The sequence below is a fragment of the Pieris brassicae genome, chromosome 6, assembly GCF_905147105.1.
Source record: "Pieris brassicae chromosome 6, ilPieBrab1.1, whole genome shotgun sequence".
NCBI lineage: Eukaryota > Metazoa > Arthropoda > Insecta > Lepidoptera > Pieridae > Pieris > Pieris brassicae.
The window spans coordinates 7,677,544-7,815,235 of record NC_059670.1 but is presented as its reverse complement, the minus strand read 5'-3'; the positions used below and the strand labels follow the sequence as shown (position 1 = coordinate 7,815,235).

The 137,692-nt window shown below is 32.1% G+C and overlaps 4 protein-coding genes and 3 non-coding genes across 15 annotated transcripts; 2 read left to right on the top strand and 5 right to left on the bottom strand.

The window, feature by feature from the left end:
- The first annotated feature begins 757 nt into the window (after positions 1-757).
- LOC123711422 lies at positions 758-8,600 on the top strand. Of its 2 annotated transcripts, XM_045664001.1 has the most exons (4): positions 758-863; positions 4,863-4,984; positions 6,483-6,670; positions 7,687-8,600. In XM_045664001.1, exons 1-4 carry the CDS (start codon positions 833-835, stop codon positions 8,072-8,074), a joined length of 729 nt encoding a protein of 242 aa, XP_045519957.1. In that variant the 5' UTR covers positions 758-832; the 3' UTR covers positions 8,075-8,600. The 2 variants fall into 2 exon arrangements, with proteins under 2 accessions (XP_045519957.1, XP_045519958.1); XM_045664002.1 differs by lacking the exons at positions 758-863; positions 4,863-4,984 and adding an exon at positions 5,061-5,491.
- Positions 8,601-11,166: 2,566 nt separating this feature from the next.
- LOC123710831 (juvenile hormone epoxide hydrolase-like) lies at positions 11,167-25,751 on the top strand. Of its 7 annotated transcripts, none has more exons than XR_006753867.1 (15): positions 13,150-13,179; positions 13,460-13,639; positions 13,847-13,986; positions 14,134-14,221; positions 14,883-15,050; positions 15,469-15,615; positions 16,712-16,913; positions 17,492-17,726; positions 18,121-18,356; positions 19,642-19,707; positions 23,440-23,576; positions 23,755-23,825; positions 24,303-24,443; positions 24,527-24,641; positions 24,810-25,751. XR_006753867.1 is itself a non-coding variant. In XM_045663080.1 (9 exons), the coding sequence occupies exons 1-9, from the start codon at positions 11,232-11,234 to the stop codon at positions 18,347-18,349; spliced, it is 1,392 nt and encodes a 463-aa protein (XP_045519036.1). In that variant the 5' UTR covers positions 11,167-11,231; the 3' UTR covers positions 18,350-18,379. The 7 variants fall into 7 exon arrangements, 3 of the variants coding, with proteins under 3 accessions (XP_045519036.1, XP_045519035.1, XP_045519034.1); XR_006753868.1 differs by having other exon boundaries at positions 24,517-24,641; XR_006753865.1 differs by lacking the exon at positions 24,527-24,641.
- Positions 19,939-20,010, bottom strand: Trnag-ucc. Its single transcript has one exon. It is a non-coding gene; the product is annotated as a tRNA-Gly (tRNA).
- A 6,471-nt stretch (positions 25,752-32,222) lies between the features above and the next one.
- Positions 32,223-54,442, bottom strand: LOC123711017 (facilitated trehalose transporter Tret1-like). The gene is made up of 6 exons (XM_045663400.1): positions 54,416-54,442; positions 54,272-54,325; positions 40,139-40,911; positions 34,854-35,019; positions 34,491-34,678; positions 32,223-33,307 (listed from the first exon to the last, which is right to left on the bottom strand). Exons 3-6 carry the CDS (start codon positions 40,901-40,903, stop codon positions 32,243-32,245), a joined length of 2,184 nt encoding a protein of 727 aa, XP_045519356.1. The 5' UTR covers positions 40,904-40,911; positions 54,272-54,325; positions 54,416-54,442; the 3' UTR covers positions 32,223-32,242.
- A 280-nt stretch (positions 54,443-54,722) lies between these two features.
- On the bottom strand, positions 54,723-54,794 carry Trnag-ucc. The gene has a single exon. It is a non-coding gene; the product is annotated as a tRNA-Gly (tRNA).
- Positions 54,795-62,408: 7,614 nt separating this feature from the next.
- Positions 62,409-115,631, bottom strand: LOC123711343 (facilitated trehalose transporter Tret1-like). 2 transcript variants are annotated; one of them, XM_045663879.1, is made up of 5 exons: positions 115,448-115,631; positions 80,531-80,696; positions 77,951-78,110; positions 69,030-69,217; positions 62,409-64,337 (listed from the first exon to the last, which is right to left on the bottom strand). In XM_045663879.1, exons 2-5 carry the CDS (start codon positions 80,633-80,635, stop codon positions 63,309-63,311), a joined length of 1,482 nt encoding a protein of 493 aa, XP_045519835.1. In that variant the 5' UTR covers positions 80,636-80,696; positions 115,448-115,631; the 3' UTR covers positions 62,409-63,308. The 2 variants fall into 2 exon arrangements, with proteins under 2 accessions (XP_045519835.1, XP_045519836.1); XM_045663880.1 differs by lacking the exon at positions 115,448-115,631 and adding an exon at positions 81,195-81,272.
- Positions 115,632-132,238: 16,607 nt separating this feature from the next.
- Positions 132,239-132,310, bottom strand: Trnag-ucc. The gene has a single exon. It is a non-coding gene; the product is annotated as a tRNA-Gly (tRNA).
- Positions 132,311-137,692: the final 5,382 nt, after the last annotated feature.

Here is a 137,692-nt window from a genome sequence, read left to right as displayed (position 1 = left end):
GTTCAAAAGTGCCTTTTTAAGAGCCAATTGTAATAAATGAAGGGTCAATTGTAATAAATGACTTTGCGACAAAAGTCCACATTAAGGTAGTGTATCGCTTTAGTATTACGGAGTATGGATGCAGTCGGATAAAAAATATATGGTTGAAATGGCTTTTGATCCAATATTTCATATTTCTAAAATCAGTATCCTATAATATTTATTATTATTATTATATTATTACAGCTACGACTGTTTTAATCCTATTTTTTTATATATAGGGGTTTAGCCTTAAATATTTGGTCCTTCTCACTGTGACGTAATGTTAACGCCTAATAAGAAAAACGAAGCAAACATTAATATAAAGTATTGATGTACAATTTTAAAACAACCCAATGTAACATTTCCTTCATAGGTGAGATCAATTTCTTTTATTTTGTCTATGGCCAATTGCAATCGTTTTAATTATATTTGACGAATCCAAATAATCCTGCACTATTATAGAACACAACATTTTAGTATAGTCCACCTTTAGAATTAGCAATATATGTGCATCTCCCTCACAGAGTACAGACTTGATTAATAGAATCTCCTTGATACTTGTCCCTTCAACGTTATTGTCACTGCAATAACAATCAAATTCGTATGATTCTAATAACGTAGCACTCCACCCTTACATGCAATTGGCTCCTGGATCAACCGCCCCAACCAATGGAAAATCGTATTACGAAACCCCTGTTCGAAATTTAAATAAAATTGCAGTTTTATCTTGACTTCTAAAGAGAGTAGTTGGCAAATTTGATCTAAGTTTACTGTTAAATATTATTTTTGAAAAAATAAGTGTTCAGTGTTTATGCCCACTCTGACGAATAGAGGCGAACAAGGTTTGTTATGACAAGTTTTTATTTTATTAACCATAAAGGGAATTTTCATTCCGTAACCAAATGCTTCACGGAGCTTATAAGGTTTTAAGGTTTCTAATTATGTCCACGCTCGTACCTATTAGCGTGTATAGTGTTAGCAATTTCGGTACACTCTGTTAGATAAACATAGAAGTAATGTTTAAATTTAAAAATACAGAAAATATAGGCATTATTCATGTAGAATATTTTTTTATACGTGTCAGAGGACAATGAATAATTTCTTAGTAGACAGAGACCACGAATTACCACTTACTACGGTCCTTACATATTGGATGATATTCACCATGCATGCTCGTCGGTTATGGGTACTTTGAACTTGTATATTATCTAGTACCTCCTATATTTGGTCCAGCTACGACAAGTCCTAGCCATCCTGATTTCACCATCCACAATGTTACACATATATTTCTTAAAGCTCTCATTCCCAGGGCATTTATTTTACTGTCTTCTCGGCATTTATTCTTTGTCTGACACTCCGAATCGGATAAACATTGCCTGTAGGGCAAGTCGAGCCAGTTTGAGATTTAATGAAATCTCTTATAAAGAAGCGGAATGTAGGTTTGTGGTTTTAGTTTTATAGAAATCTTATAGAATCAACTATCTTTATTATTTTCACTTTATGATTTGATTTTTTTTAACTATAAGACATGATAAATAATTTCAATAGATGGTGAAATATTTTTAAATATATTGGTCTTATCCATGTATGCAGCAAACAATTATTTTCTATGAAAAGAAAAAACAGTTGAAAAATCATTCATCCCGATTGTTTACATTTATTCATTATTCTCAATTATTTTCTAGTAAATATATAATTAGTTATTATATATATACAATATATTATAATTACAATATATATATATATAGTACGTAGCTTGTTGTTGATTTGTAGTATATTTTTGTATACGAGTAGTAATTTGTCAAAGTGCAGGCAGGTATAGTTATGATGTGAAAATAATAATGATTGCCTATTTTTATGAAACGGGATGCGCATATCACCGGAAGTTCTGTTTATAGTAGTTATAATTATATCAATTAATGATAAAAATAATTATGTTGACTGATGACAATAATGAATTTAAAATACTTCTATACTTCGACATTTTTGCAAAATTTCGGCAAAACTAGGCCATGAATTAAAGTGATCTTGAAAGTTTAAGAGAAAAATCGACATTAGCCAAGAAATGTCTGGAATTGCATTATATGCCTTCCGTGCTAAATCTCCATATCGATTCTTCTAAGGCGCCTGATTTAGGCTGTTAATTGATTGATATAGCGGCTTTTGTATATGTCGCAGTAAAGTAGTTAAATCAGAGAGTTAATTGAATCTCTAGATAATTAATTAAAGATCGATATTCAATCAAGTCGCTAAAGTGCCGTCAGACAAGTGAGTGAACGATACGTTTAACGAGGTTCCTAAACGTTCCTAGGCAACAAAACTAACCTAACATAACCTAATCATTTACAATAAAGCAAAACACGGAATTTCCAAGCTCTCAGTTCTTCACGATCACACCGAAATGAAATAATCATGGCGGAGTCTTGTATTACATTATTAATCAACACGCTGGCTTTCGGTCAGTCATATAGTTAAACGTCTTCGACGCTGCTTTATTTAAATCAAAATGCTAACGACTTGATCGATCTTTCATTAACTGGCTAGAGATTCTATTAACTCTCTTTTTTACTGCGACATATATACTGAGTCTGGCCATAGATACTATTATAATTGAAAATTAGCAAAATATTGCATTTCTTAGAATCTGTAATTTTTAAATCATTGTTCATATGGTTTTCTCATTTTGGCGCCAATACATTCTACAATACTTTGCCATATTAAAATGAAGTGTGGTAATAAACAGAACCAAATCGCTGTGATTGCATTACAAAATATTTTTAAAACTCTCCATACACTTGGTATTAGTACAATTTTTGTGTACCGGGCTATTAATAGGAACACCGAGACCTCTGTTTGTAACAGAAAAAGATCTCGTCGTCCACGCAGTGTTCGTGCGAAAAAGGTGGTCAAAGCAGTAAGGGAAAGAATTCAAAGAAATCCTATCCGATAGCAAAAGATAGTCTCGGGAGATGAAGATAACACCTAAAACTATGTCGTTTATTTAAAAAGATGACTTAGGATTTGTAGCCTATAAGGGACGTATCTACTAGTAATTTATTAACTGATATTAAAAAAAATTATAGGGTGGTAAAACTGAAAGAACTACTGAAGCGGTACGCAAAGGGAGGTCACAGATTTTTTTTATATTTACGGATGACATTTTTTTTACAATTGAGTAACAACAACAAACAATATGACCGTATTTATGCTTAAATACGGTCGATAATTAATCGACAGGGTGCAATGTCCTATTACCTATGAAGGAGTGAGGAGACTGTACCATACTTTTATGAAAAAGGTATCAAAACATCGTGTATCAAGATACCATTCTTGAGAAGGTAGTGAAGCCCCTTAAGCATCCTGTTCAATTACCAAGAATGGTTCTTTCAGCAAGCCTCGGCACCGGGTCATAAAGCTCGGTCTAAGCAGTCTTGGTTGGAAACGAACGTTTCGGACTTCATCAGAGCTGAAGACTGGCCGTCGTCTAGTCCCGACCTTAATCCGCTGGGTTATGATTTATGGTCAGTTTTAAACAGTACGGCTTGCTCTAAACTCCAAGATAATTTTGAATCCCTAACACAATCCGTACGATTGGAAAGAATTTTCCCATGGAATGCATCAAAGAGTGCGTGCTTCTATTGATATCTGGCCTCAACGTTTAAAGGATTGTATTGCAGCCAATGGAAACCACTTCGAATAAGCTTCTTTATATTTTAAATTGTTTTATATTTATGTATTAAACTAATACACTGTAAAAGTAATAAATGTTATTTACAATAAAAAAACAGTATGTACAGTATTTATGGCTAGACTAGATATATACACAATGTCAGTGCACTAAAGACATTAAGTCTGCAGAAAATTGACTGCTTTCCTGCCTATGTGTGATATTAAATATGGCCTAACCCAACACTAAAGACATTTCCCATAAACCGATTACCTTAACCTATTAAAATCAAGTTATGCAGAAATTTTACGCACCCAATAAAAACCTGGCATTTAGTAGCGCCAGCCGAGATTTGAAAGGCAATCTGTAGTCGAACATTGTAAGTACTAAAAGTACCTACCACAAAAATGCTAAGTTGCGATATATTGAGCTGCTATTATCTACGTTCAACACCCTCTTGCGGTTGGGCTGCTGTTAAAAATTAGGTAAAGGTACTGATAAAAAATTATTTAAAAAAATGCTATATTCTAGATAAGGACAACATGAAGTGTATGTAATTATTGTATAAGCGATAAGCCCATGCGCGTCCATGCGTCGGGTTGTCTCTCCCTAAAATATGGCGAGAGGGCCGATGACTGGCTATGCGTGATATTCGTGAACGGGTGCTACTTGTGGTGACTGGTCGTACTTGAATTCGTGTATGCGGTGATGTTAGTTATTTCGACTATGTATTTGCGTGTGTGCATTTCACCATGCCTCTTGCTGATGTCATGTGGAGCATGGTGTGATGGTTGCAGCTCCTTACAAACGTTGTGTAAAACAAAGAAACTTAGCGAATAAAAAGAGTGGCAGAGAGTTTAGTGCCAGTTTTTCTCTTCCGTTCTACGCCCTTGATTTGAGAACTGGCAGTTAATGTAAAATTAGAAGCATTTAATTTATATTTATTTTTTTGACGTTCATAAGTGTACATTGTGTTACGTATATGAATAAATAATTTTTGACTTTTAACTTTGACTTTAATTTTAGTAGACGACCTCCGACGGAGTGAAGACCTCCAAATTCAAATCTTCCATTTGTATCTCATCTTCGCTACTATTTTCAAATCGTTCCACGCTATTTTTTTTATTAAATTTATAAAAGAGGTAATCATAATACTGTTGCTAATTTGTTCTAGTAAGCACTATGACATCAGACCAGGAGTCATGCTCTGATGAGGAACCTGATAGTGAAATGTTGAGTGATGACCAATGTCTTCCCGACAGCGACGATGACAGACAGATTATGCGAACATCAAAGGTTAAGTGGTATAATTATTATAAAGTAATCATAATTTATATACATGTGTCTTTACTACGACATCATGGAACATTACGATCTAGCATAACTTAAGACTAAAACTAAAAAAACTAAACTAAAAAGGATTGTTATCATAAGTAAGTGTCCAATAACGCTACTTATAGTCTCTATAAAAGGAAAGACACTCTGCTCTTGTGTTCAATTTTATTTTCATTTACTTCACTTAATATTAAGGTACACTAACACTAATTCACTAGTTCAAATGGTTTTATCCTTTTCAATCTTCTCACTAGGTCAGTGGTGTCAAGGAGTTGAATAGCCTCGACATTCACGTGATGGTGGAGCCTATGTTCGAATGCTCCAGCAGTCTTTTTTATTAATGTGGTGACGTCCTCTACATTAAGGTCCCGATGGAGGTCGTAATTGCGAATGTTCCAGGGAGCATTGACTATTCCCCTGAGCACTTTGTTTTGGAATCGTTGGATTACTTGGATATTGCTATTACTGGTACGGCCTCACAGCTGGCAACCATAAGTCCATACAGGTGTCAGGACTTGTTTGTAGATCAATAATTTATTTTGTTCTGATAACGTGGAATGCCTTCCGAGCAACCAGTACAATTTAAAGTAACGGAGATCCAACTCTTCGCGTTTCTTTTTAACATGGACCTTCCATCGGAGTTTGGTGTCTAGCGTCATACCTAGGTACTTAGCAAAATTTTGGAACGGCACTTTGATCTTATCAATATATACTGGCAGGTGTTTGCAATTTGATGTTTTCCTTAATTTATGAACAAGTCCTCGATGCCACACTTTATCAAATGCGGTGCAGACAGTGGAGCAGACTTTTTGTTCTTCTAGTGCTTTTTCAATATTATTTGTGATTCTATGAACCTGCTCTAAGGTAAAATGTTTTTCTCTAAAACCGAATTGGTAATCTGGTATGAGCTGCTTTTTGACAATAATAGGGTTAAGACGTTTGAGAAAGAGTTTCTCAAATAGCTTTGCTATAACAGGTAACAGTAAGATTGGCCTGTAAGACGTGACTTCGTGTGGAGGTTTTCCTGGCTTGGGAATCATTATAACTTCCGCAACTTTCCAAGTAATCATAATTGAATTGACATTTATAAATAGATTTGATTTAAATGTGCGTAGATATAGTTTACATATCGTGCACACATATTAGTTATTATGTCACCAAATTGTAAGAAAAAGCTTTTCTATTGAATTCCTACCTATTACTCCTACTACAGCGCTTACTATGTAATTTTCAATAGCGATACTGACAGCAATCCCGATCTTAATAAATTTTGTTCTATGCTGTCCTAATGTCGCGTCATCGTGCCAAACCTTCCAAGCCAAAAACTTCGGTATCGTTATCGCTAATTTCGTTGGAACTTACTTGGCTCAGATGCAATTATGATTACCTAAACGGTGTACATTTTTTTAAGGTAATATATGGTCGTGGCATGTGCTGATTTATCGGATATTACCAACAGAATCTCCCTGAAGAGCTACAACTTAACTCGTGTCTTCTTTTACCGCCACGAAGCCTCTCCACCAATAGTCGTGAAAGATGGCGTCAGCAAAACGTTAGCGGGGCATTTGCTGAACTACGAAGACTAGTGCCAACGTATCCTCATGATAAGAAACTTTCTAAGAATGAGATACTACGGATGTCTATAAGGTACCTGTTGTCTTTGGTTCTTAAAGTTCTTTTCAGATTATAGGACATCATGTGTGTGAGGTTGATCAGGATGGTAGAATTCTGACATCTTTCTATGTTCGTTTCATTGACGGTTTTGTATGCTTTGTAACCTGAAACAATTGGCTTTACTGACCGTTGAACCCGGAATGTACTAACGAAATCAGAGCTGTCCCGGAAATGTGATGTTTTTTTTTGCTCTGTATTGGTACATTTGTGATAAGGACAGTCTCAATAGAATTGATAGTCAATCTTTGTATCCCTCTGATGGTTGCTATTGCTATAAATTATATATACTATAGTATATATATATATATATATAATTTATGACAAAATGATGTCTACTAATAGGTTGAATGTCATTTTAGATTACATTATGTTTTTAAAAACCTTAAAGTAGAAAAACCTAATATATTATAATTATATAGTATTGTTATAAAAGGTATAAAGTCCGACCTACTTCTACTATAGTATATATATATATATATATATATATATAATTTATGACAAAATGATGTCTACTAATAGGTTGAATGTCATTTTAGATTACATTATGTTTTTAAAAACCTTAAAGTAGAAAAACCTAATATATTATAATTATATAGTATTGTTATAAAAGGTATAAAGTCCGACCTACTTATCTGTAGGATCACGTATTGTTTTAAATTTAGATTTGTTTAAATAGTTTCAAGACTTTTGGTATTTTATTTTATTTCTACAAGTTCACTAGCGGACCCGACAGATTTTGTCCTGTATCCATTTCTTGTATATAAAAAAACCTTATTTAAATCTAAACCATTCTCGAATCCACTAGAACACACACATAAAAAAAATCCGCAAAATCCGCACAGCTGTTTAGGAGGTAAAGTAAAAACACGCACAGAATATTAGTATATATTTACTTAGATAGTATAAAGGTCTCTTTACGTCATCTGTGAAATTAGAACTTAATTATCTAAATGATAGTAAAATAAACCAGATATATAATTTGTTTTTAGGTACATAGGCCTTCTTTGCGAAGTCATAGAATGGCAGAAAAACCACGGTTTACTTACGAATAAAGAAAATGCCATTTTGGCCGTCAAATGCGAATCGCCAATGAGTCCAGTCTCATGCCGACGGTTCAAAAGAAATTTTCTAGAGAGACCAGATGAAAACCACGACTTCATAGGCAACGAAGAAAATGATTTTAGAAGACGTCTTTGCTATAAAGACTGGTATGGGAAGGATTTGAAAATTCTACGCAATAAGTTTTATGTGTCGGCAAGATGGCGGCATATGCCATTTAGGAATCTGACGGGGGAAAGAAACGGGAATAATTTGCTGATGATTGCTCCTAAAGATGATGAGAAAAAAGAGAAAAATGAGGGGAAAGATAAAAGTTAATTTCTAAGATAGACATGGAGTAACTGTTGATACTATATATATGTACTACTGAATCGCATCTAGTATTTAATTAATTAGCATTGAATCTTGGCCATTTTATTGTGTCAGAAAATTTACCTATTAAAATTAAAGATATCGTTAATCTTCATATGCGGAAAGTTCAATAATAACGTTGTTATCAGTTTTATTATGAATTATAATATCTCAAATCATTGTGTATATTTGACGACAAAAAATATGTAGGTAGATATTTATTCATTTAACATTACTTAAAATAAGTTTTTTTAGCGCTGTAAAATTCTGTGAGATGTTAGAATTTTATTAAATTAATACTTTGTGATCCCATTTCAAAATAATAGTCTACACATATTTAATTTATTATGTACGTTATTTTAATTTGTTTCTATAAAAAAAATCACTCCAGTTATTATGATATAAAATTAAAGTAATTTAAGCAATGTTGCTTGGTAAAATAGTGCTGCTAGATTAAACAATGTAACTAAAATTATTCTTAAAGATCTCAATAGTCAGTAATGTGTAATTTAAAATCATTTATATATTATTCTTATTGAACATAATATTATAGGTGTTGTTTTTAATTAATTCCAAAATAAAAATTTAGACAAACAAAAAGTTTTTTAGTCACTTATAGTGCCAAATACACTACATGTGCGTACCTTTCACTGGTCAATACTTTGATTAATCTATACGTAACATAAAAAAAAACTATCACAAAATATGTGTAAAGCGTTAAATTTGAAGACGGCTGTACAAAAACGAGTCATTTTTTGAAATTATTTCATGAGAGAGAATGTTTTTTTTGAGAACAGAAAAGTTAGAAAAATACAAATAATTTGTAATAATAATAATAAATAAATAAGTAGAAGTTAGTTACTTTATTCATATGGGTAACCAAGTAAACTTGTGAACGTCAATATAAAAGACGTTGCAATAGAATTGATTCTAAATTTACATTTACTACCAGTTCGCAAGTCAAGGGCTTTGAGAAGGCAGGAATAACTGCCCAGAAACTCTCCGCCACTCTTTTTAATCGCAATGTTTTAAGTCATACAAATTGTTTGTAAGCAAATTAAGTTTAATTTACGTTTAACGAGAGTTTTCAATTTATAATTAGTGATAATTCTCGCATTTCGCTCGGGAGTTGGTTGTAAAAACGAATACATTCCAAATTCCATAATTTTTTTCCATATAAGTAGTGGTTTATTTTCTAGAGCCTATATAAAAAAATATCTTCTCACTCTTCCGGGCCACTACACAATCTACTTCATGGACGTAAATTACTTTTCTATTTTACCTTCCTAGTACTACACTCTACTATACTCTTTTATTGCTTATCACTACAATAACTATACTCGTAACGTCCTATTCATAATCTCATATTGACACTTTGATATTGCTGAAAGCCAGCAATTGTAGGATGTCGCATAAGACAGAGGGCGTTGATATTTACTAACTTATTAGTTGTGCAAGTGCTTAATAACGCATGCTTATAGAAAAATTTTGCTTCTATTTTGTTGATTATTTTCCGTATAGGCTGGTGATCAGTTTCCTGTGTGATGATCTAAATTAATGTAAATTGTAGATTCGTAAAGGCGCAGCTGAAATCATACATATACTCAGCAAACACATTTACCAAGTAAGCCACGAAGGCAATTAACAGATTCATAACTAAGATGTTTACTCTTTATTTGGCATCTAAGTTTTGTCATTTGAGTATAATGAAAAGTATAATTGATAAGTAAAGTTTCGCACCAAATAAGGAAAGTTTGCCATCAAAACGCGTTAATAAATGAAAATTTATTATAAATAAAACAAAAACTGTGCAGTAGAATTGTAAGATAAAAACATTAATACTATTCCATAAAAATAGTCGTGGTTCCTAAAAACATAAATTGTTATATAACAGTTTTAATATTGAATTTTAACAAAATAATAATAATAGTTATTTAGAAGTCTGTGATATGAATTTAGAATGACATAGAAATTAGGTTTCTGTGCAACATGAAGTGATAATCATTATTGGAATAGGCTTGGATTATTTTATTTGTTTATTAATTAACACTTCGTTGCATTACAATATAAAAATTCAACATAATTAAATGAAAAGGAGGACAACTAGCGGCAACTGAATTATGAGTAATCATTTGGTATCAGTGTTAACCTTGTGTAAACAACGTTGATAGAAGTTACGGTTAAAGTGGCCACAATTTATATTTAAAAAATATTCGGCCCCATAGGTACTTCGCTCACAACTGTACTTGGTCTTTCGTTCTTTTCTTCCAACGCATTCCGAGCATTTTGACATCTTCTTTGGTGGTTCCACTGGTGTTTCACCAAGTAAACCAGTATGCAGTCACAAGAATCCCTTGAAATTTTGTTCGATCAAAGCAATCCCCAAATCACGAAAAAACCCTCCTGTACTTAAATGTCTTTACTTTAATGTTAGTATTGAACAAAATATTTAAACGGTTATTCCTGCATGATTCAGCTTTGAGAGAAATAAAGTGAGTCGCTAGCGGCCAGGACAGGTTGTTAACAGCAATAGTCTCTAAATGTATGGTGTGAAATATTGTAGCAACTAACAAGGCAAACATTTTATTCCGTACTAGTATTCGCATGGCCTATCTTAGCAGAGCCATCAACAAAACAATAAAATAGACATTTCTGTAGAAATACTCATATTTAAACATACTATATATGCGTATAATTTAATCGTCTTGATCCCAAACTCCACAGTTTGTGACACCTGGCGGGACTTTACGTGGACTTGGAACAATATGTTGAGATTTTTGTTTGGCTGAGGTTTATTACGACCAACTAATCTCATTATGATAAAAGACATTTGCCATTCACAGGTGCGCAGACAAAATATAAGAATTATATTAATTACGTGGTCAAAAGTGAATACACAATTGCAGAGGCTATAAAATCTTTCGAAAACGTAATAAAACAATAAAGTCTTTATTGAAAAATATATCGTCACGAGATTTAATAAGGTTTATTTTTATTTGATGAAGACGTTTCATCCACATTACGTAACAATATATGTATCTACTTTATTTAGTCTTAATTCTTCGCTGATATAGAGTGGACGTTAACCATTGATAAAAGCGGGTTATCGTGTAATTGAAAGAATATGGTATGTATGAATTTGGTATATTATTTATTTTTATTAACGAAACTGACATATTAAAGTACAATAAACCGACAAATGTTATACGATGTGTATCTTAGCGAACTCTATAAAGAATTATACGATACAATAGAAAATATAACAATGTGACATTGAAGCAGAAAGAAAACGAACACAAATGGAGCACGAAACCGGGTAAAAACAGATGAACACTGTTTCGCGGCATTTGACACATTTTTATGGACCTTGTAAACACCAGTATTGTAATTGATTATATACGTATTGTACATGTTTACGATCACATTAATTAGGCAAGAAGTTATCTTTTATACCATACCAATAGTACGGCTACAACCTTTTTATATCTTCTTCTTCTTCTTCAGATTTTTGTATCTTTTTCATGATCATTTGTCAATCTATGCGAGTTTTTGATCGGCCTGACACACGCCCTCGTGTTATTGGGTCTAAGGCAAGCCGGTTTGATCACGATGTTTTCCTTCACCGTTAGAGCAAAGACAAAAAACTGCATTGGTTGCATGCTGAGTACACCAAGGCATCACTTCTGTTAGGAGTTATCTGAACATTTACAAAAATACAAATGTTTTTGGTCGTTATAAGTATGCCTTACAATGTTTCAGATTTGAAAACCATTTTTATATAAAAAGTTGACCAAGAACCACTGACAAGATCAACTACGATTTGAACTATAATTAAAATATTAGTTATGTTGTTAGCTATTGCATTTTTTTAAAACCATTATTTTAAATGAACAGCGCTTGAATTAGTGGGTAGCAACTTCGTTGTTTACTCATTGATCAGTGTCTGCCATGCAATATTATTGGGTAACTTGAAAGCACGCATGTCTAGATTGAAGTCCAAGAAAAATATTGGTTTGAAACATAAATCAGAATTGTAATACAAATAAAAATTGTATAAAATCGCACCATAAATAACATGCTGCCATTTATGCTGTTTACTTGGCTTAATTATTACGCTGTACGATCAATTTGTATTTAATTTAAATAATCCAAGGTCTATACATTTACTTTGTACCAAAGTACCTAACACCTGGGTTCTATATTCGTCTTAGAATGGCTGGAATGTTGTAGGACTTGTGCCCCTAGTTGTTGAATATAATTTTGGCAGATTTTCATCCATCATATACCATACTTTATTTAGAAAGAGACTGGCTGCCCACAACACATGGATTCCTTGTGTGAGGGCAGTGCACTTCACTTTACCAAAATACAGGATGTATTTTGTGTATAATAAAGTTTTTCTTTCTGTCTTTCTATATAACTCGTAGTGAAAAGCATTTTCTATTGATGATCTGTAACCACAATTACCACCGATACCTATTTTAAAACGGTTTAAATGACATAACTAATATCAGAATATGAAAGCATTAAGAGGCAATCATTGTAAGACAGCTTATACCCAGTAGTTGCATTACACATTTTGTATCATCATAATTATTTAGCGTACATTAATGACTTTACACTTAACAACGTTTTGTTTGGTTTCTTGTGAATAACCTTGGAAACAAGTTTCTGATTTAACCTTTAATCTAAGTAAAAAAGTGCAATATTCTGTGCATATTTGCTTATGCATAACCCATAATTACTCAAGTCATTCAAAGTATATTATTCCTATGTTTCTAGTTACCAAGGTATTGGTTTACATCGTTTCTCGCACAATCATAATAACAACATGATCTGGCATGATCATGAATGGTCCTAACTAGTTTAGTTAAAATTTATATATATGCTGAACACAAATACATTTTACTTATCGTCGAGAGGTCATTATCAAATTCTTATCACACGATAACCTATACTTACATTTCTTGTATAACTAATTTTATTTAATATATTATATGACGTTAATCAGATTAATAAGCAGTTGCTTCGTCATGTGCTCTATAATTTTGATAGCTATGATTAAATACAAGGTAGGTAAGTAATAATTTTATAAACATCTTCAGCGTGATATTTGTCTTATTGTAGCGGACCTCAATGGTATGTTAAAATGACTTAGCAGAACTTATTTTAAGTCACCGTTTAAACAAAATCATCACAGACAATTTAGCCATATGGATTCTTTCTTAAACACTAGAAGCTAAAGTTCAACCAATCCCCATAACATTCTCATACCTCTAACTAAAGTTAGAGTTACCATTGTAAGGTCAGACTCATTTATCTACCCTTCATTAAATACTTCTAATGTTTTAGATTTGCCGTATACTCCTAGTGGGCGTTCTAGCCCTGTTTGCGGTACCAGTTCTGTACATCTACACGAAAACACCACCGCCTCTACCAGACCTAGATTTAGAGGAATGGTGGGGAACGAAGCTATCAATGTCAAAGCAAAATGATAGTATAGTGCCTTTCCATGTGGAGTTTAATGATATCGTGAGTAGAGAAATATTAATATAACCTCAAAATAACAGAAACAAAGAACTGGGTATACTAGTTATATTTCGATATATATATATATGGCTTTTATCCTGTTAAAGCACACTTTTATATAAGAATCTTTATACATCTTTAACGATACGCAATTGATGGCTTAGAGAAATTTCGAACAGTTATATTTAATTTTTGTTATGTTATTTCTAGAATATAAAAGACATAAAAGAGCGTCTTCGAGACCGACATCCACTTACTCCAACATTAGAAGGCGTCACATTCGAATATGGATTTAACAGCAAACAACTGGAGTCCTGGCTCAAGTACTGGGTTGAGGAATATCCTTATAGGTAAGATCGCTAAGTGTCAAAATTGCTCATAAAACTATCACCATGGCACCAATATCTCACGGCTAGAATAAACAAAGTACGACTCATATAAACCCGATGGTAACGGTATAAAAATATTTTTATAATTAATAAAAAAATCTTTTTCAGCGAACGCGAAACGTATATAAACAAGTACCCACAATTTAAAACTAACATTCAGGGTTTGAATATTCATTTCGTAAGAATTAAGCCTGAGGTAAGTTCATCATATATTTTTGTTCTTTAATTTAAGGACGGGCTAAGTCAGGACTATTAAGCTGCTAACAATGTTATGAAAAATAGATTTATTTTACTATAAAAAATGATAAATTCTTAGTTTATTTACGACGATCTCAATTCGAGGGACAAACGGGCCACCTCATGCCAGTTGGAGAATAAACTTTCCGCTACTCGTTTATACACCAAATTTTGGTTTGCAAAGAAATTGTAAACTTCAACCATTGACACCATTGACACTTGACACTTCACACATTGAAACAATTAATGTTGAACTGGAGCACTGTTGTCTCTACAAATACCAGCATTGCTTAAACATTAGCAAAATCTATCAACTGTGAATGTATTAACACTCTACACGCTAACTAGAATAACTTGAATAGTCACAACGATTCCAACCTACAACCTAATAATTTAATTAGCTATGTATAAGTGGTTTTAAAATACTCTTCAATTATTTTGGCAATGACATGTGCATTTGTCACTTATATTAGACGTTTCAGAGACGCACAATGGCTCAATTACGAGTCTAAGTGCGGAAATTGAGTCCATCTAACGTCTAGGACGTTTCAGATAAAATGTCAAAGATTAGACTACATTATTTACTAAATTTGGATATTTTAATGAGAAGTAATTTCCAGAAGGTACCCGCTGGCAAAGAAACCGTACCCCTCCTACTTCTTCATGGGTGGCCAGGTTCTTTCTTGGAATTTTATGAAGCCGTTCCTCATCTGATGGCTCTAAGTAAAGATAGGGACTTCGTTTTTGAACTTATTATTCCAAGCTTGCCCGGATATGGATTCTCAAGTGTGAGTATGAAAAAATATGTATAGACTTTCAATATGTTTCACAGCCGTTGCAACTATGTCTCTTGGTAGATCAGTTTGCACTTATAGGTTTATGTATAGGTAACTAAAGAACGCTGCCACTCAGCCATAAAATTCAAAGCTTAGTGAAGCAATATACTTACTAAATGACTACTCGATGCCTAAAGAAACTCTTAATGAAAGATCGGCTAACGTTGTTGACGTCCACTGTTGGACGGCCTGTCCTCTAAATTTTTAGTACGACAGTTTCCCCACCTGGTTCTGCAACCAACGCCTTCAAATCTGTGAAAGATCGTTGTTTGTTTTTTTTATTCAATATATTTTAAACTGGTATCTGTTGTAACTAACCAAATTTATAAAACCGGTAACTTGGGTGACTAAAATGAAGTACTTTATGCAGGCGGCAACTCGACCTGGTCTTGGTGCAGACAAGATGGCGGTGGTAATGAAAAACTTAATGAACAGACTTGGGCACAAGAAGTTCTACGTCCAGGGTGGTGATTGGGGTGCGCTTATTGGCAGTTTAATGGCTACGTTTTTCCCGCAGGTATTTATGTTAAAAGCAATTCAACTATCTGAGTGATATACAAACCCCATTGCCTTGGGCGAGTACGTAAAGCCGTCCTTCGATTGATCTCGCGTTACTCCAGTCACGCCGGACAACCGTCGCATCGGAATATGTGAGCTATAGAATAGAGAGTGTACTTGTCTATGCCCACACGCACTAATAATAAAAATAAAATGAATGCGTATACTAGTGTACACACGTAAGAAGTGAAACTTCTTTATGACCTTATTTTTCGAAAAATGATATATATGCAACTTTACAGAAATTGGTTAAATAAAGTTAAATGAGGTAAAGTTTAACAAGCCTTATTATCATAGACATGAACACAAAAAATACAATAATTTCATTTTACCTTATTAGTACTAAGATTATTACAGAATTTCGTTAATTGTAATAGCCTTCAAATCTCTTCGAATCAACCGTAGTAGGGACAACAAAAAGATGGCGTAAAAATGTGACGCGTCACTAATAATTTGACGCGTAACCGAAATATGTGACGGTATTTTTTTTTTACAACGCCGATAGAGAAGTTTCATTTCAAAACTTACACTAAAATAATTCCTGAGTAAACTAGTCTCAGGAGAATTATTTAATTTACCCTAAATAAATTTAAATTTCCTTTACGTCACAAGTAAAAACTAGAGAACACCTTGATTTTTTAAAGACATTTCAATATTTTTATGTGCTTAAGTTCGTGAAATTATAAAAAATATATTATTGAGAAAAAACCAGCTCGGTCGAGTAACATAAATTGACAATTAAAAAGTTTTTATTCATTTAATGTGAAAAAGCCAATCATTCATCCGCACTTACAAGCAACATTTAAATGTAAGAATAGTATGTAATATTGAATAGACTGACTTTTAAGACGAATGAAAATTTAAGATACAATAAAACCAATATGAAACTACATCATTAAAAGTCATTATATAATAATAATAAAACTCTTCATGACAGTAATAAGGTTGTAACAAAATTGATCTAACGCTAGTCCCCACATAAGGGAGCCCCTGTGCGATAAAAAAAAGTAGTCCTAGTGTTACATCTAATCAATATAATTTATTTATATTTCTAGGAGGTACTAGGTTACCACTCAAACATGCCTTTCTTGAGCACAACATCGTCTACAATAATTCGTGTGCTCGGTTCCATTTATCCCCCATTGGTAGTGAGTTCGGAAGCTGCAGACAGAATGTATCCCATGTCTAAGTACTTTGGGATGCTGCTAGAGGAAACTGGATATTTCCACATACAAGCCACTAAACCAGATACAGTTGGTAAGAACTTAATGAATTTGTTGATAACTTTACAGTTTTTACTTACATTTACATTAGGTAGTTACAATTATTTATTATAAAATTGAATCATACAATATACTCATTTGGTTCAAAAATAGTCGAATCCGATTTTTGTTAAAAAAATATCGGAAAGGGCACATCAAAATCTATTAAATTACCAATTTTCAAAACTCCCGGATAACTTTCCAGTTGAAAGAAGTAAATGATTGCACTACTGTGTATATTCTAATAAATGGGCATAGGTTTTTAATTAGGAATATAATAAAATAAATATATTGACGCCACAAACAATATCAAGACTATAACACCGTAAAATATAATATCATAAGGCAGACTCAAAGTTAATTTTAAAAAGTTCCAGTTAAGCTTGATTTCATAATACATAACTAAATTTTTAAATAGTCGTGTTTTAGTAACCTTCATATTGCAATAGTTTCCTTAACTGCTTTAAAGGCTTCATGAAAAGTTAAGGCATCTTCTGAGTCAACATAACAGTAGCATAACGATTGAAATGTAACGAAGAAGATTTTCTTCTTAATTACCGAATACAATTACAGGTATAGCTCTAAGCGACAGTCCAGCTGGCTTGGCAGCGTATATTCTTGAAAAGTTCTCCACATGGACACGTCTTGACCACCGCTCAAAACCTGACGGTGGTCTCACGTACCGTTTCTCCAAAGAACGGCTCATCGACAACCTGATGGTCTACTGGGTTTCGAACTCCATAACGACCTCTATGCGCATGTACGCTGAGACGTTTAATAAGAGATTTTTGAGCCAGAATTTGGATGAGTAAGTCTTTTAAAATATCAAAATTTCATAAGAGCCGTAACTCATTTATTTAGCTTTAAGGCTTTAATAGCCAGAGTTTCAATTTTTTTCAATCATGATTTATACTTTATTAATGCGATTAAACTTGACAACTAAAAGTAGAATCGTATTCCAAATCGGAAAAATCACCATTGTGTTTGTAAAACCTGCAATAGCTGACCAAAATTTGATAAGTACCTAATATAAACTTAAAACTCTCTGACTAAAATCGTATGAGTTTACTCAAAGATAAATGTTTGATCCGACTTTCATTAGGATGACCCAATAAAGGATCACTTTTATCCGACAAAAAAGCAGTAATAAACTTGATTAGGGTTCTTCAAAGTGTTGCAATGTATGAAAAAATTTTTTTCAGAATACAAACGCCAGTTCCGACCTGGATAATTCAAGCAAAACAAGAGGTAATATACGTTCCTGGCTGGATCCTCAAATTCAAGTACACAAACCTTTTGAACGAGACCATACTCCAGGACGGCGGCCACTTCTTAGCGATGGAGCTGCCTGAGATTTTCTCTAAAGATGTGCTGAAGGCTGTTGACGCATTCCGGAAGTGGCATAAACAACAACAAAGAACAGAGTTGTAATTTTAATGTAATTAAATGTTTTAAATTATCTGTTTAATTAGTTAAATTTCCGTGAAAGCAACGACAAACACATAGTTAACCGCAATATTCTTGTGTTAACGGAAATTAATAAAGCTAGCATAAAAAAATCCGAAATTCCTGTGAGCGTATGAACCAAACGCGTCGTTAGGTCTCTTTTTTATTTTCGAGGTGGACATACATTTGCGAGTATATCGTGACCCTACCTTTTGAGAAAAAAGCAGATACGTAAAAGCAAAAAGTAAATAGGGCACGACCCATACCAGAATCTCTGCAAATCAGAGAGCAATGAGCAATACTTATTAGAACTATGTCGGTTATTTCCTTCAAGGCCGCGTTAGAGAGACTGCATTTTCGCTCCCGCATTCTACCGGGACAAGCTTTCATATCTCGGTCTGATAGTCTAATCATACAGGTCAATCAGTTACGTCTGGTCATCTTAGGGTCTTTTTACAAAAAAATAAATACCCTAAGAATAACCCTAAAAATAAATAACCTTTAAAATGTGTATGTAGTTTAAAGTTGATATAATATTTGATGAAGTGGCCAAGCTTACTTACGAGAGTTTTTGTTAATATGATATAAGTATTTATTATAACTGAGAAATATACCAGGGCCTCGTAATTTATGCTGGTAATCTAAGTAGTAGTATAGAAGAAAAAAGTAAAGTAAAAACTAAGGCCTCCGGTTACTAAGACTGCAGAAGTTACCAAGCTCAAAAAAATCGGCTTTCGTATTCCATGAGGGCGCGATGACGTTTAAAGTAATTTGACCCCTAATGGTTATTTATGAGTATAATAAAATTGTATTATAAAATCAATAGCTTAATACTTGAATGAATAATCTCAAAACCGGAGCGACGCCGCGGCACACGACTAGTTGTGATATAAAATGAATTGAGGGGATAAGTGGATTAATCCGTGTGAAACTTGGGTGAATGTAACTTATGAAATCATATTTAGCTTTAAAAATCCCTTTGAAAAATTATAAACAAATTTTGTGTTTTATAGTCAATCTTACAATATCAGTATGATTATTATTGATTAATCTAATGTTGCAACATAAAACCGTTTATCACAGTTGGCATTAAAACGCGGTGTGTGTTCAAATGCCGGGTCAAGTTCAAGATTGTGAATCGCACGGTTAACAATGAAATCATAATTTTACCCACCTGTATAAGCTATAGCTTATTTACATTGTATTATATACATACATGTTATATAATAGGCATTATGAATATTCACATAATAATTTCGTAAATCCTTCTTTCACAGGTATGTACTAAATTATTGTAAAAGAACGAATCCTCGCCTTCCGCAACTGCTGTCAAAAATACTATTGTAAGTCTGGCATGAATAATTCATGACGTTAATTCAAAATAAATATTTTTATCTTTCAAATCCCGAACGGCGCCGAGTCGCGTGCCTTGTGCTAATATTTTAGATTGTAATTTGTGCTTGTCCATACAAATTAGTTTCCTTTGAAAAACTATTTTTTTACTTTTATCATAATATATTATTGTCAATATTGTATAATATATATTTAACGTATTAATATTAATAAAAAAACTGTGCGTAGGCCGGGAATCGAACCCGGATCAACTGCTTGGAAGGCAACTATGCTGACCATTACACCACCAACGCTTCTATAATACAAGTCAAATTATAAATCTAAAGAGATCCAATTCTATGATTTTTCGAAGAATTAATATTTTTGTGTATTAATGTTTAGTAATTAAATCTTAGACCTTAAGTTTTAGCTTACTTAAGTACTCCAATATTTAATCCAGCTAATAAGATAATTCATGAATTATTTAAATATTCATGCGGACTTATGGATATCAATTGACATTTTATCTATACGAACAGGCGCCGCGCGTCATTTGTCAACAATGTACACGCTCCCCTCGTGAAAACGCTTGTGGTGTGAATGTCCTAGGGGATTTATATTTTATTGGTAAAGCACTTCCGAAATTTCTTATATAAAAGTGTTAATCTTTTTCTCTTAAAAAATACGAATCCTATTCAAGGACCGGTCAGATATATTCTCCGTAATTTAATAGGTCTATACTTCTGTTCTATTGTTTTTCGTCAAATTTGAGGACGACTATTGCTTTTTTATTGTGTATTTTTTGTAATCTAGATATCTTAGCGATTACATTTAAAACTTTTAGTATTAAGTAAGTAGTAAGTGGTTCTTTTGCCTATGTATCAGTGTGCCGATGGCAAGCAATTTTATCAACAAACAAAAAAACAACTTTTTGAATTTGTTGTAGTTGTTTTAAATATTTGTAGAATACTTAAAAAATATAAAAAGTATATTTTTTTATTTGGACGACAATATAAGCACATACACGTTATACAAACAAACAAATTTATTTTCCCTACAACATGCATACATTTTGTTTGATTAGATTACATCTTTTCTTTTTAAATTGCCTTTCACTAATGAGGGTCCTGTAAAAATTGTTGAACTTCTTATCCATTCAGCGGATTTGTCGCAGCTTAACCAAGCTAAAACTCTTCAAAAATTAATTAAAATTGTCCATTTTGAATTAGCAATCTCATTGGTATCTCAACGCTACTTTGGTATATGAATTTATTGGATATTTTTCTTTTGTACGCCTCCTTTTTTTTTTGAAAACATCAAGAAAAATATAATTAAATATGAGGCTTAGATCGTAGTGCACAGGTTTTTTTAGTTATTGTCTATTACATAAACAAATTTGGAAAACAATAAATAAAAAGTTCGGTTTAGTAAAAATCATACATAAATCGATATTTTTTAGTTATATTATTTAGATATTGTTTAAATTATCTAAAATTAATTCTTAACAAATTAGGTAATAAATTAGTATATAAATAAGAAATATAAATATATAATAATAATGACTAGAGATAATTTAAGAGACTCTTGAGTACGACTAACCTAACTAACCGCAGGCCGTAAAGACTAAATTTATACTGATTATATGTTACTCTAGTAACATATAAATCATGTAGATATCGAATATATTTGCGCAATAAATAGCCCAAAATTATTGAACAAATCACACCCCAGGAGGGGTTGTGTACCCCTATTCTTATCAGTGCGGCACACGCCTGTCACCACCTCCACAGCCTTATAAGGATTATATATTGTAAAGGCAACCTATACCTCAATTCGTAATAGAAGAGGCATTCTAATAATTTATAAGAAGTAAAGTCCTGTTTAAAAACAAGGTCATAAGTCTACGCAAAATATTTTTTAATAATTAAGGTAACTAGTAACTTTAATGGTCACTAATTTGTTCAAAAGAAAGAGTTTTAACAAGCAAAATCGATATGTTTCTCGTAACTACAGAATACTATTATAGCCCCGGGAGTTGGTTTTTCCATAAAATTACTGACCAAGAGCTGTATTTAAATGTACTGATGAATTTTTTATATGAGATACTGAATGATTCAAAACTCAGAGCGTAGCCTAAGCTATATAAGAACCCGATGGTTCAGAAACATAAAGACTGGATGGGTTATGTAATTAAAATATGGTTTTATGTTTTTAAGAATCTAAAATCTGTATCTGTAATATTGTATTTTATTAGCGCTATCTATGTAATCTCTTAAAAGGTGTTACTTATAATTAATAGTTCAGATGATGAAAATAACAAGGTCTAAATATTATAACAGTTCTATAATGAATCAATAGATGGTGCTGCACACAACAAATATTCAGAAAATACTATAAGGTCGAAGAGTCTATTGCTATTTACCCATAAAACGTCTCATATAATAGAAGTTAAATAATATCCTAAATGTATTATTTTTGTTTAAGAGTTATGAAATAAGTTTTAGTCAATAATTGAATAATAAATAAGGTATTTTATATAATTTTTTTTCTCAGATGGGAAGAGAAAATGCATAGTTAATAACAGATGTCTCTAATGATAGCGAAGACTCTTGACTCATATCTGGGGGGAGGCAGTCTCAAGCAACGTGATTTTTCTTTCGATGGTAGCGCCCCCTATAGACGATGTCCTAGATTCTACTGTGCTCAAGATATTATGCTCATTTAATGAAAAATGTGATTACCATTTCAAACGTTCAAAAACTACTTTGATTTACTTTTACGCATATTTAGAGGCAGATTGAGTAAAAAAATAATTCAATTTAAAAAAATAATGCAATTTAGCAAAATATTTCTAAAAGATATTTTCTAAAATTTTCACACGAATAATAATGTTATATTTGGTATTTGAATGCCAACTCCCAACAGCAAAAGTGTCAAAACAAAAATTTCAAATTACAAACTGACTCCTGCTTGTTGCGTTACCATTTTGCTGTAGTTCATTTTGTATTTTATCCTGTTTTCCGTATTGTGAGATACTCTAGTAAGCACGTCGAGTCGAGCTTTTCGTTTCTCTGGCATACTGTTGGGATTCTGCACTCGGTTGTACAGTGTAAATTGGTGTTTTAAGACTTCGAAAGGACGCTATTTCGTCGTATTTTTGTGATTTCGGTCACTATGCCTAAATTTGATGCATTTACTATAATATAAAGTATAGAAGTGTAAACTAAGCGATAGAAATACCACGGAAAGTGGAGATCATTTTCATTTCGATGTGCAAAAACGTAGCGCTATTCTATGGATACTACCTGTATCACAAATCACATAATCAATTGCAAAAACAAAATAACCTATCTTTCCGGGACCTTTCCTTGGCTAAAAGCGTTTAATTTAAAGGGCTATTATATAATAAATTAACTGACAAAATAACGAAAATACCTGGAAATAAATTTAAGATACATCTTAAGCGAACTTGTTGTAATAAAGCAATGCACCCCTGCCTATCCCGTAAGGGATTACAGGCATTAGTGCTTATGTTTATGAATCTATTGTTTAAATATATATTAACAGAACAGATTATTTAAATTACGAAATTACGTGGTCTTATACATCTCAGCAACAGCAGAAATTTAATTTAATTCATTTCAGTACACAAAGCCACTATAAAACATATTATTTCATGATTTAATGTTGAATCTTAAAACTTTATCAACATATTGACATTCATATTTTATCTTATTTTTCAGATGCCAGCCTTCATTCATTTCCAAACCCTAAAAGATTCCGTCATTAATTGAATTCTTGGGTTAATCTTACTGGTGTTTTTGGATTGATCATAATAACCGATTAAATGCTTTAGCCATTCCATCTCTTCATTCGAATGGTAAGTAACTGAAATATTAATTAATTTACTTAACCCTTGGATGGTTGAGAAACCAATACATTGTCAATAGCAATTGAATTTTCATTGTCTTACTTATTCCTCCATGAAAAGGTTAACTATTGTGTGTTACTCAATGTCTTATAAAGATTTTAGTGGTAAATTGTTTAACTTTTTTCAGGCTTTCATGGAAAACTTCCTTACCCTAGTGAAATGGTCAGTCAGGAAATGGAACTGAACACCCAATTAGACGTAGGTAATTAAAATAATTTAGTTTTTAAGCAACTACAAAAAAATAGATTTATACTTTGCCTGTATTTGTGTGTATGTTACTGGATTTCTCTATCAATCAGCAATAACAATTAATTTAATAGTTTCTGTATTGACATTGGTTCTTCTTTCTTAATTTAAAGTTAAAAATCAAACAAAATTGAAAATCTAACTATATATTTGAGGATAGGATTCGTATAAGGAATACAAATCCTCAATTTTGTCTATTTTGTGTAGGTAAAAACATGCCGAAGTACAACTGCCCCTTTCGCTATGTGTTTGTTGAGCTTTAGAGGTCATTGCGACAGCAATACTTTCATAAATTACCTGTTTTTCAAAACTATCATATCCTCTTACGGTTTTGTATAAGAAGTGGAGCCCTTCAAGGGTTATATTGTACAAACACACACAACACTTTTTTATTAAAATAATTAATCGAGATATCTGACATCATTTCAGTTGCCTGTGGCTCAGCATCTTCTTCTGCTGTAACCACTCAACAGAATGTTAAGCACAACATCAAAAGATCATCAAAAAGGTATTCAGAATATGCTGCTATAATGCTGGACCATGGTTATTGCAAGAAAAGATCTTCAAAAGGTTGGTGATATCATATTTTAGTCTTTATAGTGAGTTGGAACAGTTGAGTTCGATTAAGGAATAATGCGTTAAGTTAATTGTAGGTATGCTGGCTATACGCCTTCCAGCTAGTTGTGACTTCGACTTGCGAAAGAAAGGCTGGCACACAGTCGTGCCAGTGAAGAGCTTTTTTCGCAGGCTGTAGCAACCCCCTTGTAGGTGCGTCGTCACATCTATTGTATGGGAGCCACCTTAAATATTTATTTAGCCATCAGTAAATATTTATTTAAGGGGGCTCCCATACCATAGACATTATTTTTTTGCTGTTTATAGATACAGAACCCTTATTGCGCGCGTTTGACTTGTAATTATATTTTGTTGTTACAGCTTCGGAAAGAACGGCGCTGTGCAAATTGACAGTAAAAAGTACTTACCAAAAACAAATTTGTAACTTGAGAAGAGAAAAAGTGGTCATTCATTTAAGGCGCGGCTTGCAAAAGCCGAAAAACTGGAGACCAACACTACTTTTCAAAAAGTAGTTACAGGTATGACACCACAAGCCAAATTGTTTACCGCCATGCAGATGGAAACGGCGAAAACACAAAAGGGTCGTCGTTTTTGTTTGGAAGAAAAAGTATTGCCCTCGTCTTTGTATAAGAGGATTCCCAAGTTTTATGCCTTGATGGCAAAATATTTTACATTGCCATCAATAAAATGAATTGAAAGTAATAATACAGGAAGTTATCAAAAATGTGTAAGCAACTGGCTTGACCGTTTTATGTACTGTGTGTGACCAGAGCACAGTTGATGTGAGTGTTATTAATGAGCTTGTGGCCGATACAAGAGTAAATTATCTCAGAAAAGGAAAGGAGACCAAAGTTAAATTCTTTGAAATGAACAAATGAAAAATTATTCCCATTTATGATGTTCCACATTTATTAAAAGGGCTGAGGAATAACCTTCTTACCAAAGATTTGGTTTATATTGAACCCGAAGACCAAAAACAGAAACTCATCAACACATCAATGGGAATCATTTTAAGGAAATACAAAGTGTAGGTGTGACACATTTAAAAAAAAATGTTCCAAAGTGTGCTGTAAAAGGTACGATAAAAATGTACACTGACATATTTGTGTCATTTCCCTTCAAATGTGTTCAAACCACATAAAAAACAAAACTTCAAACACATAGATGTTCTTCGTTCTTCAAAACACATAAAGAGGCTATCTAAAAAAAAATTTGAAGAAATGACACTGAATGTCTTAATATACAGTTGGTGCAGGCATCATCACCTACTCTGGTGATGATGAAATAAAATCTTTCGCCCAATATTTCGTTTTTTTTAATGGTCTTTTATTTAATTTATTGTATCATGTAGGTAAATAAATATTTTTGTCAGTTTTGGTATTGAAGTAAAGCAGTTACAAATATTGTAATACAACCAATATGAGTTACTCTACTCTCGAACTTCAATATTGAATAAACTAATAAGAACTAGGTACAACTACTACTATGGTATAGATTTTATAATATATTCCTATATATCTATACTATTGTAGTACTTGTTTTTTTTTTAATGGAATCTCGCTGTTGGCCTTAAGGGCCTTTACAGCTCAGCTCCGGCTGTGGGCTCGGGCAGGACGGAAGCTCACCGGAATGAGCGAATTACGAAGTAAAGGTCCTCGCCTTCCCCGGTGAAGGCGGCTTTTTACCCTAATCTGTGTTTGGCTATTTTTATTATTATTGGCCGCGCGGGCGGCTTTTAATTTATTGTTAGCTACGGTAATTGGATCGTCCGGATCCGTTAGTGTATGTCGAGGCCTCCTACGAGCCTTTTTTGTCGGGAAAGGGTAGTAGTTGATGCTTTTACGCACCAGCGGATTGGGATGGTGTTTATCCTAGCACCGGTCGCGATTCTCATGAATCGCGACTGAAGCACCTGTAGCCGGTGGATATAGGAGGGCGCACAATGTTCTTCGCATACGCTAGCGTATGTTATGCACGGTCGGATGCAGGCCTTGTACAAGGTCACCTTGTGTCTGAGGGACATGTGACTCCTTTTATTTAGGAGGAAATGGAGGCGAGAGAGGACAAAATAGGCCTTCTTGCGAACGGCGGCTATATGCTTACGGAAAGACATGCTGCTATCTAGTGTGACTCCTAGACATTTGACGGACTTTTGTCAAGGGATGGCTCGAGATGCACTATTTCCTTCCTTAGATAATGTTTGTAAGGATTCCAGATTTTCTTAAAAAAGTACGATGGTTTTGTGTTTGTCACTCCATCTTGTCTCGCAAATTCTGGAAATATTAGGTATCAACTTCCTCCTCAACACTGATTCCCGAAAAAAGTTTATAGTAGCTTTGTGGGACGAGCAATGAAAGTGAGGTCTTTGGTGTACTTTTTGCGTAAGATCGCTTGTACCCCTCCGTGATGTTTTTCTCAATGCCTCAACTTAAAAAGTGACTCGCTCGCAGCGGCTCACGTCTTTATAATATATGCCCAAACACACACACGCCATACCTACCTAATACCTACTTATTTTTACACTGTTTAATGGCCTTGCGTTTTGACAAATTTGATATAGTCGTAATGAAAATGGTGGCGATTTTAAAAACGGATGTCAAAATCTTAATTTTATTTATTTTAATACTTTCTACGATATATATTAAACCTTGTGAATTAATAACGTTTTGTCATGCGGTGCCGTATTTATTAATAGGTAAGAAGGTCTATTGCTTGCACTTTGGTCGCTTTGCGGCTTGCTACATTTGATCTCTAGGGAGGGGTAATTCCCCCCCCTTGTCGACACCCTTGGTGCCGTACTCTTATTACTCAGTAGCGATTCAATATCGCGGTACAAAAACGCGCGATCTCAGGCTTGCGATATAAGCCCTTCGAAGGGAATTAAGAGATCTAAATCGCATGTAAAAACAGTTGAACGCTATCGCTTACCGTCTAGGATTCTTTATGCTTAAAAAATAATAAACAAATGTAAACTAATTGACAGTTAACTTTACTAGGATCTTGTCAATAAATGAAACGCAAAATATTACAAATTGATCTAATATTTATTAGGCATTACAAGTTTACATCGGCCATCTATAATAAAATGATTTAGCTTCTGAAGAAAATAATCTATACCTACTTTATTGTCACAAACAATATTATTGTCATTGTTACAAAGGAAACTTGATAAACGAATTAATTTCTTTGTAAGCTAGCCTACTTTATTTTAAAATCCTTAAATTATAAATAAAATAAATATGTGTGGAGCTTATTCTGATAGAATTATTATTATTCTGACAGATAAGCCTAATTTAGTTTAGAGTCCATTACGAAGAATACAACAGGCTTGGCTCAATTAGATTTTTAATATTTTGAAGAAATTGAACTAAATTGTTTCATTGTCATATTAAACAAACTTATCAGAAAAGTAATATTACAATAGGCTAGCTCTTGTACGTATATTATATTAATACTTGCTTAAAAATATTTTTATCAAATTTCCTTTTATATCTAATTCCATTAGCCACAATTTAGCAATATTCACGCAATTTACATCTAAATTTAAAATAATTCTAATTTAATTAAAGCCGTTCTATTATTCACTACCTTATAATTATTTTTGGAATAATATTGACTTTTAAAAATCATTGGCGCCTGCAGACCTAGAAACAAAATAATAATTCATTATAGGTAACATTTGTATAGAAGCAATTAGAAACTAATACATACAAGTTTTTTCGAGAGGGATTTTGAAATATATTCAAATACCTTTAAATAATGTATTAGAAACAGAGCCCTTAGATTAATATAGAGAAAAAACCTAGCGTTAACTCTGGCTAAAGTACCTCAAAAATGTATTGGATTTGACATATTATGACATATACTCTCGTATTACTTAGTTTGTGCTTTTTTGTCTCGCGCAATCACAATGCGACATCAGCGCTACGGATATTGAGGGAACTACATCGAACTTGCATGCAAAAACGTTGAGATCGATGTTGCTGTCGCTATTGGAAGTTACAGAGCATGAGGGCACAGCGTCAATATTGGATTATTCTATCCAATCTTTATACAATTTTTTTATAGAATATAAGTAACACCTCTGACGTATGGGATAAAAAGATTGTTAAATAACTAACTCGACGTTTGCACTGTTGCACGCATATTTAAATATTTTTTGTTATATCCTTGCAGTCTATCCCAGTGTTTCCCAACCTTTTTCGTGCCATGTGCCATTTAAGCATTTATAAAACTCTTAGTGGCGTAACAATAGGATGGCAGGGCTGGCGAAATGCCACGGGCCCCCGACCCAAGATGGCCCCTGACCAAGTGGCCGCGAGCTCAATTTTTTTATTTCATTGTAAATGTATCACGTTTCCTTCACCGAAAAGCTAGCGAATACATGACGTATGCAATACGTATAAGGATAGCGTGGGGACTACAGACCATTCCCTCTTGCCTAAGAGAGGAGTTATTATTGTGGTATTAGTGGGACATATACATCATGTAACATGTGTGTACGCTGAAAATATCGAAGTTTATTAAAATTCAACTGAGTACAACGTGACGATTTTTACTGATAGGGCCCAATCAAAAGACATTTGCCACGGGCCCCAGATGGTATAGTTACGCCACTGCTTATGCCCCCTATGTAACATAATGGTTAATATTAAAAAAAATGTTCCCTTAAGAAACTTAAATTATAGGTTTGGGATAAAGCACTAGGACATTGTAAATTTTAAATTTTCGAATATCTTAACAATCAAATTGCCCCCCTGGGGCGAGTGCCCACGTTGGGAAACACTGGTCTATCCAATAATCTATAATTTAATTGTTTGCAGTATTTTGTTATCAAGTATTATTAATTAAGTATCAAAATAACACAAGGGTGATATTGACAAAACGTATAAAACACTTAATTATGACACATAAGAATAAATATATAAGATAACTATTTATTATATATCTAGACCGCTACACTGCAGGAGCTTACACGTTTAAATAACACTTTTCACAACGTTACCATAAGACGTGTTTTGTAGATAGTAAATTTAATAAATCTATGTCCAATTAAAACGCGCAAGATTATTGTTAAAAAGTTTTACTGTTCATATTATTGTCATTTCAGTCTTCCACTCAAATTTTACCCGTTTTAATCGGTTACATATTTTCTAAGCTCTATATTTCCATATAGCGTGCCTAAATCAAATATAATTCCTTATATTTGATTTAGGCACGCTAACACATCACAAGCTAAAGGCTAGGCATACCTACGTATTTCCGATATTTGAAAGTTTATTTACAATTAACGCAGTATGAATAATAATTTACTGAATATAAATAAGAATTTTAATGTTAAAACTAATAAGGACTAACAAATTTTTATAATTTTTAATTCTATTTACGTTACGAATAATTGAAGCAAGCTATTGGAACTTTGAAGATTTATAATGAATAATAATTTTATTATAAAAATCTAGAAAATGTATAAATTCACAACCTATTTATTTGTCTATTTTTATAAGATTGTGATTTTATGTCGTTTTTATAATTGATTAAGGTATGCTGCTACTAGCATAATATTTTCTATACTAACGGGTCTTGCTAGGCCTTCAATATATTTTTCTAATATATACATAAGGAAAAGCCATATCTGACTAACATGAAAATTAATCAACTTAGTTCGAAATCAATGTAAGGGAATTTTGGTCCGAATTATTTTTTAATAAAAATAATTACAATTGTATTTTGATTTCATAATAATTCAATATTCTTAAGCATAAAAATCGAAGTTCTTTGTTAATGGTTAAGTCTGAAGTCTTTATTTCGAACCAATATATTTTATTTCCACGTGCGTAAATAACGCATTCGTAATATGATTTTGATGAAGGAAGAAAACTACTATACCGACAAAAAATGTCGGTAATGATCGTGTACTATGGGCAAGTTATAGCGCCCCTTCATTAGTCGGGCCGACTAGAACATAATATATTTTTGTTCCAAAAACTAAAAAGTATTTCATATTATATAATTAAGTTAATTAAATAGAAGCCTACTATCTAATATTATTGTCTTTTTATATTGTAATATTTTTAATAGAAAGCTCGATACTATAGATAATACTTATGTGTAACAATATTTTTGTGTATCGATTTAAATTCTCTTTAATAACATTAATAAAATCCATAATTAATTAACAATCGTTTTAAATTATTGGTAATTAACGAATTTTTATTTAATTTATATAGATATAATTTATTGTCATGTTTTATTAGTACATTAGTAGTTCTAAGGAAAAAGAGGTATAAGTATGGACCACTAAAACAGTATGATAGAATGTAAATACATTGCACAAATTTTCCCGTATTGTACAGCTCATACAATAATGTAACAAAAACCCTGTGAACTATTTTATCCTTCCAATGGAACTTACATATCATTATATAGTATATATAATATATACAATAATTATATTAATAGACCCAGTGTTGTCTCTATAGCAGCCAGTAAAACCTAAAAGCATTTGATCTCATAAACTTGATTGTCTTTTATGTATTACATTTATAGCCGTAACGTTCTCATTCAAGGAAGATCATGAGAAATATAAGAGATATGGAAGATTAGACTTCTCTTCTTTGAGAGCAACAACTTGATGGCAGACCAATCGTGGTTATATGCGGATATATTGGACCTATTAGCTGTTTATACGCGATAAATTGTTATTTAATGTTTTTGACACTGCAAAACCAGTATAATGAGAACACTACAATAATTAGGAGGCCACGGCTTCTACCAGGCAACCATTTTAAGTAAATATAAAATAAGATCAGCTCAAAGTTAAACAAAGTAAAACTACAAAGTTAAATATAATGGACAAAAATACTTAAATAAATATAAACAATACAAGAAATGTAAAGTTATTTCAAACTAAAAAGTTTCTTATCCAAAATCTGATCGGCATGTACCTTATCTTGGCGAAATTTTATTTAAAAACATTTGTACTTTTAGTGGAATACCTTAAAAATCACTTCAAACGATTCTTGTCAATTTCTACCAAGAACTAATGCTAAGATTCAGAGGATTGTTGTTACAAAGTGTATTGCTATGCATGAATACACAAAATAAACTACTAGAAGATAGTAGATATGTTAGCAATTGTATGAAAACTGTTGTTTTAGAATTGTGTAAGGACACTAGTTAATTTGCGTATAAAATAGACTTAGGTACATATATTCATTTGAATATGTATAGAATCAAGATATGACTAGGGATATGTAGGAATAATAACTGTAGGTAATAATTAAGTGGGTATAATTATGACAGTATTAGCACAGCCAAAAATTTTGCAGTGGACAAATTTTATTGTATATTTTTTTCACTTTAGTAATGGCCGAAATTCAGGACCTAGTTTCAGCTTAAGCGTAATTTTAAAATCAGACCAATATAAATAAATAAATATACTTTATGTTCGGAGTTCAAAAGTTATTTATACCGTTGCCGATACGACACAGTAAATTTTAAAGGTGGAACAAAAAAATAGAAATAAAAAAAAATATGAAAAGAACTGAAGCTGAAACTAAAAATAGGTCCACTGTTTCATAACATGTTGTATAACATGTTGGTCGTTTTCCAGAGTGAGCATTTTTACGACGATTTACTTTATACTTAAAGCTTTTCGAGAGTTATAATTATTGTTACTACAGTAGATTACAACTAGGACATAATAAAAGCATATGGAGAAAATTTATTACGTGCTCACTCCGAATATAAAACAAAAACCACCGTACCATTGCTACAGTCTCTATTTCTGTTTACCTCTTCGGAGACAAACTTTGAACATAATTCGGATCCATTTCGTCTAAATCCCTACCTTTTGTTTCCGGTACACAGCAAACCACAAAACAAAGTCCTCCAACACTTATAGAAGCATACAACCAAAACGCCCCATACAGACCTAAAGCTTGCTGAAAATCCACAAACGTTTTGACACCAACAAAAGCACATAAATAGCTGAAAGCTGTCGCCATAGCACTTCCAAATGCCCTGTATTCTAGAGGAAATAGCTCACTTATTAAGAGCCAAGAGATGGGACTCATACCCAAAGAGAAAGCAATGGTGAAAACCAGAACACACAATAAAGGAATCCAATCATTTTGTCCGACTGTTTGATGAAACATTACATTCTGAATTCTTTGATTACGGTGAACCTCCTCGTAATACGCATAGCTTCCAAAACCAGCCAAGGCCATTGACATTAGAACAGAGCTGACTATAAGTAGCGGAAGACGACCAACAGTATCAATTAGCAGACCAGAAAGACAGGATGCTAATAACTGGACAAAAGATACAGCGATGGCTGCGCTGTGTGGGTTCATACCACCGAAGGTTTTCCTAAAAATTGGTACTGCGTAGAAGGAAAACGCATGAGCGCCTGAAAACCGTTGAAACATCATGAGCCCACAGGTCACTAGAATTGGTCCAAGGAGACGGTTCATCGTCCTAACATCTAGAGAACTAATTAATTGACTACTGGTCATTTGACTCTGGCGTTGGCTAAAGTTTTTGCTTGCTAGAACGTTAGTACGAATTGTGGCTAATTCTTGGGCTACGTCCGAGTTCGGACCTCGTAACCACAAAAGGCTCTTATATGCTTCTTCGTCCTTTCCAATTAGCACGAGATAGCTTGGCGTCTCTGGTATATACAGAACTGTGCAGAATAGAAGTAAGGGTGCGGCGGATATGCAAAGTGCTAGTTGTTGCCAGTCCAAATAGGCTCCAATAGTGAAGCTGAAAAGTACTCCGAGGTGACCGACGACTTTTAATACGGCGCTAAGACAGCCACGGATATCTGGTACAGATATTTCACTGATGTACACCTGAAAAACGAAAGTATTAGTAAATTTTGATTCACATTCATAAGACCTCCTCGTCTTTAAACGTGCTCACCAAGCGCAATAAATTTTAATTATAAATGATTATTTATGGGATAAACAAATAACTAATTAGTGATACACACAAACCCATACATACTCTACTTAACAATATATAGAGAACAACAAAGAAACTTTTCAATTAGACAATTTTCGTCGAAAAGGCTCACAGGAGGAGAAAGTTTCGAAGGATGAATATAATAAGCGTTTGTATAAATAATAAACTTATCTTGTAAAACTTTCTCCTTTGGAGAAATTTTATGAAATTAGTCAACAAAACGTCTCAGTACTTCAGGAGTTTGAAGAACTTTACAAAAATCAGTTATGCTGTAGGGTGTGCAAGTTTTTCATTTTTTTACTTGGTGAATAAACTGGAATTCTTAAATTTAAATGTCCATAGTCGTTTTAAATGTCGATCAATGGATATTCATGTGGTAGTAACTAGCTTTTTAGTATTCAAAGTACATCAACATTGAGCAAGAGGAATACATGTTAGCTAAATTTAAAAATAGAACACATTTAGGCGTTCCAAATTTAAATCGGTAATTAATAATTTATGGCTACATTACAGTTAAACAACGGATACGAGGTCTGAGCCAAATTAATATATAATCTGTAATCAAATAAAGTCTTTATCTCTGTGAAAATAAGATTTCAATTTCCTTAAAGTCATCGACGGGAAATTTATATGAAGTTGTAAAAGGAATGTTCCCTGCGAAATGAATCGTTTTATCTTTTACGTCTCGATAGACAAATAAGGGGCACTAAATTGCAGCAGCTGTATTTATCTTCAGGAATCTACACAAATGATTTTCGCAAATTTTTCGTAACTTCACAAGGAGGTATACACGGTATACACGTATACACATCCCTTAAATATGGGTAGACACATTAACTACAGATAAGAATTATTGTTTAGTGAGGATTTAAATCAAGGATCTACTCTAAGACGATATAAAGCTGGAAAATAAATTCAGAAAAATCGAATCAATCTTAATAACAAATTAATTAATCTATCAAATGTTTAAGCTAAGAATGAATCGCTTTTCATCAGAGCTTATTACAATTTGACAGAAGAAGGGAAATAATACTAATTCTAAGTAACTTATAAAGAGGAGTCTAGAATTACCTGAGATAGCATAGTGAGTATGGAACAGCAAAACCCGCCCAAAAAGGCAGTAATGCACATCATACGGACACTCGTGGCTAGGACTGTGAGCAGCCATGACAAGCTGCAAGGTGCCGCAGCTAGTGAGAGCACGCGACGCCGCCCGTGCCGCATCGCTGCACCGCCTGCCATACCACCGAATAAGGCGCCTGAAATTAATTTGCATAAATATATATTTCTTTCATTTTAAAATGTAGGTAGGTTTCTTTTTGGTATAATTATAAATGAGCTAAATCTGAGGCATAATAGATGGTAGGACTACCCGCACGAGCAACAAACATCCATTGGTACAAAGACCCGACACAAATCTGATACTCTACTTACCAAGAAAAGATAAGGAAGCAAGCCAAGATGCCTGCTGATCTGTCAGCTGGAAGTCCCGTCTGGTGGCATTTCCAGGACCCTGCAGAGATGCGATAGCAGGGGAGCTATATCCTTTACCCAAACCAGCTGAGAATGGTGCTAGCGAAACCGCTAAAGCTGCAATTACCTGAAATTTAAAAAAAATATCAAGTAAACTGAATAAATTATGTATATTTAAGTGCTTATATTAGATTTTGAGATTTAAAAGTGTTAAATAGTATATCTCGCTTGTTGTTTCCTTGATTTTAGATTAATACACATTTGTATGATCGTCTAACATACTTTTTTTTGTTCACGAACGTTTTTTCTCTTTCACAGGCACTTTCATGTTTAACCACTTCACTTTCGTTTGTAAACTTATACATTCAATCTCTAGGCTATTGAACTAGTGAATTAGTGATAGTGCACGTTAGTATTAAGTGCTAAACAGTGAGTAAAAAATAGAACACAAAAACAGAGTGTTCCCTTTAATAGAGACTGTAAGTATTATGTTAAAAATCCTTGTTGGCAAATTAGGTTAGACTTAAATTACTTATTAGTCTTAAGTTAAGCTAGTACGATCTAGCCTAACTTGATAGGTGTTTCATGACGCATGTCAATATATATAAGCAACATCTTCTCAATCTGTCCTATGCTGAAACCGAAAGTATTCATCTTGTCCAACATTATTTTAGTTATGAAAATGTACGTGTTTCGTAGAATTTATTACGTCACGTACCTAAAATCATTAATTTGTCAAATGACAGTCTAGTAAGAAACTAGCTGCCCACGACACAGGCAATCTTAGTGCAAAGTGCTCATGTCTTTTAACTAAACATCCTTTTTTATTATGTGTAATTTATTTTTTTCAAGTAAAGTTTACTTTCATGCAATATACACGTACGTAGTATCAGGTGACAGGTGAAATTGTATCACCTATGCTTACAGACCTGACAATTCTCTCTTAAGAGATCGTGTACATATATACGCTAGTCAAAGAACATTTTTTTATAAATTCAAGGCCCTGTATTTATTACGGCAAATAGCGGTCTTCACCGGGTAAGCGGGGTCCTTGACTTCGCTTACTCCAGTTAGCTTCCGTCTACCATTAAGGCTATTGACCACCCCGCGGCGGCCCAAGCCGAGGTCCGAGTCTCGCAGGCCCTTGCGGTAGTCGCGGGAAAAGCTCACTCAGGCCGAGCTACGCTGTCAAGGTCTTTAAGACTAACAGCGACTTTCCATAAAAAAGCCGCTGTATTGTATATAACTTAGTATAATATATATTTTTATTTCATTAAAGATTTTCACTCTCCCTTATAAACGTCGTAAATGAAACAGCCAGTCCAAGTGTTTACTTAAAAATCCATCAGCCCCCGAGCACGTAGCGTACGTGACAAGCTTTAGGTACCTTGAGGTGATGTAACCGAGTTTATTATGTTTTCGGTAAAGTACTTTAATAGATCTCTTTATCAGGCAGACGTGGCCCTTTTAAAACAAACAGAATTTAGGTCATATTGGCAGGCTGTCGTTAATCGCTCTCTAGCCCTTGCCAATTTCCAGTATCTAAAATTAATGATTCTGTAAGTGTCGAGTCTCGCCGCCATTTTATAAGGGTTAACGAGTTTCAAGCAAAAAGTTTCATCGAATTATGACCCGCGGAAAATTAAATTTTAATTAATTTTCATGTATTTCCGAAACAATTGGAGTTAGGGTGCTTCAGGAATGAGCGTACCAAATCTTAACCGGCAGCGCGCTTGCGAGACTTCTGGCAGTGTGAGTGTCCATGGGTATCACTGAACATCAGGTAAACCTATCCTATCCGTTTGCCTCCTGTAACATAACATAAAAACAATCTACCGTACTAATATAACATTATTACTTTTACCTCTGTCACTATATAATATAAACTGAATTAATTTGAAACTTAATAACTTTAACGTTGACTTAAATCAAACATGTTACTCGCTTCTATTTGCATTCATTGGGTTTAATACAACGTCGTAGCTTTAATAGTGAAAATTAACTAATATTGCACTAGTTTGGTAAGTACTTCGAGCTTTTCATTCTAACACTACATATTTTTTATATATTAAGGAATATCTATGACGGCGGATTTGGTACCTGTGGTATAATTCAATACCTATTATATTATGTATCGATTAAATGGCCATCGTCTTATTTTGGGATCGTAGATTTATTATTGTAAAACATATGTGTATGTATACTGTATATGAGTGCTGTTCGCGCTAAATCGGTGTCAATCATAGAATGATGACAATTGTCGATTTGACTTTGACACACGAACTGGAGATGGTATGTGGTGTCCCGGCGTAATGGCGCAAGGGAGTTAAAATTTTAACCGCTGTCGCGTGCGCACTAAATATATACCGCATATACTTAGCATTTACTTTTTTTTGATTCATCATTGAAGGATCCAATGTTTTAGTGAGATACGCGCGTATTATTTCACCGAGGGAAGGGAGCATCCTAGATATAGCTTCCCGATACCCAGGCCCACACAAGTGTCTTCGCCTGGCTATACTTGGGGCGGTACTCCGACGATTTAGGAAATCGCTTATAAAACTAAGAAAGCCTGAGCAAAATGTTATCAGTTTTACATCACACACGCACTCATATATCCGTATTCTAATGATTTTCATCTTTAAAATCCTGAAACAAATTAAGTGAAATTTATAATTTTAATAATCTTTGTTCCTTAAGGTCGCATTGTACTGAGCGGTGCTGTTGACTATTTTTTTATAAATAACGACTCATTTTGAATAAATAACTTACATACTATTATTATTGCTCATTATTCTGTAAATAAATAAAGTATTTTAGTACCGCAATACTAATCTATACCCAGATAATAGAGGAACTGTTCATGACGATTAAACTCAAAAACCACTGGATCGGTTGTAAAAATTCACTATTAGAATGAAATTGATAATATTTCAAGTATTAAATAATAACCATTCCTCCCATTTGCAAACATTGCATAATCTACAATGTACATAGAGCTTCACACGGATTTTAAAGTACATAATCAGATTAGTGACACCGCTGCTTTTGTTCATATGTATAATACGATTTTGTCTAATGTTATTAAAAGTGTTATAAATCTCATCATAGCGTGAACTTTAAAAATAAACCTTGTTTACTGTGTCACACAACGACACGGCAAGATATCTATGCTCCATGAATCAATTTAGTGATAAGTTCTTTCATCGGAAATCGAAAATGTTTCATGCTAGAAACATCTTTATTGCTAGCCTTGAAGACCTAAGAACGGATATAACGTACGTACTAACAACAAAATTCATCAATACTCAACCAATACCAAAGTATGAATCCATTCCCTCGACACTTTAACGCTTAGCTAATATTTAATAACTACTATTATTTATTTCTTAACAAGAATAATGAAAATTTTGTAGCTGTATTATAAATGTTAATAATTTTGCTCAAAACAAAAGCAAATCTGAGCCAAATGGTATACAGAGTTATGAAATATCTGACCGCATCCGCATTTATGTCAGAAATAATTCCAAGCTAAAGAAAACCGCTAAGCCCTGGCTTGAAACTTGGTTGACGGACTGGGGCCACGAGATAAACTAATTCTTAAGAATAGTACTGTTTCACTGAAACCTTTTAAGATGATTAAACGAGATTATGAAATATTTGAACATTTGGCGAGTTTAGGATCAATTATTAAAAAATTAATCCGTTCTCATACACTGTTTTAAATGATCTTAGTGCATTATTCAAAGCGGTCTCTTTTCATCGCAACATAAACTCAACCTATCAAAAAGAGACGAAAAAACAATTAGCCTTTATTATCTAATAAGAAAAATGAGACATAAAATTTCGAGCTACTTTCCCAGATGTCAAAAATCTGTGACTATTTGCCAGAATTGACGGTTAATAAAATTAATATAAGCTAAACCAATGAATGTATGCAATGTGATATTTCTCTAACAACCTGCGCTGCAACATATCAATTTACAAAAGTTTGCTGACGCACGTTATTCAACATTTTGTGACTTCTGATATTTTCTGACAATAAGACATAAGTAAATATATACAGTAGAAGGACGTTCCATTTTTAACGTATTTAATTTCTTCAATAACTTTTCCTCCTTTCCACGTCAACGCTTAATCTTATAGAATCGCTGTGTTTCCAGCCACGTCCTAATTAATAATCTGCCACAAACAGATTGAATTAATCATTTCGCTTTCAGATTCTGATATGACAGGTCAATTCTTACTGAAACCAACTCTACAAAAGAAGTTATTTTTAGAATTAATTAGAAGTTTCTATAAAAATACTATTTCATTCGCCTCTCTTCGTTAACTCGTCAGATTTATTTCTTTTTACAATTGATTTAAAAATAATAGTGTAACATATTTATTATTTATTATAATTTACGGATAGACAATTAAATGTGTAAAGCACATAAAATATACGTTCTAATACTATATTAAGATAATTAATAATAATGGGTTAATACAGAAAGTTTGAATATAGTTTTTAACTATCTGCTACATAAAATCTGTCTTTAAAGTTATTTTTTTACTCAGAAGATAAAGGTATTTTTTCGTGTATGGTTTCGTGTGTGGCTCTTACAGCAATACAGATTCAGTACAGTAGTGAAATATTTATAATATAGCCCCATAGAAGTTTTAAATTAAGGATTCAGGATAGTCTGTCATGAAAGCTCTGAAAATAACACCGCCGCGTCGTCAATGGATTTTATAAACATATCTATGTTATGAGTAATAAAATACACTGAATCCTGGATGAAAGATTCAATGGTCACTATGTGCTCAAGTTGGGGTAAAATGGTTAGCTTAATGACGTCATTATCCCAATCTTGAACAGGGTTAATCGTATGTAACCCTTATTAGATGTTATGGCTATATCTTATAAGGAATCACCGGTATTAAATTTGTTTATGTTCCGCTTTTGGACCGAACCGAATGATCAGTTGTGGGTAAAAATATATGGTTGTGTCAAAGGCGCACAGGACAAAGTATGCACCTTAAGTGACACGTCCTAAGGTAGTCTAAAGCAAGGTCCGTTTAACGAGGCTTGCGGAGACTAAAACATTTCGTAATGAGTGAATTAGGTACATACAAAGCTTGCTTACATCATCGAACATTAATACTTTTAAATTCGCAACAAGAACTATCGTGAATTTGATATTGTAAATAGTTTTCGTTCTGTTTGAATTCATCAGCTGTTTATCACTAACTAGATAACATACCTGAGGTAGATGTCTAGACTTGCGCGTTACGGGTCTCGGTGGTTCCCCCGTTAGGCATTTCCCGTTTGGCACTTTGCCCACTATCTCATCCTTCCTCTCCTTCAATATCGGTATATTATGCTTTTCGAAGTATCCGTTTTGTATCATTTGATCCAACGAAACCTCTAACTCTCTCGCTGCTACAGTCTTCTTCCCACATATAGGATCATCAACCACCATCTTCTGACAGCCTGATACTTCAGAGAATTTAACTATCTTCTTTGTTTCGTCTTTCCTTTTCTTCTCTTTTGGAAAATCTGTGGTCCAATAGCGGACGTTTTGTTCCGGTAAACGAAGCGGTTTGCACACTGCTACGTTTTTTGGTTTGGACGCAAACTCGGTACGACGCTTTCGCTGGTAGTCATAAGATTCACGCGGGCGGCGTTCCTCGATTCTGAAGTCGTAATAGTCTTTTTTGTATCGTCTTTCGTTGTAATAGTTTCGTGGTAGGGAGTTGTATTTCGCATTTGCGTTAGGGAGGTTCAGATACTCCGGTCTGATGGGTCGGAAGAGAGATAAGCGACCCTGGGCTTCGTCGAAGTCTGAGTAAATATCTTCATACACGTAACCATTTCGGCGAGGACGCTCCGCTCTATAGCGATCATATCGAATCCGGTTTTCTGGCCGGTTAGTCTCGATTCGGTTCTCATACCGGCGGCGTCGTTCATATTCGTAGTCCAAGTCTGATCTTCTGTCATATAGCAACCTTTCACGCGACCCAGCCATCCTTCAATCTGAAAAGATTAAAATGAATGTAATATAAATCAAATCTTGAATCACCTTAATTGGTAGTTATATTCGATTTATCTTATGACATAACACTGAAGCACATTTGGAACTTCAAAAAAACAGTCAAAAAACTTCAATTCAGTTTGAATTGAATACTTTTTGTATTAGGTACAGAATAAATGAGCTTTAGTTTTTCTCTTGTTATAAAGCTTCTTGTTGTAATTACATAATTGTCTGAAGTTCAATTTAAAGTAGCGTTTGCTGGAATGAGACCTTGGAAATTTTGTTTAACAGAATATTTAAAACAATATTAAATTAAAATGACACTCGGTTTCTCCAGTATTCAAGCTTTTGTGAATATTTAGTAAAGTTTCGGTTTAATTCAACGTGCCGGTCGTTGGAATGCTGCAATAGACCTTGGAGGTTTTGTACGAAATGAACAGATTTTTTCGTGCTCGTAGAGACTAATAACCAAATAGCACCTGTGCGCTCCATAAGGGGTGATATAAATAAATATATATGGAAATATGCTTTATCCTTATATAAATACTTATGAATCTGATTGACGCTTCAGTTCCTGTATAGATATGTGTATTAAACTGAGATGTATTATGAAAATTTAATGCGTAACGTAATTTAAATCCTTTTTTTTTTGTTGTTTTTGTTAAACCATTTTTTGTATTATAATTTTGTTTCCCATCTCGTGTGCTCATATCATAGGGATGGCACCATTGTGTTTGTCCTAATTTTGTGGTAACAACTATGTTTTTTTTAATATTTATAACTGGATGTCATCTATGATCTAACAGGTTTAGTGTAAACTAGTACAATGTGGTGATAAGTATAATATGTGTAATGTTAAAAAAATATTGAGGTTTCGATTAGAAATTATATGTTGTAGCTTGCTCATTATTATATTGGAATTAATATATATTCACTCGAACATACATACGATACCAAAATTTTAATAATAAATTAAGTACTATAACGATATTTGTAAAAATTATATCTCAGCATTACAGAGAGGTCATTGCCCTAACAGTTAGATTTTATTAAAATGAAACCATCATACGAATAATGCTCACAAATGAAATTATAACCAAACAGAAATTGTATTAATTTGCATGTTAAATGCAATTTCTGAGCGGAAATTCGATTGGTTAAGGTAATTTGTAACTCGGAGTTCTATTTCGTTAGCGTTTGTTGAATTACCAAGTTTAATTACTGCTTTATTCGTATGTTACGCTTTGTGATTGTCTTCATGGCTTAGTGGTTATTATGGTGTAAAATATGAAGGTTTTGGGTTTGATTTCTGAATAAACAAAAAATGATTCACCAAATAGTGGTTTAAAATCCCTAAATATGGTTTCTTTTGTGCATTTGATAGGGTTATATTGAATTGCCTCTAATAATATCACGATGAAACCAAAGGACAAGATCAGAAGTACTGAAATAAAAATCCAAACAAAAGTTATTGACGCACTATCCCATAGCAAAAAAATTAAGTGGAAATGGGCGAACCACACCGCGCACATGCACAATGGCAGATGGACAAAGAGTGTATCAAAGTGGAAAGGGCTCTTACTCTCTTGCACGGTGGACTGACGAGATGGAGGCAATTGGAGGAGGACTATACTCTTTAAGAGGTCTTTGAAAATACAAATTAAATGCAATTTATTTATTTTAAGTGTGTGTACATTTTGTAAATGTTTCAAGCAATACACGAGGCTTAATTATTAATATCACGATCATAGATCGGTTGGATAATCTATGATGTTATCACTACATACATAGATAGCTATACAAGCTAGTAGAAATATTATCTAAACCCAACTTTATGTCTCTAATTACTTAACGAAAAAAGTTACTCCATAATTATTTGTGTCTTAAAGACCAATATCTTACCAGATATTTGTTAATAAATGGCGTAAAATATTGCCAAAGGAAAAAAATTGAAAAAATTGTTTATGGCAATAAAATTTGACAGTGATCCCTTGAGTCGTAAAAAGCTCTGGGGTTGACGAGCTAAAAATGAACTTTGTAACAGTTACTAGTGATGTGGCAGTTTATACACCGGAAAGATTTACCGAAACCTCTTAAATACGTTAAAGATGGCTTTAATGTGTGAATAGGTTAGTATATGTGGCTGAAAACTTTTAATAGTCCCAATGAGGCCTGGGGCACACAGTTCTTTTATTTTCACAATGATTCTCATTAAAAGGCAACGAACTTACGGGTCCTGAGCTATTATATAGAAAGCCATCGCTATATAATTGTTCAGGATAATGTTAGCGATGATACTATAGTTGCGATTGTAATAAATATAATAATGTGCGGAAGCATGTAATACTTTGCTTCGGCAACACGCTGCAATTGTTGTTACTTGTGCGATGACTTAATCAATATCCAATGCGTTTTTGACGTTACAGGAGTCATCCTTAGCGACGTCACTCCTACCCTTAGGTAATGTTTCTAAGAATAGCTCACTGTTTCGTTGTTTTGTATAACCTGTGAATAACAGTAAATAAATATATGATAACGATGCGAAGTGTTTTGTGTAACAGACGTTATACAAATTATCGAGACGTTAGCACATCACTAGATGTGACGCAGTGCGGTACCAAGTTTACGTCCGATAAATCTGTAACAAAACGTTTCCTAAACAGATGATGTTATTCATACAATTCATAATAATGACGTATTTCTTCGAGGATTCTTTAGCTCCATACGTATTTAGCTGGAAGGTAAATACGTATGTAGCTTAAGGTTAAATCTTGAGAGAATTATAAAAATGAAATATTGGAATGTTACGAAATATTGGCCTATTAAAGATTTAAAGTATGAATTACACAGATACCTGTCCTGTGGCATTTATGGTATAAATAAATAAATCAATCAATGGCGCTACAACCTCTTTAGGTCTTAGCCTCAGATTTCTGTATCTGTTTCATGATCATTTGTTACTCTAATAGGCAAGTAGGTGATCAGCCTTCTGTGCCTTACGCACGCCGTCGACATTTTAGGTCTAAGGCAAGCCGGTTTCATCTCTTTATTTTCCTTCACTGTTCGAGCTAATGCATTGAACAATGCGCACATAAAAAGAAAATCCATTGGTGCACTGCCGGGAATCGAACCCACGACTTCAGGGATGAGAGTCGCACGCTGAGCCACTAGGCCAACACTGCTCTATTATGTATAAATAGTCTTAATTTTTATTTATTATATTTATTTGATTCATATACGTACTGAGATTTAAGCTTTTTATTTATCATTAGGAATAGAGGAATTATACTTATAAATAATATAATAATAAGGCTAGTATATAAAATAATTGTGTATTACACTAATAAAAAAAAGATGATCTTAAGACAACCACTAAAAGTGTCGTGACCCACTCATGATAACCTGATTAGCATCGCGGCAAGGTCGAGATCAAATCTTATCTGGGTTAAGTTTCCGATACACAATCTCCTTTTTAATGAGGTTTTGATGAAGCTATTTAATATTATAAAGAGGAAAGGTTTAATTATTTGTTTGCATTGAATATTCTATAAACTACTGGACTGATTTAAATATCCTTTCACGTTTAGAATCCTACGTTATCTACATAAAACACATCGCATCGTTATCATATATTTATTTAATATAGTTTTATAGAAGACACCAATATGCTATAAAAAGTATATTTACTTAGAAAATACCTAGGAATTAGAACTTCGTGGTACGACCGAATTAATATGGATGAAGACAGAACAAAGGTATCTTTATCAGTATCTTTTGAATTGCTAGCTTTTTTATTATAGTTTCTTAGAGATGAGTTAATCTTGTTATTATTATTTATTTACTTAAGATGCCATGTGGAACATGGTGTAATGGTTGCAGCTCCTTACAAACGTTGTGTAATACAGAAAAAACTTTGCGATTAAAAAGAGTAGCGGAGACTTTATTGCCAGTTCCGTTCTACGCCCTTGATTTGAGAACTGGCAGTAAATGTAAAATTAGAAGCATTTAATGTATATTTCTTTTTTATTGACGTTCATAAGTGTACATTGTGTTACCCATATGAATAAATGATTTTTGACTTTGACTTTGAGCATGATTGGGGCAATATCATTTTGTAATTTTATATTATTTGCTTTAAACCGGAAATTAAATTAAAAAATTAACATATATGACATATAGTTAAAAAAAATTCAATAAAACTAATTGAATTTCTATATTATGTACTAACTTCCCTCCTAATTCTAGAACGTTCTCTTTTTTGAATTCAGGTATAAGGTAAAATTTTAAATGTTCCGGAAGTGCATAAAATAAAAAGCTAAAATTCTCCAATGAAGTGATCTTAAAGTGCGCTGCTAGGCTGGAAGAGATGTAAAAAGGCGCAATTTAAATATCCTCATTGGTGCAAAAAGAGGAAATCGATCGTAGCTTCGGAACAATCAGTGTTTTCTGTAAAAAACGGTCAAGTGCGATCCCCGCGCTGAGTAAGCACTTTTTCGATTCGCCCTCATTATAAGGGAAGTTAGAGGAGTTTCATAAAACATACTTCTTTTCAATAAAACTTGATGGATGAATTTTCATATAATAAATAGTTACATATTACGTTATAATAATAATAAAATATATTTCCCTTTTCACTATTTTTGGTACAAGTTTACATAATACAGATGATGTCCCGTCTTGTGATGTCCTGTGACCTGTCTTTGTGAGAGGCTGGTCCCTCCAATAGGGCAATAGAAGTCCTGTAGTAATGATGTAGTATTTTATTATTTTCACGTGTTGTAACTCCATCTAGTAGTCCAATAATACCAATGGTTTCAAATCGGTTTCAGCCCCGGTATTGAGAAGATTAGATCTATTGAGAATTCAAATATTGTACATACCAGCGAAAGATACACATTTAGGCATGTATGCCACGGCGCGGCGAATACGCAGCGAATTCGTAGCAAGGGGTATTCAAGAGCGTTACTATACCAATAGTATACAAAATGTATTTAAGAACATCTTTGGTTTAGTTACAAAAATAATATTAAGGAATAAATTCTAAGTAGCTTTAAAATGTACGGTTTCATTCTAGCAATTAACAGGATTGTTTCTATAGTAATTAAACTTTGTATTGTATAATTTTCAATCATGGTACATTTAAGCAGATAGAACGCGGAATTTACGAAGAATCTTCTTGTGTTTCTAGTAAATATTAATAAGAAGACAATTTAATAGGATACAGTCCTTATTTGTTGTCATTAATTCCTTTAAGGATCCGTCGTATGCGACAAGATATTCACAATTGTTCCATGTGTACGAACACAAATTATGTGCGTAATTCGCCAATGTATCCGGTTTTAGTTTACTACAATAAAATTTATGAAGATGTTGACACTTTCCACCTTTGCAGAGGTGAGAATTTTTTTTATTTGAAGAGGTTTATTATATACTTTATTTAGCAGTAGTAACAATTTAGTTTTGTTTTTCATTAGAAGTTATAGTTTTCTTATTTTTAATATAATCTGTTTTGGCTTTGTATATTGTTTAAGTGTTTTCTATTATAATATGGACATTTGTAGCTGTAAGATTACTTATAAATAAATAAATAAACTTATCAATATTCAGAAATAATTACAATTAGAATATAAAATAAGTGTATTTGGTGTATAAAAGACCGTTATATAGTTGTCGCATTGCGACTCACGACGAAGGCTGCCAAATGCCATTTATTAATTGACGGTCCCATCGGGCTGCTACAGCTCGGCCACTCGAGTTATTACATCCTTATAAATAAATGTGATTTTGTTTATGCTCGTTCAAGTCATTAAAATGCGACGTGACGTAAAACTCATACACTAGTAGGGCAGTGGCAGTGTTCGGAAGAATCTTAATACAGAGAATAGGAATAAGTACATAATCTTCATCCCATATGTAAATGCGACTTGGTGCACAATATTCACCTTCAAATATTGTTAGTGAAATGAGTTATTTGACAATTATATTACCTTTTACAGGTGATAATTAGAGGCGACATCTTTGTTATTTTCATAAAAAATTTATAGACATTTGGCTACATTCTGATGTGGATGTGATGTGGCCTATTGGAAGGCATGCCTTTCCAGGAGATACCTATTTAACCGCCGCTTAAATGCACGTATAATAAACTGTCTAGGGTAGATAGGGAAGGGGGCAAGGAGTTCCACTCCTTTGCTATTTTTATAAGAAACGTTGATCCAAATGGTGCAGTGCGGAACCTGGGGGTGTTAACAAAGAAGGGGTGAAATTCCAGCGTGCTTCTAGGTGATCGTTGTTTGAAAGGGGATGACGGCATCAGGTTGTGGAGCATTTTCTGGAGTGCAATCTATAGATGACTGAAAGGCAGGCAACTGAAGAGCGAGTCAAGACTGAAGAATTGAGATCTTTAAGGCATCTTTCTGTTCCTCCTTAAACCAGTCAATATGTCGGTCATAAATTAATTAATACACATAAACAATAATTAATCTTAGAATTCATTAAAGGGATGTCTTTAAGTGAATCTGAGTTATTTGAAGCGAATCACATAATTTATCGCTTTTAGTTACTTAAAGTTCTACAATTCAATTCTTATAATGATTATTGACAGCTTCTATATAGAAATTAAAAAATCTTCATATTTTAATATGCCATAAATATGTTTATGTTCTAGCTCTTGTGTATAAATTCTGTAAACCTACCAAGGTTCACACATAACATACGCACAGCTGACCAAATAGGTGTGTTTGTTCGTATTCTGAGTCCACACTACATTCACACACAACTTAGCAAACAGTTTTTTATTTGTGTTTACTTCAAAGGATCCCCCATTTCAATGTTTTTTTGAACATTTTAAAGAAAAATAAATTTATTATGTCATTATAGATTTAAACTTGACTTTTTAAATTATCCAAGTTTGAGTCAAATAACTTACACGACATTTGGGAATTAAAAAAGAGTTTATAACGGACATGAACAAAATATTTCGCCAAAAATGCATACTGACTAGCAGGTACTTGTGACCTAGAAACCTGACAGATGATGACGCGTACGACAAATTTTAAATTTACTCTAACAATATTGTCTCTATTTTCTAAAGATCAATTTATCGTTAGAGTTATTACATTGCTCACCTGTTTAAGAATGAGACCGTTACGAATAATAAGTATTTGTTAGATTACATTCTTGTAATTTAGCTATCTGAAGAAATAATTATTTTATTTTATTATAGAATCAGGGCTACGAAATTATATCATTGTATGGGTATTTTCATATCATGCGAGAGGAACAGAAAAGTGAACCAACAATGTATTAAACTATTGTTCAAGGTACAATCAACGCAAAAGAGGAAGGAAACAACAGATGGTACGTGGCAGAGTTGGTGGTTTTGGAGGAGAGCCTTAACAAAAGAGGCACACAGATATCTAGAAATGAATAAGATGTATTTAAATGTGAAGTATCTCAAATATTTTCATATCAGAACTGTAAACAATTAGTTTCAGGATTGATCCTGTAATAGTGATCATATTATTCTAATACGATGGCTGTTATGACTATTGAAATAATACTGATAAATGTTACTTTTTTATTTTCAAGCAGCAACCACACCGTTACATTGTTAAAAAATATTTTAAATATGGAATATCAGGTTTTATAAGCTGGTAGTAGCCTTTTCTTGTTAAAAACATTAAAAAATATAATAAAATATTTAATTCAACTTCATTTAATTGAGAGTTAAAGTACATATTTACAAATAACAGCAAAGAGATATGCTGCTTAATTTACACATGTAAATAGACTATTTCAGTAAAATTAATAAGCGTAGACCCAATTACAGGCTGATACGGGTGGCACTATTAAGCGACATTAAGCCTTTCTGTGGATACCGTACACCCCGCCAGCTAGGCCCTTAAAATACATTGAATATGAAGTCATAAATGTCTTACATGTTATAAAGGCTAGATGAAGGATATGAATTCATACACTCTTTTAATTACTAAATTCAATTATTCCACTTCACTGATATTAAATAAGTGTATGCTCGTACGCATGTGCCGTAGCTAGTTTTATAATATTTTCCCTACTCCGACTCATAGGAGCACACAGTCGGACACTATGCGAATATGCATATTTCATTTTTAGTTTATATTTCATGAATTTAATATTAGATAGAAATTCATTAAAAAAATATTTATAGGTAACACATTTTAAGAATGCTACGCAGTTGCGTACGTAGCAATTCGTAGCGCTACGTAACACTTCTTGTTTGATGCAAGAAGCGATTTAAAATCAATTGTTATAACTATCAAAAGACTTTAATGCACCTAATGAAGATATAATGATAAGCATAGAATCTCTAGCATAGTTTCTGTACAATATCCTACGCGTGCAAACCTATCCAAACCTTACATTCAGTAGCTCCATCAAGTTTAAGTATTGAACTCTAAAATACACTTTGTAAGTGAGATTATGCATACTAAATTTCCCATAACCATAACTATTTTAGACGTTATTGTTTAATAGGTAATTTATCTATAATAGAATAACAGTTTACATAAGTAACTTGTGAACTGTGACATGCCTGAAGCAAAAAGCTGTCGTGGAACAGATAAGATAAATATAGTTGTCTGTGGAATCTCAACATAAATTACAGAACTTTTCCATCTATCCCAAAACTCTGAAACTATAAAAGTTACGCTATAAAATACAACTTGAGGCAGTAAGTTGCTTAAAGAATATTTTGCGAACAATTTGGACGGCACAAGTTCGGCACAAAAATGTCGCAAATTGAAATGCCTCCATTGCTTGTTTGGCTTATGCCTAGATATAGCTTCATATCAATTTTGCATCGTAAAGCCGTTGATAATGATTTAGTTCCACACACACTGCTGAACATTATAAATAAACGAAACGTATAGGAAAAACAGAAAAACCACAAATGTGCTTAACCTTGGTGCCTAAAGAGCCACAGTCGAATTTTCTTCAAATTCCTTATAAACTAAAGAGTTTACAAAATTACAATCAATACAAAAAAACGAAACGAAAATATTACAACACCCAGCGAGAGAAGAACTCTCATTCAAAACTATTCGTTCATATCCCAGGTTGGCTAAAGAATACAATTGAAGGTTATCCCTGCAATTTTCGGGTGTTGTTTTAAGATTTGAGCAGTGTTGGCCTAGTATTCTGCGTGCGACCAATGGACTTTCTTTATATGTGCACATGAAACATTCGCTCGAACGGTGAAGGAAAACATCGTGAGGAAACCGCCAAAAGCCAAAAAGTCGACGGCGTGCCTACTTGTCTATTAGATAATTAAATGGTCATTAAACAGATACAGAAATCTTAGGCCCAGATCTAAACCGGTTGTAGCGCAATTGTTTTTTTTTACGATTTGAGGGTAAATAGTGAATTAGACGCGGAACGTATACGAGGTGGTTCGTTCTCTGTATATATTAGTTGCTTTCCGATGCATTTATTATCAATTGCCAAAAACTATGATCAAAATGCACGAACACAAAGCTCCTCCGTGCATTTCGTCCTTTTGCTAAATAAAATTATTATACTAATTCAAAGTTCTAAAATCATACTTCCATACGGCCTGGTCATATGATTATTCTTATTCATTGAATCCCCCAATTACAAGTCCAAAGTTATAAATTATGCGTAACAATATATCGACTTGAATAAAATACCTTAAACACAGCCTAATTATGGATTAACGGTAATTATTTTATAATTAGTATTCATTTGAATTATTAATTGATGTTTCAGTTTTCATATAACAATTTATGAATGCTATTTATCACAAACAATCAACACAAAATATATTGTTAACTCCAATCAAAAATGACAATAAAAATAATTTAGAATAAACGGAACAAAACAACTCAAACAATGCCGTAAAAATCAATCAAACGTCGATTTAGATACCTATCTTTTAAATCAATAACTAATAACAATAGCCAGGTACGCATTCATTTGGTTCAAATCGGATATTACTGGCACGAACCGGATATAACCGGATTATTCCGGATCAGCATACGCTTTTAGTTTGATTTGATGAGAGTATGTCGATAAATTTAAAGTGCATTATGCATTATATTACTAGTTTTATCAGTAAATTTATAAATATCAAATTTACTTTTTAGGTGATTTTAATATATGAGATAAGCGCCTAAACATCTTACGGAATTTCAAATTCATACAACAAACTCAGTCCAAAAAAAACCTTTGGTTAAAGGATTCTTTATACAAAATTCTCGGACGTATTACGAGTTATAGATACAAATCTAAATGAATAAAGGCTTTCTAGTGCGAAGACAAATGATTGACTCGGCATTGTGGATTTTTTGGATTAAGTTTAATTTATTATGCTTAATTTAAAAAATTACGTAACTAAAAAGTATTGGTTCCGAGATGGTGCACATAGTGCCGCCTTATCAATATAATATTTTAATGTCAATTAAAATATAATTTATAGTAGAATGAATACTACTCATGAGGTCGTCGTAAATGCGCATTAAACACTCGATCGTTCTTGAGCCGGCATTTAAAACTCTGTCTCTTGCTGATGAAGGAAAACATTCTTAGGCCAGCATGCTTTAAGCCCAAAAATTCGATGGTGCGTGTCAGACATAGGCCTACTTGCCTATAAAAAATCGATTGCCTGCGAAATTGCCTTAAAATGCCAATTATCGCCGTTTTCATGTGATCCTAGGTACCGACTTGGTTTATAAATTAGGTCGATATGAATAAATATGTTGTAAAGCATTCCTGATCCAAAATCTCGTTTCCCATGGATACATACAATGATATACGGATATCCAATAAGTTGGTACGCTCAGCGTAGGCGCCTATAATTGGATTTATTTTGATTTACAGCCTTCTTACGAACCTTACGTCTCAAGGGCGAAGATCCTTTGACAAATAAATCCTATTACTATACGATTTTTTATTTCTTTTGATATGGTTTGTATTTTCGATGTCTGTATTATATCAAACGTATAGTAAGAATGACTGCTTTAGATCGATAATGAGGAGGAGGGATCAGGGGATGGATCTCCGGCGAAACAATTGGTTTACGTTGGTATGATCAACGGGGACCTACTGCTATGGACAAACAGACTGTGTCTGTCGTATTTCCCACTATTGTATAGATTCATAACAAATAAAATATAATAAATAACATAAATGTTACGATATTCTTTATGAGAGGAGGCAGTGTGGTTATGGTATAAGCTTCCGAATCTCATCCGTATAAACTCGATGGTAGAGGAAACTGGATGTCTTTTAATTCAAGAAGTGAAGTCTAGAGTGTTCTATGAGACAGTTATATTAATTACTTAAGAAGTCTGGGAACATGCTCATTACAAACATTGTGTTAAACAAAAAACTTGGCCAGTTCTTCTCTTCCGTTCTACGCTCTTGATTTGAGAACTGTATTGTATTTCTTTTATGACGTTCATAAGTGTACATTGTGTTACCTAGGTATATGAATAAATTACTTTGACTTTGAGTTTAATCGAAAAAATTCGAAGGTTGTAGTGGAGACACTGAATTTTTTATTCTTTATAACAAATGATATGTTTTACCTTTATGTGCTATGTACTATGTACTAATGTACTTTTCGAGATATAGTCAACTTTATCTATTCAGTAATAGATTGGAAAGTTTTGATTAAATACACTGAATGTATTAAAGGCTTGCTTTTCAAGCCTCGATTTTTCACGAACTTCATCGCGCCAGTTTATGAATTTATTCTCAAATCGTGCAGTTAGTTCGAGCTCCAGTTTCCGTCAGTAAACTTATATTATCCGAATTGGATTTAATTTTTCCTTTATTGAAGAACTAAGGTGCATTCACACTGTTTCTATACTTCTATCGTAAATTGCCCAGTATATGTTTAATAAATGCCTTAATCAACGCCTTTTTAAAACATTTTTATTTGATTAAATTAATTTTATTCCCATAGTAATTGTAACACATTGTGCCAAAAGCATGATTAATCACTATAATACTAATGTAAGAAGAAATATAATTAAAACAAACGCAAAAATGCCTGCCTACGTATAGAAATGTATGTACCTAGTTTAGTTTTCTGACTTCAAAACATTTGCTATATTAGTCAAATGTAGCATGCTTTTTTGCCAGAATGCGCAGAACAATATATCAAGTATTTCGTTTGTACGTATAGTTTAAATAAATATTTTGGTTATACACAGAAACGGTCGCATTTCTTAAAAGACATTTAATTAAAGACGCATTCACGTATTTGAACATTTTATCAAGGCATATGTAGTAAAAGGCAAACCAATTATCCTAGTACAAAATCGTCTATACTCATTACGACGGTATTTTTATTTATTCCTAAGCTGAAAACGAGCGATTTGTTCGAGATAAAAACATTTCTTTACTCTATTGTTTGTTTGATTAATCGAAGTTGGTATTGAGCAATTGTTTTCACTGGATAATAAATGAAAGCAGTTCAGTCGAATTAGGTTATTGTTGTCTGATTTTATTAATTTCTCTTATTTCGTAATAAATGCTTAGTCTTAATTTTGTTCTCATACTCTTCAGTTGGTAAATATATTTTAAATGTATTATATGCTATATATTATCTTATATTATCCCTCGCAATATATTTATGAAAATATTATGTATGTATAAAAAAATTGTGATAGGTTTACTAGAATAGAACATACGCACAATGTTAATACTCGGACAATCGAAGGCTGCTATCTCCCCGTGTTAGATTATCTAAAGTTACTAATTATTTTCTGGGAAAAGGGGTAATCTTTTTTAATAAAATCCCAGAAGCTCTTTTATCTTTGCCTTTTAGTAAATTTAAGAAATGTATTAAAGAAAAGCTGTGTATAAAGGCTTACTATAAAGTTAACGATTATCTAGTCGTTAAAAGGGCCTGGGACTAGTTTTAATTAATTTCCCATATTTGTTTTAAAATAAGTGTAGTTTGATAATTTGCTATTTTAAAAGAGTACCAAGAGTTTTTTACGCGAGCTTTTTCTCTAGGCCTACATCCTCTGTCTTCTTTGCCGATGAGTAGGGATGTCTACCTATTCAAATTTAATGACGTGGAATAAGTGATAATAAACATATTTTCTTTTATTTTCTTTTTTAAAAGTTCAAGAGGTTTTTTTAAAGTTTTAAGCAACACAAATGATTACACACGAGTGCAGTAAAGATTTTTTTCCTAAAACCAAAAAAATCGTTTAAAAACAATTTCGTTCAGTGTGGTTTTCGTGTTATTATTTGTCGAGCCAACGTATTAACATTTTATTAACGCATTCATTTAAATTACAGACATATAAGTGCAATTGAAAATAACAAGAAAAGAAGAGCACTCACTTTTTAATCACTACGGCATCCCTTATCTATCAGCACTTCGAGGTACACTAAAAACTGAAAAATTATCCTTTAAACGACTGCATTTATTTTATTTTTGAAAATAAAAAATGCAGTCATTCATAGGGAAAATAAATAATTAGAAACCTGTTTTTGAAAATTGGAAAGTGTCTCACACACCCCGCGTCTGTCGAGCGGCGCAACGCCGCTGCCACTGATCAACCCCCTGTCGGGGGTGTGCTATAGTTATATGTTTACATCTTAAATGGGGTGCGTTCAGAGTAATGTATGCAAAGAGCCTGAGGGAGACACTTATAAAAATAAGTCTTTTGTGGGCCACAAAATTTCCAGTCACGTTCTATATACCATCTACGTCCCAACGGGAACTTCTCGGGAACGGGAAAAAGGCACCATGTGTTTAATTCGATACCAACTAAATGTCCAGTAAAAAGTGTGCGTTGGCCGGGAATCGAACCCGGATCAACTGCTTGGAAGGCAACTATGCTGACCATTACACCACCAACGCTTGTGACTATGACAGCAAATTTAAATAATATTCATTTATCCGTTAACGTAAATTGTGTACACAAGTGTTTGGCTTACTTATAACAATCTATTGCTCTTAAAACAAAATAGTTCATTATAAAACCTAGAGAGTCAAAATATTTCGACGTTTTTAAATTTTAAATTCATTATTATTTGAATGAATTTTTAACAAAAGGCAGACCCTTGCTAGTTTAATGATTAGCGCAGGATTATGTGTTTCAATATCTTTTTTGTTTAAATTGTTTTTTTTACTATATGTAACAAAAATTATGGTTCCTTTGAAGTGGGGCTCCCAGCTCTGCTCTTCTTTCATAATTTATGATAGGTAATAAAAACGTAAAATGATGTTATAAGTGTGTATCTCTCTATGTGTGAGTGAGTATGTAATGTTATATTATATTAGCCATTTAATCAATATTTCTCTTTATTTATATATCCTTGGTTTGTTTATGGCTTTTACTGTGTATTATGAGCACACTATTGTAATAAGTCTTTTAATGTATTGCTTTAACAATTATTAAATTAAAATAAATTTCTTAAACAATTTATTTATTCCAGAGATTTGACTAGACTTTGGTCTATCTATGAAACGCTGGTATAATGCAACATTTACATTAATTTCTATAAAATTATACGTAAACTGACAATGATTTTGCGTAATCTTGCGCATGTTCTTTCAGTAGAAAAAATAATAATACGTTGAGTTGTAAACTTAATTTTTTTTGGAGTCGGTTGAAATCTACATCTACGACTCTTGGAAACTCATTTATGGAGACCGATACCTGATTATAATTAGTCTATGCCCGCACAGCTGCAATATAAGTACAAAGTATAGAGTAGCACGGATGTTATTATTACTGCTTACGATTCGTAGCGGAACTAAAATTATATTTCCACTACGTAGAAATAAATACCTAATGACACAACATTTTTACTACTTTTATATATTTTGGAATAATATTTTTCGATTTTTAAAAAACATATATAAAGGATACGATTGAGCACGAATGTCGTAAATATGAATTACAACAGAAATTAAAATGTTGTTTAGCAATTTCTTTGATTGATGGTTCGAATATGAATTAATGCAAAAATTAGCAAAATAATTGTACATATAACAATGACTTTTATCTAAAAACTTTCAAATTTTGTTCGTTAGAAACGATTCATAGTTCACATTCATTACAAAAAATACGTATAATCACGAAGCACGCTGTACTTTTCTCTCAGTAGAAGGATATGGACACTATACAAATAAAAATTACAACCAATATATTACAATTTTAACTTTTGGTAAAATACAAATTAATGTTATTGTAGTGCAAAATATTATCCTATTGCAAGCTTGTTCCGCTAAGAAAATTATAAGTGTATAGATCACATAGGAAGATAAAATACATAGGGAACTGCACTAGCGATGAACCAGCGATAAATCTGCAACAACTAGATACGGCACTCGCAGCCTTGGCCTGGTTCATAATATTTTTGCAGTGGAGGTGCCAACAACCAACATTCCACATATATTAGAGAATAAATTATCATATCAATGAGGATCCATTTATGTATTTAAAATCTAGTATTTTCTTGAGATCGCTGGATTTATAACTTTTGTACGAAATGTTCAATTGTATTTCTTCGTAAGTTACCTACAAGTTATATGCAACAAATAAATCAAAACTTTTATTTTAATACTGATTTATTGTAATTATTTTGTATTATTACTAAAGGCCATTAACTCTAAATTACTCGACTTTTCAAGTCATCCAAAATCTCAACATACCTTATTTCCGTATTCACCAGACAAAAGTTCCCATAAAAGTCTAAGGGTTATTTATGTCAAAAACGCATTGACTTACGACGGTAATACTTAGCAAAATCTCGACTCTGAATCATACCCTAAAAGCCTTACAACCTCACTTGAAACTAATATCGGTTTGATGTAGGCGTGAGTCAAAAAATGAGTTATTTGTAGTTTCAGATATAGAATGTAAATCCAAACCGCACCGAGTGTAAAAGTTAGCTAAAAATGAATTCGTAAGCTGGATCAACGCGATACGGCTTATAGCGGTCGTGGGGCGAACTTCCTCGTCGGCTTTCAGTATTATATACATATATTATATACAGGGTGCACTATATTTTTATTGCTATTCATTTTACTATACTGCGGTGAGTTTATAAAACATATAGTTTTTTTTTATTATTATTAATAAATCATTATCATTAATCGTTATTGTAAAAATCAATTTTCAAAATGACTGAATTTATCGGGTTAGATTTTAGAAGATTGAAATCAGAAGATGGAAAGACAGGTTATCGTTTAACGATCCGTAAGAGTAAGCGTTCGGGAACTCTATAACTAAAAGGATGTTTATCCTCCTTACATATAATGCTTCATATAATTTATAGAATTCACGTAGTCATGCGCATAACGTGATTATAACTTGCGCATATGAGGCAACTTTACCGGCGTAAATGTTATTATTATTCCTTCGGCGTTTTTGCAGGGCGAATTGAATCTCTTGAAATAATGAGAGAGCAATCGGTTATCTTATTTACACTAAATGTTTTGAGGAGTAGAGACTGTATCCAGCTTCCAGCTTTGCTTAGACTGTATGTGCCTGAAAGTATTTCAGATCCCGGAGGCATGCCCTATTGTCACCAATTCCGCATAAGATTTCGCTGCTTAACCGTTTCCTCAGTTCTGTCTCAGATCTGAATATATTTGCGACAGGTTTGGGAATACTGAGAGACGAATGTAGAATAATTTTATTTTTTAGTGGTAATAATTTATTTTTCATACCATAAGGTAGTATGTTAGTTAGAGTATTATTTTATTATTTTCATACATATTGAAATTAATAATTCAGCCAAAACCAATATTCATACAGATTTGATTTGCTAACGAGAATGCCTGTGTTGAACGTATATTAATTTAATAATTTCAGTCTATATCTATAAATAGGAAACAAGTAAACGAGAAAATTTGATTAAAGCCAATTTATCAATAATTCAGAATAATGATAAATTATTTAGTAATACAATTGAATGATACTAGGTCACAGATGATATCTAATAAGATATAGTTTATAGGTTTATTTTCAACACACAACAATACAGTATTTACAATATTCTTAACCTTACTATGTAGGTTAGTAATAATCAAAATATATAATTATCTATTGCTAAATTTAATAAATATATAATTTAAACAAATTTAAAAAGTTTGGCCCCTTGTTTACGTTCCCACATCGATAAAAAATTTTTAGAACATATTACACATCCTGTATAGTGACGGTCCTGTAAATCTAAAAACAACTCATTTCGAGCCCTCATCCAACTTATTCTACTTTTATTAACTTTCATCCTACTTGATGACTTGTCGAAATAACATGTAATATCGACGATAATCAGTATAAATAAATTAAATTTTGTGAAATACCGTTTGTGTTTAAAAATTCATATGTAGAAATAGTCTAAGTTCCATGATTACAATAATTAACATCCGTTTCAATGCGAAGGAACTTTAAAAGCTTTAGATATTTTACTATTTTAACTAAACATTTGTTTTAACTATTACTGTTAGTAATTTACAAGATAATTTTAATGTTTATTTAAATACAAAAGGACCGTCATAACAGATGTTAACATGAAAATTTAATTAAATTCATACACAAAATAAAACAAATACATATAAGTCTGAAGTCAAAACTCTGTTAACTACGAGTAGTCTAGGACTGGGGTCGACTAAATCTAGTTCTATTTAACCCCATACACAAGCTGGCGCGTTTTCCGCAACAACCATCCCCTCTGTCGCTACTCCTCTTTTCGAAGACACTCTTCTTAAAGACACAACCAGCATCGGAATACTTAACGTTGATGTATCGAACGACGATCAGTTTCTTAGAGTTTCTTTTCTTGCTTGCTTACCAGTACCAATATATGACCATATTCAACGAAGAGCGATTTGACTCCTCGACGACCAATCTCGCATTGACCACGGAGAGTGATAAGATGAGATGTTCGGATTAATACCTGCAGCTGGGTTTCATCATCGGACGTGAAGGCAGAATACGAAATACCTCCCGTATCACCTCGACGTCCGTCGTTCCACAGCTGCCCAATGAAAGTATTTCGACTTAGGGTCCTTTAAGACGTACCAATTCTTAAAATTACCGCAACGCACTCGTGAACCCTCTGGCATTGACGGCGACGGTATCACTTAACATCAGGTGAGCCTGCCGTTTGGCCCCTGTTCTAATAATATGAGGAAAAACAAATTACATAATATTTACAATATTTACTTTTCTTAGTTCTCTTAACAAAGATCCGTTAACTAGCCGTGGGCACAAATACTAACAATACCTTTGACGTTGCGTCGAAAATTCTGGCAATGTTATTGAACTCTATAATAATATTTGATTTACACAAAATAATTGATAGTATTATGATGGGAAATACATTTTGTATTTATCGAGGTTATACAATAACCAGCGAAGAATTCATATTAGATTGGACATAGACCACAGAAAGACGTCAGTTCCTTGACTTGCCTTAATGTTCTATAACTCGTAGGTGGGACAGTAGTTTAAGTGACTCTTTATTGCGTTCTAACTCTCCTCGACTCACCTCTTATTTTACCTCGCTTCAACTCCAACTGTAACTACAATACTGATCATTTACTTTTAGAAAAAAGATATTATCAGCGTAATATGAGGCCAAGACCTAAAAGGTTGTATCACCCGGTAGTCGTAGTCATAGTTGTCGGCACGCTTTATTGCAATCAACTCAAATATTCTATGTTTTCAGGAACCATACTTTTAAGAATGATACAGTGAATTCGGTCAGACATTGTAATTAAACTACCATGAATAATATTTAATAAAGTTCGTTTGCTTGGATTTGTTGGCTTAGTAAACAAAAAAATCAAAATAAAATATATTTTATATGTTAGATTAATAAATGATCATGAAACAGATACAGAAATCTAAAGCCCATACCTAAAAAGGTTGTAGCACCATTGATTTTTATTTATTGAAGGCTATTGTATCACATATACAGCAACAAAAGTATAATAATAAGTTGCAATATACATTAAAATAAATCTTTTCTAAATTCAGCCTCTATAAAACTCTCAAAAATCTACTTTTCATCATCGTCAGGTAGATTTTAAAGTACCTAAATACCTCCATTACCAGAAAAGCCTCGTCCTGAAACATGCTAATACCAAGCCGGTATTTCCTCGTTACATGCATCCTTTGAATTTACGGCGATGAAAATTGACTCATGCCATCTCACTCGCACTGATTGTTAATGTATACCTGTCTCGTACAACACCGATCAATCGATTGACTGATGACCACTATACGCGTTGATTATTTTGTAGATTTGTCTTAAGATATATTTAGATATTGGAGTGAAATCTGTGAGATTCAACTTAAATTTTATAGTGTTAATATCTCTAGGCCTGGGTCAGACTTATATGCTTATAAATCAGAAACCATGATTTATTTTAGCAGGGATTCGAATTTACACAAATAACATTTGTTCATTGTTGTTCATTAACGATTTGTGTTTTTGCGCTTTTTTGAACGTTTCAGATAGACATCTGCAATCAGCCTCTTGGCTTTTATCAGATTTTATAAAATGATGGCAATTAGGGATTTTTAATTTCTCTCCGTAATTTATATACTATTAGACTGAATCAAGTTTCGCCCTCTTCAGCCGATACACATAGTCCGTCTGACTTTGCGTGTTAGATAAAACGTACGCAGTATTTTTTTATATATTACAATATTGAAAATTATGATAATTAATATATTCTTTCTGTGTACCTAAAATGGAAATTTATATAATACTAGCTGCCCCCGCGAACTTCGTTTCTCCTTAATGTGGTTTTAGTTAGCCTTAATACCGTGACACGAAATAATAATTTCACTGTATTATCGTCACTATAATTTGAATTTAGAAATAATTGAATTTTACGGTATTTCGTTTACTACAAAATAAATTAAATTTATACTTTAGCCTCAATAACACGTGGTAATCACGATATTGAATTGTAGCTTATATGACACGTTTGTCGGTTTACCATAGCAGTGCCATCTATTGATTACTTACTCAATCCAGTCGAAAAGTATCGACATCTGTTAGAATCTTTTGGAGTTAACAGATAATTGTGACTGTCAATTAATTATAGACAAATATATTTGCAATAAAATAAAATTGCGACTATAATTAAAGATCTAAGCTATCCTATCTCTTAAGTTGGACCAGACTGCTCGCGGTGTGTCAATTTAATTTAAAATCGTTTAAGTAGTTTAGGAGTCCATCGCGGACAAACATCGTGACAGGAGATTTATATATATTAAGATTTTTATATTAAATTTTGTATTTTTTTTGTGTAAATATCACCGAACGTGTCTTTTGATGACTTGGCAAATGTTGGTAGCAATGCCCGGGGCATTGGTCGCTTTCCACTCGTTACTAGGAAAAAACCTACTTCACCCACCTATACCTCCGTATGCCACAGCTGAATTAATTAAGCTTGACCACTAAAAATATGGCTTTGGGTATATATATTTACAGCAATAAGTTAAAGAAAAAATCTATTAGTCTAATTACTAATTAAATACCGGACATGCAATACAGAAGTACCTTTCAAAAAGCCTTATTCTTTGGCACGAGGATTCAATATATTCATATATCAAGCTGGTAGTTCGTTCACAAATCCTCCAATATTCTGGCCAGAGAAGAATGAGCAGCGCTTACATTCCACTGGTGCATTTGTCGATTTTCATTAGACACATAGTGTGAAATTCAGAAACGACCACAACGCAGACTATAACACCCATTTATCAAAATCCAATACATTTTTGACGTACATGTGACTTAGCGCTAAGTGTACGTTAGGGCACTAACCTAATAATTTATATTTAATATTTTTTATTAAATGTTAGCTAACCGATGTCTCTGCTCTGTGCGAACGTATTAAGATAATAGTGCGCATACATCAAGTGCACTCGAAATATAAATTTACCATCTCGAGTGGTTTCTTTGAACCCAACCCTATTCGAGAGCTTAAACTGATTTATTACTTTAATGGATTTGCACTGCATCATGCTAAATTAACATGTCATGCTTCTGCAATTAATTAATTGTTCTATATTTGTAACAAAATAGTTGTTTATTCAGTGAGTCACGTTGAAGTGCCTGCGCTTGATAATCTGCAATGTTTCCGGTCTAAATATTGCTAATAAAAAATTGCAGGCGTTATTGTTTTCATAATACTTTAATCTTTGTGTAAGCACCAGTACCGAATGCAGTGTGAATTGGCAGGTAAGATTTATTCATACCTTAATTATTTATTAGTCTGGATAGTTTAGCATTATTTACTGTTTCGTATAGAAGATTCGTTATTATCTACCAATTATTAATTACTAACCTTTCATAAAATGAAAACACAAGGACTTCTGTTTGAAATATTTGTCTTTTTATACATTTCAAGAAGTTAATAAAAGAAGTACTGGTAGATCAAAACTTAAAAAGAAAAAAAAACAATAATAATACTTGATATTTTATTAAAACTCTTAAAATCATTAAGTACATAAAATACACTATGTGTTGTACAGAACATGGCAACACTCTCACTACATAAATACACTATGTACATAAAATATATAACTAACATTGTTTGAGAAATTCTTAATTAATTTTAAGGCACCCGTTTTAGCACCCGATGTGTATATGCCAAACATAGTTTATTTAATTTATCAAGATTTTGTACAATATTTGTGACAAGAATCTTATTTTAAATCGTAAAAAATCCTTATTAACAATCTATATACACATTTAATTAATGTTTTAAATTAATTTGTAGAAATAAATGCTATACGTTTGTGATTTTCACAAAATAACAAAAAAAAAATTACATAGCCATAAAGGCTATATATATTTACAATAATAGATAAATTTTGATTTGTTTTGATAAATTCAATACATATTAATAAGCATATATGCAATAGTCATAATACAAATATTGTGTATAACCATCAAAGACTCGCCGTTTGATTAAAATATTTATCTGTTTTGTGACTTAATATTCAGATCTTACAATAAAAGTATATATTAATTATATACTTTGTAAGTTTAATTACTATGGCTCATAACATATAAAAATATAAAATTAGTCTATGAAACTATCACACAACTATTTTGTCTATGGAGCCGCGTGAAGACTTGCCTTTAAGATTATTGACTAAGATGGAAAATACTGCATCCACATTCCTTAATTATTAAAGTTCTAAAAGCGTATTTAAATATTTTTGACTCAAGCCCAAGCTTATAAAATAATACAATATTTTCTGTGATGTATTTGGAAGGAACTCAATAAGGCACTTGACTCAAAGTTGAAGACAACTAACTATAATACTGGTTTGAAGAAAAATGATATTTACAAGTGCTATCAGTCTATTTGATATACTAATACAAACGAATACTATCGGTTAATACATAACGATTCTACGTATTTCGGGTCCATTTCATCGATCTCACGCCCTTTTGTTTCCGGAACGAACAAAACCACAAATAACAGACAAAGGACCGAAATCCCCGCGTATAGCCAAAATAACCCGTATAAACCTATGTGGTCTTGGAAATCAGCTGCTGTTTTCACATTAACGAAACCACATAAATGACTAAAGCTCGTTGCTAATGCACTGCCAGTACTTCTGTATTCTAATGGAAACAGTTCCCCAATCAATAAAGATGATATGGGGCTGATACCAAGAGAGAAAGCTATGGTAAAAGTGACAACACATAGCAATGGAATCCAGTCGTATCCGGGTTCAACGGGTGTCAAATTTAGTGTATTTCTGAAGACTTCTTCATAGTAAGCATACGATCCGAAACCAGCCAAAGCAATAGACATCATGAAGCCACTAACCATTAGTAATGGTAGTCTACCAACGCTGTCGATCAGCATACCTGACACACAAGAGGCTACTAATTGTACTACGCTGATGGCAATCGCTCCACCGTGAGGGCTCATAGTTCTGAACGTCTTCTTAAACATTGGTACCGCGTAGAAGTTGAAGACATGAGCGCCAGTAAACCGCTGAAAGAACATCAAGCCACACGTGATGAGAACTGGTCTTGTTAGTCTTTTGGATAGAAGGACCTTCAGCTTCCCTGCTCTTCCATCATTGAACTGCTTGCTTGCTAAAATATTCGTTCTGATTGTTGCTAATTCCTGACGTATATCAGCATCAGGACCACGAAGCCACTGTAAGGCTTCTGCGGCCTTTTCTTCCTTTCCTCTTAGCAGCAGAGAAGATGGAGTTTCAGGAACAAATAGGAGGGCCAAAAAGAGTAGAATTGGAGCGGCGGCAACTACCAATGCTAATTGTTGCCAGTTAAGATATGCTCCGAGAGAAAACGATGTGAGAATGCCTATTTGGCTTAGTATTTTCAGTACCGAGCTTAGGCAGCCACGAATTTCGGGTACGGCTATTTCTGTCACGTACACCTAGAACAAAGGAAATTTATATTATTAAGATGCACACACATCTTGTATTTTATTTGATAATCAATCCCATTTATGGATAATTTATGAATTACATAGTCTTCCTTATAAATTTGATAGCAATATTTCTATTAGTACACATTTTTTTAAATTTCTTTATCTATATTTGTATTAATGTAATTTATGTATTGCCTTAATGATGAATGTTTATGTCACGTTTCATTACATCCAGTGACAAATATTTATCCCTGAATTGAGACGTTAAAATTATTCGTACAAATAACAAATTGATAATAAGCGTCTCTAATTACGATTCGTGCGATAATTGCCGAGTCGAAACGAATCGTGACAGATCGCTGTTGAATTTTAATATCTCATATCACGTTGGCTCAGCTTAATTGTACGAGATCCATTAAATATTACTTATATTAAATATTCCACTGTTATTACTGTGTGTGAACAATGCATCTTTTAAAGAGAATGTGACAAGATCCCAATCTGGGAGGCTAACTCGTGCTTAAATCGTCCATGTTAGAGTAAACTAGCTTTACGGATTTAATTTCTAATCAAATTATTGCAAGTCTATGCAATTAAAAAAAACAATATAGACGTTTTAAATTGGTTTTGTAACTGCGGGGAAATTGGCTACTTCGTTTTATTGATTTCGAAATGATATTTCTCAGAACTATTATCTGTTTATGTTATATTTGATATAATAGTTTTCAGTCGAGTGGCTTTACTGAGAATCAGTATAAATGTACGACTGTAATTTCGCTATAAGATCGGTCGTATACAAGTTTGTTTTAAACAGTCGTTCGTGATCAAAAGAACGGATTCAATATATTGATAAAAACAATCGTACCTACTTTAATAAAACGAATTTTGCTAGTTTGGTTTTAGATTTAATTTTGCCATCCAGCATTTCAAAATTGCTGTCATACTGACAAATTTGGCCCTTTAAAGATCTTTACATATAAACAGTGTGTGCCGCCATCGGTACGCGTATAAATTAAACTTAACTGGCAAACTGCGTCTCGCAGTAGGATTTTGTAGACCTTGTGTCATAATTATAAATAATGCCCGATTAAGCAATATATATAAATACTTGTCACTTGAAAAATTAAAATGAAAAATTAAGATATCTTATGTGGAAGATAGAAGTGATTCAAAAAATTTATTCGATATTTTTGTTATGAATGGCGCTCGCGGCTCTAATAACTACATGTACTCAAAAATTGCCTTTTTATAGACAATTAACATGACTTAGATGACCTTTTATTTCACATAAGCTGTATGTACAAAACAGTTATTTAATTAACATCTTCTCATGTATTATATACGGCGGAATCGTGGAAACACACTCACCAAATATGGTGGATAATGCAGTATTTCTGCGAAGTACTTATTGATGGGAATAAGGCGTTTTTACAGTCTAAGCGGAGATATACAGTTAGTATATTCATTAATACTCAATGTATTTTTTAAACGCAAGTGTTCTTTATAAGTAATGAAATTCGAAAATTAAACATAACGTGATAAAGAAGCTTATGAGGTAATATAACCAAAATCCATTTAAATGGCGTAGCATTTAAATTGCCAGTTTTGTATAACAGATGGAGCTAGTAATTTCTGTTGTCATTACACATTTGACATCTCAACATATTATTTATGACGTACTTGATACGTCAGGGGAGCTTCATAATTTTCACGACTGATGCAAAGGTCTCACTATATATATATATATATAATATATATATATATTATATATAATATATATATATATATATATATATATATATATATATATATATGTCGCAGCCAACTAGCTTAATCAGCCGTTCAATTAACAGCCTAGCCTATGTTTAGCCAGTTGATTAAACAGCTAGGCAAATGACTTGGATCGATGACGTTTCATTACTTGCCCAGCCTGTTGACTGTTAATTTAAATTTATTTCCACTTTCTGCTACTCGAAACAAAATTCTTCAAACTGTCAATATGGCGTTGGCAAACCACAACTTTGGTGGCGTTTTTCAAAGTTTAATTAAAAGCAACAAGTACAATGCAAGAGTGTAGTGACAATAATGTGAATTTGACTTAAGCAATTTAATTTTAAAAGAAATATATTTTATGTCATATGTTCATCTTTTTTAAATCTGCGAAATAATGACTTTATCGTACGAATGGCGTAAGCCAGCCAGTTCATACAATGTTCTAACTAACGCTACGGCTGAATATCTTTCAGGCCGTTAGTTAAACGGCGCCGTTTAGTTAAAAGGCTAGGCTGTTAATTGAACGGCTAATTAAGCTAGTGGGCTGCGACATACATACTTAGATTTTTTTTCACAAGGTATTTTAAAATGCAAATAAATTAAATATCTGCTAATATTTCTATTATTATTTTGTAATAAGATATATGTAATAATTCTCAAATATTGGTAATGTCAGTCTTGCAACGTCGGCCATGATACATCAAAGTTTGTTAGATACAATTACATAGTAAGATATCGATGCAATAAAATTAATTATAGTACAAGATAAATGGCCGCTGGGTAGCGTATGCAATTATTAGTTATTATATTATGATTTACGAATTGATAACATACAGCATTGTTAACTGCGTCAATGAGTTTTGAAATAATTGTATTTAAGAATCAAATATGTATGCTTATAAATTATTTTATTTAGGTTGACAAGAATAGATTATAAATTACGCTAAAATTCTAAGAATTTTAGAAACATGATGCTAAAACAAAAAAAAAACACCAATATACCGTAGCGTATTTGTTTTCATTGAAAACCTGTCAACCTGTGAGATTTTTTTTAAAAAGGTAGTTTAAATATACATATATACGTTAGTGTATGTATAACAAAATATTTTGTATATCTATTTAGTTTTTAAGGAAAATATTGGTGTTTATAAAATATATTTAATTTATTTTCATAAAAATCTCGGGACACATTATTCTTAAAAAGAACCCATAATTGAACTGTTTAACTAACGAAACTAACCCTTCGTGTCAATTGTGTTTATGGTGTGATGATAGTCAGAAGGTAGGAGGCCGAAGAGCTTTTCCTAACACCACCGTTACGTTTTATCAATTATTTATGAGTGAAATTCGTTAATTTGTCTTTAATTTACGAGTGATATGTTAATACCGCATTAAAACGCGATTTTATCATGATTGTTAATAAAATATCGTATCAGAAAAAGTTTAAATCGTGTTTGTTAGAAACGAAATTTTGTGATAAATTAACACCTTTAATTCAGTATTTCATTAAAGTATTATATTATATTTACCTTTTAAAGAATGCAATTAATACGAGCATAGTTTAGTTTTTTTAGTTTGTTAAGTGAATGCTGAACCAAGTTATTTGAACCTTTGACAATATAGGTAATCTTATCGACACTTGTTTGAAGTACATTACTCATTGTAAAATAGTGACTTTTTGAAATGAAACTTCTTTATCAGCGTTGGAAATTTTTTTACCGTCACATTTTTACGGTTACGTGCCATCTTTTTCTTGTCCCTACCACGGTTGATTCGAAGAGATTCGATATTAACAACAATAACAATGATACTAATAATTATATTACAATTCATGAAATTCTGTAATAATCTTAGTAGTAATAAGGTAAAATTATATAATTGTATTATTTGTATACATGTCTATGATAACAAAAGCCTTCTGTTAAATAAAAGCCTTTATAGTAGATCCTTTTTCAAAAAATAAGGTCTTAAAGATTTTCACTTACTTCTTACGTGTGTACACTAGTACACGCACACATTTTTAAATATCGGAGTTTGACACTGAGTCTTACTTAAAGAAGTGGGAAAGAACGGCAGAAAAATGGTCTTTACTAAGAGGTAAATAAATACAGTTTTGTATTAATGTAGGATTAATTATTATTATTAAATCAGGCTGAGTCTACTGGAAATCATTTATAATTTATCTTCACAATAAATTATCTCTTGAAAAGCATTTTGACGACCTGTATGATATCAAAACGTGTTGGAAGGTTTGTTTGATCTCTCGAAAGCTTTTACGAACAAGGTTACGTGTAATTGTAGTAAAGGCCTTTAATAAGACGCTCAATAAAATTTACTATGAGCTTTAAGGAGCTTTATGATCATATTTATAACATGACTGTGGCCCTCAAATGATTACTGTTTTTTACATTATTTTTTTATAATTTATATACTGTAATAATAAGTAATAAACAAAACATTCATTGACAAAACAAATAATAAAAATTACTTTTTAATTCTTGAACAACCTTTTTTTGGTCTTCTAACATAAGTCTTCCCTACTTATGGCCATTCTACACTTATGCATAGTTATCAGGCTTAAATTGTAATGTGTTCATGAATATGACTGGTTTTCAACAAACTCTTTTGCTTTATTACTTAAAACTATTTGAGTATTATTAGTAGCTCTATTAGCTAACAATTCTACAAGTTTTTCACCAGCTACTATTACGCTCGCGCTTTTGAAGACTAACAATATCATAAAATATTTTACAATTATACCAGGCACTCAGATTGCGGATTTATTTCTCCGTGTTGTATACGATAGACGCGCACTGCTTTTTAAATATGTTGCCATCACTATGTGGTCAGAATCTCTGGTTTTGTACATAAGAGAAAACATTTACCAAGTAAATTGCGGAGACAAAAATATGTACTGAGACTCACCTGTGTTATCATAGTTATGCAACAAACAATCATGCCACCGCAAAAAGAGGTGACTGAAATCATATCAACACTCGTCGACAGCGCTGTTGCCAGCCATGCCAATGTGTATGGTAGGGCCACTGCTAGCAGAACCCTTCGTCTTCCCGACCGCATCGCCATACCACCAAGAATGCCACCGAAGAGAGCGCCTGAAACAATATTGTTCAAATTAAATTTCCATTAAATTAAATTACACTTGTCAAATGAAGAAAATCATAAGAAAACGTTGATCATGTTTATGTCGGAACGTCGGTATGTGTAAGGTACATAAGGCTGATTATCTGTCGATAAAAATATAATTAATTAATAATTAATACTTCATGTACATGCAATCCAAAATGATCATAGACAAGGTTGTAGCGCCACTGCAGTTTCCATTATTCAAGGGCTACAACAATTGTTTTAGCATTTTTTTAAGGGTCATTTATTAAAATGTATACTATAAATTAGCCTTTCATATAAAATGTAACCGCTTTTAAGAAACACTTAACAGAATATACACCACTTAAGATGTAAACGTTAACAATACAGTGTTTGAGATTCAAGATCTCATTGTTCGAAATTTGAATAAGTTTTGCTTACAAAACGGAAAATACTTAGGGAGTTTTGAATAGAAGATTTTTAAGATCCTTATTTTAGGTTAAAATTACCCAAATTTGAGTTTGAAAAGGCTATCATAACGAATATTGCAGTTATGGCTTTATGCTGTTATTTGAAGGTATTTGTGAATATATTCATATAATAATTATTAACAAGGAGTGCCACCCCAATAAAAAGCAAAATATGTACGAATATTAAATTATATAATATAATTAAATTTATTAATTTATATTACAGATTACACTGAGCTTCTGAAATATAACATTAAAGTACCGAAACATCGATTTGTTTACATTATCCCGCCAAATTCCCCAATATAGGTGGCGCCTCTGTAGTTTATGGACATACCGGCAGACAGCAGACACAAATAAACATCCCACGTACTATTTATGTATCGCGAATACCGGGTTTATTTTTAATGTCTTCTATACGACCACATTGATTTAATGAGGCTAGTGCCCGCAAATACGTAGATTTAGGGTAAAAAGATTTTAACTCCTATTGAGTGGAACAAAAGCTGATCGCGCGAATGTATTTTTAAACTGTATAAAATCACTGTTAGAATGTTCTTTACTCTGTATTTTTTTAAGAAAAATTGTTGTGGAGAAAAGACTCAAAACCTTTTCTACAGATTACAAATATTGTTTCACCATTATAACCTCAGGTGTGTCAGACACAGAAGGTTTATCGCTTACAAGAAATAATCAAGGAGCAGATACAGAAATCTCAGGGGATTGGTATTATTATCATAAGAACTCCACATTACCCCACATGAACTTAAATCTACACTATTTAAAAAATCTGATTGTGCAATGATATGGACGCTGTTTATATAATAATATATTTGTCATCAAATAAAATGTTCATTATTTTCATAATAATCTTGGATCCAAAAAACACCTGCAAATACGCTTGCTCAATGCAAATTGTTACTGATCTACCGTGCGACATACCAGACTGCTGTGGTAAACATACATGTCTGATTAAAATAAATTTTCATAAATTTCAGTAACTTTCTGTAAATGGTTGAAGTTGTGTGTCTTTTTTTCTGGCTTTAAACAAAGACTAAGAAATAAACTACTGAATTCTGTACGAATTTCAATAATGACGAATGCTACATTTTATTTTCGTAACATTTAAAATAACATCAAGGGTAAAGGAAGGGTTTCGTTGATTTATTACAAACTTAAGATTACCTTTAACTAATTCTTAAATTTTACCATTATTATATTTAATAATATTTGTATATTTGTAACGAATTAACTCGAAACTATCGGACCGAATTTAAAAATTCCTTCACCTTTAGAAGTGCACAATATTGAACTAAAAAATAATACCTCTTAATAATAAAATTCAACCTCTGTCTTTGTTATCGTCGTCGTTTAAAATAATGATGATGGTACTATAGGTAAACTAGTGCAATAAGATCATTTTACTAACTTTATTCGTTCGTTGGCATTGGTAATATGTACTAAGTTTATTAATTATAAATTACTTAAAATAATATCTTCACTTAGTGAATAACAGTATTTATTTCCAACACAAATATATATGTAATTGGAATTTATTTGAGATAAAAAATTACTAGCAATATTTATTTCAGAATTAGTTAATAAGTAAGTTCTGTTCATCCTTTACCCTACTCAGCAAAAACAAAAAACTTGAAGCGATTGATTTACTGAACAATTGTTTTGAATAACAGACACAAGAATTTAAAAAAAAACTAAAATATAATTTATATTTAAATAACGTTTCATTATATAACAACATGTATAATATTTAATTATTATATTTTATATAACTCAATGCTAGTTCCGACATTATCGTATCGTTGTGTATTAATAAATAGTTACTTTAAGTAATAAATAATGTAATTTTTTACGTTAATATCTATAGTTTATTTATTTAGTGTGGCTTTGATTGAAACGACATGAACTAATCATAATTATGTATTATAATCTGATTTAGATATTATTCTATGTATATTATTATGTTACTTAATATAAATAATACTTAGAAATAAACCAGGTACATTTATAAATGTTTTAATATTTATTAATGCTATAATAATAAGATGAATCTAAGTCATATAATACTGATCATTTTGTGAAAAATATATCAGCTTGAAACCTATAATTTTCATCGTCTTATAACAGTTTTATGTGTTATAATATCACAAAATTGCTCTAACGTATATTCCGGGCGTCAAGCCGCTGTGGGCTACAATTTGCGATGCGTGAGCGCAATACGAAGAAATCAATTAACGTTCAAGTTCTGGTTCATATAATTATGTATATATAACACTATGAGATATGAATATTAAAACCGCTATCACTTAAATATAAGTATTTTGGTAAATACTTAAGAAAGTTCTTTGACTTGTAATAAAATTGGAAAGTTGAAATTATATTGAATCTTTTGGGACTTCATCACGTCTAGACTTTAGATAATATTAATATGTATTTTACAGCATTTGTGTTATAAATTAATAGTTATATTTAGTAAAGCAATGGGGTATTTACATTGATTTTCGTTTATCATCTTAAACTTAGCTGAAGTAAAATTTATAACAAATTTGTTTAAGAAAAAGGTAAGTAGAGATTGTATTTAAATGTATTAAAAATTTAAATCAAATGGTATCGATATTTGCAAAGATTTTGTCTCAGATATATATCCAAATTAAATGTTAAATAATTTTTACACCCAGATCTTATATCCAAAATACTAGACGTTTGAATTGCAAAATTTCTAAAGAATTATTAATGTTAGTTAATTTTGTATACATAGTATTAGCCGTACGTGATAACAACAAATTTTTAATACAGTATTGTGGGGGGAGGTTCGCGCATTAGTAAAAAAAACATCTACGCAAAGAAACACTGACAATCTTTTTATATTATTCGTTCCAATATGACTAGTAGCAATCAATTATGTGTTAGATAATTGCAAACAACGGTCAAAATTAAAACAACCACCGAACTTACTGCCAGACAAGATGGCGGATGTTTAGGGTCAGCTGTTTTACTGTTATTCGATAACTTTGATTTTATTTTTACATGATTGGTATAGAAATAGACAACAGTCCAATTACACCTGTACACACATTTCAGTGGCATCTTGAGTTCTGGTTAACTAAATATTACCTAGTAATACTTTATACATTACTTCATACAGTATGCATATATTAATTTAATGACAAAAAAATAGAAGTTATTCAGGTTGCAAGTCTTCACCGCAATTAATCTTAGTAAATTCATAAAAAAACTATTGTGAAAAATATCAACATGAGAACACATAGAATTACATACTTGCTCATTATATTCTTGTTACTTGTGGGTATCATAAAAAGTTGTGGGATACACACAGAACGTGTCGGTACCTTGATGTCAAGTTTATCCAAAAATTAGCTGTCAAATGAGCCGTTTGCTAATTTATGTAAAGTGCACAGGTCGCTCACCCATCTCAAGACTTACCGTCTGAAAGTGGGCAAGACGCGGGTCATATTGATTTATTTTGCGCCTAAGCCTTATATCTTAGATTATACTTAAATGAACGTTCTTTAACATAGTGGTATAAACCTTTTTTTTACCTATGCACGATATCGGTAGGCATTTTTATCGGTAAGGCGTTCAAACTCTACGTCAAAGAACTCCTAACGTACGTACATATAACAATAAAATCGAACAATTTATTTTCCAATTACTAAAACGTGTTCGTCCATAATTCTGTTTCGTATAAAAGTCTAATAAAATGTGAAATGTAAGATTTTCTTTTGAATACAAACGATGAATGTTGTTTTTAAATAAATACTTATTGAGAACGATTTATTAAATAAATACTTATTGAGAACGAGCCGCCTTTAAGTGGACATATATTTTGTTTACATGAAATAAAATGTTAAAATTCTTTGTCATTCTTTGTAAGTACTCTTGTACGTACAAACGAATCGCTATCGTTACTTAGCGAAAGCGAGTATTTTTTTATTAAAACCCATATTGTCGGTGAGAATAGAGTGATAGATAGGATTCGTGTATCAAATGAGTCACATATAAATTATGGTATTGAAGCATACGAATTTACAATACTTTCGATTCAAATGCACTGTAGATTTGATCGAGACAATTCGTTCATATAAGATAGAAATAAAATAAAATATAGAAAATAATTAAGTTTAGTTTTATGGTACAGAACAGTTTTTTTGTTTATTTTATTTAATTAGGCAGCTTTAATAAATAATACAAAACCAAATGTATTATGTTAAAAGACAATTGTTATGAACTGCTTACCTTATTAAAATTTAATCTATATAATATTAGTGGGTGTATCGTACGGAAGTGTTTATGTGTGTGTGTATGTTAAACTTTTTGTTAACCTTGAACTTTCTCAAAGAAAAGCCGATTTTGTAACAGTCCACTTAGTTACGCACTGCGCAATAGCAAACTGCATATGTCCCTTAAGTTATTTACATATACAGAGTGATCACAAACAATGCACTTTAGAGCCAGTTTTGCCTTTCAAATGCAAAATTATCGTAAAACTGCCGATTTACGATATGCCGTGAATGTATTAGGGATGTCCAGGAACAGAAGTGTTTATACAGGTTTCAATAATTTTTAACTAATTTTAAGAAGTTTTAATTGCCTTGGTAAATTAAACATTAAAACATTTCTAATTCACTAAGTGTTAATCCTGCTCTTCTTCCGAACTTATATATAATAATATTGCTATTGATAAATGTATTAAAATTTTTATTGTATAAAACAATTAGGAAAATATGTAGGAAGGACAACGAACGGCCTTATCGCTAAAAATCGATCTGTTCGAGTCAATCATAGTAAAAATAAAAATATTATAAGGAAAGTGAAAGAAGTGCAAACATGTCTACCATTTTGTGTATTATATATTGACCCAAACATCATAAAAGTTACTGCAAAAAGTATTTGCATCTAGTATTATAATTATTAACTTTCATAAAAGTTCGACATCCCTATTCCTTCAGGTATTTCGACATACAAAGTAACAAAGTAATTGCTACCTAATTACCGTAGAAATTAGGTTCAGTTAGGCTTACACAAAAATATTCACGATACGATGGAATAAATTATGATGCTTTTACTTGTACAGGACATAAAACAAGACTGAGAAATAGGTTTATAATACGCCACATTGGGTCTATATAATGGTTGATATAAAGAAAGCTAATGTAAGCATCCTACATATTTACCGATATAGACATTAAAAATATTTTGCCGCCCAAAAAGTTTAAAAAAACTTTAATATTATTTGAACTCTTTTAAAAATAGGTTGGATAGTTTCTCCAAATCCCCAAATACGTGCTGATCACCTAATTAAGCTGCTTCTTGTGTTTATATACATAATAACTTTTTACTCTTTAATGTATCTTTAATATTTTATTCCTGTTTAGTTTTGTTTAACAACTGTGTATTACATGTATTTTGCACTACTTGCCTATCTTATTTAATACATTTATTTTTTTCTTTACTCACAGTGGTTGCCTGGAAGAGATCGCTCGTAAGCGATAAGGCCGCCAGTTGCCCTCCTTTTGATTTAATTATGTTAATTTTTATTTTTATTTTGTAGTGTAACGAAGTGTAAATAAATAAATAAAATAAATAACAATAATAATAATTTGCTTGTCGTCATATAAAAAAAACCTGATTCCTTGTCCAGAGATAAAGATCAACACTTAGATTGATTTGTTTTTTTTTGTTTGTTAATGTCTATCTAATTGTCTAACCTATAAGTCCATTCTCAACCAACTAAACAACACCACAAGATTGTCAACTATTTTTACAAACGGGTGCTTAGTTATTTTGGCCATATTGCCAGCAAAGAACCGAATAGTCTCAACAAGCTGGTAGGGAGAAGTGATGGCAGGACAATTCGGGGTCGATCGCCAACCCGTTGGTCTAAGCAAATTAAGACAATTACGGGTCTCAACATCCCTAATGAACTGAGACAAGCTGAGGATTGAGGTGCGTGGAGGCTATGTGTCAACTTATCGTTTAGGGCTTTTCAGGATAGGCACGACCTTCAGTAATAAAGAAGAAGATCTATTTGTCTATACTTATTAGTTTTATTAAATACCTGTAAAGAAATGTTAATCCTTGTGTAAGTTTTTATATGTGTTTTGAAATCTACCGGCAGAAACTCGTATCTCAGATATTTGAAGTCAGTACTTAATGTTAAGTGCGCTCCTTCCCGTCTATACAGCCTCCATTACTAACATTTGCACATCACATCAAAGTCGGCGCATTGTCAAACAGACAAACAATCGTAATTAGCAGTGACAACATGCCGAACGTTCGTCCAACATCCGTAAACCAGTCGTACCTTCTGTTGGCTTAATATGTTCCTAAATTATTTAAATATTATTTTCAACATTGTTAATACAGAACAAATAAAATTATATATATTCTTATATGATGAGGGCCCTCTTTTGTGGGCCCTGAGGCTGTAGCCCTAGTTGCACTGCCCTAAATCTAGCTCTGGGCAGGAAGCTCAACTGATGTTAAGTAATGCCGGCTGCATCCTTGGATACTCTCAATGCCAGAGGGCTCGCGAGTGCGTTGCCGGCCATTTTAGAATATAACTAGACAACAATTTAAAATTCCAAAATCATGTGTTTTCTTTATTAATAACTAATACGTGAATACGTTTTTACATAGTCAAAATCAAACAACAGAATTAAAATTTTTGTAATAATTGAAAATTACAAAACTGTTCCAACTGTTTTCTTTCTGGTTTTAACTACAATTACTCTTGGAAAAAAACGAAAAACAAAATTCTTTCCGCGTAGTACTAGTATTTACCAAGTACCCAGTTCCAGAAATACTTAGGTATTCTGCAGTTGCATTGTTTGCAACAACCAGTTTAGTGCTTACAATAGTTAGCTAGGCTTTTACTGCTTCTTTCATCGTGTGTAGTCGCCGTTTAATGTGCAACAATTCATGTAATCTTTTGTTTTAACACGTTTATTCATCTTTTCTTGCTCAGCCTTGGAGAAAAGTTTAATATTACTATGTTAATTAGTACTATTGTGTGCGTGAAGGCTTGTTATAGAAATATTTCTGCGTAAGGCAAATATCGCCTTTAAGCTTTTGTACTACAGTTTCCTCGCAATACGAACGAAGAAGACAAACGAAGCCTTGTCGAACTCGGGTATACTAAGCCTTTTGGTTAGGTCAGGTCTACTAAGGCTTTAAGGCTCGGATTCAGTCTAATTTTAAATCGTAAATGGGAAGAAATTATATAGAAAAATTTAAGTTACTATCATCAGAAATTAAGTGGTCGACGCTTCTCTTATCCTACACGATTAAGATTTATAACAGCATTAAAAATCAGTGATAAGAAATTTGTCCAATTAACTAACGAAAAAAACTCACCAATATATCTTATATCTCACATATTTGCGATGATGGTATAGTTTTATCAAAACATAGTCGATACATCGTGATATCAGTTCTCTTTTAGTAAAATGAAAGAATATATGGATGCACATATTTACGAAACAAGTAACAATCAACATTTTACCACAATACACATCGTAAAATGTATTGTTTATAACAAAAGGCAATTCGAGCGATACTATAAATCACGAATGGCGATATAATTCTTACGTTTATAGCTTTAATCTTGTTCGCAATTTACACTTTAATCCAACCGGGGTTCGAACCTGTTGTTTTACTGAACACGTTTTGTCCACGGCCAATGAGTTATAAATCCGCATTTAAAGACACTCATAATTCGTGTATCAGATTACTTTATCATATAATTCATATATAGAGTTAATTATTGTAATATAAACCTACGAAATTATTACGACACTATGCATGTGATTGATAAAATAATCTTACATTTTTGAATGGAAATCTTGAGGGGCTCTGTGGAAGTCTGTCTATTAGGAAGAACAGCGACTCGATCATATATAAAGTTTAAATGAATTCGTACTGATACTGGTTTAAGTAAAAAATGTTTCTGTTTGTATTTAAAATTAGAAAACAACACCCATATTAATTGCATAACATCAAAGAAATCAGTGGCGCTACAACCTCCTATATTTGGACCTCACATTTCTGTGTGTGTTTCGTGATTATATTCTAATAGGGAAGTATGTGATCAGCTTACTGTGACACGCCGTCGAATTTTGGGTCTAATGCATGCCGGTTTCCTCGCGATGTTTTCCTTCACCGTACACGCAAGTGTTAAAAGGCGCACTAAGAAAATCCACACAATGCTGCTCATTATAATAAAACACTCACCCAATAAGCTCAAACTCGCAATCCAACTGGCCTGCTGATCTGTGACGGTGAAGGATCCGTTTAGCCTTGACTCTTGCATACTGGCGATTGCTGGAGACATGTAGCCCTTGCTGAGACCAGCTGCAAACGGTCCAAGGGATACCGCCAGAGCTGCTAACACCTATAGGTAGACAAAGACGTTAATCAAAAATCAAACCAACAAAACATGAACAAAGAAATACAGAAGTATGAAAATATAAATAAAAGTATGTACACTAAAGTTTACTTCAATCACAAAAGGTGACAAGTAACCTCGTCGTTTTTTTTTATTTTTTGCGTATTACACATAGCAGAGTGGATACGTTGGACTCTATTAGAAGATTTTTTTATTTATATTAAAGACGTTTAAATAGTGTAGAATATTTTTAATTGTATCTTCATTAAGGTAGCCAACAGCTTATATAAAGATTACAATTCTAAATGAATAACATACAAAAAGTAAGCCCTGAAACCCGAACCCTAGTATAATATAATCTAAGTAAGATGTGTGAAAATTTTATTATTGATAAACTGTATACTATTTTCCCATCATTACTAAAACTGATTATTACCTAAGCAGTAATTAATATAGGGTTTGGTACATCACTCTGTATAGTGCTGTACCAGCACGCGACTGTTCAGAATCGATCAATGTTACGAGGGCAACGTTTAATAGTGATTGAATATGTAAAGTTGTCGATATTTTTAAATTCATTAAATGTAACGAATATCTAATATTATATTTATTTTACATAAATTATTCATTTTCGTAGATTTTACATATGGATTTTTACAGAAATGATTTTTAACACAAGGACGTTACGTTAATGGATTAGGTTAGTGAGTCACTTATATGATGAGCTAAAACAATAACTGAAAATAAGCAATACCATCGTTAAATATGTAATTTAATAATGAATAGATAATAAAATAGAACTTTAATTAATTACACTGTAATGCCACGTTGTTAAATACATATACAGTCAAAACCGTTCACGACGACATCGTTTAGGACAACATACCCATTATATTGACCAAAATCAAAGGTCCCGGCTGAATTCTTTTGTATTAGGTTCTTTATAACGACGTCATCGGCTTTTACGGTCAAATATGAGTAGTCCCTTCGATGTCGTATAACAGATTTTGACTGTATTACGTCATTAATTGACAATAAATTATGAACATAATAATTTTACAAAAAGCATATACGTTATGTCCCCATCAACCACTATTTTTTCAATTTATTTTACTCTACAATCCTATTATAATAATTGCGAGGATTACACTAAAACTATAAACTAACCAGTAGGTTTCCACGAAATTCGAGAAAGTGATTAAATACATAAAACGTAAACTTTAAAAATGTTAATAATATTGATTTTTTTTAACAAACACGCAGACTTAAACATACTGCTACTACACTTTATTGAACTAATCGTTGTACGTTAAAATATCGGCCACACAAAACATCCCGTACATGTGACATAATAATGTAGGTTAATCTATTTTCATCATTTAAAGCGATAAATCATCGACGTAATACTAACATCACTAGTGACATTATCTAAAAGCATTGCTAGATTGAAGCGAACATTTGGAAGGGGTCAATGTACGGCACACTGACTCAGATTTGGGCATCTATATAGATATAAAATTAAACCTTGTGATTAGGAATTAAAGTTGAGTTTCCACAAGCCAAGGTTTATTTAAGAAGGACGGCATTTGTTTTGATATGATACCTGATGTAGCACTTATGTCGCATGTCACTTAAAATTGTGTCGCTAAACTATCATATTAAAAATCGCTATATAAATAATAATTACTGCCTGAAAATGTTTTTTGCTACTGAACTCACACAAGGTAATATGTGATAATATGCTTATTTTCAATTACTTTCGAGACATTTTAGAATAGACTATGTATATATACTTTACTAGCAGCCTGCAATTGCATAAGATTTTTATTTGTAACTGTCCTGTTGAGAATTAAAACTAAATAAGTAAAAATATACACCGTAAGAGTAAAATAAATACACATGATTTAAACAAATGTTCCTGGAAAGTTTTCAATAGAATAGAACTTGGTGAGGTTTCCGAGAATAGAAAGACGTTTAAATGAATGAAAATAAAATATATTAATTTATTATACGTGTTTTTAAATTTGTTATTTTTAATATTGTCACTGATGAATTTACTGGTATTAATAATTGTAACTTTTATTGAATGGACTAGTTGTTTTAGACCTTCAAAAATTTAGAAATTATAGATAGCCTATGTCAATACAATGAAGAAATACAACCACTGGTATAGGAACTTAGTTTATTTATTTGTAGTAATAATTGTAATGTATATAATATGTTTATATCAGTATTTTTTTAATTAATTTTATTAAAATTTCAAGAAACTTATTAAATTTAAACTGCTAATTGTTAATAGTGTAGAAGACAGCGTATATTATTTTTTGTGCATTAGAAACTAACACAACCGGTGAAATTTAAATAAATTGGCCATACAGACATATTGTATAAACAGTTTCAATTTTCATAAATTATATATATCTTACCTGTCTTCTATAACCTTGTCGGCTGTCATCAGACCGCATCATCATGATTCTGGTCTCCGGCGTAATGTTCGTCATTTTTTCACTTAAAATCACTTTTTCACTCATGTACACTGATTTTTTGCACTTTATCACTAAACTGTCACCACTTGACGGGTATGCGAAATACCTGAAACAATAAATTAATTTTAGTAACATATTCATTCGCTCTCTTCATGGGGTATGGGGCATATATTTACATGTGAACTAACCGTCTGAAAAATTTAACTGCGGGTATTCGAGATATCCGCGCGCTTAATTATTGATTATTATGCAAGGATTAACGTATTTCTTATTGTATTGTCAAACATTATTTGATAATAAATAATAAAATTAATAAATTCAAAAACATCGCACTGAAAGCTATGCCGTTGACGCCCAATATTAAGTCAAAGTAATCTAAATACAATTATCAATCAATTACAATAAAAAACAATAAATTCGTAACAATAGTATAAGAATAATGCTTTATTACATTATATTCAACTTGAATAGAACACAAATTATCGTCTAACTCATTGAATTTACAAATAACCATTGCCGTTTCGGCCGAATTTATATCAGAAAATACCTACCGATCATGGTAGTTATGTCATGAGTCGTATAATTATATTTATTTATTTCAAACCTGTAGTTCCTGAGGCCCGTTCGACTCCTCAACTTTATATTACTATAGATATAAGAATTTACATTTATAGATCGCACAATATATCGCCCACAAGTGTTTGTTACAACTGAGATACATCTCTCGAGAAACAATGAAGCCGTTATAGTGTTATTGTTCAATGAACGCTGTTATTACTCTCATAGGTGATTTGTAAAAATATTTATTCATAAATCACCTAAGACAATCATCTAAAACTACTAAACATTATTTACAGATTGAGGAAAAATAATCGTAAATGTATATGTATTATAAATATTTAATCATCTATATCCTTCCTCTATATATATATATATTAAAAAGGCAATATATCTAGAAATAAAAGATATCTTATGAACATAATATATAGCGTTAGAAAGTCCAACTTTATAGCGTAGTCTTCTCTGACTTCAAGTTGACCGTAAATGTTATTGTTTTTTTTTTTTATTTAGGATCTCCGAATGATGTACTAGAGTAATCTTAACTTAAATACTCATCGCTCCAGTGCTAGTCACTCTATGTGAAAGAAATCTATAAGGCTCATATAAGATCATTTTTGATTAGAAGATACGATTTCTATTTAAAATAATATAGTCTATTCATATGTAAGGCTTTGTGTCTCACAGCGGCTTCTAAAGGGAACCAAGACAAATAAACCGTAAAAAAAATATATAACTAAACATTTTTCAAGAATTATTCTAGATATTGGTGACAGCCGCAGTAATTTCTGTTCAGTTTACCCTGCACAGACAGATAGACGTGGCGGAAAACATATACTATTGCTGACTTTTTTGTAGGCACTACAATCTACAACTTTTGTCATGAATTCAATCATATATATATCTCTTATCGTTAAAAGCGATCGTAAGAAATGTTTCGTTAGATCATTTTTTATCCGAATTACTTTGCGAATACGACTAAGAAAAGTCTTTAATATTTTTGGTTTAAAATATAGTATGATACATGGCTACAACAGTGATGTGGCTTTCTATAGTTAAAAGGAATTTCAAAATCAGCTCACTAGAGTCAGTCCAGATCCCTACAACCTAGCAAACACTACCTCTTAACAATAATAGTATAGGTAATCAAATCGCCATTGTTTTAGTATGAAATCTGGAAGTTAAACTATCAATTGTTTGAATTCTTACTGTCGCGTGGGTGAAAACGAATAACATCAATATTATTGTTACAGACATGTTTTAAATGTATTTATTAAACAAGACACGTCAATAACAGGGGAAGAAGAGAAAATACAAGCGAGCTATTTTCATTAATTACTAACAGACCCGATTATTTTTGTTCATAGACCAAGTGTGACGCACACGGGAAAGGCCGAGGCGTATTTAAAGATAGGCGATTGGTTGGAAATATATCTTTGCTTCTATATAAACAAAGAAAAACTATTGTACACCATTATTTTATATATCTTGTTAAAATCGTGAACCAACTTTCAACGTCTTTATTATAAACAGTTTTGTCCTAAGATTTGTTAGGATGGTTACAAAAAAACATAGTAATCATGGTTGTATTATGTACAATATTTCGTCCACGTATAATAATATGAGCGAGACAGTTTTACAACATTTGAATTTTAAAATAAGAATTTCGAACGTTTCACTATTGCTTACCACTCTATCATTTTGTGACCACTCCATAAGATTTTTTTAATTATTTTAGAACAGTAGCGGGAGTTGAGGTCACTGCACTCCTAAATTGGTAGACCTTTTTTATTTTGTTGGTATTACTGTTGTGTTACTATAAATATTGTTTTTTTTGTGTACTAAGCGCAGCATCGATATCATAAATGGCACGCCATTATATATGTATATAAAGAAGATTTTAAACCAAACTTCATAAAACAGGAAATTTAGGCATAACTTAAGGAACACTGGATAAACAGCATAACACCAACTGTTCGCAAATTTATATTCGTGCTAATTATTGAGGCCATGTCCGACTTCGAACATTATTTACTAATCTTTCGTTCCTTGTAATAAGATTTGCTGTATTGACATATAGACATTATTAAAACAATGAAATCAATGAGGAATCGATGGTAATTTTTTCTCTCGTTGCTTAAAAGGCAAGTGTAAAAAACGTGTAAATAAATGAAAAGAGCAGCTCTCTCTGTCATCCCTAACATCGTTCGAACCCTGGCTGTGCACCAATGGACTGTATATGTGTGCATTTAACTCTCGTAATAAGTATGAATTTCCTTCATATAAATATAAATCAATATCGCAAAGAAACCAGCGTGAATTAAACCCAAAAACTCAATATTGTATCACCTTGGCTATTAGAATAAGAAATGATCAGTAAACAGATACACATATCTGAGGCCCAGATCTAAAAAGTTGTAGCGCTACTGGTTATTTCTGTTATAAATAAATGAAATGGTGATTGCCCACACGGCGGACCGAAATCAATGAAATATGTCCATTATCCCATACCCATTAGGCCATTTCAATGAATACCAAATATCAAAGCACTGTAGATGAGAGTAGCTTTGAAATTTCTGTAAATAACACATCTTTTCACAATATCCGTAGCTTCGTTATTATAAATAAAACGCATTACGCAGAGATTTTAATCTAGGTCTAACAATACGCAAAACTAGTACTGTACAGTCAGCAAAATATTTACTTGTTATTAAAGACTGTTGATGATGATAGTGCTGTTACAATATAAAACAACTTTTAGCAGGTTACGGAGAAGAGACTCAGTATTAAAGAGGGACTCAGAGACGATATGTTTAGAAACATGTCTGGTATTGTGTATTGTGTACTGTATCTTGTATTACCTCTGCATTTTGAAAAAAAACTAATTAGGTTCAAAGATGTAAGCTTAGATAATGTATTTTATCTAGATTTGTAGTCACAGTGCACTAAAGATATGTAGGTAAACATTTTTACGTGAATCTATGAGAATATAACAAAGCAGTGATATACAAACAACTGTTGTGAAAAGTTTTTGCAGATAACAAAGCAGGTTTCTATTGAAACTGTACTGAAAACGTATTTATACTCGTACTAGGAAAACATGATTAAAAAGAGCTTCAAACAAATATTCTATAGAATTTAGAAAAAAAGTTGTATATTCCTGGCGAATATGCACGAATATTTTTTTAGGGATAGCAAAGATCAGTTATTATTCGAAAATAAATTTAAACCATTGAAATAAAAATGTTTAAGAATAAAAGAAAAACTACATGTTGATTTAATAAATTGTCAAGTTTATTTATTATATTATTTTACACTAAAACGTAAGCTTAACATTTTGTACGTGTTACTTCCGACTGCAAACATTCCGGTCGTTTGTTCTCTCACAAAGCTATAAATATTATAGCAAATAGACTCGAGACCTCCACAGAATGAGGTCAATGTTAGATCTGCGATTATTTTAAACCATATTGTGACCTACGTGTGTGTATTTATGAATTTATCACGTCATAACTTGCAGACGGAACTAGAGCGGAGGACATTTTAATAACCTTTGGCATAAAATACTCAGGGTTTTATTACTAGCGTCAAATTATCGCTTTTTTATCTAAAAATCCTATCAGTTGCTACGAGTCGTAGCGGGTGTATGGTGCTTCCAAATAAACCCGTGAACTCACGTCATTTGAGAGAAGGCTTCGATTAGCGGTAAAGCATGTCTGAAGTTGGTGAATGCTATGAGGACAATGCGTAAATCAAACCGGCCAAAAATATTTTAAAGTATGGACCATACAAACTATCACGTAAAAATTATTTCAATTTCTCTTAAAATGTTTTACCACAAAATTGACCGACAATATCTCGGTATTTAAGAATATTGTCATTTCCTAAAAATAAATTTCCTCCTGCTCCGACTCCAGACAACAATAAATTTAATTTTGAAAGTGGCTAAGGCATTTGATATAGTTATGTAGATGTCAGACATATATAAATGTCTATGGGTTATATTTATATCTTAATAATAATTGTTTATTACTTTAGTATGTATAACGTTGTATTTTAAATGCTCGGTAAACAAATTTCGCTTTGATTTTCATCTCCATTAAGTCGATGGCGTATCTATCAGCTCCTGGAGTCTATGGTCAATATGGGATAGTTTTACTATCTCCAAATTACCAAGATCTATGTTATAATTTTTATCAATTTCAAAGAAAAGTAAATTTTTGAATTTTGCTTTGCTTTTGTTTATTCTACACAATTCTGTGTTATAACCTGCGTGAATGATATATGTTTATTTATTTATAAGTTATAAAACTACGTGTATTAATAAAATTATACAAGAAAATATGACTTCACAATTTTTGCACACATACACATCAATTATATTAGAACATAGTAATTGGAAAAAAATAACAATTGAACAAGCAACCACAAAATAATAATAATAACTAAAACTAAAAAACACTGTCATATGTTTCTTCCATAGCTCTTTTGCTAACTTTCCAAAAGTAAAGACGTCAAATAATTATCAATAAATCTGCCATTATATTGATAAAGTGCCCACTGAAGAAGGATGAAGCTATAACGTGTTTTATGTTTCAGTAAACATCTAATTTGAGGAGTTATATCCAAATATTTTGAGAACATTAAAACAATATGAAAACGGAAGGGCTCGTAAAGTGTTTATATTTACAACTTCTCTTAAAAATTTATTTTAGGCTCTTTACAATGGAGCGATTATAGCGATTCCCTTTTTATGTTATTACAGTGTTATTTGTGTTATTACAAGCACTTCTGTTTCTAAACCTCATTTTCTATGGGACGTCGCTGTTGGTCTAAAGGGTTATTTCGGCAAGAGCTATTTGTAAGCGCAGCTCAGCCGAGACTGATTGTCGGCGCCAAAGCGTGTCCGTTTTGACATATTAAAAATATGACAATTAAAACGGGGGCAACGTTTTTAATCATTACGTTTGTCCCAAATTAATAAATAAACATTAATTAATTAAAACTATTTTATGTAATAATATTTTTTTATTTATTGTATGCAGTTAAAAGTCGTTAATATACACCAAGCCGAAGCGTTCGTTTATTTTAAGCCTATCCTTGAAAACTATAAAAATAATAAGAGCGTTTAATAGGTCTGTTTATAACGCCGATTGCTGTAGGTTGAAACACGGAAATTCTAACAAGACATTAACGATTATGAGTTTTACCATTTTAGGATGTCTTAATCGAGATCAAAACTACCAAAGACTAACTAATATAATGAATATTAAAACGTAATGATATGAACTTTTTCATACAAAATCTACACAAGTCAACTTATATATTTAAAAAGTTATATAAAGGTGGAGCTTTTAAAATAGGAATGTTTTCATTTTGAAGTGTACGTATTAAGTTACGATAAATTATCTTTAAAAGAAATTCTACGTACGTAGTCCGTTACGTTGTTTGGAATCATATCTAATAACTGTTAATGACCAGTGATCTAATCATTTAAAATTAATAACATACTAATGTTCTAATGGAGTTAGCTCAGATCAAAATAACCAAACGTCCTACCCAAAAACTGACGCCGGACTCTAACACACGGCGGTTACGCCAGTGAACGCATAATCTTATTGTTATGAGCAGTATTTGGACGTGCGTTCGAATCACCAATGCATTTTTTTTCTATGTACACATTTAGCACTCGCTCATACGGCGAAGGAGAACACAGTCAGGAAACCGGAATGCTCAAAAAGTTCATGATCATTCTACGGGGTGTATCAGGCACAGAAGACTGATCACCTACTTGCCTATTAGAATTACAAAAATGATACAGAATACTGATGCCTTACAGGTTATAGCGCCACAGGCTTTTTTATATTGATATTGTAATGGCAACATCATGTTCTATATAATGACTGCCAAATCCTTTTAATAAATTAACTAAAATAGAAAAAAAACGTGTATACTATCATTCCTTATATCTATTTTGAGCTGAACCTAGGCTCATTATTAAGGTTATTGACACTTGGCAGCTGCGGTACTTTCGCAAGTATTGATAAAAATATCTGATACAAATCAGACACGGCTCGATTCTAATTTATAATTGACTTCAGAATTAATTAAACAAAACCCTTATTCTTAACGAAAAGGCAACCTCGTCAAGGCATATTATTTTAAGTATTTTTCCTAATCTGCACCGATTATGATGAAATTGTTGGTGTGTTCAAGTGAATGAAAATGGTTTATATTAACAGTTAGGTGATTTTTTTACGGACCTATTTGTTAAAGTTTATTTTAGAGTTTATAAATAATGTATTCAGACGTGTACAGGGCTGAACATTCTGAACAATAAAATAAGTTATTCTCCGCTTAAAAGCATTTGAAATCTGTGCTATCGGTGCCTGCTTATACAGAACATTAAACAACGGAATGTTGGGTCACGTGTTGCGCCATTACCGCCACAACCTCCTTCAATTAAGGAAGGAAAAAACCATGGCTTTGTAATTTTAGGGTGTATATTGCGACTACTGAAGAGTTGCTGAATCTGGTACAGGACAAGACACGCTTCACGTGACTAACTGTCAACCTCCAGTAATGGAGAGACATCAAAAGAAGAAGTACAGAACGTCTGTCCATTAGTCTTAGATGTATTTTTGTCTCTCATTGTTTACCTTTCTTCGTGTCTGCCTTCCTCGAGTTCCTATTAAGCTTTTCAAGTGTTTTATTTTATTTCAAGTATTTCCAAGAATAACGAACCTATTACTACTTCTACACGAATTTAAAGCCGTAACAAAAAAAAAGTACTCGAATACATGTAACACGAGATAACTGTAATAAAAATAATTTTCAATAAAACCTTAAGTTGGGTAATAAAAATCAATTTTTTCTACTTTACCTAACAATTATGTCAAATTACAGCGATATATCATCATTATCAGTATTCAGATGTAATTAAGCGGTGATTATTAAAAATATAAACGCGACTTTAGCGCCTCGAGGCGTCATTATGTGTGGAAATTACTCTTGTATCGAAGTTTACATCTTTATAAAGTACCTTTTATATGATACGATTGCTACAATAATTTTAATGTGCAGGTATAAATTCCATATATTTTTTTATCTTCCTTAAAGTCGTGCTTAATATACTGGACATTAAAAGCGCAATCTTGTATCTTAGTATCGATTAAAGATGCTTTTAGCCAATACTAAAATGGACCTATTTATCCACCGCATACACAACTTGTTTTATAATAATTATCTAGTTAAATACCGGCTTTGGTTTAGAGGTACGGAGAGCTAATCAATTATAGGAATAAAAATAAACTAAAAACCAGTCCAGTCGGTTTTGTTTTTAACAAGAACCCTCTATACTTTATCATATACTTTATCACAAAAACATTATTTATTATATATATCTGTAGTATTTTAGATTTCATATGTAAAAATCACATATTTTACTGCCTTAATTGTAAAACTATGGAATCTTATTTTCTATCTTGGACTACGCTGATATATGCTATTGTGATTTTAATAAAAATGTACTTTGAACGAAATTTTGTGCATACGTTTTATTTATGGAATGCGTAAATCCGTAAACTGTCTATGACTCCATTGCTCTCTTAACCATTTACTCCTGTTCCCTTCGCATTAGATCTATCCAACTTTTCAATTCCTCATTATATAGTATAGAAAGTTTGCCGACCTTCCAGATTAAATTATTTTATAAGAAACAACTAACAAAATGGTAGCAATAAAACTTTGTTATTTTTTATTATATGTATCTCCTGTTTTGTAAATGTCATTATTATATTTACGACAAAAGTATAAAATCATTAATGAGACTAAAAGTATATAAAAATATCGGAATCGTATATTGTAAATGTCACAAATTATAATCGTACGCTCATTACCGTTGATCGGCGCAGACGTTAACTCGATGTGCCATCGATTAATATGTGATGTGAACATCGATTCTATGTTTCGATATCTATACGATTACTCGTAACAACGGTTAATTAACGCTATTAATACAGTTATATATACAAGTTTGAACAGATGTTAAGCGTTATATGTGGATGACATTGCTATTCAATAATTTAAGGGAATTTTCTTATAAAATGAGAAATATTTGTTAATTAAAAAAAATCCTTTAAATAGATAAATGTGCTCTATTGTCATTGCAAAAATGAGTTTAGGAACTTCGGTTCAGAAAGTCGTAACATGTTTAAGTAATACAGGCGTTTATTACTTTGTAAATTTCATAACTGAAATTCTCAATTTTATGAATTGTTTGTTAAGATCTAAAAATTGAGAGATTTACTGTAAAAAAGAAGTTACACTGTGTGTGCTTCTAAAAACTGAAACGTAGTGTAATGGTTATTATTTACAGAAAATTAGTTTGGCTATCCTTCTTTTGTTCTTTTTTTAACTTGTGGGTCCAAGTTTCTAAGTTCACTTCAGAATTAAAAGAACAAAATAAGATGCCAGTTTAACATTTCAGTTTTCTATGATCGTTGAAATATTGTAAGGATGTAAGGAAAGAGTTTTTAAACGATTTGTGATCTTTGAAAGTGCATAAAAATATTTAACCTTTTTTAGTATTATTGATTAGTAATTTGTATCGTACATATTTATAATAATAATAATAAATATGTAAGATACAAATTACTAGGTACTGTATTCAGTACATACCGAAATAATAATACTTTTCATAAACCACGTTGATTTCTTTAAAAATTTATATTATTTGGTAAATCTTCCGTTTTCTAAAATCTTCATGCAAAATCTGTTAAAACGATATCGATGGGACTACATATATTCACTCATAGTCAATAAAACAGGTATGTTGTTCTGAACGATGTTGTCGTAAACGGTGTTGACTGTATTTATAAATTAACCATCGTCATCACCAAAAAGCCTAAATTACATTTTAAAACTCTGGAACTTCACAAGACCGTCACAAGTCACATTCATTAATTTGGTAATTTGTTTTATTATTGTCTCTGGTTTAAAAGGACGTTTGTTTGCCACTAATACAAAATATACTAATACTATAATATATATAATAAAAATAATAATAATACTAATACACGTGATAGTGTTATGTGAATATAAAATGACCTCTGCAATTAACTGAATTATTATCTGACACGAATTTATGTCCCCATACTTCTACGGACGGATCTTCTATACTATGGTGCCATTGCCGTTCCTGTTTAATAACATTGGAATGTTAACCAATGATCAATTGAGTTTATTGTTTTACAATTGAGCAAATAAATTATCTTGTAAAGCACTTATGGAATCGAACAGATGACCCCCCAGTGGCTGAGCCATAAACTAGAGAACACAACTTTCTAAAACGAAACATATTTACGATGTCACGAGAGCCGTTTTATCGTGTTTTGTTTGACAATGGCTATTGGGCTGTATTGATATGCATGATAGTAGCTATAAGGAGTCATAGAGTCATAGACTTTATCTTATATTCCAAAATAAATATTAAGTTAGTAAATGCCAGTTACATGAATAAGGCGATTGTCATTGGTCGCGTTTTACGCGCTTGGCTATATGTATTCATTTACCAAAGACGTACTGACGTCAAACGTCGATGGCGAAGTAATCGTTTTTAGATTTTTTAGACATACACAATCGATGTTAGCTGTAGCTACAATCGTTTGTATATATAATATCAATAGAAATAATAGGCTAGATACTTGTTAATTACTAGGTTTTTATGTACATTAATTATATATACGTCAAAGAGTTAATAAATGTCAAGACAGAATGCAAAATGACGTCTGGCGTTCCACGATAGAGCTATTTTAAAACAGCTGCCAGGTATTTCCGAACCGTTACGACTTAAGGTCATTTAAGAGAAGAATGTACAATTAACTTAAACAAACCTCTTTTTGCAGGTGTCCATGAATATTGGGAAACACCTTCTAGAAATAAAATTACTCAAACGATTTTATTTATTTGAATATCTATCCGTAAAAACCCTCATGTGTCTTCTATAAAAATGGCTTAATCTACCTGAATAGATAGATTCTAACGAGCGGCTATTCATAACAATCCGAGGCAGCACTACAAAAATACTCAAGTAAGGTAGGTAGTAAGTAAAAAGGTCATTCTTTCGATTTCATTAGTTCATCACAATCTAAAATGAATAAAATTAAAGACGAGTCAAATTAAATCTTAAACCTGCCAAGTTTTTCAAATTCGGAGCTCAAAATACTTGAAATACGGAACTGAAGCCTTATGATATAACAGAAGTTCTTAGAACAATCATTCCATCAGCCCATCACGTTGTTGACGGCACGTGGCATCTTCTCTAAGAGGGATCTAGAAACGTGATGATCAACACACGTGGCTGACGCCAAGGGGCTGATTCCGACACCTGGCCTGGTGACGACTGTGTGACGAGGTTGAAGCCATTTTGGCGCCTATTGTTTTATACAATGCTCCGGTATAACAATTGTTCAAAAATAAATTAATATCTATCGGCGGAGAAATTGTAGTTATTTTGTATAATCTGCAAATTATACTATAGTTCCTCACAGCATTCATTATATAGTCTGTCTTGTAGATGTTGATGAATCAATTTCTTATAGTATTTGTATAGCCTGCTTATTACACACTGATATTAAAATAAATAATATTTTTCGTGTTCAGCTGTCACGTATAATCAGTGGATATCATACCGTATCCTTAACAATTACAATACCGTACGCTTACAATATGCAAATATAGACTTTATATTGTAGTAACATTTATTGGAGATAGTATCGCTTAGTTACTGTGAGAATAGGTTTTTTATCACGTTTCTCGACTTGATGTAAGAAATCGCGTGTATAGTGTGCGGTTTGAAGTGTTGGGGAGACTGCAAGATCGTAAAACGTTTGTTATCTGTGAATTGCGTCAATTGTCAGCTTTCTATTTTTCATATGGCTATCAATACAGTTCTTTAAGTCCTGTTTAGAACAAAATTGTGTAGTGGACTATGCTTACTAGTTTACTACTATTGAATGATGAACATAAATAAATAGTATAACATAATAGATTAGAGTTGGTTGACCTTCCAGTAACAAATCCATGTTGTCGTGTAGTCAATATATGTTTGAAATGGTTATACATATGGTTATAGATGAAATCCTCAAATATCTTAGCAAATAAGTTTAGAATACAGATATAAAATAAATAACACATAATTAAAAAAAAATATAATCATTTTCTCAGCCACAATATATAACTTACAAACACTATCTGTCTTTCAATCAGAAATTTTCAGGTAAAGTCAAATACGTTCACTCTTCACGTTAAACGTGTTAATAAAAGCAATCACTTGAGCAGCAGTGACTACGGAGGTCATCAAATCCATTACATGTTTTAACCATTTAAGCAAACTAATACATAATCAGATACCATAGCTATTTATGATTGCCACATAATAGATACGATAAGACAGGTTTGGATATAGCCTTATGAAACTCGCATATTTGTTATGCTATCCTGGTAAGGAAGGCACGAGGAAGAATATCAGTTATACAGGACTAGTTTTTGCCGTAATAGTTCATATTAGCTGATATCCATAATATACTCGCAACACCGCTTTTCACAATAAAGCGCTTTTTGCAGTACCTTTTGCTGCAATAACTAGTGTAAAGAAAACTCAACAGTGCTGCTGTCCGAGCCTAACAAAGGCTGTAGATTTTTGTGGTGAATTGAATTGGACAGAGGTTCAAACTAAATGGTTGTATATTACTATAGTTTTCTAAAAAATATATACGACATAAACAACGATAAGGTAATCAGGCTTTGAAGGTAGGTTGAAAAAGAACGCCACACGTTGATTAGCGGTTGAGACATTTCAGTGTCTTTGAGCTTAGAGCTTTGCTGCAGTACTTTATAGAAATGCTTTTTCTCATCTCTTAACGCTAATTTGTTTGATTATATAGGTACTCTGCCTGTGTACATGAATTAAAAAATATTTTTAACAATGCGTTTGGAAATGATTAAATTAAATTTTTATTGATATTACAGTGAGCAAACGGGAAGGAGGCCCCATCTGATATTAAGTGATATAGACGCCTATCAGTCAGAGGGCTCACAAGTGTGTGTCTTTTAAGAATTCGTACGTTTCTTTCTTGAAGGACCCTAAGCCGAATTGGTTCAAAAATACATCGGTTTAAAACTGGATCCAGATTTCCAAATCTGCCTCAAAAACATTTAGTTGTGGAACGACGGACGTTGACGTAACACGAGTGGAATCTCGTATTCTGCCTTGACGTCTGATGATGAAACTCACTCGATTATATAAATCGGATCCTATGATACTATCGAGTTGAATATTAAAGTTAACCATTTATTTACAAATACTGTATATTTGTGTGATGAAAATAAATTATAATTCATAAAACCAACATGTACATTTTAATAACAAGAGTGTTGTATAAATACAAATAAAATATTAACTTAATTATTGTAAACCTTTATTAAACTTACAGCATATGGCACCGCGTAAATTGTGGTTTCTACGTATTATTGTGTTCTGTATAAGTTGGATAATGTTTGTGACAGCTAAAATAGAAGTATATGTATGTAGAACCAATTGATCTTATTCTCTAACAAGTTGTGACAAGGCGTGGCGTAGTAATTGGATTGTATCTCACACAACAACCATCGTAACGTGACCTATGGGAAAATTCCTAGCGTTTTATACAATTGAATTATATATACCAATATTGTAAGAGCACTCTTTAGCGCTGGATAAAAGCTATCTTACGGACGATTGTTTCGAATTGAAGATACTATACCTCCGGCACGCTACGACTGATTAAAACTGTTAAAACAGATGATATCTATGAAGTAATCATGTAAAAATTCAAAACAATTTTGATAAATTCATAGCTAACAAAATCCCTATCAATCTAAGTGCGTTTCGATTCTAGCTTATATTAACGTATTTAGACTGATAACAACAAGATTTTGTATTTTAGGTAAGCAATAATAGCTAGTTTTGATTCTTTTTTTGCATAAACGCAATGTCAATAAGAAGGAATCAAGTAGAACAAATATCTGATCGAGCGAATTTCACACGCTACTCAATATCGCGAAATATGAACTCTCTGTGGTTAGCTTTGACATTCGCGGTTCAACTTCCTGGTAAGGTGAATAAACTTCGCCGACCTTTACGGCAAATTAAAGAAGTATCTGCCCAATTTCACCTGGCAGTTGCTGTATAGAAAGTATTTATTATTGAAGGTTTGTCCCACGAAGCGATAATTACCAATACGGTTGAAAAGGATTCTTTCGTCTCCCTACTACAGCATAACATAAATACGTCATAACTGATTTTTACTGCGGAAATATTTTATTTTACATTTTTAAATTTTATGGTTAAATTGAAGCCTAAATTTATAACCTTACAAAATAATATAAAATCTCGTTACCTAGATTTTTTATGAAATAAAAACACAAGTTGTAGCGAAGTTTTACAGTTATTAATATAAAATTAAGTCTTTAATGCATGACTATAGCTATTTAGTTTTATTACCTCTTAGTTTAATCGGTAAGGCAATGCAAATTGATTGATTCAAATGGCACTTACAAAGTGTTTCATCCAATTGTCATTCAACATCAAAATCCAATCTTAATGTAGTTCTTTCAATAGTTAGCGACCTAACTAGTAGGGTACCCTCGCTGTAACTTCAATAATGAGTTTTTATACCGCGCGCTCTAGGTTCCGACCTCAGCGTTACGGATATTGAGAGAACTACATCGAACTTGTATAACGTCGGAATCGCTGTCGCGTTGGAACTGAATTGTATGTGAAAAATTGGTAGTTACAGAGGGTTCTAGTGCTTTATATTAAAGCGGTTTATATATGCAACCGTACGGCGCTAGGGTCGGCCGCGCTTCCGCTTTCCATGCGGGTTCCAATCAAGAGCCTGTTTGGGCATATGGTTGAGATCCTTTAGGAGTATATAGTCTATCCATTTCCATTTGCGTCGCTTGATCTTCTGGCGTATCGGGGTGTATTGGCAGCGCTTCTAAAGTTACTCAAAGAGTTTGTCAAATTTGTCTATGGGAGTGAAATTTCACTTAAGTTTCATATCGGCCTACCTAACCCTTATCGATTTTTAAATTTCTTGTAATAAAAATACTCCGGTAGTTATATAATGTCATGTCGCAATAAAGCCGTAAAGTTTTATTATGAAACAATAATTTTTATTCGTTTCAAACACCTGGATTTTATTGCCTAATGTGAATTTAACGCTATTACTTTTATGTGCTTTTTATATTAAACTTCAGGTTACATAATGTGTTTATCGAGAGAGAGAATTATAAAATGAAATTGTGGAATGATTGGCCCACGTTCGATCTCTGGTAAATACTAAGGAAAATACCCCCATTGAAACCAGTCTTAGTCTCGAAAATTTACAACATATGTCAGGCACTAAGAGATGATTAGCTTAGCAATTAAGAAAAAATACAATGCAGAACGGTTACTCTGCATTTCATTAGCGACAACCATAATGATGCCGACATTATTGTATAGATCTTCATACTCTTATATATCTTCTATTATACCCGTTGCGCATCCTTAGGATCACAATTCAACATTGAAGTCGAGATCGCAATCGCTATTGAGAGTTACAGTTTCCCGGTGCAAAAAACACCAAAGTAAGTGTCGACTCTGAATCGTATCCTTATAGCTAAGTATAACTCCCGAATGTCAAATGCCAGTAGTTTTTAAGTTACCAAAGGCATACTTACCGATAAGTCTTGACTCTAAGAACCTTAAATGGTTATAACGCTACTGGTGGTGTGTAATAATTGTGTAGCTCACGAATCAAACACGAACTATCAATGTTATGTCACCTGTATCTTATCAAATGACACCGAGCCGATAATGTTTACTTAACTAGACTCTGAGCTTTACATTAGATTTCATTACGTCGTGTTTTAGTGGCTAGTACTCACTAATGAAATATTTAGAAGACGACTCCTGGGTAAACGACGCTTTAAATAATATCCTAACAAGGCTGAAAAGATTGCCTGTGTCTGGCTATACTCTCGGGGCGTAGCTAAAACGATTTAGGTATACTTATAAAAACTAAGAAAGCCTAAGTGTGCGAAATGTCGCTTCATACAAAGAGAATATTCACACAAATGAATTGTTTCGTTAAATAAATTATGATTACATCATATTTCTACTTATTAACGAAATTTAACTACCCATTTTTACTTACAAATATGCAATTATTCCTAAAATGTGCATAAGTGAAGATGACGTGAAGAAAAACAGTTGAAATTTCACCTTTCATCCATTACCTTAGCAATAACAAATATCTCTTAGAGTATCAAATATCTCTATTTATAGTCACGTAGGATTTTTTCTAATATCCAGTATGTGCATGCGCTTACATTGGAAAGTGAAATGTAAATAAGATTGAATCATGAAGATAGTGCCGATAGAGCCTTCCTTATTGCCGTGTCGTTTCTGACTACATATCCAATTATATAGTTATTTTAACGCCTATATAAGGATTTAATGCTTTAATCGTTTAATGGTACATAACGACTTATTTACGATATGCATATTTTACAAGTGTCTAGTTTATTTCCTAACCAACTCCGTAGGTTCAATAATTAGTGGGAGTAGTATAATCATTGGTATACCTGTTTAGTGAACTAAATATAATGAAAACTATACAGCTTAAGCGTTTACAATGGGCAGGACATGTTGTCTGAACGATGTCAAAGTACTACGGACGGTTCTATAATTTAAAGAAGAAAGGATGTCTCCGGCAGCTCTAGTCTTGCCTAACTGCAACGCCACCATGTACGATTTACTTTACTCCGTTTTTAATTTAGCAATAAAACACATAGCATATATTATGATTAAGAGAAGTTAGCTATTTAGAATAAAAAATATTAAATTGTTTTATTATTACTCAAATGAACATTTTTCTTTTGTTTCTTCAGAATTTTTAACATTACAACAAATGGAATGCATATATCTTACCATCGAGGAGAAATCCTCGGGGCAGTGAGGTGTCTTCGTGAAGCCTCCGTGAAGCCCGTGAAGACAAGTGCCCAGAAAATGTATGTGCTTCTTGAAGAAGATAGCTGGCTTTTTTAACAACATACCAAATACGGTGCGGAATCTGAGTCCACACTGGTATACTATACTACTAATCGGATTGATCTATTATTTAAAATGTAACCCAATCTATGTTCAAATAACATCAAAAAAGACAATTAAAATATATGAAAATAAAAATATGTATTCCAAACATTTATTTTATTATCAATATATTTAATTTAATGATGATAATAATAATTGCCTACATACATTAACATCGTAAATCCGTAGTTATGTGAAACTTTACTAATAATATTCAGGTCAGTACCTACCGATATAGACAAACATATAATAATTCAATGGTATACGTGACTCGCCACGCATAGATTAGAATAGTTTTATCTTAACCTATATTTACTAATTACCAAGTGTATTAACGTAATTCTGCAAACACAGAATCATACATAAAAACTCTCATCCGGTCGTTTGTCATGCCTCCAATAACAAGTAGATATATAAATATTTCTAATACTGAATGGTAAAATATATATTGTTCTATTTATCTATAGACATTACAGCTTATACAAACCTAGTAAGTTCTTAAGATACTTACAATTATGAGTGTCATTTCATTGAAAATATTACTTATTTTTAAACACTTTCTATAGCACTATTTCGTTGAATCGAAACATTAGTTAGCTAACCAAGTACTTTTTTACATAATTATAACAAAAATATTTTTGTATAGTAAATCATACATAACAAATATATGATGACAGGACAATTTTTAAAACTTAAATCTTTTAAAAAAGAGTTTTTTTAACACCTAATTGTAATTAGATTTCAAACATAAAAAGTTACGGTTTTCAATAAGCTTTTTTAGATCTAGTCGAACTTCAGATGTATCAAGTTTTCAACCAAAACACGCTTAGATAAAATTTCGTCAGCTTATCGTCCAGATAAAAATGTCAGCGGTTGCCCGACACTGAATAAACATGTCCACATGTCTCACTCGATAGGTTTTCTGGTGAAAGATCAAAGACCAGTAGATTCCAGACATTACTAAAGGTATTTTCTTAGAAGCGCATTTTTTGCTGGATGTGTAAGAAGAAATTATAATATTCATAAATAATGGCATGCAACTGTTTTTACAACCTAATTTTATCTCGATCAATAAATTTATTCTAATCTGTAAGCGGAGTCTCAGATATATAGCAATTTGATTGAACTGTATTAAATGTGGCCTATTTACGAATTAACTTAATAATAAAATGATTCAAATTAAAAAGTATGTTTTGCATGTTTAATTGTGAACGAATAGCAATGCCTTTCAGTTCCTGAGTCAACGGGTTGCTTTGAATTATACAGAATATTATTCACGTATAATAAATTGCAATGCCATTTTATTTAAAACAATTAAATATTATCTACGTCGGATTCACTTATTGATATGATATGATTTAATTAATGAGCTTGAGAAATCGAACATAAATCTAAGAAGTCTTTCTTAGATTTAGTATTTTTTCGATTTCTCAAGCACTACACCCTAAATGAGAAAATTTTGATATTCGAATGATATTTTAGCGACACGGTCTACATTCTACGTCTACGGGTGACGTCATATCCTGAAACGTGCGTCACCCCAAGACTGATAAATGATCCTTTACGTTGGAGGAACTGTTCAGCTAGTCAACAACATGAAGTAAGAATTAGTAGAAATATATCAGCTCTCTTCTTCGTCAATTTCATCATATTGGTAAAGAAAAATGAAAATAAATGGAAATCGTTAAATGCGGTTAATTGAACCGTTAACCCTTATTTTACCCTCGATTCGGAATCAATGAAATGTTATAATTATTTGCTGGTTATCTGTTATTCTTATTAAGGGAAGTATATTAGACTTTTATTATATTATACATTTCAGTTTTACTAATTTCGAAAGAATTGTGTGATACAGTTGTCATGTTTAATAGTTTAAAACAATCAGTTAAAAACAATAGAAATTGTAAAAGAAGTAAAAATATATAACATTGAAAATAATAATTAAAACAATTGATTACGTAATTTTTGATTTTAAATAGGGACTTTATTGCTTTGTCTTAGGGTGTCTTTTACAATGAAAAAATGTGTCAAATGTTTAATATGATAAGGGTCAATTATTTTGATAAAAATATAATATCTTTATCTTGGATTAGAATATTCTGCCTTTATTATTTTTGGAGTTATCTAAAGAATGCAAGCATAAGCATTACTACGAAAATTTTCGACTATATAGGATAAGTATGCTTTATCGAAGATATTAATCAAAATTTCTACAAGTAGAAAATTTGTCAGTTACCCTACGTAGCAAGAATAGTCTGATATACCCCCAGTGTTATGTTTATGTTACCATAAAACCAACTACTACGAGTACTAAATATATAAAAGCTCCCCAGGGTTATGCTGATAAGCAGTTTATTACGACCGAATTAGAATCGTGTCCAATACGCCGATATAAACAGGAGTGCATCCCCGCCTACATATTTCAATAGCTATATGCATTGATACCGTTACACTATCCACTTGAATTATCCGCGTTTCCATTACATCACGTGAAAATGTCGTGATCAAAAGTCAGATACTGCTGAAGCAGTGTTACTGGTCTACAGAGCATAATCAAGCACATAGATAGTGTGGTTGATTCTGCGACATAATTATGAGAATGAAAGATCGGGTCTTGCGAGCGATTGCTCACATGGCTATGAATAATGTTAATAATAATAATTCTGATGTAGCTCAAGTACATACACATATTTGTTAAGAAACATCTATTCTAGTACATATGTAGGGAAGGCAAAAAACACAGAAACAGATGGAAAAAAGTCCGTACAGCAGAGAACTTGACCGATAAAAAAAAAGTCTAACTTTTTGGTTTAATATTAGTAGAGTACCAAACCAAATGTTGCTTTTTTCATTGGGAAGTGAAACAATGGAAGTTGGTGATAGCTTCCGCCTTTGTAATCTGCTGAAAAAAAAGTGTTAGTGCATTATATAAAAGAATAAATCTCTCTAGTCTAGGCCTAAGATTTCTGTATCTATTTCATGCTCATTTATCAATTTAATAGGCAAGTGGCTGATTAGCCTCCTGTGCCTGACCTGTCAATAATGCATTATGTAAATACGTTAAAAATACTGAGGGGATGATTTAAATAAACACGTTAATAATAAATAAACAATTCTAACTTTAACATTTAGGTATTAACTAATATATTTTAGTAGGAAATCCTTTAAGTTTGTTTGTTACAATGGACACATACGCGTGTCAAGTATCACTAACCACTAACAAGGCATGCTTTCTTCTGATTGCACTTAAAAGCCCTTATATTCACGTCCTTATTCCTTTGAATATAAAGACTAAATTAATTATAATATGTTATGTTATAGTCAAGATTTCGTAGAAGAACATTGTACCAATAATATGTTATTGGTATATTTAAATATTTTCTCAAGTCTGTGTAAAAATGGTTATCTATGTCTATATTAAAGAAAAAGTTACAAAAGTCTATTAGTTATTAAAGAATTAATAGATCTTTTAGTAAGAAAAATCCTCATTTGAATCAGTTCAGTGAGTCCGCATACTACTGCTTTAAAACTCGTTTAATTAAAAAAATCAAATATTCCATTTTTCATATGACTCTGAAGACTGCAAGCACAATGCTGCAATCTGATGAACACAATGGCGGGTCAACAGAGACTTGGTAGTTCTCCGGATCCAAACTCAACAGAAGGTCCAAGAAAAAGGGTTCATGGACATCTGTTGTATGCCAAAAAAAAGTTATAACAAAAGTTAAATTGCACATAGTAGTATCGTTAACATAGCTTTTACACATTAAGAAAACACTTTAAACGGATTGAAGCTATTTATTATTATTATAAGCTTATAATTATTTACATAATTTTGAATTTAAAATTTTACCGACGTTTCGTGCTTTACAGCGTGCGTGGTCACGGTGAATTATAAGTTTATAATAATAATACATAGCTTCAATCCATTTAAAAAGTGTTTTCTTAAAAGTTAAATTAGTAAACAGTACATGGGCAGTTCCAGTTTAAAATGGATATCTAGCGATGTCGTTTATTTTCTGCGATGAGATTAATTTTAATCTATTGTATTACTAAAATAATTTAAATAGCAAATTAGCTTAACTTTCTTCAATTAAGATTAACAGGTTTAACACTTAATCCGGTGATTTCGCGAAACGGTCGCGTTTTCGGGCGATAAATTTTTCACTCTCGCTAATTCAATTATGACGATCATAATCTATTAACGTTTTATTTTTTGGGGTTCAGCGAAAGGTTTTAGAAAATTATTACGGTTTAGATATTGTAGACTATTTTTTTTTATTTCATTGTTAGATATTAAGACGTTAAAATCTAGTAAGACTGAGTGGCTGATATAGTTATTATTACGTTTGTCATTTTTACAAGTTTTATTTTATTTATTTATAACTATACCACAACTTCATATTCAAGACAACCACACAAGACATACGAATGAATAAGATATATGAAAACTACGGAACCAAATATAATAATTTCCAAGTCACGCTACCCACTTTATCTTTCAATCTAAAATGAAATATTAGAGCAACAAAGGGTATAATTTATAGAAATTGTCACTTTCACTCGTAAATAATAGATACGATGAAAGTGTGTTTATATGTCTGTAAAGTCACGTTTTATGGCTGAACTAATTCTGTATTTAATATCGTATTATTTAAACACCATTGTTTCACTACGCTCGTGTATAACATGCTAATGTATAGATGCGCAGGAGTCTTTAGTGGTATCAGAGATCCGTGGCTAAAAAGTTAACTCTTAATGCATCAGGCTGTTACAGACGGTGTAAAATGCCTAATAAAACAGACGTACAGAAATGTCTGCTAAAATAGTTTAGTTTAGTAAAATAGTTTATAAGCAACTACACTAAATTGTTAAAGATTATTTTTAAAATATAAAATATAGATATGTGGTGACCCCTGAGCTGCTACTTTCCTCGATCGTACACTGCCACAAGGACCAAACTTTTTAAATTTAAGTTCTATACATTATTAATTTTTATTATTTTTTTACAAAGAGACTTACGCAACTTACAGAGCGACAATATATTATAATACAAATCTTTTGAGTATTAGTTTACGTGGAGATATGTATCAATTTAACAACTTCGTTATATATCGAATTACGAAAAGTTTCGTCGCCTAGTAAATCCGATAAATTATTCGAAGTTCAAATTACAGTAGTGATTGTATTTTGTTACACTCTAAAATATAAAGAATATTTGAATTTCGAATGTCAATATTTTAAATAATAAATGTGAGAAAATTGTTTGGTCTATATTTAAATAGATTACTGTACACGTAGAAACATTTAAAACATATGTTTGACCCAAGTTTTAAAAAGTATTTAATATTTCAAAACACAATTTTTTAAGTGAATTTGTAAGTACAGTAATTTGTAAACCTTATATAAGAAAGAGTAAGAAAGAAAAGAGAAGAGAAATAGACGTAATAAACAGATTCAGTTTTACGTCAAATAAAATCTATATCTTTTGATAATTCAACTCGAACTTTGCATCTATTTAGTTCTCAATCCTTCGACGTCGAGAAACAATGTAGCTATCTCCAATCATATTTCTCTTTTCCTATAGGATACTCGCAGTATTTTATTGGTTTTAATATAATGATACAACGCTTGCAATGCGCTTCCTTTCGTCAAACAGTTGGTTTACTTACACAAAATGATCGAATCAGACAAAGAATGTACCTTTAAATATACTAGGAAGAAATACGTTAGTTTTCTGAACAAATCTAAACGTTAACACAAAACATATCCAATTATGTCTAATGTAGCGTTTGATTAAGTCGTTAACCGTAAAAAAATAAAAATGACACGATCTATCTCTAGTGGAATAAAAGTATTTTACTTGGTAGCGTTTTTTAAAAGTAAATATTACCCTTTATAAACTTAAAATGTGAGCGTATTCAATAGTATTGCAATGTTTTCCAGCCTTTTATTTTTAAAACAACCATAAAGCAATAAGATCGCAATTAACATTCGCAACGGTTTATTGCATGCTAAAACCTTGTCATTAAAACAAATCCAGGTAATTATTAAAAACAACCTGGCAAACACATGTTAGACTCGTAATAATGATTAAAAATGCCGACAGAATTCCGCACACATTAAGGCAATGTAAAAAAGGCAGTTTTCTTTAGAACTAATTACAAGTAATTAAGACAGTCCTTTGGCTATAAGGACGATTAAACTGGTTTACTTAATAATTTTCAGTTAAAGCTTACGTTGAAAGCTTAACTCACATATAATTAACATAACTTTTTTTTAAACTATTTGAAGTCGATGAAAGATATTTTTGTAAGAGCGATTTGTTAATTCGTTTACAGGTAAACAATTTTAATCTCGAATATATATGTAAGTAGAAAATATTAATAAAATATTCCATGGTCATTATTTTAAGGCAAGTAGAACACACCGTCAATTTTTTTTGGTTCTGAAGTAAGCCGGTCTCATCACAATGTTTTACTACGATATGAAAAATATAATAGGTAGTAATTGCTGCTTTTCATTGTGAAATATTGTTGTTTATGTTGATGTATGCAGTTAAAGAAATAAATAAGTTTTAGCCTTGGGTTTTATTTAATAGCCTGTTTTGGAACTAGCATAAGGTAAATGTTGATGTGAGAAATTTCACACTTATAACTAGTTGTATTGATAGTACAAGGTCGAAGGAAACAGTCAAAAGTATGGAGGCAACGGTTCTAAGAAGTTGTATTTTCCTTAAAATGTCCTTTATACAAATCTAACAATAAAAACAGAAGGAATTTAATCGTTCCAGAGATCATAAAGATGTTTCATATGTATTATTAAGAAATATGATATTACTCGTCTGCGGAAGGCAAAGCAGTATGCAAGAATTATTATGGTCCGTAAAACAAATGCAAACAAAGCCATAAAGTTCATTATTTGATAGATTTTGTTCGCCAAGACGCTTAAGCGTACGACGATTATACATCTGGTCGTGCGTTCTTGCCTGTACTAATGGAATTTTATGTCTATGTGCGCAATTACTGGCTCCTATGATGACGGCAAACATCGTCAGGAAACCGGCATGTGTTGGACACAGAAGGCTGCTACTTCGAAATAAAAAGAAGACATTATCAAAGATACGAATGCAATCTTAAGGAAAGACAATATGTATAATTTTATTTAACGTTTGTAAAAACCGTTAATGAGATGAAAGTGATCTACCACGGAAATAAACCAACTTCCTGTTGACAAGAAAATCCATTGAAATATTATCACTTAATTTAGTACAGCCATAACTCAATCGTAAAGTCAGTCTGACTTACGACACCAAAGACTTGCACAAATCCCATAAATCATAGAATTTCGTTACTTTTATAGTCTTTTTTCTCATTAATTAAAATCGTGTGTTACTACGTTTGACACCTATAACACAATTTCTTGTTTTTTATACATAAATAAAGTTTCGTGGGTAGGTACGTACGTAGGTTCGACAGCTGGCTTTGCACCAATGGACTGTCTATGTGCGCACTTAACACTTGCTCGTAACCAACCTAAAACCCAAACTCGTAGACCCAAAATCTCAACGGTATGTGAATTTCACAGAAGGCTGATTACCTACTTGCATATTAAAAAAAACATCTTATCTAATACAAAAATCCGAGGCCTACATCACTGTTTCTTTTGTAATTTACATAAAAAGCCAATCGTCACATCTATACGGCAATATACATTCTGAATATTAAATTTGTTAACAGTGTGAATAGTTATAACATCGTAATAAATATAAAAATTTACCACATTATTTAGTTTGAAGTCCTGTAGCTGGCATATTGCCTATAAAATCTTGGTACATAGTAGGCAAGCGAACGACTTCATAGTGGAGAAAAGTTTGATTAACTATCGGGCTAACATTGACATACTTAATATTGATTTATTTAAAAAAAACCTTACAGACTAAACCTTAATACAAAAAAATATTTAAAACAAAACGCCAATTTTTATAAAACTAAACAATAATATACAGGAAGAATGCTTCTGGGTGAGGGGTTGTATTTGTATGTGTAACTGAAGCCTGTGTGTAAATAGTGCCATAAATTGTTTTTATTGATAGATAGTGTTCTAAATATTCAAATAATTGACCCTCAACAACAAATAATAAACGAGTACCAAGTCCAAGGAAATTCGAAGGGCGGTGATTTCATATATCAGGAAATTATAAACACGAACTGCCTTGAGACTGCATCTGGACTGCTAAGTGTTGGTTTCATCATTAAATCGATTTTATACACTGCATCAATATTCTATTAGGTCGGGCTTACAGTTGTACTCAATGAAGGAAAATAGATAAAGGGAAAAAATTGCGGAAGCTAGATAACAGATAGCTTGCATTGTGTTTATCTTATTGCTATTAATTTCCTCTTATTTATAAAAATAGAAGCGTTTTCCTCCCCTGCTTGAGGTCGTCCGTTCAATGTGTAGCAATGGATTTTTCTATGTCCGCACTTAATACGCGCTCGAACCTTGCACGCGCTTGGGATGCCTTAAAACTAAAAATTGGTGTGTGAACAAGGCAGATCACCTATTTATTTTTAAACGATAATGAAACAAATACAATCTGACCCCAACATCTAGAGGTTATGACTTGGAGGCTTTTTTATTCGCAAAAAGTTGTAAATACTCTCCGTCCGTTTTACACTCGTATTACATTACAAATGAACTAAGGAGACAAGACATTAACTATGGAATGTGATTTATGTACCGTAAGTTTACTAAACATTACATATCAGAAAAGGTTCTAAAGCAACGTACTATCGTTTTAAAATATTTTATGTGGAGTTAAAAGATAAATAATATATTAACATGTAAATGTAATCTGCAGTCACATGTTACTGAGATATACTAACCAGGCGTTAAAAACACGCCCAGTCTAGACAACTGTCAAAAACACATAAAATCTTTCTTTCATTTTACTTTTTTCCAAAACGGACCACCGCGGTTGACTCAACTTAAGATTTTTCAAAATTACACTCTATTTCTTGAATAATAGAGTTGTGGTTACCTTGTGATTATAAATTCATAGGAAAGCACTAGTCATTCCCGTATTCTATAATTTTATAGACAAATTATTATTATATTTTCGAATTTAGACTTTTAAGATCTATGCTATTGACTTAAGATTCATTTTCGTTTATTACACGTCTATTTTGTTTTGTGTGTGGTCTATTAAGTTTTTCGTGATTAAGTTGTTGAGCTTTCACATTATGATTGTTTTATTCGCTTTATTTGTGAGACCAATATTTTTATAGGTATATTCCTTTTGTTTGTATTTATTTTAATAAACATGGTCGATTCTTTAATAGCTAATTTCAAGCTAAATGACCCAATATGTATGTGTGTGCATCATTTTCAGAGTGATACGAGAGTGATAACAGACAAAATATTCAACAGTTAAACAAAATAAATAACGTAATAAAGACAAAATCAAAATAAACTTTTCCAACAATACGGGTTATTTTTAAAATACATATGTTCTAATATATAAAGTGCTAAACTAACACATAATAATAATGATTAGTCACTAAACCGCGTAACATTAGTACATCTAATAGGTCACAGAATTACACAACATCGCATCTGGCGCGGTGGCGGCCTATTTCCGTACCATCCTTTGCTAATCATTTCAATAACTCAGAAAAAAAACACGTAGAAGGATTTATTTACATAAAAGCTTAAAATAAACTTATATCTCTGTGGGACTCACTATACATGTTTTAAGTATCAGTCTAAGAGATTGTTTATTTTATTTTCATATTTATTTTGAAATAATACCCATAAAAATGTCTCTGTAGTTGTGGTTTATGTAATTTAACTTGATTATGACCGACGTTTGAGTCTCAGCAGACACAAGGACAACAAGGAGTAGGACTCCTTTGCCATAGCTACTAAATTTAAAACAGTTTACGAAGACGAAAAAATATTAAACATATTGTTAGCAACTCATATTTTTATTTTATAAAGCTTATTTTCAAATATATACTAACGTATAGTTATGTATATAGGTTTTCTAAATTTCTCACTAAGTGAATGTAATTCTTTAAAAAAACTGCCTCTAGTTTCCTAAAGAAAAGGGAGAGTTCTTCGACAAAATGCTGCACATCTTCGAGACGTTTCTGTCAAAATTTTACCCTCATGCGCCTAAAGAAGTTTCACTTCGCAAATAGTTTGACATGATTTCATTATTTACATTAGTCTCTAACTGTTTTGTATTGTTACGTATATATGAACCAGGGAAGAGGATCTAGTCACCCGCATCCCTAGTGTGGTACTCAATGTCTGTATGATAAGCACTATAAAAATATTATAACTAATACCTTTTTCTGTCGTGTAATTAATAAGTTGGTATGCATGCACTTCCCTAAATAATAAACAAGTTGATAAGCAATAGTAAATCGTCAAATTAACTCTTAATGAGCAAATTCAGGAAGTGTTGTTGTTGGTGCTTTGTGGTATGTATAATGGTCATTGGTCCGTATTTAGTTCTAATAAAAATGTGAAATGGGCTACGCAGAAAGTAAAATGCATTAAGGATAATAAAATAAAATGATTTCAGTTTTAATAGCATAGTCTGTTCCCACAGAAAAAAACTGAATAAATAATTGTTATAAAAATCGTTCTAGTCTATAGTGATTTTCTTGTTTATTACGGTCAACAACGGTTTTCATCTTCCCATATATACAAAACGAGTTATACAGATACTCCACAGTGCTCATCTGTTTTCCATGTTCCTGATCTAGTATGAATGTAAAACTGTTATCTATACCATAAATCAGGTTTTCGTGTTAGTGACCTATATCGATGAATCAAAATATTATTATAATATACCAGTAAAGCTCTGCCGCAGCGCATACCACTTTGTCCCATCTTATTTTGTTAAATAAAAAGTATATATTATATTTACTATATATGATATTATACAATAATAACTTGTCACAAATCGTTTATTAACAAACACAAAGTCCAAGATGTAGAAGCTGTTTCGAAACAACTGCTTTATTTTACAACTAATTAACATTCGCCTGCACTAAGATCACCTTAGCAGCAAGCTATTGTAAAAAATATATCTGGTCATTGGAGTCTGGTCTTATTCTGGTCTGAACTTTCAGTGTATAAGAAAAGGTGTGGTGTAAATAATATGAAGTATATGCAGTAGTTGTTATAATAGAACGTGAAGATTGAATTGTATGTGCAAATTATTAGTAAGTGCTAAGTATAGTTATTAAATATTTATTCGTATCATATTCATATTTAACATTACCTTACTGCATTTTAAAATGATTTTCCTTTAACCTTAGCAAATATCACTTTATAATTGCATATTCTATTTACGATTGTAAATATCTTCAGGTTTCCCTAAGTAAAGACCGTCAAGGACAATTTTATTGGTAAAGGTCTTATGGCATTAGAAAAATAAAATTTTATGTTACTCATCAATTTATTATACAGCAGAGTTAGATTAGTAGTTAAGCATCGGGTTGTCGAACTGAGCCTACGAAACTAGGCACATGAGATTTCATACTGTTACTCGGTGCAGAGAATATAGAAAAAAAATATGATAGGTGACATAAAAATATAACTGCCCCGATGCAGGTTTCTGGATTTTCTACTACGTACTTAGAAAATTCCCAGACAAAATATAGCTTACCGGCATATCGTTTAAAAACAATTGAAAGCAGTTAAAATGTAGTTACGTAGATAACTGTACAAGAAAAGCTTTATTCATCAAGCATTGCGTCACGTAAAGATACTTCAGACGAGGAAACGCAATTACTTACACATATTTTTTTGCATCTGTTGGCCTAAACCCGCGTTAGGCCTGCGCAACAATTTTCCACATTCCACAGTCTACGATAATAGTATTCCCATTCTTTGCGTGTACCTACCAATTACTAAGTTATTAGGTATCAACAATGTGTAAATACTATGTTGATTGTGTGATAAATTTACCTTATTGTGTTAAAAATGCTATATTTATTTCAAAGATATTAAAAAAATAGATATACATTCGATGTAATGTAATTAATATTTAAGAAATCGCCTTTGAATTTTTTTTTAAATATTCTGTACTGTGTAGTCTGAAGATACCTTATCAACTATTGTGTGGGATGAAATAAAACTGTCAACGGTTCTAATAGATTTAAATGTCTCACGATAAATATAAATTAAATAATCAGTTTATTTCTTGTATGAAAAGTACGAAGATCACTTTTATGTCAACCAATAAATTATGATATTCAAAAGGCTTTTAGAATTTAAGCTTTTATATTAACATATGTTGTCTGTAGTTGTCAAATATTATTAAATGGAATAAAATGTTAACACTTTTCAAACTGACGTTTAACAATATTCCTGTTACCTAGAGTATAAGCGGAACTTAGTGAATCTATGTGTTGCGCGGGAGCTGTCAAGAAAACCCGGGAATTACAAATAACCACAAACTTACTATGTATAATAAATAATATGGTTGTGATTGGAACAGACATTAAGCATTTTATATGTTGTGCCCATTTTTGTTACGTGTAGGTAAAAATATAGTATGTGTCTATCGTTAAATTTGGATTTCAAAAATTTCAAACCGATTGTATAATAGTAAAATAAAAAATTCAACTAATAATAAAAAAACAATAAAATTATGCAAATGTTGTTTGATATTTGAACGCAAATACCACAAATTTTTATCTACGGCAATGCCCGCTTGGGCGCATGCGCGTTATGCAGTCAGCTGAACTAAATAGTGAGTTTGAGCGCTAAAGGGATAGTTATTTAAAATGTGAAAGTTTTTAAGGTTTTTCCATTTTTTTTAATGTGTTGAGTAATCGCAACGGAAACTATATTGAGAGTTGAGACGCTCCGTACGTTTTCTCCTTGTTTATTTAATAGCCAGAAAAGGGAAAGTTAAAATTCTTAACGTCACTAGGCTCTATGGTTCATAAAGAAATTTCCAGTGCCATTTATTATTTTACATATGCATATATATTTTTTCTTACAAATAGCACTAAAAAAAATAAAGTTGTTTACGGTTTTATTTAAATTGAAGGTCCATGGCTCCGAGACCTATAAGCCTATTAATAATTATAAATTATATAATAAGTTTGGTCTTTAATCCCATTCAATTAGAAATATAATTTTATAAGAATTATATTATTTTAATTATGTGTGTTTTTTTTAATGTAATAGCAGGCAAACGGGCAAGAGGCACACCTGATGTGAAGCGATACCGCCGCCCATGGACACTCACATTGCCAGAAGGCTCGCAAGTGCGTTGCCGGCCTTTCAAGAATTGGAATTTCAATATTCTTATCTGTGATGTATTTAAGGACACTTCTATACTTATAACTTTTACATGTATTTTTTACATAGGTATCTTGTATTTGTGATGTGTATATCATGTTTCCTTATTGATAAACAAATACCTTAATGAAATTAGTTAATCTAATACGACGAGGTAAAGTGTTTTTGTAATTTTAACAAAACTTAATCTTTATACGGTTTTTCCTTGTCTGTGGATATTTTAGTGCCTATATACCCAAACATTATAATTTAAAAGATAAAAGTTTTGATGTACTGAACCGGTTTATTCTAGACGTCAATTAACGTCTTAACTTATTAAAGTAAAACTTAATTAACATTTTAACTGTTATCTGTCAATTGATGATTGCATAGCTTCTATTATTAACTGTAACAGAACTTATTATAACTGTTGTAGAGATATTTTATGGAAAAACATAATAAATAAGATGAAGTGTAGAATACTGTTTTCGTGTTTTTATCCCGTTTATTTTAAGAAAAAAAAACTTAAAGCCGTAAAATTCTAAGGTTTATTAGTTATATTGATAAAGTTAATACCATGATCTCTACGCGAGCAAAGCCGCAGTAATAGCTTTACGTATTGAAAGTTCATTATATACTAGATCTTCAATTTACTGGTATGAGAAATAGAATTATTACTCTAGTTAAATAACATTATCGGTTACGTACCAAGCTCAATATAAATCAAATTACCAATAAATGATAAATTAATTTCCTATACAACTAGTTGGAGTACAATGATTTTGCCGTTTCCTTATAGGTTTTCTAAATATTTTAAATATATAAAATAGTAGGCATCACCCATTACGGAAATCTCCCACACAAAGCTCATTTTTATGACATTTTTAGTGCAATTGCACCCCAAAATAATTTGCACTCTCTCTATCATGACTGAGTTGTTCGATACGAGTTATCTCAACGCTTCGAAACAATAGTGCGTCCCACCAGGAGCGCTGTAAGGTTTTTCATACTGTTATGCAGCCTATACTCGAAGCCTTCAAGAAATGAGCGTAGGTAATAATCTAGTAAAAACGTTTTCAGATGACATTATTATCTGTCATTAGCCAAATAGCTTATTATAGTTTAACAAGTATGTAGCAACGAAATGATCATTGGACGATAAAAGTGTTATATAGAAAATTTTTACTGACAATTGGAACACGCAAATGATATTTATTATTGGAACAACATAAAAATTAGAAACATCTTAAAACATATGTAGTATCTAATATTTTTTAACAATGTTACTAAAAATTCCCCTCAACTGTTTCTTACAACATATTTTGGGACATCCCAGTAATTGCAGTTTAGCAACTAATGTTAGCTATTTAATATTAATAAACATTAACTTTGGTTGACAAGTTGACATAAAGAAACATTGTTGACAATGGAATGGCAACTTAACGAATACATACCGAGTAAGATTAACAAATTTGGTGAATGTCTGACCTTTATAAGCCAAATATCACGACGAATTAAGCAACGTTCTAATCAACTAATATTTAGGCATTTTAGAACCATGCCTAATTTATTAAAGCTCTTGAACTTCAAAGGTACCAAATTCTCACACCTACGAGAATGCAGACACGTTCATGTCTGTTGTATGAAACTAAAATATTATCATGTAATTTTTTGAATTGCTTATATTTTTATTACACATTCTCGATTTTTCTACACAATACATGGGAAGTCACAGGCAAATAAAATACATTTCTCACTACCTCAGATAAGCAATAAATTTAAGTATTATTACCATTTATATATATAATTATATTACTATTATTTACAATGTATACCTTGTAAAATGTATATAGACAATCTAATAAAAATTCGTTAGATTAAAAACGATGTAATTGGTGAATATTCTATATATTCTAATTTGCAATGGTTTAGTGAGGCCAAGTTTCTCCTATACTATATAATATATATCGACGTGAGCACAACAATAACTCTTTGCAAATGTGGTTAGTGGCCATTGCCATTATCATCAAAATATTTCAATAGTAAAATTCGAAACTATTGTGCCTTGTCTTGTAGTTTCTCTAATGGACATTAAATTAACACGTTTTGTCCCGGTACAGTTATTCCCAACATTTGCTCTGGAAGTTACTTTTAAAATACAAATATTGTCATAGACCATGTGTGAAAAGCGTTCGATTTGACGACTTTGTTGAAACTGTTCAAATACTTGCAAGAGACAAGTTATGGAATAACTTTCATCTTTCAAATGGTCACATAATTTTAACAAATGGGAGATCTGTTCGCACCTTAACACGGGTAATTCTTGTGAATACTGATGTTTAAGGCTTTCTGGCTATTACGGATTACTTTAGAACATCCATTCCATTCCAACTTCAACTAACCATTATCATATTTATTATTAAGAGTATGATGAATTTGTACCTTCTTAATTATATAATAACTAAATACCACTTCCATCCCAAGTGTTTTGTACTAAGTTTTCTATTACAATTAAGGGTTGCAATAAAGTTAGTCAATAGTGCTAGACTCTCATCCATCAACGCAACAGTCAATTAATTAAAATTATGTAATAAATCTTATAAAAACCATATGGACACTTTACTTTGTAGTTTATTCTACCCAGAACTTAAGTGTTAAGGTGAATAAATGAATGGTCGTTGCATGATTGACTTTGAAATAAAAACAGAAAAAAATCTGTTAAGTAATGTACTTTTTGCTATCGCAGGTATTTTGTGACGTAAACTTTCAATTGTTTCACATTAAACAAAGGAATGTCGTTGAGCCTATGCACATAGGTCCATTTCGTCCAAATAATTAATATGTGTTTTAAGAACAATTTCACTTTTTCCAAACAGCAACCGGCACTTGAACCCGGAACAATTTGTTTGACCGACTTTTCAACCTAACTTAAAAATCAATTGAATTTGTACTAAATAAAGTTTACTGCTGTTGACTCAATGTATGATTTGACTTTATCGCTCTTTTAATTTTATTAACGCCTCCAGGCTTATATTAAATTGTACTAATGGCCTACATGACTTCAAGCAAAATTTCGTTTACCAAACATGGTGGTATGGAAAGAAAAAATAAGTTTCTTCTAGGTATGGAGGACTACTTGTATATATGTACATTTTGAATTAAATATGTAGGAAATTATTCAGTCTCATAGAAACTACAAAGTTCTATGGCCTACTGACTTTCTGCTAACCGAAATTATTCATACTTAGGTCATACAAGCTAGGCCTATACGTTACAGACTATTTAGTACTTTAAATATTAATACATACTATAAAAAGGAAACAAATTAATTATTATAATTAAAAACTACAAATAAACTATTATTTCCAACGTATTTAAAAGTGATGATTAGATTTCGACGGTACGTGACATATCGCCGTATACTGTGTTGCCAAATCTAGAAACAACACTTTCATATATTTAAACATTTCGATACCTAAAACTTGTTAATTACATAACCATTAAGTAAATTAAACCCAGAATTTTGGAAAACCCTGCTGCAAATTTCAAGTCGGCATATAGTCTCAGTTAAACATCAGGTTTTGACATCAAAGAATATTTAAGTTTCAAAAAATGCGTAAATGTATCTTCACGCTTTTATCCCGAAGAGCAGAGACCACGGTTTTCCACTTGCCACGGTCCTGACATACCTCTTTTGCTTAATCCATTTTCATGACATGCATGCACATCAGTTATGGGTAGTTTCAACTTGCCCCCTAGTACGTCCTGGTTTTAGTTTATATTGTCATTGGTGTATATGACTGGTGCGACCCAACTTGACTTCAACATTACTTTAATTGATGAAATAAATGTGATAAAACTTAGTAATGGACTAACGCGACAAGGTACGGTCAGAAATAAGGCATACACTTTATATGCTATTTTCTAAGATATATTAAAAGAGCGTTAGCTTGTCTAATAGATAGGGAAAAAGCCGCGGACGTCAACAAAATTATTTAAATGTTACCTAAAATATTACAAAATAGTTAATAATGAGATTTAAAACGTTTTTACGAATGTAAATTGATGTAAGAAACGCAATTGTTATCAATGTAATGCGCCTTGTCCTTTGTTGTTGCCATGAAAAGATCCAGATACTGGCTTTTTAATCATTAGATAAACTTTAATGAGTGATAAGATAAAACTTTGCGATTCACAATACAATATCAAGGTTTACAATAGAAAATTCGCGGACACTTATGATAACTAATCTATTTGTTTACTTTAATGATATAATGATTGAAATTTTGATCACATTAAATTTTAATACTGTAAAGTTACTATACTACATAAACTAGTTGATTATTAATAACATCTACTTAATTATTAGTAATAGACAAACTGATTGATAAGTATATTTATCTTTTAGAGAAAGTCAATAATTTTAAAGTGGTTAAGGAAGAAAGCCGACACGTAGTTATTGATAGAACGAGTTGATATTATTATTATTTATTTGATAGGTTATCGCAAATTCCCATACAAATTTAATGAGACGATAAAACTAGTACGGTAAACAAAACTACATGTATAGAAGTTCAAGTACAATGTTTACCATCCAGAGATAAAATTTACATTTCGAGTTTAAACTCGTAAAACTTTACAGCCAACATTAACGCGTTTACGGCTCCTTAATTAGAACTTGATAAACTTGTAAATAAAGCACAGCGAGATGAAAGTGCTATTGATGCTGAATCTGAGCAAAAAGACCTCCCGCCTAAACAATGCTACCATTCAAATGCCGGTGCAAGAAATATTTCAAAATCACTCACCGTACGATGCAGCATCTGCATATGGACCACGAAACAATTCACTTAATAACGATGCACACAATTAATATAAAAGTACAAATTAAAATTCACTGAACTCAAACTGCACCCCTGTGGGGCACCGAAAGTTTTTTGTGTTCGGTTATTTTTCGATCGAATTGACGGGGCGGCTGGCGCGTGCACACAATGTCGGCTCTCCAATGAACTATCAGTAACTGACTGCGAACTGTGCGCCGGCGTTTCTCCTCGCTGTTTACTATAACCCCATGTGCAACGTTATTAGACGCTTTATCTAAAACCAATCTTAATTCAATGAAATAAAAACCAGTTTCAAATGTAATCGCAAATCGGCTTATCTGTGTTAGTAAGTCGGACACTTGTATTTGTCGTTTGTATGAATGAAAAATAAACTTGCACATAGAGCTTTCTGACGCTTGCCGTCCGTTTTGTAACCTTAATTAATGTTTTTAAGCACTTGATATGTTAGCGTTAGTCCTTGGAGAATACAGAATGATTGTGTCATTTAAGAAACATGATTCATATGCGTACGTGACAATTGTTTGAGATTTTTTAAGATACGTTAGCTTTTACTAGGAAATTCTCATGTGGCAATGCTCCAGAAACAATAAAGATGAGACGTTCAAATGAAGATCATCTGATTACATTTTCAGGAAATCTTACGCACTGAGATTACAATGGTCATCCATATTGACGTACATGAAAGTGAAATCAGCAAATCAGACGTCAATTTCATCAAAAGCTAACTAAATTATCGTCGCGGTTTTCCTCAACCTTCGAATGCCATTCTTAATTGAGTGTGGGAAATACACTATTTAGAGATCTTGAGATGAATAAGATGATAATTGATATTCAAAATAGATTTTATGAAAAAACAAACACAACACAGATCCTCCTAAATAAAAGTTCTCGATTGCGATGCGATTCTCCTTTTTGACATGCATCAAAATAATTTCGCTTTAAACTTTAGGTACTTTATTATAATACTTATATTATTCAAATAGCTATTATAGAAGAATTATGTAAATAGTACAAATCGGTAATTGTAATTTCTTGGAATCATAAGACTATGAGTGAATACTAAAATGAGATTAATGTCTTAGAACAGTTACAAGTGTACCGTGAGAATCCAGTATTTTATACTGTATATTAGAATTTTCCTATCGCTATCTGTGTTATTGTATTACTTGGAAAGTTTTTTAGAAGATTTCTAACGGAACTCATTGATAACTGAGAAATCAGAACTAAAAAATATCTTCATGCATTTTCATGATTTAGCTGTTTGTACATTAATAATGAATTATATTTGTATTTATTTTTACTTTCTTATTCGTCCGATATAAGCGGTCCAATTGGAATACGTGATATTTTGTTGTTCACAATTTTTATAACACACCTTAAACCAGTGACTGAAAAAATATCTACGAAAATTTAAGTATCGAAATCATTATAATAAGTAATTAAAATATATACTGACATACCAATATAACAGCTTTTAACAATAGATTATAATTTTTACATGTTATAAGACAACAAGTGATACAATAAATGCTGAGGCGATAAGGGGGACACCTGACAACTATTAACTTTCATTACACGAAATATGATATTACTGCTAAGAATCAACTTGGAAATGTATAATTATTACTTCAGAGATTTTTACTGTACCTTAGGTTAATAATAGTCAGTTTTTAGATAGCCTATCGTTAACCAACATAATAAGTAAGTCTAAAAACTTTTATATGCAATTGTCGTGTTCCTAAACAGGACTGCTATAGTTACATTTATACAAACCACAGCTGTTCTTTTAAGGTACATATTACGATTTTATTATATTATTCTGTTAATCAAATAAATTTAAATGAAATGAATAGATGCGTGTCGCAAAAGATTATCATCAAGTGGATGAGAAATCTGTCTGGTCCCCAAGTGTTCACATATATTTTAATATTATTACTTCTATTAAACAAAGTCACAAACATGGTAAACCTTTTAAGCGTCGTAACTCATTTAATTTAATCTGTAAATATGTACTAAATAATATTAAAATGTCTTAACATTTTATGATATACCTATTTATCTTTAGTTCACACATTCGTTATCAGCAAAAATGCATTTTTGAATAAGTATTTTACTCTGTTTTCAAATACATTCACTGAAGCAAAGCTATTGAGCATTATATGTGTTGATAATTATTTTGATAGCAGCATGAATGTGAGGTACAAGACCCGGCTGTGCACGGTTAAACATAATGATGAAATTTATAAATACAACGTGTTCATAATTTTACCGAGTCCTATATTTGACCTACGAGAACGTACATAGAAGACAAATTAGACATATTGTGTTAAGTAAAATAGAGTATAAGTTCAGGAATTATATATATATAGTAGGTAGTTATTTATTTATTTACAAACACATTTTTTAAATTAAAATGAAAAATAGTTATATGTAGTTAAGGCCCTTACATTGCATGTATACGTACTTACTTCTATACGTGCGTATAGTAGGTAGTTAGTAGGTCAACAAAATTTCAAAGTGCCGAGAAGATAAAAATAAATAACTTTATGTGTTTTTGCTCAGACAACATCAATTTATTGTAGAATCAGATTTTATTAATCTCATGTAGTCTGACTATATTGTAAAAAATAATAAACAGGCGATCAGCCTTCTGTGCCTGACGCACGCCGTCGACTTTTTGGGTCTAAGGCAAACCGGTTTCCTCACGATGTTTTCCTTCACCGTTCGAGCAAGAAAATCCATTTGTGCACAGCTGAAGACCTAAGGGATGAGAGTCGCAGCTGAAGCCACTAGGCCAACACTGCTCTTGACTAATAAATTTTAGACACTTTGAGATGTCAATTGTCATAATGAATCAATCTACAACATCTATATTTCAAACTGTTTATTGAAACCACTCGTACTATATTCGTCTTATTAGTAAAAACTAACATATTTAATGGGTATGGGTGGGATACACTTCAACACTAATTTAACATATAAGAACTACACTACGCTTCACTAGCCACACATTTTCATTGGAAAACAATATATTTAATTTTATGTTTCAGTACACGCATGCACATTGTCATATCTGCATACAATAGAAAACACAGCGTTTTGTTCTGCCATTCATGTTCTCATGAGTCGCTTATATAATTTTGTTGATTTGAATGTTTAGTATCACACCGTATAACATTTCATCTCTGCACACTCATTGTTTTTAACTTTCGCTTGTTATTCACATCATTAAGTATTCAACAATATTTTGGTGCTTTAAAACTATTAATTGCCGAAGAAAACAACAAATTGTTTAATTACTGTGGTTTAATAAAAAGTATGTGTGGTTTCAAAGATTCGTTTAACTTAATGCCAGATCAAAAATATGACTGATCTCATGGTATATATAGCTAAGAATCATTTATAATTTTCATTTCATTGCATTCATATTGCAATAACATTACCTCGTAATCTTCAAGTGGACAAAACTTTTGCTTTGATTCAACTTTGATCTCACCGGAAGTAATGTAGATTATCAAATATCAATACCATTACATAATGAGTAACCATTCTTATTTATATTATTCACCTATACCTAATTGAGGTCAGACTTCACTCGTAACGCAAAATTTTATTTAATACCAGCTGACGGATTTTAATTATTATAAGTTTTGTTTTGTTCTTAAGGCCCTATCCCAGCACGAATTGTTGTGGCAGTGTCTCGGGGTGGACTGCGGTGCGCAATGAAGCACTGAAGCCGGCCCGTAATAACAATTAGTTATGTAAACCATTAAATTAATAAGATTTTATATTTTTTTCCTGAAATGGATTAATAATTGGCTTGTGATAAAATATATCGTGTAAATTTCAAAATCAAGTTGTATAAACATTTTCGTCATAAAATGTATTAGAAGTGTCAAAAATTGGCTATGTTTGGATGTTTTTTATCGAATGATATTTGATATTTTATTCCATTTGAATATTTTTTTCCATTTGCCCTCATCAAGAAACAATGAAAAAAAATCGAAAGAAACAATGTACTTTTTTGGAGTTTGGATAGGTCCTTAAGCTTGTGAAGATGTAATACTCATGAGATTTTGCTTTTAAATTACGATAAAATTAATACATGAGAAGAAAACGCTAAGGTAAGGGTAGAAAAATGATGTGCTAAGCCATTGCCAGAGAAATGGTCGCATTACAGCCTATTCATTAGTGTTATGCATGACCTAATCATTACCGAGCTTAGTAATGACTCAATAAGAAATAATTTGGATCGTATTAACAGCGACTCAAAGTCTAAAATTCATTGTATTACTCACCCTTTAACATGCGGAAGAATGTCTATTTTTGTAGATTCCTGCTGAGCTAATGTACATTTTAATTGGTTATGATACAGAACAATTTTTCATAACGACAATCGCGGGGTTTATGACATTTTTAATTATAACCTCTTTGCTATGATTTTGTTTGGTTTATTGTTAAATAGTGAATAGGCATAATGAGAGATTGTTAGTTTTGGGATCGATTACAAATGAGTGTCCAAACTCAAGTTGCAACTATACTCATTATTATTACGATTTTTTAAAATTTCGGTTGCAGGGTTTCTTTTGTTTTGTTAGATTCTATTTTGTTTTTATCTTTCTCGTAACTGCAATGGGTTTTGGTCTTATTAGTGTCTGCATTATTATATTATTTTTTTAAATATTTAACAGTTATCGATTTTAACCTGCTATTTTATTCATATTAATACAACACAAACCTCAATAAAAAATCGCATAGACAATTTACTTTACCTTGATTAAGCGAAATTCAACGATTCAATTATAAAGTATTTAGCTTATCATAGAACACAGCAAAACAGGGCCAAAAATTCTTGATCCATACTCGATCAATAATAGTAGAAGTATCATCTATAAATGTCAATGTTGCCTAGCAACCAGCCAGTAATGAACGTTGATTGATCTTTCAACTAGGACTAGATAAATACGATCGGATTTCACGGAACTCGCTTTGAACTTGCGAAGGTTAATAAGGAATCTTATGATGGATGTTATGAGGTCTATTGATGATTTAGAATCATTAAAATTAAATGGAAACTTACAATTTACATATTATAAACATACAATTTCTTCAAAATGGTGTGAAAACCTTAACGACGTGATTTCTATGTTCTGTAATCATAAACGAAATGAAATCATATATACACTGAAGAAAACAAACCATTTTTAACAAATAAAATTATTTAAAAACAGAATTATAAAACTAAACAAACAAATATACATATAACATATAATGTGAGACAATGCAACTAAATACCCAACCCAGCCGACTGACATTCCAAAGGGTAATTTTTACATTCTATTTTGAAAGACAATGCTTTGGATGTCGCGGATTGTATAAAAACCTATACCTAAATCAAATATCCTTTAGTTTTTATAATTTATGAATCGATGTATTAGTGTTCTTGGCGTTTGTTATGTTTGCCTATAAGTGCTGGTCACATAAAATAGTGTATTTTATTGTTCGTCATGTTCCTTTGCATGGCAGATGGCAGTAGGTTGTAGTAGGTATTCGCATTTGTAATTAAAATAAAAAATCATATATATGTACTATAAAATTCATTCATTTATCCTCCCCTTTTCTGATTTGTCGTGCGCGATTCCATACATAGGACTAATTCATTTGACCCGGATATCTGCTTACTTCACTTTATTTTGCTTTTTAGCAATATATTTTTGTAAATCTAAATGAGTTATATTATTATGTTAATGCGTTCTAATAACATTTTATGACTCAGTATTTGCCGCATCTGGTCTGCCACTGTTATTTGTAAGTTCCGATAATAATGCGGTTTTTGTATATATTATAAAGATTATAATTAATAAAGTAAAGTCATTTTTTAATTAAAGTATATTTTTTATTAAAATAACAAGTGAAACCTTTAGTTATTTACGCTTGAATAATTAGAACATTTTTAAATTATCCTAACCAAATTGTTTGATATTACAATAAGGACCACGAAAATAGGCTCGTTTTTTATTTGAAGCCGGTAAAAAAAAATGTTAGGAACCAATTTTAATGCGTTTGGGCACACCGGACGTGATAGTGGTATCATAGTGCATAGTTCCGTTATTTTGTAACAAATATACATAGTTGTCCCATTGATATTGCTTACTTTAACAAATTATACATTATGTAATGGAAACATAAGGAATATTTCATATAGGTGATGGTCATAAAAGTACCGTATGTCTTCTCAAGAACTAATAGGAAACAAGAAAGAATAGGACTCAGCAAAATGACATGAGCAAAATCCTTTTCATGTTGACGCCTGACCTTCCACAACACAACGTTTAAACTTTCTGCCACACACAGAAGTATTTTAAATCCGTTATAACTTACGTGTCTTAAAGAAATGAGCGTACCATTCCCGAAAACGTCGGAAAAAAAATTCTTCATAAATATTAATTTTTGTCTACACACCAAAAGATTTTTCTTATTCAGTGCTATTTAATTTCAATATAGAAACATTTCATTTACAAGTAATAATTATTAGATAAATGAATATCACTATAAATTAAGTAATTGTGTCCCTGTATCATTGCAGCATTGTCTCAACTCAGATCTAGAATCAGTGTTAATAATTTAATTATGTAAATTCCGAAGTAAACCATAATATTGACCTTAATTTGTCTGAAACTATTGGTCAACATTTGTATGATAAGTGTTTGCGAAATAGGCTAAATATAGGTGTGGTCTCCCTCACGCGCATACAGCGATCAATGTCAAGGATCAATCATAAATCTAGTCTTAGATCTTAAAAATAAGTAGTGTCCACACTATACATTTACATTACCATATCTTACGGTTTAAGACTTTTTTTTCATTGAAGTATTCACTTGTTTATCGCTATGTTGAGTAGACGACGATGGAATACAATTTTATTAGTCTAAGCAGTGGCGGATTTACACGTTTTCAAGGCTGTTCAGTGTGCCGCCCTCGCCTCTACAATTGTCATGCCCTAGGTTCTTTTATAAACCAACAGTTCCAAATTACGCGTAAATGCATTTTTAGGTTTGATTTTTGAACACATAATTATACAAAAACCATCCAGTTCACAGCCGCCAACCAGTAGTGGGACTGTCATGTATAATTTGTTAGGGAGAAGAGTGAAGTACATTTTCAGGAATTTAGCTTTTTTCACTCATACAAAGTGTGAGCTGAGGGCGCAGAGGTGGATCACTGGTTGAGGGGCGGCGAACTAGCTGTTTTACTATAGAATATGAAATTTTGCTACACCAAATGTACAATGACTAGTGGAGTGGAAAGTCATCGGGAAAAATTGTTGCAGTTCTTTCTTTAAACATCAGAAAACGTCAAAATCTTTTACAGTTTCATAAGTTTACAAAAAAAATTCGGACTCCGAATTTGCCGCCCCAAAAATCTGCCGCCCTAGGCTCCAACCTACTCAGCCTGCGGGTAAATCCGCCTCTGAGTCTAAGTATAAAACGTTATTTTATGGGACAGGAGGACGGGTCAGTTATAGTTTAGTGTTCATCGCCCCCATGGACACAACGCAACACCTGGAGATTTGCAAGTTCGTTCCCGTCCTTAAAGGTGCGGCAAGAAATGTATAAGCGCTCTGTCGTGGTATGCCTGACGTTAGGTGAAACGGGTGAAATTTCGCATTATCTTGACGTCCGATGACTGATGAAATTTAACCACAGGTTAGAAAAAAATCCATAGAAGATGAATAGCGACTACATCTCAACAACACCAAGGAATCTAGCCGATAGAAAAGAACAAGGCGATTGACGATTCAAGCCGCTCTGCGTTGAATGCGGCCAAAAGAAAGGACCTGGTATTGAGGTGCTTCCCAAAGTTGGAAACAGTACTCCATGTGGCCGGATTTATTGATTTACAGTAGCATAGGGGAAAATTGTAATATTAAAACTATAATTGCTAACGTTCGTTCACAAAATTGTCTGCTTAAGTAAATATATACTGATAATTTAAAGGACATTCTGAGCCCTAGGTCTCATTTCTGAATTAAGGGTAATTCAGAAATTTCCTTATAAGTCGTTGCGGCATCAAATCTAGAATTATATATTGTATATATTTTCTTTTTTAATTACCTTTGAACAAAGACATAATTTAACATTATGATCTAGCCTAAGTTAAGACTAATAAGTAGTTTGAAACAAACCTAATTTACTGAAAAGCATTAACATAAGAACGTGTCCAATAACACTACTTACAGTCTTAATTAAGTGGGAGACACTGTACTTCAATGATAGAGTTAATTATCTACAGTTTAAGATTAATTTGTTTTGTTAACAAGTTTTACGATTAGTCGGGTCTGCGGTGGCTCATGTATTATAACTTGTTAAAGCTATTGCGCGTTGCTACTTCAAAACGGTCATGGCAGTGCAACCACCATATGAGCAGACCCTTACCGGAACACTCTATAATACAGCGACAAGTTCAAGGGTCTGTTAGTGAACTTTCTCAACTCTTTCATTTTCCGTATGTGTGTCAAGTACTAACGTCCCTCGTCCCATTTATACCACATAATATCCTTAATCAAATGATTTATTTGTTGCTAAATTTTATGACATCGGAGACCCTTTATTGTTCCATTTCAACACGATCACATAATTAATTCAAATTGCAATCGTTTTGTTGTCCGTATTGGTTTATTTCAGTTGACATTCTAGTTCATACCTATAGTTGTTAGAGAATCTACTAAAAATTCATCATCGGACGTGATAAGGATGGAATTTCGTATTCTGTCGTTCTACAAGTGAGCGTTTTTTTAAGGCAGTTGTGCCGTGCACCAACTCTAATGTCTATCGTTTGTCAACTTTGTTTGACAAACGATAACGAGATAGTTCTAAAATGAGCTACCCACTGAAGTATTTCTGAATCAATTAGAGTTAGGGTCCTTCAAGAAAATAGTGTACCAATTCTTAAAATTGCCGTGAAAGTGTCCATGCGGTATCACTTAACATCCTCCAGCCCGTTTTCCCTGATCTACGAAAATAAAACTACACTACACATTATCATTACACACTGACTCAATTTTGTCACATTATGTGTAATTTTTATTCCTACCTACTTGCTTTATATGAATATCCCCTCGGGATTTGTGTGCTACGATATCGCTGGCTACTCGATCACGAGGAGATGCATGAAGTATATCTTATATATTTCAAAAGTGTTTGTTTCTAAAATCTGTTACAAAACATTTCGGCTTTTTCTTGTTTTGTATTTGTAATAAGTTTTCAATTGCATTATAAAATTAGTAGTTAATAAATAATACTATTAAGTCGTACTAAATGTTCTGACCTTATTAGCGTAGTGTTACTTCTAAAATATATAAAACTAGCTCTGCGGTTCCACTCGCAATGACTCGGTTGTATCACGGTGTCATAGTATATTTTACACATATGGTATCGCGGTCTTTTTGTAGATATCTTCTATAAAACTGGATCACAAAGTCACTTTGATCTATTGTCAATACTTTCCGCAGCGTTCGCAATTTAAAAATGTTATTAGTATTTTTCACACCTTGGGTTATACTAACGTAATATTCTTACAGAACTATTTTTTTTTAATTGTCTATAGCCTATGTTCATCAGGGATAATAGAGCATATTCAATGGCAACAATCAATCAAGTTTTTTCTCTTTATAATATTAGTCTGGATGACAAAACGTTCTATGCCTCTATACTCTATTGACTTATTGTTCATCCCGTTAACGTGTTGCGTGACGTGTGTGCTAAACAGGAGGCTACTTAAGATGTCCGTGATAAACTGAGACTTAAATCACAGTCGCCGGCCGGTCGACTTCAATATAAGATTATTGTATGGTGCGATTCAATTATAAGTACAAACACAAAAAGTATTATTGCCTCTATTACAAGGAATCTATGTTATCAGCTTTGCGGCGTAAAATTATTTATTTTATGTAAAAACAAAACACATGAGTCAGAGTATTGACCTTGCAACCTAAAACCAATATTTCATTATAAATCGTCCCTGAAGATAAAGTTTGACAAACGATAACGAGATAGTTCTAAAATTGATTTAATTTTTTTGCTTATGGTAATAAATTATTATAAAATTTGGGTCGCTTTTTTATCGGTTATATTAATCTTTTAATAGATTTTAAAGAGTCTTAGTTTCAATTCTCAAAATTGATTAAAATATATTCATGAAAGTTGGACTAAACCCTTTAAATTGTTTACATATTTACATAATAACCGCTTTTGGAGAGTCTTAATTACCCACTAATGTTGTTTACAACACTTTTGTTTACATATAATTTTTATTCGTTTCCGTTTAATTTTAGTGACTCTTATAAAGATCCAAATCATCTTTTATTACTATTGTGTAAAATGTAATAATCTAAAATTGGAGACTAAGAGAATTAAAATGATTATATTATTAAACGCCATTTCATTTACGCACTAACAAGCTAAAAAAAATATTTGCGATATCTTCTTCAACAGCGATAATCTTTTAGTTATTTTTAAATATTTCTGCCATAACGCTTTTAAAAACTAATTAAACTCCATCTACCAAATGAATAATCCGAAACGAATGAACCAATTTTGATAAATTACTCGTCAATCAATTCGCGTCACTTGAGCGTGAGATGGGGTGATAAGTTGACATTCTTTTACGGTCCTCAACTTGTAACCGATGCTTGCAACATGCTGTTATTACAAAAATAATCTAAAATAGGGGAATATCATAGGCATGGTATATATTCGTGTGTCTGTTCATGTTTCCCATTAGTCAAATAAAATACCTATTCGATTTCGACTTGACGCTCCGCCATCTTCTGTACTTAATCCTTTGTACTTTTCAATCCCAGAACTCCTTCTTATCTTAAAAATGAATGGTTTTCTAAGTGTGTAAGTCTGCGTTGTTATATTTAATTTTAGTTTTTGTTGATTTAGTTATGCACTTTTTGGACTATACTCCTTCTCCTTACTATTTTTTATTCCTGAAAGCGATAAAGCCGCCTGTCGCCTCCTTAATTTATGTTATCTGAATGTATATGTACTAAATATGTAATGCAACAAAGTATTGATAAATAAATTAATAAAAATACATTGTTATAGTATTTCTGTTTTGAGTGAAGTCTGAGTTATTAATTTGTGTTTGGGCTATCAAGTAGTGCTACTACAATCTTACGATTATTTTTAATTACGTACGAATAAACTTCTTTAAAACGCCTTTTATTTTTGCAGTACAAAAAGTAGTAGAGATATCACGATATGTCAAAGAGTAATTGGATTTGCAATTACATTTGCTCAGCTTAAGAGGACGTGTCGAATCATTTCGCAACGTATGTATGTTTTAAAATGCGGAATGAATTTCGATATTTTAATTTAAAATTGCATTTATTGTATTATATGTGACGGTAGTAGTTTTAGTAGTAGTTTTTTCTAACAAATCAATTTATTTATTAAAGTATGCCGCATCGTATATCTTTCATTATCTACAATAAGTATAGAGAGTAAATATATAACGATTACGGTGACAATGAAATTTACAAAAAAATCCAAAATAGAGAAGAAAACAATGTAACTACAAATTTTACAAACCGATGATGTGTAGCAACGCTTTTTTAGATTGATCACTACCGAACTAAATATATCAAACTTCGAATAGTCTTCATTCTGTTGTATTCGTGATGAATAATACCGAGAGAAACCTGAACTCCTAGGTTCATTTTTACAAACAGAATTTTAAATCTTTGGATTTTGAACTAGGAATTAGGATTTGGGATCAGGAAACGACTGTATTAATTTTCTGCAAGGAGTTACTGTCTTTAACTATTTAACAGTTTGTAAAACGTAACGGCAGCTAGAGGCGGCTTGTTTTATTTTTGCAATCTTTAATACTTTCGATATGCTCAGAATGGAATCAACTTCGTAATAATTATGGTAACTTCTTGATTCCTTGAGATGTAACGATATTTTATGATGATTATATATACCTACCAGTAGAAAACGCTGGAACCTCTGACATAAATAGATTCTGTTACAATTTAAAAATGTTTTAGTACATTTACATTATTTTTACTTTAATAATAAGATTTTAGTCTCTATTATTCTCATTACATAGCTTTCTCTTACATTTGACCGAACATATAAGAATCATATCTTCCTGGTAAGTTGACGATTGACGTAATAACTGCAGATTCTCAAAGGAAGAGTTAAAGCAAAACCGTATTCGTCCTTTTGATGTCAAGTCTAATATCTCGTTACCTTTGAGCTACGTTTATCGCCGTCGTAAAACCGGAGTTTAAGCAACATTTAACATTATTGCTAGGTTCTACGTAAATAATTCTATATTTAGAATGCACTTATTATAGGTTTATGCAATAGATGGGGTTATTTATAATTGAATTAAAAACTTTCTTCTGGGTGCATAGGGCGGTACTGCGCTGTTGGTTAAAATATTTTCATTATAAGTAATCATTTAAATAATAACTATTACAACTCACGACACTCATATCATTTCATTCGAATTTCAAAATTCAAAACAAAATAACAACTTTCTAAAATCAAAAATAAATTCTGTCTTTAATTGTTCATTAGAAGTTTTTTTTTAGAGCAAGCATTCTGGCTAGAGTTTAAGCCAAAGAAGTTGTGTCACTCAGGAAGTTTCACTATTACTTTATGTTACAACCTCCTTGGTTGATAGAAGCCGCGCCAACACTTTGGCATATTGTTTCATCTGCGCCCGCTTAAGCGCATGCGCGATAATGTTATACTTTGGCGCCATTTATAATTAAATTAGAAATCAAAGTAGCTATTCACTCAGTTTCAGTCTCACTCTAATATTATTCGAACACAACTTCAAATTATTATGTTATTTTGTTAGAATCACTTTTATAAAAATACATTCTTTATCAATTTCTATGTTTGAAATTTATCTAAGTATATTTTAAAGAAATGTGTGTTTGAAATTCTTATATCATTTATCTTGGGGTATCCTTTGTTGACCCGCTTTGCTTTTAGCCGGCCCCTTTAAACGTAACTTAAGATTAACACAATCTTGAAGTTTTTACTAAATTTTGGAAAAACGTGACCGAGATGCAATGACGGAAATTTTTTATCATGTATGGATAAGCGGAAGACATCAAACTTCGGACATTGAAACATAACTTATGTTAGACGACGTAATTTCTTTTTTTTTTTGGGAATGCCAAAAATCATATCTTGTGTGTGACATATCTTTAATACTAGATTATAGAGTCTATTATTGAAAGTGCAAAAACTAAATACACAGGATAAGGATGCTGTAAAATAAACGCGTACCTATATAAAGTATACAACAGGCCCGTGTATTTATTAACTTGTTATGTAAAATAAGTATTTAAGCAAATAAAGTTGTATATCAGTGAGACGTGTTACATTATGTTAGTTTAAGCTTACGGCGTTAAGTCGCTTTAAAAGCTCACCTTAAACGCAATAAAACTTTGACGGGTAAAGCTTACCCAACACTAGCTGCTATAATAACATCAATGGCCGACCGACATGAATGTTACCATCATGAAGATAATTCGCAAAATAAATTCTTAATTAAAATACATATAAGAATTATTCGTGCAGTTACTATTGATAATATGGCTGTCAAGAGTTATTGAAGCTTTATTAATAAGAAGTACATCATTACTATCAATAATAAATGTTAGGAAAAGATCATTTTAACTAGATTTTTTAAACCTGAACATCAGTATTTTGTACAGTAGTGAGGTATTTTATTGGTATAGTCATTCTACAATTGGATCACAGCCCCAACTAACAGAATATAAACGACGCATTGAATTCCGCTCAACTAGCGGTGCAAGTTTATTGGTGTTGACAAAAAACCACTCATGCGCAATAGTTCGCATCTTACTGCTTATTGCCCTTTCTTTATGAAATATTGCTACATTGTGTTTATGCATTACAGTTCCTTAAACAAGCTGTTAAGGAGCACACCTACCTTTCTTTTTGTAAAAATTAATGTAAATACTGTTACGAAGACGGGTCGACTGCAATGTTTCTAGATTTTTCCACTAGTTAGAGAACTTTTCAGCAGGCTGTAATATGATTTCTGACCGTTTCAGGAGAGGGTCAATCACATATTAGAAAATTGTAATTTTCATAATGTTACCCTAGTATTCAGGAAGCTGAAACCTTTTTTCAGTCGGTTTCAGAACATGTGTAGTCGAGTGGTGCAGTTTTCAGGAGACCCGTTTTCAGGCGTTTTCAGGCCTAGTTATACCCCTTTGATGAAGGAATATTCTAGACCGAACTTTCTAGGTGTGAGACAAGGACGAAATGATACGAGAGAGAGAGAGAGAAGATCAGAACTTTCTCGAAACTAGACGAGCACTCTAGAACGCCGTACGACAAGGACGGAGCAACGTTCGAAAGAGACAAAGAGTGCGAACGTTCTAGAATTGTGCAATCGCTACTCAGTAGCAAGCCCGCCTAGAAAGTTCTCGAATATTGTTTAGAATTATTCCCAGGGATATATAAGCGAGCCGAAACGCGACTAGTCACTTAGTTTTGAATGCGATAACAAGAGCGAAACACCGAAGTGATAAAGTACTGTGCGAAGTGTGCATAAGTGAAGTAATAAGTGACTGTGTTTATGTGTGTTATAAGTACATTTCTGCAATCAATTTGTGCTCATAAATTCCTCATTGATTTTTCAAGAAAGAAACCCTTGAAGAAATCTACGGCATTTTCTATCCGATCCCCTAGCTCGTAACAATACTATGGATATTTCAGTCGCACAAGTACAGATATCATTAGGATAACATTAATATTTCGATATTATGTTTCAATGGGAGCCAACACCGAAAATGTCTGAGTAGACAAGGACGCGGCCCAGCTCACGTCGAGGGTGAGAAATTAATACGAAACGATTGCAAATGGCGTTTGATTGTGATTGGTCGACAATAGCTCTAGTAACATTCGCAGACAAGCTAAATCCCATTTCGTTTCACCAATTTGAGATTCAAAGAACATTTCTGGGCATTTCTCACTCAGTCTTAAGTAGTAAAAAGCTACTATTACTATGGGTCGAGTCCAATTCCTTGGAAGAGAAAATGCGCATATGCTTTTGGGAAATAGATATTGATACCTCAGATATAAATATTGATTCATTCATTTTAGGTACAGGCCAGTGGCTTTGTAGTAACGATCTTTGCCCCCCCCCCCCCCTCTTTAGTCATAAACCTGCAACAATAAAATTTAAATAAAAAATAATAGTGTCAATAACTCAAGACGTATGTTATGTATGAAAAGGAGAAAGCTTTCACGCAGACAATGTTGCCAGATGACAACTACTTGTCAATTGCGTGACAATTATAGTTTTTAGGCCAGTGGCTGTTTTGTTTTGCCATAGAAAGAGTTATAAAAACATAACATTTTATTACTTTAAGGTAAAAAGTGTAAAATTTTAATAATCTATAGTTTTTTATGGGTTTCTATTTAGAACAGAATAGTTTAACTTTCTTCTAAAATACAAAGACTTTTAAGGTTCTATTGGAATAAATACAAAAGCGTTTTCTAAATACATTTCGATATTCTCTAGGTCATAGACTAGATGTAAAATTGACTTACGTGAATGAGATTGTATTTTTGCTTTTTAAACACATTATAGTACCATAAGATCACTGTTAATTAAATAGTTATTTTCAAAGAGTAAACATAAAGGCATTCCATATTCGTAAAAATAACTGTTCCGCGAAAATATTTCTCCCCTTCGACAGGTGGTGCAACCTCATTATTTTGATAAAATTCTAATTCTTCACTTCCTTTCTTCCCACAGAAGTCATTCTTACGGAAACTTCAAGTCATTTAACAAATGTTAAACCATTTTCTACCTTACGACCTTATAAATATTACTCAAAATAGTATGTATTTTAAAATGTCCTCCTTGCGTATACACCTGTTTTTTGTAAGGTCACGTTTGTTTAACTAAAAAATAATAATAAACAAAACAACACTAACGTGTTTTGTTTGTGGCATTGCCTACTATTTTTAATTATAGGAACTGGCATGGATGAAATTGAACTTCTGAAACGTTTTCGCGGTATCGCTTCTAAGCTGTAGAAACTCAATGGTAAGATAGAGTCGAGACTTGTTTAATTATTGAAATTACTTCCGTATGTCATTCAATACTTTTGTAACATACGGGAGTTTCTTATCTGTAAGTTTCAATTCTGAATGTTACTCCTAGCAACTATGAACAAAGAGAAATCCATTGAAAATAAACCTACCTCGTGTCTATTTCTGCTCTGTTTCTTTAGTCTCCTAATCTCAATATCAATAACAGATTTCAACGCGTGTTATATTAATGTAAATTTAAGGTCAGTAGCAGGATAGTCTTCTACCAAAGCGAAATAGTTATTTTTTGCAGAGAATTTAAGAAGTCCTAATAATAAGCAATGTGGTAAAATTAATATGAATATAATCGCGAATTACAATTGTTATATGACCCCAGTTCTTTGGATCTTACAAAACTCACGAGTCACTATACTAAGAATCCATATCTGGATAATCCCATGTCAACAATGACATCATATTGTTTTAAGATAAATTCTTAAACCGTTTAACTATAGGTGCCTATAACTGTGGTACCATATAAAAATAACGATTGTTTTCATGCCGAACATTAAGTGAAGTAAGCGTTGTAGCAGTTCAAAAATAGAATACCTATAATAAAAAAGTAGATTCATAGTCTCTAGCAAAAGTGTGCGTAGGCCGGGAATCGAACCCGGATCAACTGCTTGGAAGGCAACTATGCTGACCATTACACCACCAACGCATGTCTAACAACACGGAATTATAGAATTCATTATTGACTTGCATATTTAATCAACTGTTACACGAGTGACGTCAACGCGATAACTTACTTATATACTATACTATAATTTAGTATAATTATCACATTATTATTTTGTTCTATAATAATTGAATAAACAAAGCTGCTAAAAACATATTATCTCTTTGAATTTTGTTATATATTTCTAATCTATACTTAATAAGAATTATATAATGCGTAAATATATTAATTTATTTACTAACGTAATCATAACATAAATTTTATTCACGCTATACACACATAATATATGTTATTAATGTTTAGATTTATTTTTTGGTGAAACAGCATTTAACAAACAAGTAAAATATTGTTTCATTTTATTTAATTGTAAAAACTTTTCAAGGTGCTTCATAATAGCGAAATAGATATCATCGAGTCTATGTTTTTTTAAATGTAAGTCTAGTTTCACCAATTAATTCAATTTCATAGTTTTTTGTTCCACAAAAAAGATAATAGGAATTAAGTAGGCGCTAAAAAGCAGAATATTTTTATATAACAACACAGATTTTGTTGTAACATGTATACACATGTAAAACGCTAATCATCTATAACAAGAGAGTTAAGCTGCCTATTTTATTGAGTCCCAGAAACCTTTTATTTCACCGATAGCGGCAAAGATTTTTTGGCGTCGCGTCATTGTCTTTGTTCTACCTGCTTCGAGCTACTTAAATTATAAATAAGGTACAGGGTTTGAATATTGGATAAACTAATGTTTTCTGTGCAATGTGTATCAGTTTCTCAGCAAAGAGCACAGAAGTTTATATTTACTTATCAAAATTCTTAAAATATTTAATATTATAATAAATTCCTATTACGAGTACGGTTTAGAACAGCGAGCGTCCGAAAATCTATCGTTACAACTATGCAGAGGCACTTAAATACAGCCAAGATTACATTCAAAGCTATCAAAAACTTTGTAACTTTGTAACTTTCACTATTTTATGAACCAACTTTTGTGTCATTTAACATTGTAACTTTTAAACCATTCTATTAAAACTGTCTTAATAACGCAGAAAAATAATTTCGACGCTCAGACTATACAATACATTTCTGTTTAGTATCACTACAAACCTTTTCATAGGCACCTAGACTATGCCTTCTACGAAAAATGTCGTAGGTTTAATTTTTTCTTAGAAGTGCAATTTTCCTCAAGATTTCCAATGTGCCCACGCCATGATGAATGGTGGTCGCCAGAAACAGCAATGCTTACAAATAATGTGAATAGTTTCGTCATAGAAGGCTCTATTAGTATTCAATTCGGGTAAGCTATTGTGTCGATATAAGACATAATATTCTCGCAATGACATACATTTCATTGGAATACAAGGTACAACTCCAAAAATTTCATTCTTGTAAATATGATTCTTTGTACGTGATGTGTTTGTTAAACAGTGACTAATATTTGCTAGGCAAAACCAAAAGAGATATAGCATAATTTTTATTTTTATATATAACGCAATTAATACAATAAAATTAGTTTGCTTTTACTTATTATAAATTATTATAATATAACACTAATTGATTGGGCGATTAATTCATCATTCAATTGACAAAGTTTTTAACGCTAAAATCTTTTCTTCCGTTACCGTTCCTTTCCTTTCTTCAATAAAACAATTAAAACAAAGCAAAAAGTTTATATACTACTGTTTTGTAAGCTAGCGATTTGAAGCAATTCAGATTCGGTATCATTCATATTATTCATATTATTTTTATAAATAATATGAAAGCTAAATCCAGGAACTACAGTGTAAATAAAAAGTTTTCTGTTAAATTAAATATTTCAAATTTGGCAACATTTACACTTGTAAAAATAAAGTCGAAACACGGATTTATAAATTCCGAAAGCGTGTATCGAATTACAATGTTTTTAGAACATCAATCAACTTGAAATTTCTTTGGAATATTGTGAAATTAGTGGTGGTTTTCTTAAATTATATACAGTATACTAGATTGATTCATTTTGCTCATAGGATTGGTTTGGCTAGAGATAAATAGTTCAATGAATACTATAACATTATTTCAGTACCACGTATAGGATAATTAGTCATTTCTTGTCATAAAACGAGTTTCTCTATTGTAACGAGCTATTTGATAAGATTTTATATTATTTTCGGATTATTTATTTTCGGACTATGGAACACACACATATTGTAATTTTTCTTTCTTCGAAGTTGTCTTTGAAACGTCAAATGGAATATTTATATTAAAACCCGCCAACATGCCTCTCAACGATAGCATCCCACCAGAAGTACCATGCCAATAAATACGTTAAGTCAGTTTTTTCCCACATTTTTCGTTCAAGAACATTCTCCGAGAAAATTAAACTCCGAGATAAAATTAGGTTTTGTAAAAAAAATGCATTAATTAGTGGCATGGTACGCCATTGTCGATTCGACTAATTTGTGGCTGTTTTGTGTCACGTGACTCACATATAAAATCTTTTTCATCGTGAAACTTTTGATACTTTGACTAAGCTCAGTTATTTTACTACATAGCGTTTAAAAAGCCATGTTTTATAGAGAGTACTGTAAATCTCAATGTCAACGCCTATTTTACAATTATTGATCCAAAATTATAAAATATGTTCGACATCACACTGTTTCAATAAGAATTTTTCGTACTTAGATGTACTGTGAAGTAAATATTATTCATAAATTATAATATATATTTATATAAACACATCATTATTATTAAGCCATTATTGCTGATTGTAGTGAAATAGACATTAACATTGTTTTAGTTACATAACCTAACTTTATCTGATACATCAGGTGCGCTGGTTTTGGTGATCAGCGTACTCTGTGACATATAGGCTTCTTCTTTCAGCTGCTTCCATTATTTTCTAATGTTAGCTCTTCATGTCCAAGTTGTGTCACCTATTATCTTTTTTTTTTAATAAAAAAAACCCAAATTACCTACATAATATTCTTGACTCCGCTTAAAGTAGTGGATACACAAAATAGGAAATTCCAATTACTATCACAATTTTGGGCTGAAATTTATACGAAACGTGTTAAAATTGGTCGGCATAATAAACAAAGCAGATCGTTTCGCTTAGTTTATTTCCAAATGAAGACCACACATTCGGCGCGCGTGTCAGACATGTCAGAAGTAATCACCATCCCTACTAGTGGTTATATGATTCAAGCTGTCATAAGAGAATATTTTGGAAAAAAGCATTTCACTCTATGTATCCATGTATACATTTCTACAAGTTATTTACATTTAAGTGTAAGTAACTAAACATAACAAAATATGAGGAGCTAATGTTAAAAAAATAGTCTTGATTGTTAAGGGGGGTCGACTTGATTTATTTCATTTGTAATTTGAATTTAAGTTATTCTTTATGTTTAAAAAATTCACTTATTGTGTTTTGTTAACAATTTCCTAATAGTTTCTTCCTTAATAAGAATTTAAGTTTCTAAAGTGAACACAGGTCGGGAAACTCAGTGTAACGTAACAACAGTACTACTCACTACTCACTTGACGTTTTGAGTGCTTTCCACAAGTCTTGAAAATGTACCATGTCCTATTGAGTTCGTGGTCACCCTACAAAGCTCCCTGAAGCGAATATAATTTGTGAGAATGCACACTTTTTAAAATTATTTCGTTTACGAGAAAGTTAATTGTGGACCACCGGCCACGGCGACGATGCACAAATATTTTTTTAGCCTTTTTCCCCAAAAATGCTTGTACAAAACCTTTCAAGAATGCGATTATGAAAAGCAGTGTTACAAAAAAATCTATCGTTTAAATTTGTCTACTACAGATTTGGTTTTTCTAAAAGAACATAGAATCACTCTAAATAGGCATCTCCTGGACAGGGCATCTCACTTTACATCTGGCGTGATTGTGGCCAAACGTCTGTCCAGTTCTGTTCTGTTTAAAAAAAGTATGTACGCGACAGTTAATGGCTAACTACTATTAAAATAAGTCTCAAATAGTCGTTTATTATGACATTATCAATACTATTCATTTATGTTCCTCAGAATAATTATCAATTAAAATGTTCATACATTGCAAAAGTAAGGAGGAAAATATTCAAATATTGTTACCACTTTATCGTCATCGTAAATCAATAAAAAAGCAAGCCATTCATTCACGTACAGCCAACACGTGCCATCCATTCATACTCATCCCACCGACACGCCATAAACGACCTTATTGCATTCTATTAAGGACCCATAGGATCGTGACCCATAACAATGAACTAGGAAGTGTGACATGTAATACTCGTTTCCTACAAAAATACTCGGAATTGTTAACTTTGTTAATTGAATTTGGCTGTCAAGTAAAACTATTTATATTCATCGTGAGGCATTAGATGTTAAAACCAATCACTAATTGGGTTAATGCCTATCCTATGGGATTAATTAATTACTTTTGTCAAATTCGGTGCTTTAGAAAAAATAAAGTACGTAGTTTCAGTTGGTAATAAGAGCAGTAACGTAGGTACGATCTTCGGCCGTAAACCACTGGAGTTTCTGACGAACTGCTTGCGTCAGGCACACAGGCATAATACAGATGCAGAAATCAGAGACCCAAATTTTTTATTAATTTGTAAAAAATATTAAATTCTATGTGAAGATACCGATTACAAAGGTTTGAATTCAAAATATTGTTTATCAATATTTCGAATATAAATAGATAAAAATAAATGAAACTTATGTTTATTTAAATAACATCACAGAATAATCGTATAACTCTCGCAACTGGGAATAAATTCATATTTTAGTTGAAGGAAGCTCTAATCTCAACTCATTGTATAAAGAGGAAATATACGTATTTTAGTATATTAGTAACGAACTATTTAAAAGAGTCTTTCACTACAGAATGCTTTATCTTGATCTAGCCCAAGCTTTCGACACTTCAGGTCATTACTACTCGAAAAATTTGAAAGACTAGGAATTCGTCGAAATAACCTCCGCTGGCTTCAGTCCTATTAATCCAATAAGGGTTCGAGTTGATGGGTATAGCAGTCAAGTAGAAAACGCATCATGTGGTTTGGGCCAGTGTTCGTAGTTCAACGCTTTTTTTAGTGTACACTGATGAAAAAACGTACTTTCTTCGCCCAACGCTTTTTCTCCTCCGAGGCCCTTTCATCTTTGACAACTCACATTACATACATTTACTAAAAATCTCAAACACTATCTTGTCAACCTATCTTATGCTGATACAGAAAATATTATTATCGTGCAATAATAGTTAAATTATTAAATTTGTTTTATGTAGAAATCATAAAGTAAAATACTGTTTATATGTCAAAGGAAGAGACCGGCTGCCCACAAAAAAAGGAATCTTAGTGTGGTAGGACACTTTATTGAT

Coding starts and splice junctions, on each gene's coding strand:
- LOC123711422 (XM_045664001.1), top strand. CDS start 833: ATGCCCACTCTGACGAATAGAGGCGAACAAG. Junction 4,985..6,482: donor AGATTATGCGAACATCAAAG/GTTAAGTGGTAT, acceptor TATTACCAACAG/AATCTCCCTGAAGAGCTACA. Junction 6,671..7,686: donor ATACTACGGATGTCTATAAG/GTACCTGTTGTC, acceptor ATTTGTTTTTAG/GTACATAGGCCTTCTTTGCG.
- LOC123710831 (XM_045663078.1), top strand. Junction 13,987..14,133: donor GTTGAGGAATATCCTTATAG/GTAAGATCGCTA, acceptor AATCTTTTTCAG/CGAACGCGAAACGTATATAA. Junction 15,051..15,468: donor CCGGATATGGATTCTCAAGT/GTGAGTATGAAA, acceptor TACTTTATGCAG/GCGGCAACTCGACCTGGTCT.
- LOC123711017 (XM_045663400.1), bottom strand. CDS start 40,903: ATGGCTGGGTCGCGTGAAAGGTTGCTATATGACAGAAGATCAGACTTG. Junction 35,020..40,138: donor AGTCTAGACATCTACCTCAG/GTATGTTATCTA, acceptor TTTAAATTTCAG/GTAATTGCAGCTTTAGCGGT. Junction 33,308..34,490: donor TACTCACTATGCTATCTCAG/GTAATTCTAGAC, acceptor TTCGTTTTTCAG/GTGTACATCAGTGAAATATC.
- LOC123711343 (XM_045663879.1), bottom strand. CDS start 80,635: ATGAGTGAAAAAGTGATTTTAAGTGAAAAAATGACGAACATTACGCCG. Junction 78,111..80,530: donor GACAAGGTTATAGAAGACAG/GTAAGATATATA, acceptor GTCTACCTATAG/GTGTTAGCAGCTCTGGCGGT. Junction 69,218..77,950: donor TGCGAGTTTGAGCTTATTGG/GTGAGTGTTTTA, acceptor ATATTGTTTCAG/GCGCTCTCTTCGGTGGCATT.